The sequence below is a fragment of the Erigeron canadensis genome, chromosome 3 (assembly GCF_010389155.1).
Source record: "Erigeron canadensis isolate Cc75 chromosome 3, C_canadensis_v1, whole genome shotgun sequence".
Taxonomy (NCBI): Eukaryota; Viridiplantae; Streptophyta; class Magnoliopsida; order Asterales; family Asteraceae; genus Erigeron; species Erigeron canadensis.
Genome location: NC_057763.1, coordinates 28190143 through 28333127, shown reverse-complemented (window position 1 = coordinate 28333127; position 142985 = coordinate 28190143). Strand labels below are relative to the sequence as shown.

General features: G+C 33.5%; 17 protein-coding genes and 2 long non-coding RNA genes across 20 annotated transcripts in view; 15 read left to right on the top strand and 4 right to left on the bottom strand.

Annotated features, from left to right (window-relative positions):
* The window catches only part of LOC122591837, a 730-nt gene extending 548 nt beyond the window's left edge, over positions 1-182 (bottom strand). Inside the window, exon 1 of the mRNA XM_043764068.1 lies at positions 10-182. Coding sequence (XP_043620003.1) covers positions 10-182 — 173 coding nt within the window. The remainder of the gene's footprint in view (positions 1-9) is intronic.
* A 3011-nt stretch (positions 183-3193) lies between these two features.
* On the top strand, positions 3194-6509 carry LOC122590746. The gene is made up of 3 exons (XR_006322592.1): positions 3194-3290; positions 3486-3545; positions 6426-6509. It is a non-coding gene; the product is annotated as an uncharacterized LOC122590746 (long non-coding RNA).
* On the bottom strand, positions 5194-18162 carry LOC122590745 (oligopeptide transporter 4-like). Its single transcript, XM_043762921.1, has 6 exons — positions 17564-18162; positions 17201-17298; positions 7035-7598; positions 6409-6661; positions 6123-6305; positions 5194-6041 (listed from the first exon to the last, which is right to left on the bottom strand). The coding sequence occupies exons 1-6, from the start codon at positions 18071-18073 to the stop codon at positions 5433-5435; spliced, it is 2217 nt and encodes a 738-aa protein (XP_043618856.1). The 5' UTR covers positions 18074-18162; the 3' UTR covers positions 5194-5432.
* An 18535-nt stretch (positions 18163-36697) lies between these two features.
* LOC122594225 lies at positions 36698-39604 on the top strand. The gene is made up of 4 exons (XM_043766694.1): positions 36698-37611; positions 37728-37807; positions 38692-38956; positions 39151-39604. The coding sequence occupies exons 1-4, from the start codon at positions 36843-36845 to the stop codon at positions 39408-39410; spliced, it is 1374 nt and encodes a 457-aa protein (XP_043622629.1). The 5' UTR covers positions 36698-36842; the 3' UTR covers positions 39411-39604.
* Positions 39605-43109: 3505 nt separating this feature from the next.
* On the bottom strand, positions 43110-44726 carry LOC122594413. Its single transcript, XM_043766874.1, has one exon. It carries the CDS (start codon positions 44659-44661, stop codon positions 43234-43236), a length of 1428 nt encoding a protein of 475 aa, XP_043622809.1. The 5' UTR covers positions 44662-44726; the 3' UTR covers positions 43110-43233.
* Positions 44727-52577: 7851 nt separating this feature from the next.
* Positions 52578-59461, top strand: LOC122592789 (fatty acid amide hydrolase-like). Of its 2 annotated transcripts, XM_043765101.1 has the most exons (20): positions 52578-52772; positions 52866-52975; positions 53611-53671; positions 53873-54060; positions 54137-54266; positions 54854-54931; positions 55009-55156; positions 55767-55879; positions 55964-56039; positions 56127-56198; positions 56359-56410; positions 56608-56688; positions 56782-56865; positions 56978-57081; positions 57219-57311; positions 57424-57492; positions 57585-57649; positions 58458-58519; positions 58677-58772; positions 59033-59461. In XM_043765101.1, exons 1-20 carry the CDS (start codon positions 52682-52684, stop codon positions 59093-59095), a joined length of 1836 nt encoding a protein of 611 aa, XP_043621036.1. In that variant the 5' UTR covers positions 52578-52681; the 3' UTR covers positions 59096-59461. The 2 variants fall into 2 exon arrangements, with proteins under 2 accessions (XP_043621036.1, XP_043621038.1); XM_043765103.1 differs by lacking the exons at positions 52578-52772; positions 53611-53671 and having other exon boundaries at positions 52895-52975.
* A 1961-nt stretch (positions 59462-61422) lies between these two features.
* LOC122591836 (fatty acid amide hydrolase-like) lies at positions 61423-68996 on the top strand. Its single transcript, XM_043764067.1, has 21 exons — positions 61423-61627; positions 64144-64278; positions 64581-64690; positions 64801-64861; positions 65261-65451; positions 65533-65662; positions 65909-65986; positions 66057-66204; positions 66433-66545; positions 66625-66700; positions 66847-66918; positions 66985-67036; positions 67140-67220; positions 67293-67376; positions 67467-67570; positions 67864-67956; positions 68133-68201; positions 68280-68344; positions 68461-68522; positions 68591-68686; positions 68908-68996. Exons 1-21 carry the CDS (start codon positions 61423-61425, stop codon positions 68920-68922), a joined length of 2040 nt encoding a protein of 679 aa, XP_043620002.1. The 3' UTR covers positions 68923-68996.
* Positions 68997-69946: 950 nt separating this feature from the next.
* Positions 69947-73414, bottom strand: LOC122591163 (phosphoglycerate mutase-like protein 1). The gene is made up of 10 exons (XM_043763384.1): positions 73271-73414; positions 72353-72420; positions 72164-72271; positions 71992-72071; positions 71736-71898; positions 71501-71575; positions 71302-71390; positions 70568-70687; positions 70407-70451; positions 69947-70325 (listed from the first exon to the last, which is right to left on the bottom strand). The coding sequence occupies exons 2-10, from the start codon at positions 72410-72412 to the stop codon at positions 70202-70204; spliced, it is 864 nt and encodes a 287-aa protein (XP_043619319.1). The 5' UTR covers positions 72413-72420; positions 73271-73414; the 3' UTR covers positions 69947-70201.
* A 5880-nt stretch (positions 73415-79294) lies between these two features.
* LOC122591835 (replication protein A 70 kDa DNA-binding subunit-like) lies at positions 79295-82389 on the top strand. Its single transcript, XM_043764066.1, has 11 exons — positions 79295-79462; positions 79564-79834; positions 80324-80411; positions 80494-80615; positions 80695-80782; positions 80867-80972; positions 81056-81222; positions 81321-81441; positions 81525-81748; positions 82166-82252; positions 82338-82389. Exons 1-11 carry the CDS (start codon positions 79295-79297, stop codon positions 82387-82389), a joined length of 1494 nt encoding a protein of 497 aa, XP_043620001.1.
* A 1621-nt stretch (positions 82390-84010) lies between these two features.
* On the top strand, positions 84011-88194 carry LOC122591834. The gene is made up of 6 exons (XM_043764065.1): positions 84011-84719; positions 84838-84897; positions 85271-85375; positions 85492-85536; positions 85643-87022; positions 87116-88194. Exons 1-6 carry the CDS (start codon positions 84011-84013, stop codon positions 88192-88194), a joined length of 3378 nt encoding a protein of 1125 aa, XP_043620000.1.
* Positions 88195-88242: 48 nt separating this feature from the next.
* LOC122591833 (ATP-dependent DNA helicase PIF1-like) lies at positions 88243-90160 on the top strand. The gene is made up of 2 exons (XM_043764063.1): positions 88243-88738; positions 88863-90160. The coding sequence occupies exons 1-2, from the start codon at positions 88243-88245 to the stop codon at positions 90158-90160; spliced, it is 1794 nt and encodes a 597-aa protein (XP_043619998.1).
* Positions 90161-100546: 10386 nt separating this feature from the next.
* Positions 100547-103588, top strand: LOC122593369 (protein trichome birefringence-like 12). The gene is made up of 4 exons (XM_043765765.1): positions 100547-101147; positions 101647-101784; positions 101875-102121; positions 103001-103588. The coding sequence occupies exons 1-4, from the start codon at positions 100627-100629 to the stop codon at positions 103286-103288; spliced, it is 1194 nt and encodes a 397-aa protein (XP_043621700.1). The 5' UTR covers positions 100547-100626; the 3' UTR covers positions 103289-103588.
* Positions 103589-104829: 1241 nt separating this feature from the next.
* LOC122591832 (disease resistance protein Roq1-like) lies at positions 104830-109501 on the top strand. Its single transcript, XM_043764062.1, has 3 exons — positions 104830-105329; positions 107710-108781; positions 109126-109501. The coding sequence occupies exons 1-3, from the start codon at positions 104830-104832 to the stop codon at positions 109441-109443; spliced, it is 1890 nt and encodes a 629-aa protein (XP_043619997.1). The 3' UTR covers positions 109444-109501.
* Positions 109502-109766: 265 nt separating this feature from the next.
* Positions 109767-111998, top strand: LOC122591831 (disease resistance-like protein DSC1). Its single transcript, XM_043764061.1, has 3 exons — positions 109767-110534; positions 110817-111542; positions 111702-111998. Exons 1-2 carry the CDS (start codon positions 109767-109769, stop codon positions 111486-111488), a joined length of 1440 nt encoding a protein of 479 aa, XP_043619996.1. The 3' UTR covers positions 111489-111542; positions 111702-111998.
* A 7706-nt stretch (positions 111999-119704) lies between these two features.
* Positions 119705-120816, top strand: LOC122593057. The gene has a single exon (XM_043765399.1). The coding sequence runs from the start codon at positions 119760-119762 to the stop codon at positions 120270-120272; it is 513 nt and encodes a 170-aa protein (XP_043621334.1). The 5' UTR covers positions 119705-119759; the 3' UTR covers positions 120273-120816.
* Positions 120817-123399: 2583 nt separating this feature from the next.
* On the top strand, positions 123400-125274 carry LOC122593058. The gene is made up of 2 exons (XR_006322779.1): positions 123400-124388; positions 124785-125274. It is a non-coding gene; the product is annotated as an uncharacterized LOC122593058 (long non-coding RNA).
* A 1253-nt stretch (positions 125275-126527) lies between these two features.
* LOC122592791 (peptide methionine sulfoxide reductase B5-like) lies at positions 126528-128424 on the top strand. Its single transcript, XM_043765105.1, has 3 exons — positions 126528-126821; positions 127716-127872; positions 128132-128424. Exons 1-3 carry the CDS (start codon positions 126589-126591, stop codon positions 128282-128284), a joined length of 543 nt encoding a protein of 180 aa, XP_043621040.1. The 5' UTR covers positions 126528-126588; the 3' UTR covers positions 128285-128424.
* A 3117-nt stretch (positions 128425-131541) lies between these two features.
* On the top strand, positions 131542-137656 carry LOC122591059 (K(+) efflux antiporter 3, chloroplastic). Its single transcript, XM_043763252.1, has 19 exons — positions 131542-131756; positions 132270-132659; positions 132753-132854; positions 132996-133076; positions 133197-133298; positions 133534-133611; positions 133719-133787; positions 133876-133926; positions 133995-134108; positions 134191-134292; positions 134375-134509; positions 134882-135063; positions 135148-135283; positions 135589-135660; positions 135741-135839; positions 135945-136106; positions 136190-136279; positions 137110-137268; positions 137355-137656. Exons 1-19 carry the CDS (start codon positions 131718-131720, stop codon positions 137568-137570), a joined length of 2379 nt encoding a protein of 792 aa, XP_043619187.1. The 5' UTR covers positions 131542-131717; the 3' UTR covers positions 137571-137656.
* A 306-nt stretch (positions 137657-137962) lies between these two features.
* On the top strand, positions 137963-142011 carry LOC122593966 (disease resistance protein RGA2-like). The gene has a single exon (XM_043766442.1). It carries the CDS (start codon positions 138359-138361, stop codon positions 141896-141898), a length of 3540 nt encoding a protein of 1179 aa, XP_043622377.1. The 5' UTR covers positions 137963-138358; the 3' UTR covers positions 141899-142011.
* Positions 142012-142985: the final 974 nt, after the last annotated feature.

Sequence of the window (142985 nt, the reverse complement as noted above, 5' to 3'; positions counted from 1 at the left end):
TGCTCAAACGTTACTCTATCGATGGCTTGATAGAGATAATGTTTGACTACTTGAAGATCCTTAGCCTGCAACTCTTCCAATTTTTTCTTTTCCGCTTCACTCTGTGCTACTCCAACACGTCGTTCTCGAATCCCAGGATCAATCAGATCCCATAGCTTCTTTGCTCTCAATAAATTTTCCATAATTTCACTCCAAAGTGCCCATAAAAAATGGGAACTTTCAGTTTCTCGTCACTCATTCTCTCGTGTTTAGTGTGATTACTTGCTCTGATACCAAATGATAATAAAGTAATCACTAGTATTTAGACTCTAATTCTCACTGCTTTAATTATTTAGCAAAGCTACATATAAATACACAAAAAAACAGACATGAAATAGCCCATGTAGAAGATCTATCATGGAGCATAACAAAGAAAATGGAACAAATTAACTACCTAACGTGGAGTAACCACAACTGACACATTTAACTGACTAAGTCAATTCTTCACAATAAACATAACTAACAAAATGCAGAGACCAACTAAAATTGCAGTGAGATGGACCAAACTTTAATTCTCCAACATACATACCAATTAAAGACGTTCGTTTTTATCAATTTAACAACCTATCCACTTAAAAAGGAGGAATTTACATATATGATGGATTGTTTTTATATCCTACGGTGACCTTTCAAAATTAAGGTTAACTTTTAGTAACTCACCGGAAACAAGCATATTATATAATACGTAACAAACACATACACCAACACCATCATAATATATTATTAATTAATCATCAGTTATATATAACGTACAGGGGATCAATGAAAGAACATTTATCATGCATCATCATCTTTAATGACGCTAGCTAATTACTGATGATTGATTCTACGTACTGCTTATCAATTCAAACTATATCATGCATCATCATCAGATCTTTTTCGGTGGCGGAAGGGAAAGTACTTGTGAAGAGTTACTTCCAAACCTCCATCTCGTTCAAGGAAATCCATATCTAAATACAAATTGTTTTTTTCTAGATTAATCCTGCTAAAATATCTGCTGGAGCTATTATCCTGGTGTTGCACGGTGTGATCCGAGAAAAGGACGCGTCCTGTAATGTCTAAGTCCGCACCGCCACCCGAGATTATATCAGAATCATTGGCTTTAAAATCTAGGAAAAACCTTACGACCCCTTTTTCATCAGTCTCCTGCAGCTTCTCGTCGGTTCCAGGGATACTTCAAGTTACGGATTCAAGGACTTGGTCACGATTCTCCCTCATGCACAGTGTATGCGGCATCTTGTTTCTAAAAACATGTACCACCAATCCTACATAACAATACATACATGTTTATTGCTACGTATATATTTTCAACTGCCTAATTAACCAACAACAATATATTATATATATATATATATATATATATATATCAAAAGACAACCTACATACCTGGTATATACTTAGCGTTGATAGTGGTAGTAAAATCACGTCGATTAATTGTTGACGGGGTGCTGGCTGCTGGACGGAAAGAAACATTAGATCTGGTGGCAGTGGCTAGGAGTTTCCTTGCGGCAAACATCTTCGATCAATAATAATTGAATAAATTTTTCACAAGTTTTCTTTAATTTATATTATTATATGGACGAAAGTTATCGATCATAAAATTTATAGGACAGAGAGTTTGTTTATATACAGGCCAGTTTCACTCTGTGAGAGGATACACATACAAATCCCAATTCGTATACAAAAACAAAACCGCATCTAATATGGTTATTTGTCAAATATTAATATTTGTATTCCCGTACAAATTAATATTCTCATTCTTATATTTAGGGCGTCTTTCGAGGCCCGGTGGCATAAGTAATTGGGCCTTAATCCCCATTATCAATATTTTTTCAACCAATCACAACTCTTGATTTCTTAAAGTTACTTTTGTTTTCAATTTTGACTTTAATTTAAACTTTTTTATTTTCCATAATAAATTTACATTTTTTACCCAATAATTTTAATATACTAAACAAATTATAATAATAGCTAATGTTTATCCAATATAATAATAACTAATATATATCCAATAGTATCTTCAATCATATAAACATAAAATTAATTAATTAAAAATAAATAAAACATAATGTAGATATATTAAGATTTTAAGAGTAAAATAACTTGCATGAACATATTTTAAAAAAATCTCAAAATAAAACTCAAAGTTTTGATATATAGATCAATTTTTTATTACTCAAAATACTATATTAAGTTTTAAACATTAATAAATTAACATCTAATATTGTAAACGCCGGAATCCCCGTGTATTATACACGGGCCTAAAATCTAGTTTATATATCTATGACCCCTTATAAAATAAATTGGTCTCCCTATTTTTTAAGATATTCAACACTTTTTCAATATCCTCAAACTACCCCTAAATAACCCTAACAAATATTTAAAATGGTTAATTTTTGCACCTTATTATCTTTCGTATTTAATCTTCTACTTATATTTAGAATGATAACCACGGTTAGATGTCAAATTGTCGCATCTTATGAAATTAACTAAGATAACTTGTATTACCGTTACGGCATCTCACGCATAATAAACCGTTACCGCTGTAACGCGTGAGCACCCTTCTAGTAATATATATATATAAGAGTTAATTACAGAATTCTTCCCCGCAGTTTACCCATTTTCGTGGTTTACATCCCTGTTAAGTTTTTTTAAACAAATCCGTACAAACTTGTCACATTCTTTGCAAGTTACGTCCCTGTGGCTAATGACGTTATTATTTGGCCGTTAAGTCGACACACGTGGGCTGCACGTGAGGGCATTTTTGCAATCTGTCGCCAACAAACAACTTTGTAATTGCACAATACGTCCATGTGGTTTGTCCATTCTGATGGTTTACATCCCTACTCAATAATTTTTGCGGAATAGATCCAAAGTAAGCAAATTAATTTGTTGCATGTTCCATCCTGTTGTTGATATCGTTAATTTTTTTCCGTTGAATGGGATCACATGCCATAATAAGTTCGATGGGTTTTTTGAAAATTTGCAAACCGTCATTGAGTGTAAGACTTTAATTGTATTAACTGTTCGAGTCCTTCCATTTTCTCGGAAAACAATTTCACCTCACTGTCCCATAATGACCATCCAGATAATGAATTATAAACCTAATTAAGCTTCATAAGAAAAAACTCAATCACTTAAAGCACACCTTAGAGAAGATAATAAATTTGTACGTATGTATTAATTTTAGCACTCGTCTCTTTCAACCCTTAATCTACAACGCCACTAATGGTACGCCACAACGGCATAAGGTTAGTTTTCCTTATCTTATATGATATTTCTTCGGTACACCCATTTTTTGAATTATTTGAAGGTTGCTTCATTTCTGTCACCTCTATTTATTTAGCAATTTCTTATCCTACACTACCAGGCTTCGCGGCTTCGTGTTTGGTTATTACATTTTCCATAAACAAAATTTTCTTATCAATATTGTTGGATTCATCCAGGTTTACCAACCGATTAGGCCCATAAACGATAGTGAAAGAGATGATAATACTTACCCCAAGGTTGGTTTCTATTTATATCTATAATTTCATATCTATATCTGTATGTGATGCAGAGACCCGTGATCCGACCCGACCCGCAATATCTTTTATTTAAATAAGTAATCTTTTGTTTTTGTAAGTTATCTTTTTAATTATTAGTTTTTATTCACAACAGATTATTTGGGACAATATTATTTTTTTGATTTGTGCTTTTTTTTAAGGTGTGTTTTTTTAAGTTCGATGAGTAGGGATCGTTGGGATGGAGTTTAATTAGGAGGTTTATTGGTGGTTCATATTTAAATTATTTGATTGGATGATTTGCATGTAGCATATTTTAGTTGACTTTCTGACTTGTGTATACGTAGTATAACAAGAGTTATGGAAAATGAGTTATTTATTGGAGAAGATTCCATTTCTCTAATTTGAGTCCATGTGTATATTTAAATACACTTGAATAACTTTGGCCCATGTGTATCTAGCACCTAATTAATAAGCACACAAACAGGTTATTAACTAATGATATGACCATCTTTAGCCATGGGGTCAAGTGGTTTCTTACCACCTTGCCAGTCAGAAAACATTCAAGAGCCATATAACCAATATTTTTGTCTGGGACCCTTTTGAATGGTCAACAAGCCTAGCTAAACCAAAATCCCCAAGCTTAGCATTAAACTTGGTGTCAAGCATAATGTTACTCGATTTGGTGTCGAGCAACGCTGAGGCCAATCATCGAGCAATATTATACCTCACTGGCCAAATCAACAAGGAACCTTCTTTAAAGAGGTGGGAATCCAAGCTTCCATAAGACATGAACTCGTAAACGAGTAGGAGTTCTTTATGACACCAACTAATGAGCTGCACCAAGTTCCTGTGTCTTAGTCGGCTAATGGTCTTCAATTCGGCTGCATACTCCTTTATTCCCTATTTGGATCCACTGGAGACTTTTTTGACAGCCACATAGGAATTAATTTCTTATAAGAGCCTTTATAAACACTGCCAAACCCTCCCTGTCCTATCTTCTCTCCTGCAGAAAAATTCTTTATTGCAAGGGCTAGTGCCTTTTATGAGAACTTTTTTGGCCTAATCTCAAATTCTTCTGTACCACTAGGAGTGCTCCCATCATCTTTACACCGGTTTATGATCCTTGGTTTCTTCAAGAAACCGAACATGAAAAACCCACTCATAAAAACACATGTTGTTAGACATAAACCGATACCCAATACTACCTTCAGGAGCTGAAACCATCTCAGTCTCTGATGGCCTGGGTGCTGAAGCATTTGCACCAATCGATTAACCAATTGGGTTGGTGATCTTTTCATCAATCCGTAATACAGAAACTCCCTAAGAATGAAGAGTGTGAATCTCAAAAAAATCACCAGTTGAGTCTGAAAATCCTATACTAACGTTTTCTGGTAAATACCTTCCAAGGTCAATGAGTTGCTTTGCAGGGTAGCAAAGAGTAGGTATCAAAGTGATACACAAGATCAAGGGGTTTCAGACACCGTACGTAGATATGATCAAGGGGTTTCTGCCACCGTACACTTTTTAATTTTTTTTTTTACCTCCCCCACCATAAGAGTTGAATATTATTGAATTAAGGTAACATTATTCTAGGAATCTATACAAAAACCTTTAATTCATAAGATTTGATTAAAAAACATATCTTTGAATTGCACTTCTTTGAGATGTATTAATAAGTCTACAGTTTCACAACAATCACGTATAAGAACATTTATATATAGATCTTTACACTTAATTATAGTTTCACCATGCTTAGCCTTCTGAATTGTATGCAGCTCTCATATCTTGGTGTGAGCATCTAGTGTTCTACATATGGACATATAGTATTACAGCAAATAATTACGTTTCTAAAAGTGGGTAGCTAGTATCCAGATGTACAAGTGTTTGTTAGTTAACCGGACAACCATCAACATTGATGCCTTGAGCTGTTGGGCAAGTCGCCAATTGACAATGTTCCCCGTCGGTACCCCACCAAGTCACTCCTGTCCCTTCAACGCAGAAATAAAGCAATACCGCCATGAAGGCCACACCAGCATCCAATGCAGCAGAAAGTATGTAATTATATCTCTGCCACCACTGTTTTCGGTACCTGAAAACAAAAAAGTTGAATATTGTCCCTACTATAATCCACGAATTGTAGTTTACTGCTGTTGCTGGTGGCATGGCACCCGTTGCTCCTAAGATAACTGGAAGGTTTACTAGTGGAAGCCACGTTTGTTTAGGAAACGCCTTGTAGAAAAGCCATATTATGATGGGTCCTAATGCACCTCCAAGGAAGAACCAATTCATGGAACTATAGTTTCCAAGACTCCCAAATATACGTTTAGGTCCTACCAAACCCCATATGACTGATGCATCAAAAAAGACTCGATCGCCTGGACATGTCCATGGACTATCTGGTGGAAGGAGATCATCTTGGCAAATGTTTTCAACCGAGTCTAACAACCATACCGCCACAACAAGGTTAATAGTTCCCGCCAGAATTGTTCCTATAAACTGATTTATACAAAATTTGGTTCAACACTTTTACCTTCAATTATCTGTAACATCAAACAGTTTAACTATAATATGACAAACCTGAACCAAAAACATTGATCTGGGAGGAATCTTCATATAATGTCCAAGCTTAAAATCACTTAGGAAGGATATGGCTTGTGTCATACTCATATAACCATAGACCTTAAAGCATACATTGGCTATCGGTCTTCCTGGCAATATAACACCCATAATGTATTCCGTTATTATGTTCAGCCCGGGTGTCTGTATGTTGACATTAAACAAGATTATTTCAAAATTTTAATAAAGGTACTAAACTATTCAAGTGTAGACTTTTTCGCATATGTTCAGAAGTATGCCTAATTACCTGATTTGTCGTGGCAGTGATGATGCTTATTGGGAGGGTAAAGACGAAGGCAATTACAGATGCAAAGATAAGTCCCCACCATGGCATCTGAACTTGATCATTTAAGACAGTGCAAAGTATTAGAGAGACTACGAGTGTCACTAGTAGTAACAAATGGAACCACCAGTTCGGTATATCTATGTATCTCTTCATGAGTCTTGTGTGTATATCCTCTTTCTCCTTGTATGAAGCTCGAAATCTATCATAGATTTCCCTGCATTTTATGATTTCCAACCATAGTGATTAATATAATTTTATAAACTTATTTACATTTCACAAAGATCAATCAACTATTATGAAAATTGAACACCCAAAGACGGTAGACCTAAAAAGACACTCAAGCAAGTTATAAGCTTAGCTCAGTCAGACTTTAGCTTTGGTTGTTAAGTTTGTTCTTCAGCATTCATAAACTGGCGAAGGATTTAAATACTTAGACCCATTTACTTATGAATGGGTCAATTTGGGTTTCTTTAAACTTGATTGCTCAAATCCTATAAACAGAAACTTAAGCTAAAAGTAAGTTACCCATATTGACACATTACCCAAACCCGCGCACTTTGAACATTACCGGAATGTCTCATTCTTACCTTCCATAGAAGAAACCCACATGGGTCAGAGTGGATGCAATTGCTGCAAATCCAAAACCATATGTGAGAGCGAAGAATGTGCTTAAATGAATCCTTCCTTGTTCTTCATACTTCACCATATCTATCTGAAACTTGTCATTAACAATCGCTGATATGTTATATTTTTGACCCTCAGCCGTAAACAAGTGTGACGAAAAGATAGGAAATCTATGAGCACCGTACAAGTCCACACCCCAATACGACAATGGCATAACAACATAGATTATCAACGCATATCCCAAAAACACATTGACAATGGCAAAGAACGGGCTGATTAGCGGGCTAAACAAAAACGACGCTACAACAGACCAATCTAGTGTTATGGCTCCAAGCCCAAGACCTCTCATGCCTGACCCAAGTTGTTGTGCCTTCACTGAACCCGAGAATGCCCAACAAACCCATGAAATGCTTGAGAGCGTCGAAAAGAGGTATCCAGGGATTAGGTACCACGAGAAGCTACAAATTAGCGCGATTAGGAAGAACTTTGCACGTGTCATACGTTGATTGTCTTTTTCATGCAACGCCCTGCAAAACATACAAAGAATGTGATCATGACCAAAAGCCTTTTGGTGTATACATGGACTATATACATCAAAACATCCCCTAGCTATATGTTACTATGGTATAGGAGTTTTAAGTAACTCCAATGATGAAATATACTATATTATTTTTTATTTTATTTTTTTTCTTTTTATACATATAAGGGGGGAGGGAGTGGTTACCCATCATCCCCCAACACTAACCAATTAACTTTACACCTCAATTTTTCCCAATCTTTCCCCATCTTTCCCAAATCACTGGCGGCACTTTCCCCATCTTCCCCCAATCTCCAGCTCATCATTTCTTTTCATTTATTTTTAATACTGTACTTTTTTTAAAATTATATAGATCTAAACATCTTTATATATAAATACAATTAAAAAAAAAAGTAAAAACATAAATACTTTAACTACAGGGACTGAATTGCAATTAGTAATAAGTAAAAACATTTTTATATATAAACTGCAGGGACTGAAATGCAATTAACAATAAGTAAAAATATTAAAAAATAAAAACAAATCTAAAAATTCCTTTTCATCTTCTTCATACATACGCTGCTTCTCTTCTTCAAAGTGAAAATCAATCAACTTAGAAAAAAATAACAAAAAAAAAAGAAGAAGATTTTGATCATTGTGGGTCCTCACTCAACCAATTACACGCTCCTATCTCTCCTCTCTCTCTTCCTCTCCTTTTTCCCCCCATCGGTGAACAACCCCGATTTTCACTTTCTCTCTCCCTCGGCAAACCACCGGCGGCGGTGTGCCTGCACGGGGCCGCTATCGGGGAAGCCCTTTACCGCAACCACTCCCTCCCCTCTAAGAGCATCATTAACAATCAAACCACCACATCAAAAAAAGGATGTCACATCATTAGTTTTTTTTTTTTTTTTTTGAAATGGCTACATCATCAATCACTTATCAACCAGTAACCACATAACATCAAACCATACCGGTAACAATAACACTAAAAGCTAGATCTTATAATATTTTTCACAACCTTTCATAAACTATCCTAAAATATTGGTAGATAAGGGATAACTAATCCAGCACTTAGGTAGCTTTTACGATAGCTTATACCATATAACTACTATATATTGAGTAAAATTTAAATTCGTACGGTCCAATTTTCTATTATTTTTTATAATAATTATTCTACCCCATCTTTGGAAAGTATTGCACAATAGCTACATGATGTGAAAGCAGGACGGATTCATTTCCACTCCAATTTTGGTACCATGTAAATTTTTAAAATTTAAATAGTATATTTGTAATGTTTTTAAAAAATTAAGGGAAAATAAATAAGTATACATACAAATATTATCTTCGTTGTCATAAGCATATTTTTTTGAAGTCATTGGTTATTGAAATATTAATTTTGAGATAGATTTTTTCCATTGGGATAATAAAAAAACTTGAGTTGTTTTGATTTTTAATAGAAAAAATGAAGAAAGTTTAAAGAAAAAGTTTTCTTTGTTTGGATATGTACATGTGTAATACACTAATAGTGTAATTGTTTGTGAAAATATATTTTCTTTCAAATTATTCTATTTATTTATCACAAAAAACTAATTATAATAATCATAATAGTTATGTAAGATAGATATATATATATATATATATATAAGCTAGTTATTCATGAAAAGATATATTTTTCAGGTTTCATGCATTATGTTTTACGTTTTCATTTAATAAGACTTTTTCCGTGTGGTCTATATATATTATAAAAAACTTGTAGTTTTTTTTATGGTCCTTTTTCTACTCTCCAGCAAGGGCTTAATTTTTTAACATTATTAAATACGATTCTTATAAGTAGGACAAACAACTTTAAAATTGACCCCTCATACAAAAAGTTCTGGCTCCGTCTCTTTGTGAAAGTATAAAATTGCCCTTAATAGACACTCCTATGGAAATGGTTATTAGATATTACTAAATTTGTCTTTAATTAATTAATTTATACTTTAAGCATTTATCTTGTTAATTACACTTTAGGTCATTATCTTCTAAAATATCTCCACTATCACATTTACATTAACTTACATGTCACGTCAGCGTTTTCCTAGATGGCGTCGCAAGTGCCAAGTCATCAGTCACGTAAGTCAGCTAATGTGGAGTGTCCACTTAAGTATATATAAGCCATTAATCATCTTTTAATTAAAAATAAAAAGTCCGATGGTGCAATCCAACCCGCGATCTCCAGATTAGTATGTCAGGTTCTTGGCCAGTGGAACAACTTTGTGTTTTGTTTATTTTTGGAGTTTCATGATTGATAAAGTGATAAAATGTCGCAACTTGTCTAATGCAATAGGGAAATCAAAGCTGTCGTATGATTCTTAAAGTCCTAATATAATCAATCTGCTTAATTTAGGAAATAAATAAACTCCCCTTTTCTTTGCCATCAATTACGGTTTATAGAAGAAACACATTAGGATTTCTAGGTTTTAAATTAGATGGGTTTATTCAAATTTTCAATTAAACCGGGTGCTTTTCGTATGGCTATCTTTTGTTTCTTTATTGCTTATTGCGTTTTCATTAAAGGTTGCTCACAGAAATATGAATTGTCAACCTGGTTCATCACCGTGTATATTTATATTAGTTGAATCTCAATTTGTATGTTTGTATCTATTGTTAGAATCAGATTTGTGTGGGTTTTGTTTTTGAAGTCAGGATTGTTGTTATACATATGAAGCTAGGCATCAAGCATGAGAGTTTAGAGGTTCAACAATTCTGTTTCTAGATATTATTTTCTTCTTTTATTTTATTTTTTTTGTCCATGGTTGATTTTGATATTATAGCTGCTATTAATTAACTATATGTGAATATAGATTTTGATATAAGGTTCTTGTTGCCATCAACATCTGAAGATAGTATAACAATACGTTCTTACAAATAAGTTACTTATACATATGGTAAGTTGATATGGTCCAACATATTTGATGGTGATCAAAACCTCCTCGATCATGGTACACAAGCAACTATCTTATAGTTATTATTTGACGGCGTTTGACTATGTTGACCTTACTAATGCATGAATGTGACAATTTTAAGTATTTTCTTTTGTCTACGGATGGTTTAATCGAAACTATTTACGCGTGTTTTTCAGACACGTACATGGTAGTAATTGGTTAATTATTGGTCTTTTAGTTATTATAAATCATCGTCTTTGTTATCGTAGAATTTGCTTGGAGTTGGACCACACAACTAGGGGTGATCGTGGGCCTAAACCTGCCTAGACCAGCCTATAACCCGCAAATTACAAGAAAGAACGTAACATGTGCAGCACGAGGTTTTTTTTTTTTTTTTAATTGGTTTCATATCTTTATTGTATGTATTTCAACTGTCTACTTTTTTGATTTAGTGTTCACAATACACAAGTTTCACCTTTCATCTCCCAGTGATTTAGAAGTCTCCCAGAAGCGGATAGCGATGTAAGCACATATGTTCTTAATCAAGCTCTCCTATCTCTATATATGAAATTATATATAATGGGCCTTCTGAATATGAAAGTCTTCACATTGATTTATTATTTGTTGAATTCATTATTTGGGCATGTTATCCATGTCATAACATTTTCAATAGAAGGAATCATTGAATCATCAAATGATGTTGGGTAAGGTAATTTCTACAGCTTTAAGTTCAAGGGATATCTTTAATGAGTAAAATATAGGTGTCTATAGTTTATATATATATAAAACTTGCTACTTAAATACGTATTTAGTATTGAAGCATTCCATCTTCTATAAATATAGGTCATTCCCTCAAGGGAATGGATGCGGGCGAATTTAGTAAATAGCACTACTATAAAGTGTATGGTAGTGAGTATAAATGTACAAAGTTTAGCAAAAGTATACATTTTTGGGCTTTTAAAAGACAAGTAGTCGTTTAATTACCCTTTGCCCAACCAATTAATATAGTACTTGCAACGAAGACACAAAGATATGCCGACGGTTATGGCCAATGATGTTCTTGCAGTGTCTACACATAATAGTAGTAAAAGAGAATAACCATGTCAAAAAGTAATGTGACAACCTCTTTGCAGCCTGAATGGAGCACAATTAATGTAGTCAATATCAATAAGAGACGGAATAATATTTTTTACTTAATTGGCTGTCTAGGATTAACATATGTTTATATCAATTGACCCATTCTGACAAGGTACAAGCTAGGGTCTTCACACTTCTAATATGCTGAATCTTGATTGCGGGGGGATTTATCGTTCATGTTACTCCTCGGGCTGTAGGGAAGGTGTTACCACACGGAAAACTCATGGGTATGGTCTTTAATTAGGGTCCCAACAACAAATGTTTTTGTTGTAGATTTAACTTGTCGGCTTGAGAAAAGTGCTTCTCATGGAGATTAAAGCTTCTATATATGAAGTATTCATCTTTAGATCTTCGCGCCCGTATATTCTATAAGCGGATATTAACTAAAATTGTGTTTCTCGATTTCGAAGATGTGCTACCGAATGAAAGGAGATCTTATTAGGTACATCGATGAGGATGTTGTCTCCAATGTTTTTGTTGCTGATTCCATGCATGTTATTTAACTTTACATTTTATATCTGACATTATAGGCAAAATTGCCAAATATACTCTGTTATGCTTAGTATTCTGATATGTGATATGGTTTTCCTAGGTTAAGTATCTTTTATGCGACCGCAATTGGGCTAAGTGCATCATTTGTGAAACTGGTTTTGTGGTATGTCAAGGAGTGGGGTTACAGGTACATACTTTTATTTGTCATTTCCCTCACCTTGGAAAGTTATGATTCAGCCTCATCTGGCTTTGTGTTGGCTAAATATGGCTTTTTTGACTGAAATGGGTCAATGCAGGTTGCCTTTTATAACCAGTGAGCCATATAGCTAAATTAAAGAGTTATCGATAATGAAAATGGGTCAAAGTTGTGGAAAATCACCCAAATGTATTATAAGGTGATAAAAACCTCAAACGACTACAGTATTTTTTTTAAAACAATAGTCCGATGATAGCCATGGTAGATCGTAAGGCCTATATAATAAAGTAGTTTCTTCATCCAACATTGGACTTGTGTTTTTTGACGCGACAATTTTCTAACATTTACTTCCATCCGGATTATATTTTCTTTAATGGGTTCATAAAACATTAGCTTAAAATGAAATTGTTGAAAGTTTCATCGTCTCTTTTAGTGTATCTTCACTTTCATAACAGCTCTAAAGTTAGTTATTCAAGGAAATGAAAACCTTTATACAAGGTGTATTTATTATTAACTTGCCAACCGCCCGGAAGTTGTAGGTTTGGTATCTTCCCGGAGCAACAAACTAGGTACAATTACAGAAGTTGTTCTATTTATTTGATTTTTTTATAATATCTCTATTTGATTTTTATTCAATAGTCATATGAGGATTTTTATTCAATAGTAATTAATATATCTATAACTTTCATTAATTTACTTTAAAATATTTTTGGTTTTATAATTTGTTTTTTTATAAAAAATTATGACTTTAAAAATATTTGTAGTTCTTTATATAGATCTTTTATATAACAAATATATACTTCTAAATTGTATCTATATCTATACTTCTATATCCATACTACTCTACAAAGCAAATCAAGTAATTAAGATTTTGAAATAATTATATTACCCTTTTGTTTACTCACTAATTTAAATATCATCACCTAATAATACCATTAATGAGATAACTTACAACATAGATTCTCAAACATTTAAAGAACCATATTAACCATTCTTACATCAATTACGTTACATTCGCCACCACACCACCACCACCATCACCGTCACACATCGCCGTTACCACTGCTGCTGTTGCCACATTTTTGTCGCTACCACCATTACCGCCCATTGCGGACATCCGTCTAGTTTTGTTCATAATTTATTTTTAATAAAAAAATTGTTTTTAGAATCACATATAATCATTATTTATATATAACATTTAAAGTAGCAAAAAGCTACAGTAAAATTTTTAATATTTTTATTTTCACCACTAAACTTCTAATGTTTCTACTTTTGCCACAAAACTACTACTTCTATTGTTTTACATTTTTACCTCAAACTTTCACATCTTCTATTTTTAATACACACTTAGATTATTTAGATTTTTAGGTTTCTTATTGTACCACATAACTTTAACCTATTAACTTTTGTCACTCAACTTTAATTTCTTTTACTTTTAACACGAAGGTTTGGTTTTATTTAGCTTTTAAACATATGTTTTTCTAACTTTTGTCACGAAAGTTTCATTTTCTTTACTTTTTATCACGGAAACTTTTAGCTTTTTACTTTTTGTCACATAAATTTAATTTCTTTTACTTTTGGCACATATTTTGTTTTATTTAGTTTTTAAACTTTCGTTTTTTTAATTTTTGCCACGAACCTTCATTCATTTTACTTATTATCACAGAAACTTATAAACTTTTACTTTTTGTCACATAACTTTTATTTCTTTTACTTCTTGCACGAAATTTTTATGTTATTTACTTTTTAAACTTTTGTCTTTTTTAATTCTTCTACTTTACACAAAAGTTTTGTTTTATTTCGTTTTTATACTTTTATTTTTTTAACTTTTGCCAGGAAAGTTGAGTTCTCTTACTTTTTACCACGTAACTTTTTTTTTACATAACTTGTGTCAACCATTTTTACTACATAATTCTTGGATTTTTAACTTTTGTCAATGAACTTTTATTTTCTTAACTTTCTACCACATAACTTTAAGTATTTGAAGTTCAGTCACCAAAGTTTTATTTTATTACTTTTTACCATATAACATTGTGTTTTGTAACCTTTTTGTAACCTTTTTCACCACATAACTTTCAATTTTGTAACCTTTTTCACGAAAGCTTCATTTTTCTTACTTTTCACCAAATACCTTTTGGAATTTTTCTTTTTGTCAACAAAGTTTCATATTCTTAATTTTTTACCACATAAATTCAAAATTTTCAACTTCAGTCACTTAAGTTTCCTTTTTTTTTTTTTACCTTTGACCACATAACTTTTCACCTATTAACTTTTGCCACGAAAATTTCATCTTATATAACTTTTTTCACATGTGTAGATGTTACGTATGCCCGGAGAAATAAAAAACTAGTTGTTTAATATATATATAAAGAAAACAAAATCCTAAGTAAGATATGCATGAGAGATAGAGTGTGATCCTTAAAAGTCAACTAGACAACGGATGGCCATCATCAATGACTTGCGTGGTTAACGATTTCGACAGTCTTAGTTGACTTGTGGAATATCATATAATTAAAGTCGTTAAAAACAGCTGTACGTATGTCTTTGATTCACATGTTTCAAATCATAAGACTTTAATTAAGGAAAAACATATACTTTATCTATTTTCATTAGGAAAACTAACACGATATCTGTGCAATACGGCAGTTGTGACGGCACGACGGTTTAGTGATGTCGGTGAGGGGTGGTAATGATATCGACAATTGGTATCGAGTGATGTAACCGTGTAAGTTGATGTAATGGTGATAGTGAAAATATTTTAAAAGATTAGGACTTGGAGTGTAAATTAGCACGATAAAGATTTAAAGTATAAATTAATTTATTAATTATGAGCAATATTGATAATCTTTAATAACTTTTTCCATATAGAGGTACTTTAGTACTTTTGTATTTAACTTTTTTTTATATTTTGTAAAAGTAAGAGAGTTGATAGTTATTATAAATAAGTATCATGAAGTTCCACTAATACGGATATAAACAATTTAATTTACGTAAAAGGATACTGATATAATTTTGTATTATTATACATGCGGTGTCTAAGATATTTACCTAATAAAATTTGAATTGGTATTTTTAATTTGAGTCCCTCAAAATATCTTCTATCATTGGATCATATATATTGGACGAGTTATAAAGAGCCGGCAAATTCAACCCAAATACATAAATTTGGATCAATTTGGGCAGTTTGAAAAATTGAATGGATCTAATTGGACTATAGGTAAGTTTCAAGCGGGTCCTAATGGATTGAAAAAACAATGCCTCCGTTTCTAACCGGGTTAGTTTGGGCGGAAACTGGAATGAATTTGGATGTTATGGTCTGACATATTTTACCCTCATAAAGAAGAAAACTAAATTAGACTAGCTAGTGTACAACTATAAATACATTTTGTACAACATTGTCAAGCGGCAATATTTCTCCAATTTGAGATTCAACTGCCCATGTGAGACCCTCCACCACATGGTATTTCAATTACATCGTCATCTAGTTTTATACGACTGTTTTATATTACATATGAACTAAAAATAATACTCACATTAATAATATATAATAATAACAGTAAAGTAATAATGTATAAATGACGGTGCCCATATATTGTTTATACTAGCTAATTAACTCGAGTTCAACTCGGAATTATTAATAAAAGTTTTATAAATAATGTTTATTTAAAAATAACTAAAGTTTTTTTTAAAAAAATATTTTATAGAATTTTAGTATGAATAATAATGAATCAAGCAATAATGATTAAACACTGTAAATTAAATACTAAATTTACGATAATTTATGTGACTTATTGATATATATTAGTTGTATATGGTTATATTTTTTTTCCGTTAAACTTAGGAAACAATATAATATATTCAATACTCTATTTAATACTCTGGTTAATGAGATATATCTTTCTTAAATTAATTATAAATATATAATGTTTAAGGTTAAATAAATTTATAGAAAGTAAAAAAAGAAATAACAAATATGATGTCATAATTTTGTAAAAGCACTTGTAGGAATGGACATGAGCTTGCCACATAAGAAAAAAAATTCTAGAAACAATTCTCTTTTACCAATATGAGAGATAACTAATAGTCTGGTAACGATGTAAATTATAATTATATACATAACTTCATTTAAATTTAAGATATATTATTATGTTACGAAAAACTAAAAATTATAAACGATAATGAGTATTAAAAAATACAAATTTAAGCTCATTTTAAAAATGACCCGTTTTGACCCGGGTCCATTTTGACCCGTTTCCAAAATTATCCGTTTTGACCCGCACTCGTTTTGACCCGGACACCAATCCAATCCGACCCATACATTTTGCCACCTATTCACGAGTATATCCTATATGAAAGGAATTAAAAATGATTAAATTTTTTAAAGATTAACCTAAAAATCCTTTTAAAAACTTTAAAATATGATAAGTGTTATTCATTAATTCTCTTTCTTAATCTCACCATCTGATTTTATCACATGTCTCAATCTAATTATATATAGTTAAAATGATTTTTAGGCTATTGTTTTCAAAAATTTATCATTTCCGTATATCTAATGTTCTCTAATTTATCAACTTTCCCAAGTCTTTGGGGGTCATTTTCTAGTAAATAAATGCATTTATTCTTGTTTGAATTCTGCATCTAGTATTAGTCAAAGGTGTTGGACTGAATGCTGAAGCAATAATTAATTTCCACAAAGGAAAGGGATCGACACTATTTCAGTATTTCTTATGGAGTTGATGGAATTCTAATTAATCTACATAAAATAAAAATACAATTTTTGCATTATTTTAAAATGCTTAGCAAAATCTTAGAAGCCGATCAATATTTAAAAGCATGGAAATTAATTAAAAGGCTAGTTACCGGAAAAGGGAGACTTGAACAAGAGTCCCCGGCCACCACATGTGCGCCGGCTCGACGACATATTTCCTCAACAACCCGGCCCATCCGTATCCTAACACCTGCCGATCGATCCATAATCAAGATTACACATCCACACGACTATCATTTTCAAGTTAAGCTCAAAGTATATTTTTGTATATAGGCAGATGTCATAAAAATAGTACACATATATATATGTATTTATGTTTGAACTAAATGATCATGATATCACAATTATTTTTTATAGAAAAATGACCCATATTGAAATGGAAAGAAAAAAAATGTACCATACTAAAATGGATATGTGTTGATATTATTAGTACATAACTATATATATAGATTTACCTGTGTAGTGATAATTAGCAACCAACCGGCCAAAAAAGAAATATTTCTATGATAAAAAGCTTTGATAATGGTAACAATGCCAACAGCATAAGCTGATCCATTTCCAAAAGCACTTCCAGCATTAGCAAATATTGAAATAAGGACATGTTCCTTCATGTTAAACGGGCCCGGGTTCAAAGAAAATGTTTTTGAACCAAACCCAGGGACCCGGAACTTGGTCTTCGGGAGAATTGCAGCCATGAAGTGGCCAATAGGTAGTGTGGCCACTTGTACTGTGATTTGGGTGATAACTAGTGGCTCGGTACGGTAAGAAAAGAATTGGTTGAAAAATGAAAGAAGGGCACATGAGATTAAGCCCAAGAACCACATCCTGAAGGTCCATACTGGCAGGCTTGGGTCGTCGGTGTTGGTCACCGTGAGACGGACTTCTTCGATGGGTGAGAGTTCATCTTCTTCGATGTTCGTTGTGGCTGAAGGGTATGGTTTCGGGTCATCAACAATGGTGCCCATGATCAGAATAGAAAAAGGCAAGAAGCTAGTTGATGAGTAGGGATCGTTGGGATGGAGTTTAATTAGGAGGGTTATTGGTGGTTCATATTTATATATAAATAATTGGATTAGAGCATGTTGCAAATTTCAGTTGACTTTCTGACTAGTAAATACTCCGATACTCGTATAATAGAGTGGTGGAAAAATGAGTTATATATGGACTTACAATCACTATCGTATCAATTTTTTAAGCTGATATGATCTATACACCATTAATATTTTTTAATTGTAATATTTAGAATTCAATATGTTTCACATTATTATTATTATACTGTATATATACTCCATCCGTCTTATTTTAATTGTCCTATTTTCACTGATCAAGTTTTTTATTTCTGACTTTGATCATAAATAACTTTATTTTTGGTATATATTAGTTGATGAAAGTTATATTAGTGAAAAATACATTTAAAACTCAATCAATTCATATATGTTATATGAAGTATTATATAACACTAACAAAAATATTTTCGGTCAAAGTTGAAAGAAAAAGATTAAAAAAGTCAAACTAAGACATTTAATATGGGATGGAGGGAGTAACATTTTAATACGAGTACATGTTTGATGATGTATGCTTGAATTTGATGATGTACAAATCACTACTCTATTAATGGTTAGCACTTAAATGTACGTACATGGGAGGTCTAGAGGGTGTGTAAACCCGCTTCTCGGTCGGGGCATAAATTTTTGAAATTTATATGTATAATATGTTAAAAGATGTGTTAAAAGTTATTGAAATCTTATTTTCGATCAATAATGTCTCAAGAAAAACTTAATGGATTGACTATGATAGTTATTGACAACAAAAACATAGAGAATTGTGAAGAACTAATTAACCCATCTGATATAAAGAATGCTAGGAGAGCTTCATGGATCATCGGGTAAATAAGTAACTATTATAGTATGTAATTCTAAAATTATGATCTTATTATGCATATATAATTTTCTATTATAATGCTAATTATCGTTTATAAAAAAAGTTATTTATATATTTGAGAGTTAGGACATAATTTTCTTTGTTCGGCCAGGGTGTTAAAATTCTCAGGGCCGCCACTGTGAACGTATATTACGAGTAGAATATGAAATATGTATGACCATAAATTTTTTTAAAGGAAAATCCTAAATGAAGCCCTTTTAGGGCTTTAGTTAACATGCATAAAAATGTTGTACATTTTCATATCAAAAGCCTACCCCTGATTTTTATGTAACTGTACAACTAATTAATGCACCTTAACGAAAGTCCTTAGGGCTTCGTTTAGCAAAACCCTTTTTTTAAAAAGGTTAATTATCTCTTCAATTCTACCAATCTTTACAATCGAGAAGTAGTGGCCAATAGTAAATACAAATATGAAATATATATATATATATATATTTAAAGAAATCACTCCATTCATCTCAACTGATCGTACAATATTTGTTTATACATACAGCATTCATTCAATGTCTAATTTGTGTATAATTGTGACGTTGTTACAACCATCTAGTGCATCTTTTAAGAATTTGTTTGCATTCAAACACCAGAAAATATCCGATACGTTGAAAGAGTTCGGGTTCACTTTCAAAAGCAAGGACTCCAAAAAGAGGTTTGGAGAGACGTAAGGGCCAATAGTCATTTCGAGATCTCCCAAAAGTAATAAGATCAAACATGCTTTCTAGTTACCAACCCACCTATTTTCGCAAAAGGTTAATTAAGCAAGCTATTCGACTGCTTAACTTTCCAATTTTAGCATAAAAACGAGATGCTTTTTTTTTTTTAACATTATAAAAACGAGATACTACTTCATCGTTTCAATATGCGCATTGCATGTCATTTGTTATTTCTTTCATTAACATGCCTTTCGATATGATGATTCATTGAACAATAATCTATCAATTAAATAGAGGTTAGATAAATTCATAAGAATGTTTCTATAACATAGGGTCCGTTCTTTTTTTTTTTTTTTAACTTATTAATGTATAGATAATGTTTGTTTGTATTAAGGAAAAATTAAGTGACTCACAATTATTTTTGTTTATTAAATAAATAAAAAAATTTAACAAAACAGGGTCATACCCTCTATAACATATACACCTTTGAATTAACTTAACTTTTAAATGTATTCTAGACGAAATAGGTGTCCATTTAATTTATCGATCAATTTTATTTATTCAGAGAAAGAGAGAGAATATGATTTCTTATCACCTTGCTAAGTTGAGTGCAAAAGTATGATTACCCATAATTTTGATGTCTGCCGCTCCACTAATACTGATAAAAAAACAAATCTTATCTTTATTTACAGATAATTTCACTTTTCGCCCCTGGTGTTAATTACTTTCTGTTTAAAAGTCATAAAAAGTTTATCGTTTCATCATACTCCGTAGTTAATTACGTAGTTGTACTATAAAAATGCGTTTGTGACGGGTAAAATACTTTGTTCTAATGTGTTGAATCAAAACATTATTATGAGCAAACCTTGACGTATGTGTTTTTTTAACAACTAATTTGACCTGCTTAACATATTACTAAAGTATAATCGTGTCACGAGTGATATCACTTCCAACAGCAAAAGAGGAAATCCACCATAAATGAGAGTAAAATAAACTCCTAACCTTATATGTAAAACCCCATTTAATTAGATCTATACCCGGTCGTTAACCGAGATAAAAACAATAAAATATATTGATAAGCATACAAAACATGATTAACTTTATCTCATAAACTTAAACAAAATAATCTTACATTAAAATAGTCATTGGTATAAGATGACATTGTGAAATCTACAAAGAGATTTAAATTTAATTGTCCTAACCAGATCCTCCTTCGAGAGTTACACGAATTTAATCAGTTTGATATATATTAAAATTTTCAATGCTTGATCTTACCTCAATTTTGACTTGAAACCGACTTGAAAGATTGGGTTAGGGTGGTGAAATCTTGACCTGGTAACCCGCCAACTTGATTTTTTTTGGTTTGGATCAGGTTGACTTTTGGGGTTGATAAGTCAACCTGCCAACAAACTCATTTTATCCCACAACCAATTTGACTTAGAATCAACCCCTCAAGTGTCAACCCACCAACACACATGACACGGGATTAAACCGCCAACTCATTTAACTTGCCTACATATCTTTACTAACACATGTGACCTGAAATCAACTTACCAACCCACCTGAAATCAACATATTAATTAGATCGTTTCAGTAGAACTGACTCAGGTTCGAGTTGAAGTTACTGTCTTAAAAAATTTATAAGGTTAAGTTGGGGTAATAAAGTTTCAATCCGTCAACCGTATGCAAATCCGAAATAGGCTTACTGCAAAGTATATGATTGGTCTTAGTTTTAAATAATAAGTACCAATATACCATATTAAGTATCTACCTTATAGCTTTAATATTTATATTATTTATACATAATTATTCAATCTAACCTTTTTTTTTAAACATTCCACCATTAAATTTTAATCAAGTTTAAAATAGATGATTGACAAAGCTGGTCACCATTACCCCAGTTACCGCATATAGTACCGAACTAATATGTTTGTTTTGATATAAACATATGACATAAAGTTGGAAAAATATAAATTTATCTTGTATAGAAAGCTTTAAAAGCCCCAAGCTTTCACTGTTAAAATGATAGTGCTGTTTGGATATTCATTTGAGATCAAAAGTCTCAACCCGAAAAAAGCTCCTAAAGAACCCGAAAAAGGGTTTTTAAAATAAAAGTTTTGTGTAAAAAGGTTGAAATAAAAGTTTCAGCTCCTAACTACATCTCGAAGCTCCTAGACACAACCCTAACTTGAAAGTTTTATACCAAACATACCCTAAAACTTAGTTAAAGTTTTAAAGTTTATGTTTTCTATCTACACTAAAAAACATCATAAATACTAATGGAATCCTGTACAATATCTATCTTAATTAAAATGTTTTGTATTTATTAAAGCATCTAGATGCTACAACGTTTTTGTCATAAGCTTTTGCTACCTCCATCTATGTATCATTAACTAAGTTAACGTAAAGAAGAATTATTAACAAAAGTTGGTATATATTACTGTATATATGTAAATGTCCATAAGCAACTTACACGAAATGCACAGCTTCATCACTTACAATATTTGTTAAACTCTAAAAAGCAAGTTTATTAATGTGATGTATAAAAATAGTTACATTAAATATCATAAAAGATTTACCATAGTTAGATAACATAGTTGACTTTCAATTTAAATGGTAGAGATTAATTTGTGAGTTTATTTTCAATGGTTTAAATCAAAAGATAATCTTATTTTTTTTCTCTTTGTAATAGTAACCATATATATATATATATATATATAATTTATTGTTTCATATGCAACTTAAACTCGTGATCTCCCCATTAATAATGATATGATCATTGGGTGTCAAACCAAAACTATTCGACCGATCTATGTGTTGATTTCATCTAGCAGCCTTCTATCTCTTACCTTTCTGCCTTTAGAATATCTCTTCCTACTTCTTCATCTAGCTCTCTAACTGAGTGTCTTACTCCAACTTTCATTTCAGTTACTGATCGTCTATCCTCTCCCTTCCGGTCGATATTACTTGTACTATATTGTTAAGGGATAAGGAAGGTATATAAAGTACCTTATTGGATCGAGATTATAGGGCCAACATGTTTCTTAGTGATTTTCACTTTTCTTCCTTGCCAATTTGTACCAAGTACATCATTTTATAAAATAAAATGTCAATATTAATACGTAACAAATATAACATTAATTATAAAATAACACGACTTCTACCTATATATAAATCTGAAAAGTTGGTCTTAACTAATTAAATCATGACAAAAGAATTAAAATTTAAAAGGAATAAAAGCTATAATAATAACATCAATGATGTAGAATGCTGCCGTAAAAGTGTCCGGCTCAATTGAAAGATAAAAGCATTTTGGGGTTGAAAACGTATGATCGATAGACAATGGTGTAATTTGTCTCGACAATTAATTTGATAGTGTTCATGGTAAAGTCAAAGTCAGCTTTTCAAACTTTGTCTTATTAAACATCATTGATACTGATAATTTGATTCTTTAATTTGTGTTTTTTTTTCTTTTAAGTGAATTTCGATTAAAACTTAACAAATTGGAAACTATTACTATTCGAGAGATAATTGCGCGTTTAGTTCGCAAAATGTTTTTAGAGGTAATGGAATCTTTCAAAGGAATTGGAATTTGAAGGAATAGAATTTGACGAAATGTTTTTGATTTTTTGAAAATTCAAGTGATGTAAGAAATCAAAATTCCTTCCTCTATCCCCAAGGATTGGAGATTCCATCAAATGATGGAATGTTTACATTATTATGGAATGAGATTCCATTTTCTTTGAACAACCAAACGCGACCTTAGATTTCTATGACACCCTCAAACTCATTTAATTGTTAAAAATTAGGGTGCGTTTGGTTCATAGAATGTTGTGGGAAGGAATAGAATCTTTCAAGGAAATTGGAATTTGAAGGAATGGAATTTGACGGAATGTTTTTAATTTTTTGAAAATTCAGGTGATGGAAGGAATGAAATTCCTTCCTCCATCCCCAAGGAATGGAGATTCCATCAAATGATGGAATGTTTACATTCCTATGGAATGAGATTCCCTCTTCTTTGTGAAACCAAACGCACTAAGGAATGAAATTCAATTCCAATTCCATCAAATTCTGTGAACCAAACGCGACCTTAGTTTATGAATCTCATCCAATATATGGTCTTAAAGATTCTCTTTAATTTGGGTGTACAAACTTGCTAAATCCACACTTGCTAAAGGTAAAGTATAGATTAAAGATTAAAAATTACTAAGTGGCCATATGAACGAATTGGAAGTACAGTAACTACATACATCAACATGAGCTTTTTAAATTATTATTCGAAAATTTTGAACAAAGTAATCAATTTTTAAAACTTAAATTATGAAAGAGATTAAGTCAAAGAATCGGATTCTGTGGTAATATAATCTAATCCGCCAATTATGAAAGTAAAACATGGATTAGTGTTAGTCGTCCTTTTTTCTTGCGTAAAATTCATATAAAATTAGTAAACAGAAGATGACTAATTGTCACGCAAGATGATAAATGGAACCCAATGGTTGGATTATATGTTGACGTTATATCAAGTTTTATTCTAACTTTAGAACATCTTTGATCCTAATTAACATGCTATCACATTGAAAAATAAAATTACCACAATATATCCATTTCTTTTTTCTTCCAACCATCACACTGAAACTGATTTAATTCCAAATCAATAAAAATAATACGGGTATACGGTCTTTGACATATGATGAAACCGAAAACACCAAACTTGTTAGCTTACTCAACAACTTGTGAACAGTAAGGATTAAATGATCGAGTGTTTGTAAATGATCATGACTCCTTAATTAGTAGGTTTGTTGAGAAGAAAAGTGTAAAACAAAAATTTGTATGTTTATTTGTTCGATAAATCTGAACGTAATAATCTTACAATACTATTAAAGGAGATTAGTTGATGACTTATGCAAAGGGTATGTGTCAACCATTTAGGTTATCCAACTAGGAAAGAGTCTTCTATTTATGACATCATTTTTAGCCTAGAAAAAATGTTTGAAAATTATTTCAATTGTTGAAAGTCTTAATCTTCCTTTGTAAGATTTGTTGTAGCCTTTTTAATTTAAAATTATTTAGCTTCTCTTAGAAGCTTTACACTCATATTTATATTTAAATACAACCAAAGCTTACATATCTACCTCTATCTGCTTTTTCTTTCTTTCATTTTCTTCTATATATGTATTTTCTTTCTCCTTCTCTACTTATTTCATTATTCGTTTACATTAATAAAAATTTAACATAAAATTTGTTTTTTTTTCAGGATTCCAGATTATTTTTAACATAAAATTGAAACAGGATTCCAGATTAGTTCTATTTATTTCGTAGGTATTTTTTATGCATTTTGATTTTCTTTGATCTATTGTTTGTTGATCATGAATCTGTATATAGAAAAAAAAGATTACTTTCTTTCTCCTTTTCTATTTATTTCGTAGGTATGTTTTATGGAATTCAATTTTCTTTGATCTATTGTTTCTTGATGATGAATCTGTATATAGAAAAAACAATTTGTGATGCTCAAGCTTTAACTTTTTTTCATACCTATTTCTTGATTTTTTGGATTTTGGTTTTTTGTTTTACAGATAAGTAGATGCAGATGATATCAAAAGGTAATTTTAATACTTTGGGTATAATTGTTTTTTAATTTTCAAAAGAATTGAAGAATCGATGGTCTCTGTTGATACATTCTTGAATAACATCTTCTTTTTAGATTTTAGTTTATAGTAATACATTCAAATTGATAGATTTCTGATCTTTACATCATCAACAACAACAATTACATATTTCCGAGAGAATGGACTTTGTGTTGTAGGTTTTAACGTATGTTCCTTTCTCCAATACAAAATAATATGTCTGTTTAATGAAAGATTTGTGAATAATATCTTTCTTTATAGTTTTTTGTTTACAGTAATACATTCAAATTGATAGTTTTGTGATCTGCACATCATCAACAGCAACAATTACATATTGCCGAGATAATGGAGTTTGTGTTGTATGTATTAACGTAGGTTCCTTTCTCCAAAATAAAGAATAAAATGTATGTTTAATGATAGACTTTGGTTATTCATTGTTCACTTACTTGAATATTAGACTTTGCATTGTTTTAAATTGTCTACATAATCCACTTACAGAATCAAAGTGATGTCTTTGAAGAATGGTCTGTCCTTCGAGATGGTCTTCTTGGCGAGGCAAATGATGGCGAAGTAGACATTCCAATTCCTGCCGATTTACTTATTGATGGCATCGATGATAAGCTCCAAGTATACTATCAAAGGGAAGAGTCTAAGGTCAATGAGATGGTATGGAGAAAATGGATGGAGACAAACCAGCAACCTTCTAAAAAATAATGTCAACATTTTGTACCTTCTTGTACAACAATCATCAACTTAATTTGTTACTAATCTTGCACGTTCTTGATGGGCATGTATTATTCAAGTTTGTTGCTTATTAACTTTATTTAAAAGTACTACTTGTAAATGGTATGTACATGTATAAGTTTACAAATGTAATGGTATTATTACTGATCTTCTATTATTTCGTTTGGTTATGGCTTTCAATAGGATTTGGTTCAGTTGTTGTATTATTATTCAAATTAGGCTCGGTTTTGCTGCTTTACAAATTTAACTAAAAAAAAGGTGTAGTGGTCTCTTTGAAATACCTAAAAAGGGAACCCTAATTATGAAATACCTCAAAAAATTTTAAACTTCAAATCCGAATGTTCCGAATTATGAACCCTGATGCGAGGGCAAAAAATTAAAATATAACTGCATTGAAGTTTTATCCCAAATTTAGTGATTCGAGTTATTGACTTTTTAAATTTTATCTTGGAAACTCACATAACCAAACGTTTTGAAATAACCTTTATGATTTGATTAGGATCATTAGTAGGCTTCTTGCAGAAATTGTACTAATAAATCCAGATGTTTTTGAATTTTAAACTACCTCGAAGTTTTAAAGTAACTCCAACTTTTCACCTTAAGTCAAGTTACCATTGAATTAAAATTGGAACCTCATATCCAAATGTTCGGAATTATGAACCTTAAGATGACCCACCCAAAACTATTTTGTACATTTCTGGTTTTTTACCCCAACGTAGGTAGCCCATTTTGATGGCCTAATCTATTACTATTCTACTCTTATTTAGCCCAACATATTATTTATCTTTGTTTTTTTAACCCAAGTAATTAAATTGATAATATGTATGCAGTTATAATGAACTAAATGTAACAAAACATAAAACAAATTATTTTTTTCTAGAATAGGGTAAATTAAATTGATAATATATAAGCGTGTATGTTTCATAAAAAGTGATTAAGGATGTATGTGAACAGAAATTAGTAAACGTATAAATATGAACAGAAATATACATATCAGAAGAAACACAATAAATCGGAATTAAGATGTATGTGGCAGTTATATTAATGATGGGAATAGAGAAAGACTTGTTAGAAATACTATATAAACCGATACATTGGGTTCAATTCATCAACAAAATTACTTTTAAACTTGATTAGTCTTAAAAACATTTGAATTAACTTTCAACTTTTTGGGTAAAATATGTCAAAATTGTATGGTTGGACTGTGTCTCCAAATGATCGTACTTATTTGTTCAAGAGGAGGGACATGCGAAAGATGACGATTGAGAAGATGAAGAAGGTGTTGCAACAGGATGAAGATTTGCTAAGGGAGGTTTATCGAGGTTCTGAGGGGTAGATTTGATCCAGAGGTCGTAACATTGGATGATTTAGCAAAGAAGGTTATAGGTTGGATGTGGATGTCAACTCCACATATGGAAACAGGCCATTTGAAAATTTTTTGGGCGGATGGTAAACATAGATGGTTCCCTGCCAACAAAATTTTGGAGTCCACTGACATCGAATTGCTTGAGCAAATAACTCCGTCCTCTTTTATAACAATACGAAAGAAGTAAGAGAAGAAGCGTTGCGAGTATTTAGTCCAATTTGAACATGATTTGGGGGTAAGGATCGATGATTTGAAGGAAGGAGAAGACCGTGAAGGGGATGGAGGATATGCATCGGAGGGGATAAATGAGGAGGAGTTATGGGGTTATGAGTGGTAATATGTTTTGAATGTTTTTAACTTCTTATTTGCTATATGAACGGACATGTAATGTTATATTCGGGTTATGAAAATGAACATTGTTTTTGTCGTGATTATTGATTGATGTTTGTTAAATTTTCATTACATTTAAATGATTAATGTGTTGCTTATCTGCATTTGCGATGATAGATTTGTTGATTAGCATGTGTTATGCTTTGCATGGGTTGTCATGTTATTATTGCAGGTAATCAACTTCTTTTTTAGCCCAAAATACGTAGCCCATTTTTAGAATTAGTTTTACGGCCCATTTGCCTAATGATAACTCCATCTCCAAAAAACATTAGGGCTTATACATAATTATGTCAACAAACTTAAATATTTACACATGTGATTCATACTACATTGTACATACATAACATATTTTATATAAAGTATGCTGATGCAAAACCTAAACAAAATCATCAATCATACTTCCGATTCGTTCATATTTCTAAGGATACTTAATACTGCTTGTCCAACCATAACCACACATAGTCCAAACATACTTGAGACTTAACAAACATCTAAGTGTAGAGTTTTACCTTCCACATTGTCATCTGGATTGAATTGGAACCTGATCATGCCATCTTTTTCGACTCCTGTCATACTCATGAAGTAATTCCAATCCATGATCATAACCATGTCACTAACATCTCCTGTCTTCTTACCTTTTAAGGTTGGCGCCAAATGAAATGGGAAGAAACTTTCAGCAAAGTGAAGAACACCAGACTCGTATTGAAATAGCTTATGCTTTTGAACAAAGGCCCTTGACATCACCTACAAAAAAAGATAATCAATGTTAATACCTAACACCAAAATATAACTTAGGTAGTATGATCACTTCTCCATTGTATGAGGCTAAGTATGATAACTTGGTTATATTTATTTATATACATGAAGAAAACATATTTTTTTTACCAATTCATTCTTTGCAACACTATGATGAAGAATTCTCCGAAAACAGTATGAGGCATGAGATGAGTGTGCAATATGAACATATCTACATTTGTGGTACTTTGTTTCAGGTTTCGCTTCATCGTCTGAAGAAGATGGGCACTGAATATCATTATTAAACACTACACTAGAAACAAATAAATACGTCAACCTGATTAACAAATTACCTGTCAGTAATTGACTTTTTAATTTTATGAAAACAATTCTATTACCTACAACATCATCCTGTATAAGACTTCCATCAGATCGAAACACTTCTACCTGGAATGTTAAGTCCAAATTTTGGCTAAACTTTAACACATTACCTGGACGAATATTATTCTTTGAACAGAAATTCCTCCACCCCACGTCATTAAAACCACATGCAATCTTTCCATTCCTACCATCGAATTCATAAGATCGATACAAAACAATTACTTTCCCAATATACTTTCTGCCAAAAACAACAGTGGTATCTTGCCAGTCATGATCCACATTTCTGTTCAATGTAGACAACAGGCATGTTGAAAGCACCTATAATCAAAAACAAATAATCAAAACTTACCTACAGTATATTGATATAAAAATCACGTGTCTCCAAAAGTAATAAACATAGTCATTTACAAAATTACGTACCACTTGATCAAATGTATGTTCAGTTGCAACAACTAACTGACTTTTAACAGGTGAATCACTAGCGTGCATCATTCTACAATACTCTAGACCACCCTTACAGTAAACTTGAACACCAAATGTATACTTCTCTTTCCAAGTAAAACACAAAGTAGAAAAATCTTGATATGGATATGTCTTCACAAACTTATTCCAAGCACTACCATAAAGAAAGCAAATCCCATCTTCCAAACATGAAGCATGAACCTTATGTGTCTTGCCCCTACCATCTATTAATGTCATGGTAAAGGTACTTGACTTTGGCAGCACATTACCAACAATATTCGATATGACCTAAAAACACATAATCAAAATGATATTTTGGAAAAGAAAACATACATATATTGGAATCAGAAAATCATATTTTAAATGTATATTTGTAGAAAGGACTAACCAGGTGCTTTAGTAACAACTTATTGTCTCCACATTTCACAAGAAATTCGAATTCAAACTCCAGCTATTGATGAAAGTCAAATAAACCAAAAAGTTATTAATCTGAATATACTAATAATAGAAACATAGAGGACAAAGACGCATATACTTTTGGATGTATGTATGTGTGTTTGTCTGTGTGTGTAATATAAAAGATAGTGGTAAACCTAGGATGGTTAAACAACCACACATACAAATATCGAATCAATAGCTTTTATTGGAAGAATATAGAAAAAAGTATGGTCCCCAAATTGGTATACGAAAACAACATAATGAAATTAAAAATTATACCCCTGTCCCCTAAAAGAAACTTAGAAGGAACATTATTTCCAAACCTTAACAGACACATGCTCCCAAAACTGGCCTCAAACCCTTTAAATAATAAAACCCTAACATCACAAAGAAACACATGTATTTCAGAGCATGAGTACTACATATTCAATAATCAATTAATGAAGCAAATTAAAGAACAAAAAATACAAAAAAAACTAACCTTTCCAGCCATCATCAGTGTTCTTTGATCTAAAATGGATAACACTTTGATCGGAAGTGAGAGTAGTTGCTTAGTGTTTCTGTGGTGGGCGAGATTATTAGTTAAAGCCGTGTTTGGTCAAGTGGATTAAATATCCACTTGAAATTAACAAATACATAGTGTACAAAGAGACTAACTTGTATTTGCTTTATATTTTTTTTTTAGTATTTGTATTCTACATATTTTATGTAGCCCATTTATTATGCTAATTTTTTTTTTTTAACCCAACATGAGTTATAGTGATAGAATTTATATGCATATTTTCTTATGGTTTATGGAATTATTTTGAATAGCAACAATTAAGTAGAGCAACATCATATATGTTAGTCTCTTTGGTTTTCTCAAACATTAAGTCACTTTCTAGGATTTATATAAATTTACATGATTTGAAGATTTGTGTTAAGTCATGTTGTGGTTGGTTTCAAACAAGATACATGATGGACGTTTAGATAGAAACAATTGTTTTATAGTCATACAACTTATATGCAAATTTTCTTATGGTTTATGGAATTATTTTCAATAGTAACAATTAAATAGACCAACAACTTTATAGTCCATCTGTTTGGTTTTCTCAAACATTTAGTCATCTTTCTAGGATTTATATAAAATACATGATTTGAAGATTAGTGTAATGTCATGTTGTGTATAAGACCTGATAATAAAATTACATGTTTTGAAGATTACTGATAATAATCTTTTGCAGAAACCTGATATACATGACATGTTGTAATAGACCTAAAGCGTTTGGGCCCTATAAAATTCTATGTATGAGGCTTCAAATACACTTTAGAGTTTTATGGATTAACACACATAGATTGCAACACTTACCATTATCCGAAATTACATGTAATGTGTTGCTGTAAAATTGTTCAGAACTAACAACATATTAATATTCTGCATTACAAATTTCTTCAATACGTTACTTCAGATAAACCACACTTATGTTACACATCCAGATTAGAGAGAAATATCCTTACATACTGAGGAACATAATCAACATACTTCAAGATAAACGTGGCCACCAACAACTGATCTTTCTTTGTTTATTCCAAATTTTATAGAATCGCCAACAATAAAACCAGTGGATTGCATAAACACTGGCCAATCAAACTTGATCTTAACATGTGAAAAATCACCGGGTCTGCGAGCATCAATCTTTTTAACGAGATCTCTTTTGAACTTCATGTGACCAAAAACTAAATTAACTCCATTATATTCATACACCTTATGCTCACGAACAAAAGAAGCTGGCACTGTCTGCAATATTTAAAAGTTTATATATCAATTACATACACATCTTATAATCATTTATTAAAACAATTTGCGAGAGATTAGTACCACAATAGCAAAATAAATAACCCTAAATTTACATACCACTTCTTTGTGAGTCATACAACTTTCAAGAAACTTGTGCAAGAAAAACGGACGCTTTAATTTTGTATGATTATGTTTTTTTATTATGCACTGATGGAAGATTTGAGAATCATATGTTTTATCATTAATCTTTGCCTCATTCCACTTTTTCTTTATTTGCAGGTCCTCAAACACTAAAACAGTTTACACAGGTTAATGTTTGAAAATCTAACGATCAAAATATATAACTTTAAAAATTAGTGACCAAAATAATAAACTTACATGCATCAACGATGAAACCTACTCCAATATTGTTTTGATTAAAAACATCAAACAAATACTTCTCTTGTCCACAACTTGTCAACATCATCGTGTATCCCGCATCCACACCATTAACCATCATTAAGTTAGTCCATTGAGACCCATAAAAACCAACCGCACGCCATTCATTATTTTGCTGGTTATTTGGATGAAGCTTATACATAACCTTCACTCTTTCATCCTGCAGAGGTCCAATTATTTCCACATCCTTATCAGGTTTGAAGTCAGATTCCTCATTCAACTCACTCAAAATTAAAGATGGAAAGCACTGTGAAGATATCATAAATATAACATATCAGTCAAAGACCACCAACTATATTTGTTTAAATGTACTTGTCATTAAGTAAATGAAAAAAATAAAATCAAACAGTAATCTGACCTCTTGGTTAATTGTTGTAGAAGAAACTTTGATCAAACATCTTTTAGCCACCCAGTTACCGTCGAATATATCCCTCATCAACTCGATACCCAAAGAATTGAAACATATAACCTCAAACACTTTCTTATCAACCTTTTTAAAGAACATCTTAGTAATTCCTAATTCCCCAACATCATTCAATGAAATAAACTGCTTCCAAGACCAATATCCAATTTTCAAAATACCAGAACCCATATCATAAACAAAAACTACGTGTTTACGCCCTCTAAAATCAATCAAAGTGATTTTGTTGGAATTATCCAGTATTTCGTTCTTGAAAATTCTGGGCATTATCTATATGAAAAATTACCAAAACTTAACTCAAATAGATATAACATATTTTCTTACAAGATAGAAATTTAGTTATATGGCAACTTACCAGAAATTCTTTGTAAGTTCCATCTTTTGGAACATCAACAAGTATCTGAAATTTTACCTGTACAGATTTATAAATTATTTTAAAACCGAATTATAATATAACCTATGTATTTCACATCAAACATTTTTAAACTAATTCATTCTTTTTAAAACAAAAAAAATATAATATTTTAAACTTTATTCAAACACATGAAATTGTATATTATAAAACACTAATGGTCCCTAAAAGTTAGATATTGTATTAAATCATAAAACATATACGGCCCAATATTTCATAAATTATCTTAATCTAATGAAGTATTGTAATTTAAAATATCGCAAACCCTAATTTAGAATAACCCCCAAACATATTTTACTAAATTAATCTGATAAACAAATTTCAAGCAATTGGATCATGTCTAAGTAAAGTAAAATAATAACAAATTCATTAAGAATAAATCGACACTTACCATTCGAGGCTTGAAATATGCGGTAGCTAATGTTTTCCCCATTTCTGATATGATTAATTAAAAAAACGTAACTGTAAATCCTACACGAGTAACTAACATATACGGCATAAGGGTTTAACTATATTATATTGTCAACTTCACCCCCTTTAAAATATAAAAGTGTATATCAAACTTAACTTCTAATAGTAATATTAGTAACTTTCATAAATAGAATAATTTGACTTTGAACAAAAAAAAATTTTTATATAATCCAAATTAGTAAAATAAAGTGATATATAATTGATGAAATTGGTTTTATACATATGCATACACAATTTTTAGTGTCAAAAGAAATTTATATAAGCTCTACGTATTATCCGTGTTTCTAAACAAATCTAACACAATACAGCTCATATTGAAAAACTGACTAAACAATACTGTTAAAATTTAGTTACATTGTAACTAAACCTGAGGCTCCGCTAAAAGTATGGATTACAAACTCATCTGCTTATATCCTTTAGTACAATTACTATATATTATATTACAAATTGTTTTGGCTGATTTTCTTTCACAACTCATTGGTTGTTGCAAAAACTTAAACTTATCAAATGGAATTACAAAAAATACATAAAATCGATCTATGTTTATCAAATTTAATCGAAAAAAATCGTTGTATACGTATCCATATTCAATTTTTACAACATTTTTGTTACATTTTAAGTTATAAGTTACCTTATCATTTTTTTATTTTGCATTTTTTTTTCATTATTCTAAAATTTATAACATCTTATTTGTCTAAATGGTAAAACATTTAAAATTTTATTTTTTTAAACAAATCATGAAAATAACCAATACATGTAACTAATGAAATTTACTTTGTACGTCGTTACATAAATATATAACATCAAAAAAAATTTATACAATGACTATAAATTGACCGTGTTTCTACACGGCTTTAAAACTAAATTTATTCAACAACATATATAAAGTGTATATATATATATATAGATAAATAAGTATAAATAGGATTCCCAAAACTTTTGTAAACTAAATTTATTCAACAACATATAAATTTTAATTAACATGTATACATCGTATTTTTCTATGTCTCTAAATTTTGAATAATTCTTTGTAAGTATGTGACAAAGATAATAGCAACAAAGAACTTCATAAGCAAAAAAAAATTAAAAAACAAACAAACAAAAAAAACAGTAAAAACTGTGAATGATGATTGATTAGAAAGATAACAAATAATTTTTAAAAAAAATTTGTATATATGAAATTCATCCTCTGCTACTTCTCATCACTCTTTCACAAGTCTTTTGCGTACTCTAGCATTATAAATGTGTTGATCGATGTAGATAAAAAGAATAATTGTTACAAAACATAGTTATTATATATGTTTAGGATTTAGGATAAGGTTATAGTTGTTAAACTTTTACAATATGATTTTTTTTTTACATTTTAAGTTATAAGGTACCTTATCATTTCTTAAGTTATAACCAATACATGTAATTAATGAATTTTTTTTGTCCGTCGTTAGATAAATTTGTAGCGTCAACAAAATTTTATATCAATGTTTATCAATTGACCGTGTTTCTACACGGGTTTAAAGCTAGTTAGTTTTCCTATAAGACGACACATTGCCACATTTGTATGCACATTGCACACAGTCGGTTGGTATGACCGCTCAGACCGGTAATTTCATGAAACCAGATTCAATTACTACTTGGAAATGATCTAGATCAAACCGGATCAAAAAGGCTGAACTGGACTACGTTTAAAGCATGTTTGACCGGTCAAAGCTGGTCAATTCTTTTTCAATATAAGTTTTTGGTAACTATTAGATAAAAAAAAAAGAATAAAACCTTACTTGAATGTATTTAATTAACTTTTGAAACATGTATTACAACTTGTTTAGCGATGTAGTTTGTAAGTTAAAATTAGTTTAATATTACTCCTACCAGTTCAATGTGTGGTATTTTTCATAACATTGTATCATTGTATGCAAAAAACTGAAACCAATGTAGTCATGTTATATGGTTTTTGTTTGATGGCCATAATTCAGTGTGTGATGCTCAGGGACTTAATAATTATCACTTGTTATTAACACATTATACTTTTATGATGAAAAACTGATGTTTAGATATTAGAATACATCTATCATATATATGGTGAGATTTTTGACTTTTCTATGACGGAGATCCCTTATTTAAATTATACGGGTGATAACATTTTGGGTTTAGGTCAAGAGTTTGCTACATTTCTAGGCCCATTAGATATTGGATAGTATAGTAGAGGTTGAGTTTGAAGGCGCCACATTATGTTGGATACTTGGGCTTGTTATAAAAAGTCCAAGAAGATAGAAAGGCTATTGCATTTCTGTTTTTTAAGGCTATTATCACTAATTGTCCTTGTGATTGGTCATTTTTCAATTTTAACATCGGTGCTATTACAAATAGTGTTCAGCCCAGTTAGTTATAGACACTTTCTGTTTTACTCAAGTTGTTTAAGTTTGATCCTCAATGTTTGAGATTTTCCCTCTGAATACTTGTAACGGTTCATGGTTAAAATCTCGTTGTCTAGGATACGTGCCAGGCTTCAACATTATATGATGAGGTTTCCGTGATGTCGTATTCGTAGTGAATGTTCAGGAAAAAAAAAACATCGGTGGTATTTATTTATATATCAAGCTCATGACGATGATGCGATTGCTTGGAAACCTGCTCCCAACCCCCACATGGGCGTTATACCTTGTTAAGACTATGAAGAAAACGGATAACGGACACGGAAGTTCCTTATAGTCGTGTACTCATATGAATAACACCAGCTACAAAACATTACTAATAACAATCCAGATTTCACATACATGTCATGTCATATTACTCTTTTCACTATATCTTTGACACATGAGTTTTAACTGCTTTTTATCACTGTGGTCCTTGAAGACCTAATAATTCAACTTGCTAGAAGCTGCAGTAATTTAAAATGAAATGCCAACTTTATGTTCAATCTCAGTGCGTTTTTATATTATTAAAGAAGATTTAGAAAGGTACAACCAATTAATATTATAAAGACTTGCTTCTATTAAAGTTATATTATTTTGGAACATTTATTATTACGAGTATTGTTTTTGATATTGTTTAAGAATAAACAAAGAGTCAAAAACTATGCATGGATGATGAACTTTCGCGGAAACTTCCCCATTAGATGTGAATCATGCCTATCTTCACATTATTCTTTGGGTGATATCTTTTTTTTTCTTCATTGTTTCCTCCGTCTCTCATAATTTTTCTAAATTTAACAACTAATTAAAATACATATTAAAAAAGTTACAAATATTATTTTATAAGATAAGATATGAGGTATGTTTGACAAACCATTTAAAATGTCATTTTGGTTCCATCATTCATAGTAAAAGAATGAGTTTCATGCTACAATGAGGTATGTGTTTTTCTGTATGGATCAATATCATGTTTCATTTTCAATCTTTAACTAGCTAGATTTCTATAATCTTGAAATATATATCACATTACATGCCATGTGTTGACTTAATATCTAAAAAAAAGTTGTGGCTAGCTAGACATGGTTGTAAAAGAGCTAGAAAATGATACCGATACAAACATTGTGGAAATAGAAGTTGCAGGAGGATCGTCTACACGATCTCAACATCCCGAGATTCGGCCTTTTAGGACTCATTATCCAGGTCTAGTTAGACTAAAATCATATATATTTGATGGATATGGAAATTATAGTGATAAAGAATGGGACTTAGTTGAAGGCAGTGGGAAAAAGTTCTGTTGGTATCATGTTGAACTTCCTAAAGGAAACCAAAAGCTTTCTCAATCTGCACAATATTTAATCGACGTTCTTTGTCCGCCATTAAAGTTGCAAGATATTCTTGCTTTAGTTAGTAACGGGCCGTATTGTGCTCATGTAGATGGTGCACTTGTGTTTCGGGTCAACTCACCTGGCCCAGCAGCTAGCAAGTTTACATTTAGATTGGCTGCTAGAGTTACTGAGAATTCGGTGATTACTGTTTCATTAGGGAGGGTGCCTAGATTGGGATTTTCGCCTGTGGGTCAGTCTCTGCTTAGTGAGATTCCGAGTGTTGAGAGCCCGAGTCCAAGATTTGGTAGCAATGAGACAGTGGATAGGGGTGGCATTGTGATCAAAGAACATGTTCTTGAATTCTTGTTGACTATGAATCATTCCGAAGAGGCTGATAATCCTGTTCCTAGATCTGTTTCAAATCTTGTTGTTCATGTTATCGATACACATGTAGATCATCTTGAAGATGTTGTTACTAAACTTGAGATTGAGCTTGATTCAGTTGAAGTTGATCTGGATAAAGGTAACGCGTATTTTATGTGTCTATGACTATTCTAATTGGATTGCCATTCATAGGTTCATCTAGTCAAATATTTGTGTTTCTACTTGTGTTAAATTGGGAAATTTCCAAATTTTCAGGTGGATTTTCTTTGAAGAGACAATTATTGGATGACAGAAGATTTCCAAAAATGCATCTAGACTTGCAACGCCTTTTGCAGGTAAGTCATGCCATTTTAAAATCCTTTCATCTTCCAAGCAGCGCCATATTTGACTTTTGAATCTCAAGCTCATAGCTTGGAAATAGATGAGGGTTACTATGTTAAGTTACAGAAAAAGAATCTGCTCAAAACGGTTTATCCAAGTCAACCAACCAACCATGGCATGTATAAATCTCAAAGGTTCTAGGTTTGACTTTACAAGTTAACAAAACTGCATAAGTTTTGCAACACATTTTCTAGAAAGTTATCTAGAAGTGGTAGAATGAGAGGGTTGGGTAATGGGTCAAACTGGGTAATATTTATGTTGGTCAAAACAGCCAGGTGGGATTGGGTATAGTTACGGGTCAAATTGCATAACTTTTTGCTTCAGTCAAAACAGGGCAAACAGGGTTGGGTTGAGCTACAACACTTCTTAACTCTGATGTCATAGCAGATAATTGATTTCTAACCATCACCATAGTTGCCTAGTGATCAGGCATCCTAATGTCCTTACAATAGCTATTAGTTTTGACTTCGAATTTCCTTGGGTAGACATCTTAGCATGGCCCGGAATGGTCATGAAATTATCTTGGGGTTAGGCCACGCACGTTTGAGAATCAAAAACTCACACTTTTCTTTTACCTGTTTGCTTAATTCTTCAAATATGATTATAAAAGTTTTATTACTTCAATAATAACCTCATTTCCCAATAATAACATGATTTAGAAGGTCTCATGCATATAAACATATATATTCAAGGCAAGCTTCGACCCATTCTTTGTAAGCTGTTTTTTTCCCATTTGACCTTTTAAAGATATATCATAACCAAATTGACCCATTCATAAGTAAAGGCTTGAAAATTTCGCCTCTGGAACCTTTCCAATCTTGTCTTTATATAATTGCAGGTGATTACTCATGGGGAACAAGTGTTCCCGAGAGTGAAAGAAAAGTGTTCAGCAAAAGATTGGTTTAAAAACGAAGACATAAATTCACTTGAAGAGTTAATTGGGCGGCTGAAAAGACTAAAGGACAATGTTGGTTTCATAAGCAATCGTATCACAGCCGTCCAGGCTGGTCTTGATAGTTGGCAGGCTGAACAAATTAACCGCAAACTATACTATCTATCTTTTCTCTCCATCATATTCCTTCCTCTATCAATCATCACAGGAGGTAACATTCCTCTTTCAAGCTCCCCTATTGACGTCTCCATATACCATAAGAAACTATATATATGTACTTTTAGCCATGTACGATAAGAAAAACTTAGTTACATTCAATAAACGTGGCGCAATTCTATAAATATTTGAATTCAATATGCAACATTTTCACCTAAGTTGATGATTGACATTGAAAACTTTTGACAGTGTTTGGGATGAACGTGGGAGGCGTGCCTTGGACACAACAAAGAGATCCGAAGCTGAAAAATGGTTTCAGAAACGTAATGTTAGTTTGTGTGACGACATTAGTTCTTGTTCTGTTATGCTTCCTATTTCCATTTCTTTATAGACGAATAACCGGCTGGAGAAGACAAAGAGTTTTAAAAAGAAATTGGTCAAGTAACCGAAAATCCTTCCTTAAACGGACCTTTAATGATGCAGAAAGAGGAGGCTACCTTCGGCTTTGAGGACAAGTATTTGTATAATTTATTTTTCTTGGATGGACTTTTTTCGGCCCAACCTCCCACAATTTCTACTTCCGCTAAGAATTATTTTTTTTGTGCATCTTTTCTTTCCAATTTCAATTGAATTTGTTCAAAAAAATTTCATTGATCTATATTTGTTAATTCCATAAATTGGATGGCAAGCTAATATTAATGAAAAAGACCAACTTTAAAATTACTATTTTTATCTATGGTTCAAGTTTCGTATACTGCCTAATTAGATGTCACACTACTAACAAGTTGTTAAAAAACAAACTAGGGTGGGGCAGGGTGTTTTAACAGCCCTGGGTTTAATCCTAAATATGCGTAACATACTACCCAATTGGATGTCACACTACTAATTGGCTGTTAATATAAAACAATGGGAAAATTACTCTAATAGTCAAATTTGAGTGTCCATGTCCAAATATAGACACCTAAAAAAAATATACCACAATGGTCAAGACTTCGTTACTCTACCCAATTTAATAAGAAATATCAATACCCAATTAAATGATGACATGTGTTACTTATTTGTTAAGACTTTTTTTTTACCATCTACCCATATTAGAAGTTCTTCTTTGTGTAAACTAGTAAGACTCAAAGGGTGAAAGTAAAAACTTCTAGTGAGGATCCGAATGCTAAAACAGGTTCGAGTAGAAAGGATTCGTATATGTAATTCGGCTCATGAGTTCTAGTGATATATTCGGTAAGCATTGATTAATTGTTTAGTTATGGTAATAATTTATAATCTATGATGCCTTTTCAAAAAGTATTGTAATATCGGAAAAACTTCGCTTTAGAAGAAAATATGCTTTTCTATGTTGTAGATTGTTTTAAGAAAGTCCTGGTAAATTGTGTAAAGTCTTAAAGCCATCTTTTAAGAAAAAAAATAATATAAAGAGCTTAAAAATTTTTTTTGATAGATTTTACTTACTCACAAAAAGCTTCTTGATTACTCCGTACTAAAATGACCTGTTACCAAAATAAGTATTGTAGCTCTACAGCTTCAATAAATTAAAAACTTAACATGTTAAGGTAGATTTTGACAACAAAGAGTAAATCATTACTGCTTGATTGATAGAAAATTTTTTGTTTGAAATTACCATCAATAATCAATAATGATGTATCTACACTAGGGATGAGATTTATAACCGAAAACCCGTAACCCGGCATTGACCCACCCGTACCCGGCCCGCCCGAAGCCCAAACGGGCCGGTTCTCGGTTCCTGGTTTCATTGTTTTCCCGGGTTCGATTCGGTCCGGGTCAAAACCCACGGTTTACGGTTTTGACACGTTAGACCCGAGTTATGCAATAAGTCATAAGTTTTTGGTGAATCTTCATGGAGTTGAAGAATTTGATGAATTTTGTAGATCTTGAGCATGTTGAAAACGACAATGGGAGGAGAAAGGGTGTTTGTTGTGTAAGTGGAAGAAAAAAGTTGTTGTATATTTGTGACTGAGAAGAAAGAAGAATGAAAAGATAAAAAAAGTTTGAAGAGATGTTTGACTGTATAGTCATTCATTGTCCTTTATCTATTTTTATCATTGTAAGTACAATTATTATATACATTTATCTATGAAATTTGGTCATATACATGGACAAAACGGCATAAATTTTCACTCTATTTAAAAATTAAGATAATGTTGACAGCGTGTAACTTACTCCCGTATACATGTATACATCTAATTGCATATATCTATGTACCTATTATATTTATTATATAACAAATACCTCATTTGAAAATAACCCTTCTCAAAACAAACTTTTCATTACTCAAAAAGAAACACAAATAAACAAACCACAATCATATCTCTCTCTCAAAACAGTGATAATTATTGGCAATTTGGTATCCATGAAGCTACTGATGAACACTACTGATGGTGTGGTGAATCTATGAACATGTAATGATGTGATGAAATGAATGTTCATGTATTGTCTTCAAGCTACTGATGTAGTTTTGAATTTTGTAGTATTTTTGACAATTTTGGTATTTGTTTTTAGCTACTCATGAAATCATTTTCGAGTCACCCATAAAAACCCGAGCCCAACCTGGTTAAACCCGGGCCGGAACCGACCCGCCCGTGGAGTCAACGGGCCGGGTCTCGGTTCAATTTTTCTTGCATTTCCGGGTCACGGGTTTTGACGGTTCGGGTCGGGTCGGGCTGGTTATTAACCCGTGCACATCCCTAATTTACACATGTGAGGCCCAACCAGTATCACATGACATATTTAATTGGATTTTGACAATTTTTACTAACAAAATAGATGGTAAGGAAGTCTCGACTACTGTGATATATTTATTTGTAAGCGTCTATATTTGGATATAAACTCTCAAATTAGACTATTATAGTAATTTTCCATAAAACAATTGCCAACACTTTTCTCCATATCAAAAGGCATATAAGCACTGTGAACAATCTTTATTGCGAGATTCCAAGAGTTTTAACTTATAGTTCTACCATCTTTCTTTTGTCCACATTTCGTAAAAAACGTAGTTTTACCTCTTGTGGATCAGAGTAAACCACCAGAAGAGGTGAAATAACATGTAGAAAATACACACCCTAAAAGTTGCTTATTAGTTTTCTATACCAACTATACGTACATATCACTATAATTAACCCTCTCTCTATAAATATAAAGCTAAAACCAAATTCTTTTATTTACTCTACTTGGGCCTAATACTCAAGCCTAACATGTAAATCTCAAAACAGGGCTTTTCTGATAACGACATTAGAAAATGTTACATAACAAAATAATAGAAAATGTAACATAAATAAATTATTTCCCCTTTTCTTGCTATCATGGGCCTAATTTTATATAGTTTTGTGTTCATCATTATTGAGTATGAAGATGCAAATGCAATAAAATAAACGAAACTAATTAAAAAGACGAAGTGGCGTGTACATGCATGAATCGAATTATATTATTATTATAACTACTAATATTCATTTGCAAGTAATGGCAACATCCTCATGTTTCACAGCTTGTATATCGTTATCTTCGACTTCTCTTTGAATCTATTGCTAGATAATACATATATCTTATTTAGATATTTGTTCCCACCAAGTGCCATATATATCTTTAATATATAGAATATGGATAGATAGTAAAGTGTCACAAACAATTATACTCGATCTCTTTGACTTTGCCTCATCCATCACCAGTTGAGATGAAAGTAAAAAAAATATCTAGGAAAATGCTTATGAAAATACTAGTTAGGTCGTACAAATTAAAGTAATAATACTTAATTTTCTTGAGAAGTAGGGATGAATCAAACTTTTGAAAATACGGGTTGTGATGATTTAAAAACTAAAATTTTCGTGAAAACTGGTAAAACACACTGTGATCTGAATTTAACATAATGAGTTTGTAATGTATTTTTATAAAACACGTTGTGATAAGTTCATATCACAGTGTATTTGAACAATTTTTCAGATTTTCACGCGCTATCAAAAACATGTTGTGATTTGAAACTTAACACAATGTGTTTTTATTTTTAAAAAAACACAATAAAAACACATTATGTTATATTCATATCATAGTATGTTTTGGTGAGTTTTCTAGTTTTCTACAAAATTATAGTTTTCGAATAAACATTTCACTTGAAAATATATATTATAATTAGATTGAAATCAAAAACGATATTTAAACAATAACGTACATACAACATTATTGCTTTATATATTATTAATTTTTATTTTAGAAGAAGAACAAGCTAGCTAGTCAACCTTACTAAAATCAAATGCGACTAAAATGACACAAATTCTTAATTAGGTACAAAATACAGTCACTTAATTAACTTCATCATATGAATTCTTTCATATTATTCGCAGTAACAACTTTAGCACCATTATCTTGAGTACTTATTGTCACAGTTGCACCTGAAGCAACAGCCATTGTTTGATATTGTTGTACACTTGGTTGCAATTGTTGTTGTGTTTGCAATAGTTGTTGTTGGGGTTGTGCTAAAACCGCGCCTTGCGTAGTATAATAAACCTGCCTGCCAGTCATATTATCGTACGCAACTTGACCATACGCTTGATCCGTAACAGCTGTAGTTGACTGGACCATTTGATATCCTTCGGTATACGTCGCCACTTTTGGTGGTAAAAACTGTTGTTGTGATGACACAGTTGTTTGCTGTGTGGCCACCGCTTGTGGTGCTGCCACAAGCGGTGGCATATTAAAATTTTGTTGATCACGATAAAGATCGTGTGGCATTCTTTGGACATAGTATCCTTGCCCGTGGCTAGGTCTAGCCACGGGCACCTGGTGATACATACTTGCAGGATTTTGTATCATGTACATCGGTTGTTGTTGTTGTTGTTGCTGCTCTTGTGAAACTTGGTATCCATTAGTAACTTTTTCCATCATTTTTTGTGCATAGTTGTTTTCTGTGTAACACGCGGCGAGATTATCATCACTTGGTTTTCTATAAAGACCCGGTGGCAATGGTTGTGGTTGTTGTTGATCTTCTGCGATTTGCAATCTTTGCAAATCCTCGATGTGCTTCTGAAGCTGGTTGGCTTCAGAAGCACAATCATTAATAACCGCGATCTTTTGATCCTGCGGATTCATAACTTGATGATTAATTTGGGGCTGGTGCATCATTTCATTGTGAGGATGGAACATGTGTTCATTATTTCCATGTGTTTGTTGTTGAGCAGTTATAGGCATTGTAGGTTGACCATGACCCGTGTTCAACGCATCCATAAACCGGTCCCGGTCCCTGTCCCGGTCGGTTTTGCCTTCGGTCGAGCCAAAGCTATGAACAGGAGTCAAAGCCGGGCTTTGACCGCTAACAGGAAACAAAAACAGCCTTAATCTAGCTGGAGTAGCTGAAGCCCGACTCAACCGATCAAACTCGTGCATCATATGCTCTAGATCGTCATCGTTTGTTACCGATATCAACGCGTCAAGATCTTCACCTGGCAACTGGTACTTAAAAAATACATCATTGTCACATAACGTTGTTAACTTTGAGATAACAACGTTATATTTGACTAGCCGATCAACGGCTAGGATTTTAGTCTCGCCACCAACATAAGACAATTGGTTGTCATGTGGCCTAGGAAGGATTTTACCACCGTAGCTACACATAAATTTCACCCTGTAGTTATTATTTGTCGCAGACTGGTCCTCCCATGGTTGCGTGTGGTCAAAATCAACATCACGCGACCGTGGTGAGGACTCGCCCGACTCGGCATAAGAGTTGTAGTTATAGTTATCCATGGTTGTTAGAAAAGGAAACGGATGTTTTGGTTATATTTTGGACTTTTTAGGACTTTGAACTATTCTTTTTGGTTCATTTGGGAGACTAACAACAAAGTTAAGAAATGGAATGGGTTTTTATGGTGCTTGATTTGTGTATGGGGCATTTTTAAAATGACAGGTGGTTGTCTTGAAGTGTGTGAATTACAGTTATTCAATATGTAGACCAAGAAAAGTGACGTGGCAAGTGGATATATTAAAGTCAAACGGTGATAGGTTGAAAGTAGCTGGAATTGGTGGGTCCAGTGAGGATGGGTACTTTTCCTGCAAAATGCCAACTATATATTGCCAGTGGGATATATTTAACTAAATAGAATATACTTTTTCGTCTTAGAATACGAGTAATGATATTACATAATTTTACTACAAAGTGATATACTTCTTCGTTTTACAATTTTACTATAACAAAGTGATATAAACTATCGTTACTTTTGATATACACTAACTGTATTAGAATAACGTATAGGTTTTACAACTTCTATTACTATATATAAATGATCCATATCTATGAAACATAATACATAGTACTTGTACATATTACACCTTCATTTTACAAAGATGTACGGATTGACAATTTAAAAAGGGTTTAAAAAAAAAAAAAGATCTTGCCCCCAATATCCCTTAACTTGGATATCCACCTATATCACCCCGTTAAACTTTAGGTGTCGATGAAACATCTTCATCAATCAAATAACACTTTAAACTAGTTTTAATATAGTGATAGATATTCTCTATATATAATTAGATCCTAGCATACTTATATATTGCCGCTTAAATTTAAATATTGGTACAAAATATATATGTACAACTTGCTAGATTCTTTGATCGGGCATCCATGATCTAAGGCATGTTACAACTACCATTAAACTCATAGTATACATAAAAATTAGTGCAATTATTTATAGCGAAAGCTGTTTAATGTTGTACATTTTTAAAAAATGATATATCTTTTTAAATATTAGTTAAATGTTACGTTCTTTTTAAAATCATGATAATAGGTAAATTCTATTAAAATTTCTTTAACTCTATCTAACCCCTTGACTTTGTTTTGGACAATTTTTTAAATTTGAACTTTTAAATAGATACTCTAATAAATGTTAATGTGAAATTTAGTCAAAAGCTAAATTAAAACAAATTTATGGGATAAGTCAACGTAATTATAGATATATTTATAAAAGAAAAAAATCAAATTAAAGTTTAATCTTATAGCATAATTCCATTATAAGTTCCTCTCATACACTATCACGGACATCGATCGACTTCACCCAACTCTTTTTGTCGTGTGTCCATGCTACACAAATTGAAAAACATTTGTTACACAAACACACTTCTAGTGATATGCATTTTTATAATTTATGGAACTAAACACGCTTAATGCATTCATGTTAAAAAATACTCGTATAAGTTTCACTCATTTTCTTTCCTTAACTCTACCCTCAAACTAAACCTTTGGCTTAATCTCTTGTTTAAATATGGTAAACCATACATTGATGTAACATTTTTTTTCTTTTTTTTCTCTTTTAGTCCTTTATAAAATAAATTATCTATTTCTCATTTTCAACTTTCTATCTTTCAAAAACACAAAATGTCCCTAACTTTTAATACATTTTCAATTCACACAAAATTTCTACCCAATCCCTAAAATATGTTCCAAACCTATCTATCCAAACTATCTCTCATATATTCACTAATTTAAATATTTCACATAATATTTTAATACTCTTAATGAAATTCTTTAAAATATAGATCCCTTCAATTCACTACAACAAATTCAATTCTACACAAGTTCAAAAAATGCGTAAAATTTTGTTGAATCGTTCGCACTATAAATGTGTACAAATAGTCTACATTTAAAAGTGCGAAAAAAACTACAAGCTTCACATTTGAAAGTGTGAAGAAAAAAATGTCCACATTAATAAGTGTGTTCACTTTATACTTTATACACTTATAAGTGAGGAGATCATTTCTTCGCGAGTGATATCTACGCACTTGCGTAAAGATAACCCGCAAAGAAATGATTTTTTTTAGTGAGTAGAAATCACCCGCGAAAAAAATGATTTACACATTTGAAAATGCGTACAAATCTAATATTGTACACACTTATTAGTGTGTAAACATGTTTCTTCGTACACTTTTAATTGTGAAACTTGTAACTTTTTTTGCACTTTTAAATGTAAACTATTTGCACACATTTCTAAGTGTGAACAGCTTAACAAATTTTTACGCACTTTTAAAGAGTGCGTAAAAAAAGTGCGTAAACGGCAAATTTGTTGTGGTGTTTTAACCCTTAAAATAATTTCGCTACCTCTTTTACATCAATTAATTTTACATTAATAACTACTAAATTGCTACCGCCATCACCACCACCCATCATCGTGCATTCGTCACCTTGTCGTATTGTGTAGACAACTTTCTCATAGATATTTAAAAATGTTGTTGTTTACAAAATTGATAATGGAGTAATAATAATATAGGAAAATATTCTCCTTTTTTAATTAAGAGTTAAATGCAAGAATGGTCCCCGTGGTTTGTCAGTTTTTGCAATCACAGTCTCTCTCTTGATTTTTTGCAACCTTGGTCTCTGAAGATATGTTTCAGTTGCAACGGTGGTCCCTCATTAACGAAACCGTTAGTTAGTGTCGTTAAGTTTCTCATGTGAGTAGCACATGAAAGGTATTAATGTCCTTCCTCCAACATAAACAGAAAGGTGTTCAAAAGTATCCGTATCTGAAACATGATCCCAAAATTCGATCTGATTTTCTTTAAAAAGTTGGATACAATAAATTTTGGATTCAAATTCGGATAGTGATTTTTGAAAAGTTAAATATTTGAAAATATCTAGAATTTTTTTTTTTGTTAAATTTCAATATCATTTTTTAAAAATTCGAAAATATCAAAAGATATCGAAAAATCCTAGTTTCAATATCCGAAAGTATCCAAAACGTTAGTCTCAATATCTAATAATATGAAAATATCTATGATATTTTTTTCTTTCTAAAATTCAGATACTTGAGATATTTTTTTCTAGGATACTTATTTTTTTTCTTAAAATTCGGCTATCCGAATTTCGGATATTCAAAATTTCATATATTTAAAATTTCAGATATTGGATTTGAATATCTGAAATATCTAAAATTTTCAAGATAAGATTTTTGGATATCTGAAATTAGTCGAATATCCGACTTTTGGATATTCGAATATCCGAAGTTTTCAAAAATCTTTACCTAAATCTAAATCCAAATCTGAACCGAAACTTGAATATCCGACATTTCAAATAATAGCGGATTAGATTTTTAAATAACGTGTTTGGATACAAATACTTTTGAACAATCCTATGTTTGTGTAGGTGGAAGGACATTAATACCCCTCATATGCTACTCACATGGGAAACTTAACGACACTAATTAACGATTATGTTAGTGAGGGACCACCGTTGCAACTGAAACATATCATCAAGGACCACGGTTGCAAAAAAATCAAGAGAAGGACTACCGTTACAAAAATTGACAAACTACGGGGATCATTCTTGCATTTAACTCTTTAATTAATAAATTGTAAATGAGAAATCGCCATATCGTGTCTTCCCCGCCGCACGGATATGGCACATGGTCGCGTGCTCTTCAATCAGATATTTAAATTATATTTAATTTGATAGATCACAAGTAATTTTCACATGAAATAAAATATTGTAACTAACATAAAAAAAATCTCGTTCATACTATTATCTTAATATATAGAGTAACATCAGTGATATATTTACATTGACCAATTACTAATTTTGATAAGAAAACTAAATGTTAAATGAGTTTTTTTGTAAGTGATTTAAATAGAAAGTGACAAGTTTTGTCTCTTTAAAAGTTATATCCATATTGATTTTTAGTTATTAACTTAAAAAAATATATTAATGATGAGTTGGCATAGTGGTTTGAAGTTTCTCCGGTGACCTTTAGGTCTCAGGTTCGAATTCTCTTTTCATCAACTTTAAGATATAGGTAGTCCTTTTATGAGTGTTTCAGGGTATACCCAGTTTCAAGTCTGAGGGGGCAGGGTTTACCCCTATTAATCGTCGTGCTTTCAGGCGGATGGGGGTTTTCCCCCATTGTCTATTTAAAATAGACATTTCTAGTTTGAGAGAGCTTTAGCGCGGACCCGGTTAAGACAACGTATGTTATACCTCTTGCTGTCGAATCACAACACGAAGTTTCAAGCGAAATTCACCTTTCAAAAAAGAAAAAAAAAACTTTAAAAAAACTAATTACTAACAACTAATAATACTTGCCGTTCAGAAAAGTTAATTTGAAAATAAGTTTAAATTTAAAATGTTGTAACAATATTTTTCTTCATCTATAAAGAGACATATATATTATATTCCACATCTAAATTTATAAATAACTACATTTACAGTTCCAACATTTTTTAAGCGAGAAAATTCCATAAAAAAGATAACCTATTTACATGAAATTTTTATTAAAAGTAACCTATTTTGTTTTCGTCTATTTAAAGGATCTTATTTTCAAAAGAATCATAATAAAGGGTATATCGTTAGTTTTTGACAGACGGAGCTCGTTAAGTGTCACGTCACCGATTTGATGACGTGACACTTGACGTGACATCGGTGACGTGACACTTAACGAGCTCCGTTTGTCAAAAACTAACGATATACCTTTTATTATGAATTTTTTGAAAATAGGATCATTTAAATAGACAAAAACAAAATAGGTTACTTTTAATAGGAATTTCGTGTAAATAAGTTATTTTTTTTTATTTGAATAAACCCTTTTTAAGCTTGCAGTTCCTTTTGAAATCATGATTTGGTATTGAGAGAGTTGACATTTGTTTTTGAGAATGGGCATTGTTTGTTTTTTTCAGGACTTATATGTTATATGGTTTCAATCATGAAAATGAGGGTGTGTCAAATGCTAATTAAAGTAGGTATTACAAGAAATGGACCAACTATGCTCGCTAGAAGGGATTCTCAATTGTGATACCAATTTGGTTAAGGATATTGATGAGTAAAAGTATACTATGGGCTATGAAATACCACAAACATCTGATTTAAAGAATAAGTAGAAAATATGGGATGACAAAGTTTTTATCGTTTCGTGCGCTTCATTTTATAATCAATCATATTTTTACTTTGAAGATCGCTATTTTATTTTTTCTAACATAATAAATATATTTTAGGGTAAATTATAAAAATCATACCTGATGTTTGTTCGAAACTACACTGATCATACCTACAATTTAAAAATTACCCGATACATAGCTATCGTTATCAAAAAACTTACACTGGTCATACATATCGCTGACGGTTGTCTATTTGGCTGATAAGTCAAGTCACGTGTCGTGCAGGTGAGGTATTAAAATCGTAATTTCGAGTATACTTCAGGTATCATTTGTGTAATTTACCCTAATAAAAAATTATTAAGAATTTTAGAGTTTTATTTATACGTCAATTATTGAGTTAATTGGGTAGATATGAAAAAGAGAAAAAAAAAATTCAATTACAAAAAAATAGTTGTTTTTAATGAAAAATGTATCGAGAAAAATAATTGTTACAAGAATGCATTTATTATTATATATGTCATTATTATTTTGTTATATGTGTATAGTGAATATAACAAGGATGAGAATCAAGAATACCACTAAAGTTTTACTTTTATATTATTATTATTATATTATTTTATTTTTTATGATTTATTCTTTTTGATAGAAACCTATTTAAAAAGATACAAAACAATTTTTTTTTTAAAAAGAAATATATTTTTTTTCATATGGTTTTTGTCATCCCCTCATATTAGAGGGGTAAAGCAAAGTTGAAGACTCATTACAATTTTAGAATATTTCTCAAATTAGCAATCTGTAGCATTGTGGGTTTGGAGTTCCAGGGCTAATCGTTAGTCTAACCTTAGAATTTATAAGCATAAACCCGTATCGTTTGATGACATCCTTTTATAAACTTTTTATTTTGAAATAGGTTTTTCATATATATATATATATATATATGGGCGGGGTATTGCAGAAAAAGTATTAAAGTAAAACAAATAAGATAAGATCTTGACCTTTAGATCATGGTTAAATTGATGCACGAAGATTCACGAAGCAAATGATGCACGGTGATTTCAGTGAACAGAACCCTATTGTTTTATTTGTTTTACTTTATATGAAATTTAATATAGAATATCCACCCACTTTTATAAATGAAATATAAATTTAAATATCTTAATAATTTTATATTAGGGTAAATTACACACATGATACCTGAAGTATACACGAAATTACGATTTTGGTACCTCACATGCACGACACGCGTGACTTGACTTAACGGTCAAATAGACGACCGTCAGCGATAGGTATGGTCAGTGTAACTTTTTGACAACGATAGGTATGTCTGGCGTAATTTTTGAATTGTAGGTATGACTAGTGTAGTTTCAAACAAACCTCAGGTATGATTTTTGTAATGTACCCTATAATTTAATCAATGGTTCACGACTCTTTTACCTTTACTGAAATATAACAAAAAAAAACTTTATTACATATCCTCACGTACGCGGGATATATATCTAGTTTTATACATTTTTTTTATTTATTATATTTACTTTATTTGTTTTTAGAACGGAGTTTTATACATTATATATGACTAAAAACACAAAAGACTTCTTATTTTAATTGTTGAATCAAAATCACAGTTCAAGATTTAAAAAAACATTTTTCAATGTTAACCTTTGATTTCAATCAAAATATCGATATCCCACCAACTTTGATGTAGGCATGGGCATGAGACTGAACCCATCTAGTACCGGTCCTGAAAATCACAAAAATATAGTATTGGTCAAGGTCTCATATAAGGTGGGATCGGGACGAGACCGAAAAATTACGTAAGTTGTTGAATTTTCATGCTCCCGACCTAGTCCTAATCCCGAAAACCATCAAAAATTAATCTTGGTCCTGATCCTATTTAAGACTCGATACCAACTTAAAGTTATGAGAATGAGATTTGGAACTCGAGATCTTTTACCATCCTAAATTTAAAGTTATTTTCAACTACAAGAGTTAATCCAATAGTTTCCAATAGGGGTGAGTATGAGTCGGTTCAGGTCGGGTCTTGCCTAGAATCAAACCCGAACCGATCCATTCGATTTTTAAAAAACCAAAACCATTGGATTCAGTTTTTGTATTGTTCAGTTTGTCGGTTTTCCGGTTCGGTTTGGATCGGTTTCGGTTTTTTCTATAGTTTTTCTTTTAACGTTTTTTGTTTATTATGTTATAAATTTAACTTTCAATGGTTAAGAAAAAAAAATGATATAGAAACTAAAATATAGATATGTTTTTTATTAACTAATTATTTTTTTAGGTGTTAAAATTGGTATAACTTTTATAAAACGAATTGATTTTAGTGTATGTTTTCATGTAAAACATACAAGTTATATAGATTTGTACACTAAAAAGACAAAAAGTTTAAATATATTAACATATTTATAAATTATAATTAATATATATAAATGTAAAATGGGATTAATATAAAATAAATTAAAATATCTTTGGTTCGGTTTGGTTCAGTTCGGTTTTTGATCGGTTTTTGGCATATGAAACCGAAACTCGAACCGATCCGTTCGATTTTAGAAAACGAAAGCTAAACCAATGGGTTTCCTTCAGTTTTCGGTTTTGTCGGTTTTTCGGATTTTAGTTTTCCGGTTCGATTTTTGATCAATCCCGTGTTTTCTAAGCCAAACTTGTAAATAAGGGACCCATTAAGCAGTTATCCATCAATCGGTCTCTTTCAGATTTTGACTTTTACGTAACCAAACAACGTAAAGACACTCTAAAATATTCCAATAAAAGAAAGTCATCGTTTCTAGATTGCCTCCTTAGTAAAGATATCTGATATGATATGATATATATTTCCCTTATCATTTTATTTGCCTGCCTTATACTAGAACTTTTCATCCAATAATAATAATTTGATTAAGTTTAGAAAAAGATGATATTTGGAAAGAAAAAGAAAATCTCTATGATTCCAGCCAGTGAAGTTAACTTGACTCAAGTCAACTATGATTTACAAAAACTCCAAGGTTACTACTTTATTATTTTCATTAATCTTAATAATATGTATATATATTCATATTCATAATAACGTCTTATATGGAACGTGTTGGATATTGCAGCTCCACGTTTGAGTGGAATATGGCTCAAGATGTTTGCTTATTTGATCGAATTCCCTTTTATCGGTTCATGCATCATTAGTCACTTGAAAAATCAGAACAAAATGGATGAGGTATTTGCAATTCTTATAATGTTTGTTTTTGTCTAAAAGCAGACAATGTAAAATACTAGTACAAGGAACTTACTTGATGTTATGTGTTCACATATTCTAAAATTTTTACAAGGATGCTCCATTTATGTGGCCTATATGTAACATAGATAATTAGATACGTTACCTGTATCGATACATGTTTTAAAGTTTATTACCCGGTAATAGTATAGATTTTGAAGGTTTACTACGCTTTTATGCAAGTTTACCGCTTGAGCTGGTGACCGTTACCATATTACTTATATTAGGATAGATTATGGAATGGACTACCTATAACTATTTACAGGGTATATGTTGGCGACTTTAGTGTTGTCGGCCAGTTAGTGTGATTGTGATTTACTTGAAACCAAGGGATTCCAGGTTAAGCTCAACAATAAGTTAGGAGTTATTAGATTTGATTGTGATTGTGTTAGTTGAAACCTGGTTGTTTAAAACATATAAACAAGAATTCACATATACCCTAATGCAATTAGTAACGTCTTGCTTTATATAATTGTATAGATATAGATATAGATGTGATGTGTTAAATATGAAATTTTAAGGTGAATTCTGTTTAGGTATTGGATGATGATTAGTGTTGGAATGATATTTATCTACAGATGCTAAGGAATAGTGTGATACCTGAGCCACCAATGTTTAAACCTGAGTTTCGTCCTCAAGGTTTTTACCACACTTTATTTTCCATTTTTTATGAATTAGTTATGCTGTTTCTTGACCAGAGATACTTTATTTTCGTATGTGTATCCAAAATGCCCGATAAACCAAGTGGTTATATGTTTGCCGTTTAGAGGGAAAAATGTCTGTAATGCATTAAAGGCGGCACTCATAAATGTAACCTGGTTGTTTAACTAATGAATTTAGAACAAGAAGCTGGAGTGGTTTGTCTTGAAGAAGAAGCAAAACCTGCAGATCGAGTTGAATCGGCTATGAGGTGTCTTCCACGTTTTGATCCTGCAAGCAGTTGGAATTCTGAATCAACTTCTTTCCGTTACTGGAAGATACGTGATTATGCATATGCTTACTGGTCGGGGCATACCACACCTTCAATAGTAAGCTGCCTAAAACTGTCATACTTTCTAGTTTTGTTTAGTTCTGCTGAAATAGGGACCCTCGTGGCTTAAATAGGTTGCTGAACATGTCATCTCAGCAGTGGAAGAATGTAAGAATATGGTACCCCAAATTCCTTTAATGATTTCATTCGATGCCGAGGAAATAAGAAAGCAAGCTGCGGCATCTACCCAAAGGTTTAAGGAAGGTATTGATTGTTATCAGGTTCATGCTCATAGAATTTAAGGACTGGTGCATGAAAATGTAATTCTCCTGTTATGTTATTGTAAGGCTACCACATCAGTGACAAGGTGTTCTTCCCACAAACACTTTTAGCCCACAACAACAACATATTCATCCTTCTTAATTCTTACAAACACCCACATAATTTCCACACCATACCCCATACTCCTACATTGCAACTTTTGTCATCTACCTCCATCCTTCTCCACAAACGCCCAAGGATGGATACCTAACTCTCAAAACCTCCATTGTATGTATACAACTGTCAATTCATTCTGTTGTATGTATCCGGTGACCACTTCACCAGATAACAAGTATTTTTTTGATGACATGGCTCTATGACAGCCCTATAATCTGCCATTTCATTAAAAGCAGTGTGATGTCAACAATTTGCATACAGCAGAAAACTTCGAAGGTTTGATGCGTACAATAGAGGTTTTGAGAGTTGATTCCATACTTGCATACATTAGCAAACGATACAAGTATAATAACAGCATTCATGCGCTTGTCCCTGAGTTAAATCACAGGTCATTTACTAAAATTTGGTTGCAGGTAATCCTTTGTCGAATTTGGATGGCATATTCATGGCAGTAAAGGATGATATAGATTGCTATCCATATCCATCTAAAGGTATTTGCTCTGCCTTTTGAATTGCTATCTAACTTTCATTTATTAGTAAAAAATTGTTTAATGGTTAAGTTTAACAGGTGGAACAACATGGTTGCATGACACACGCCCTGTTAAGCAGGACGGAGTTGCAGTATCTAGGTTAAGAAGCTGTGGTGTGATCTTTATCGGGAAGGCCACTATGCATGAGTTGGGCATGGGAGATACAGGACTGAATCCACATCATGGGTAAGGTGTACTCTTGCATCTTGATTCTTGAAAGTGTACATATGATATAGTTCAGGTTATAAGTGATACAGAACATTAGAAACTTCTTATCGGATTTAATTTTTTTTCCAATCCTAAAAGTATATTTATCAATATTATGGGTGTTGGCCTAAAAAAAGCAATGTAGTTGGCCTAAAAAAAGAAATGTAGTTTCACTTTTGTTTCAGTGTATGTGTATGCGACATACTCCATTATACATCCATGTATGCAACCTACTTTCAATATTGTCCGAATATCAACATACAAAATTTGTTTACCGGACCAAAAAAAATATGATGATGTGCTGTCATAAGAATAGTCAGTGTAGCTAGTCCACATCAGGATCTAGAAAGGAGAAACAAAGCTAAAAGCCTTAGAAAATGTTTTTACCGGTTTATCCAGTAAGCTTAGACAATGTTTTTACCGGTTCAACCAGTAAGCGGTAAAGAATTGTTGGTATTGGAACAAAATTTGAAAGCACATTACATGCATTAGAAAAATAATGAAAGAACAATGCATTTGTATAGCTAAAAGCTTTAATTCTTATTTTGGTGACTGAATTCAGGATAAACTTTTTTTGTTCACATGACAGTACACCAAGAAATCCACATGACCCACTAAGGTATACAGGTGGATCTTCATCAGGATCTGCAGCTATTGTAGCTGCTGGAATATGTCCTGCTGCACTTGGATCAGATGGCGGAGGTTGTATGAACTTCGAGTAGGCTTTTATGCATGGACATACATTTTCACTCGTAATCACTCAATAAAGTGCTCTTAAAATGGCAGGTTCAATTCGAATTCCTGCATCCCTTTGTGGTATTGTCGGATTGAAGACAACTTATGGTAGAACCGATATGACAGGGTGAGTTTTATCAATCATAAAATACTAATATACCTTTAAACTCTCATTTATTGCAGTTCTTTTCACAAAGTCAACCATCTTTTGCAGATGTGTATGTGGTTTCGGGACAGTAGAGGCTATTGGACCAATGGCGTCAAGTGTTGATGATGTCATGCTGGTGTATGTGATTAGCTTTGTTCAAGCATTTTTTCTGAATTTTTCTTGTGTCACCCTTTTATATTGTAAATGGAATTTTGACCTAAATAGATCATATATCTCATATCCTCACATTTGTGACGAGTGCATGTAACAAACAATATTTCTTGATCTCCTTTTATAGGCATGCAGCAATGTTGGGATCCTCTCCTGCTGAGAAAATCAGCTTAAGACCGGTAACTAGAGTACCATTAACCTTTACATGTTGTGCATTGATGTGTTCTTGTAGTTGGATAAATTTATTTTAATTCACAAGTGTAATATGTATATCACTTGCCCTTCTGCTCTAATTTTCTTCATCTTATATATGTATTTTTAACAGCAAACTGTACTAAAAATACTTTATAACAGAATCATGCCATGTTAAATGCAGCCCATCCCTTGCTTGCCAAATTTATCTTCAAATGAGAGTTCAATTGCTAGCTTCCGAATGCGATTAGGGAAATACACAGAGGTGATTTTTTTGCATTCAAATGTTTTTACATTGCAGCAGGTCTATTTGATCTGATAGTGTATGTGGTATTAATCATGTGTATCACTTGTTCAGTGGTTCAATGACGTAAACTCACCTGACGTATCTGGTGTGTGTGGAAATGTTCTTACATCATTATCAGAGATGCATGGCTGTGAAGTATGTCTATATAATTATACATGTTAATTCTTCACCTTACTGCAACTATATTTTATCGATTACATACATGAAGGTTCTTTCTCAAATCAGCTTTGCTTTTTTGTGGTTCAAGATAGTCGAGATTACTATACCAGAGCTTCAACAGATGCGCTTGGTCAATGTCGTTTCGTATGGTTCTGAATCACTATGCTCTTTAGTCCCCGAATGCCAAAAGGGGTATGTTTATTCTAGGTTTGAGATTCTTCCACGAATTTCTGTGATTTTGTTCAGGGGAGTGCTCCTCTCCTCATCTTCCTATTCCGGATTTCATGGATTGTGTTATTAGTTATTTTCTTCTCTTGCCTCTCATGCAGGGAATTTCAAAAACTTGCACTGGATAGTCGTATAAATATGACAATTTTTAAGTCATTCACAGCCTCAGATTATGTTGCTGCCCAACGTCTAAGGTAACACAACCTTTGTGTAATAAACTTAATTTCTTGTATGCAGGACCTCCATTGTGCAATTCAGTTGCAATTTATGACAGGTAGTAATACTATCTGGTGTCAACTGTTACAGGCGGAGATTAATGTATTTTCACATGGAAATCTTCAAGAAAGTTGACATCATTGTGACTCCGACAACTGGGTATGATGGGTCGGGCATTGGATTATTTTCACAAACTCTAATCTTTGTATATGCTATTTTTTTATCAATCTAACTATATGCTTCTTTTTTAGCATGACCGCACCGATTATTCACCCTAATGCACTCAGTTGTGGTGAATCAGATCTCGAGGTTACAGGTACATTTTTAACCATACGACTGATAATACTAAGTTCATCACCAGGTCATTTCAATTATGAATAATAGAATTCTCAACCCTTATAAAGGTTGCGTGTTTGTTAAGCATCAGGATCATCCTCCTATATCCCATAAAAATACATGTAATAATCAAATCCGGTAAGTTAGGGGTGGCCAAATGGGTTGGTTGGGGTTCATGTGAAAACAGCCAAACAGGTACTTTTTGTGCAGGTCAAAATCGGCCGGGTGGGTATTGGTAATTTTACTTTTGGCGACTAGCACCTTGCTAGTTTGCCGTTTATTAATAAAATTCTTTAGCCGTTCTAAAAAAAAACGGCCGGGTGGGTAGGGTTGACATAAAGATATTTTTTTCCCAGATCTTAAATTTAAAAATAGTGTGTTAGAAATCAAAATCATATCATTACAATAAGTGTCTTATTTTTTTTATAACTAAGGCAGTTTAAGAGGTTGTGTGCCTTTAAAACACACCTTTGGCTGTTTCAACTCTTTGACCCATTTGACTTCTTTCTCTTTTATGATTTTTCTCATTTGACCTATTTGAGATAAAAGATAACCCAAATCGAAAAAAATATAGGTAAATGGGTCAGAGTTACCCATGCCCACATCTGTTGTTTTCCTCTTCAGTTGTGCTTGCTTTCTGAGTACGAGTCGAAAGTCCATTTGTTCATAGCGGGTCCCATTTATTAGTTATATTCAAATGGGACCCACAAAAGCGAAATGAATAAGACTATAACCAATGGACCTTAAAATGTCTGGTAAATTTACATTATGTGGTTTTCTTTTCTTAGGTAACCTGATGAAATTTGTGGTCACAGCAAATGTTCTTGGATTTCCAGCCATTTCTATCCCTGTAAGTTTTGTTTGTGACTGAATTAATGCAAAGTCATTCTCCACGAAAACTACAAGATTTTCAGACGTTTGTTTATTATAGCACACGTTACTGGCATTTTGAAGTCTAACCCTGCCTTTTAAAACAAGAGTTTTTTGACATTATCGTGCCTGAGCAGGTTGGTTATGATAAGCAAGGACTCCCTATAGGATTGCAACTGATAGGACAACCTTGGGCTGAAGCTACAATTATCCGTTTGGCTTCTGCCATAGAGGTAACAATTGATCCTATGCAAATAGTTGATCTTTAAACTCTAAGGTCAAATTGACCAATTTAAAGTAACTAAATATGAATTTGTCACCAAGTTTAGTGTATTTTCAAAAACATCTCCAAACTCAAAGATAGTTGCATACTTACATCAATTAAAACTGCAGATAATAATTCATTTGACCTTAGAAGTTCAAAGCATAGGCTAGAAATACAATGATTAGCGGCCACTAACTCAAAGAGTCTGTTGACTCTTTTCATTTTCAGAAACGGTGGAGTGAACATAAGAAGAAGCCTGTAATATATTTTGATGTTCTGAAGGGTAAGTGAGAAACAAGGGACGTTGATCACTACTCATGGTCATGATGAATTACTGAATGATGGATTCTTGACTTCCCAACATCATTCCAAAATTATAAACTTTTAGTTGATACATTTAGAGTTAGAAGAGTAGCTCGTTAGATAGTTGACGCAATAAGTGCTGGTAAAGGCCGGGACAAATAGAAAGAGAGATGAGACATTACATATTCTGATCGCTATATATAGTTGCTTAGTTGATGGGTGATTATGATGATAGAATGTTTATATGAACACAATGTTGTTCTCGTGCTAAATGTGATACTGATGATTTTCACTGGAATAGTTACGTGTTACTATATTATGAGGTATAATGAAAAATTAGTGGTCACTCCTAAATAAGCCTATGATAGAAATTGAATCTAAGGCCTTTTGTGAGAAACTGAATCATTCCGTATTACAGAATCATTTGGTGATGGTTAAAGTTATGGTTATCCTTTCAGTATCTAACTTGTGTCAATTTCTCGCTAGTAATGTCTTGCTAGAGGTTTAATAATAATAATAATAATAATAATAATAATAATAATAATAATAACAACACTAATAATAATAATAATAATAATAATAATAATAATAATAATAACAACACTAATAATAATAACTAGAACAATACCCGTGTGTTGCTCGGGTCAAACTTGATTAAACACATTTATAACTTACACTATATAATTTACATAGCTTTATATACCATATTAAACATAGAAGAGGGATATTGATTATGTTAAAACCAAAATTAGTAGCTAATGAACTAACAATTTTTTTTTATTAAAACTAAAATGGAAAATAAAATGAATGTTCTAATCCAATTACACGTTACCCTGTCGCGAAGTTCAATCCATAATGTTAGTTAAATACACGTTGTAACCCTGTTGCAAAGATTAAAAAAAAAACGGGTCTAATATAATTTTTGACTTAAGGCACATTAACATTATGACACAATACAAAAGTTTGACTTTCAACTTTATCTTCTCATCCATAAGTATTGTTGGCTACTTGCCTGCCTACCTTTCGTCATCGTTTTTAACTATATTACTGTAATATTAAGGGCTTAAGGCACACTTACTATAATCACCATCTTCAACAGCTGTATCGAAAATCTGGTCTCACCGCACCGTTGAGATCCAAAAATCAATAACCACCACCCAAGTTCACAACCACCTGCTCGAAAATATCATTCACCCACTTGCTCGTTTTTCTGGCGACGAATGTGTAGCCGGAGAAGAAGGAGGAACGCAAAGAATGGCTGGTGGTTGTGACGATTGTCTCCCATTTTAGAAGAAAAATTTGTACGGATAGTAACAATTTGAAAGAGAATGGTGTTTCTAGTAATTCTTCCAAAAGTCTTTGCAAAAGTAGGAACGCCGGTGTTACCTACTTCGCTATTTCATCCAAGTTCGGCATTCTCAACACCGGACTTGCAATAGGTGGCCGCAACTCTTTTCCAGGTGGCTTTGTGAGAAGAGTGGAACTCAAAGCCGGCGTTGCCATCACCGATCTTATCCTTTTTCCTTCAAATCCGGTGTTCACAACACCAGACTTCTTTTATTCTTCAAAGCTAAGTCGGTCTTCACTGGAATACTCTTTCTAAGTTTTGATTGTTTATGTTATTATTTTGTAGGTAATAAAATGATCAAAATATTCTCAAATACATAATACTAAGTTTAATATTCAGTATAAGATAAATGAAGAAGACGACTTCGAATATTTCAGATAAATGCATTTTGTTGAGAATGAGAAGATGGAATCTTGAAAGTGCAATTTTTTTTTTAGTTTTGTAGATGAAAAACATATGGGAGAAAGTGTCAAATAGAAAGATTGAGTATTGAGGTAGGTTAAGGTATCATCATTATACTGCATGTATTTTCAATAAAAAAAAAGGATTATTAATTCCAAATTTAAACAACTTTACATGAATTGTTACGATTATATCGAACTTTAATCTTATGCATTGTACATAATGACCTTTCAAATATCGAACTTTGAGTTCCACTTTCTCCCATATGTTTTTCATCTACAACACTAAAAAAAAATTGCACTTTCAAGATTCCATCTTCTCATTCTCAACAAAATGCATTTATCTGAAATATTCGATGTCGTCTTCTTCATCTATCTTATACTGAATATTAAACTTAGTATTATGTATTTGAGAATATTTTGATCATTTTATTACCTACAAAATAATAACATAAACAATCAAAACTTAGAAAGAGTATTCCGGTGAAGACCGACTTAGCTTTGAAGAATAAAAGAAGTCTGGTGTTGTGAACACCGGATTTGAAGGAAAAAGGATAAGATCGGTGATGACAACGTCGGCTTTGAGTTCCACTCTTTTCACAAAGCCACCTGGAAAAGAGTTGCGGCCACCTATTGCAAGTCCGGTGTTGAGAATGCCGAACTTGGATGAAATGGCGAAGTCAGGTGTTACCAACACCGGCGTTCCTACTTTTGCAAAGACTTTTGGAAGAATTACTAGAAACATCATTCTCTTTCAAATTGTTACTATCCGTATAAATTTTTCTTCTATACTCCGTATAAATATTTATATTTACATATAGACCCGCCGGCAGATTTCGATATGATGGTTATTCGCGCGCCCATAACCTCCAGATCAGATACATGATGAAGATGAGATTTTTGATCAGATTCAAAGCACAATTGCAACATTTCAGGGGATTTGATTGCTTTATTTGCTTTATCACATGTTATTAAATTGTAATATACTTTGAGTGTTATAAACCTTGATTTCTGGATCAATAATACGACAATCGACCATTTTCAATCAATAGTATATGAACTATTAAGAAAAAAGAATTGAATATAGAAGAGATGAATCATGGATAGCAGAAATATGTATTGTATATCTTAATATGTGTGCGTTGTTACTTGCTAGACTCATATTGAAACAATGATATCTATATATAATGCATCACTTCTTATCAGGAGTAAACTAAATCTCCGTTTTAAATGGTAATTTACGCCTTTACGGAATTGGCGTTCCTATAAGTAAATTATCACGTTCCTATTATCATCACAACTATACTTGCGCTTTAAATGGAGGAATTTAAACGGCCATGATTGATAATCAATTGGATTGGATGGATGAGATTTAATAAAATTAAAACTAACCAGCAGCAATATATAGTTATAATAATAATAATAGTAATAATAATAATAATAATAATAATAATAATAATAATAATAATAATTTCAAAATTTTGGAAAAAAATGATTGAAAAAGATCAAAGTAATAGAATCCCAAGAAACCTTTGAAGACATCAAAACATACATTCAAGAAATGAGAGAAGATATCCTTCAAAACAGCAGGTGAAATAAATCAAACACCTCGATGAATTCTGAAGATAATTATCTAGTTGGAGAATCTCGATAGCTAACCGAAGAAATACCTTTGGAAAATATTTTTGATGAAATGGAAGAAATGTTAATTATACGTTTTACGGATAAAGAAATCTCCGACAACACTAGATTAGAAAAATCAATTGTTAAAAAAGATCCTACCCTCCAACAATAGTCATCAATATGGTGCGGGAATCATAAAGGACAACTGTCTACTTGAATTAAAAATTCAATATAGAGACATGAATAAACACATCAAAAGACACATGTATGCTTGCATAAAACAAGCATGTTACCCTTAAGTTTTAAGGAAGAGCCTCAAGTTTCAAGAAAGAATCTAGTTTTCTTAACTTTTCAAATTTCTAATTGTACCATTGTATAATAATAATAATAATAATAATAATAATAATAATAATGTTCAAAAATGATAATGCATTACGAATTTACGATCAAAGGTGCTGGGTTACTGCTTTCTAAAACATAGCTTTTTGCTCTCAAATCTTAATAATCATGTCTAACTTACCAAGGGAGAAAATTCAATATTACTTGTATTCGATCCTAATAAAACTAGTTAATAGCAAATAGTTGTTTCTAAACCTTAGATTCTATATCTAAATAACCTTGATGCAACTATATATCCCATCATAAAATGAATTGAAGCTGTGAGGGATACATATATAGAGCGAATTGACAGCAAGGAGGGCATGAGTTAATATGATCGTTTAAAATGACATAAATTCATAGGAGTAGAGTAGATGAATAACACTTATTGTAAGATTTAAAAAGTAGCTTTAAAAGTTTTTGCATTGCGGGAGGAAGACGAGTACTGATGTTACAAATACACGAAGGGACGTGTCAAAAATAGTAGCCGCGGCGGGTTGTGACGGGTGGAACTATGTTGAAAACTTAAAACCGAAGAGGGTCTTGGCCCTAAAGAATCTATATTGTATAGATCGATAAAGATAGATGGCATATTGTTGATGATATAGATATGAATATAAAGAGAGGTTAGTGTTTTTATGTATACATGTTTTGAAGAAATTAAAGGGTATAATTGTCTACTTCAAACTAAAAAGTAAGATTGGGTATATTTGTTATTTAAATTTTTAATTGGGTATATATGTAATTTAGATGTTGTATTTTGGTATATATGCAAATATCCCTTTATATATTGTTGTGTTATAGTTCTAAAAAAACTCATAATAGACCAGTTAGTCTTTGCGTGTGTTGCAACTCCTTTTTTTTTTTTATCAACTTGCGTGTGTTCAAATCCCACCATGCCACACTGTTTTTTCTTTTTTAATTCTCTTTTATTTGTTTTGTTTTTTGTTTTTGCGTAGGCTTTTGGCTGTTTGAAATCCATCAGCTCTATTTTTTACTCAACACTGAGAATGTGAGGAGATAAAATGGAAAAATTAAATGTTCAATATGAGTTGTGTACAAAAATGTATAATAATCAAAGTAAAGTGCATGGAAAATGAATGAAAGATAGGCAGTTAAACCAGCTACCACCAACTTCTTCACACTTCCCACATTTGCCTCACTTCCATCATCAAAACAACAAACTTCTCACTTTCCTACACATTCTGACGTCAACGTTCGTCATCACTACAACCGATGTGTCAACTTTAGCCTTATTTATACGTAACTCTTCTGAAGCGCACCAGCAGTGGTAACTGTTGAATGCAGATACAAGTGTTGGACAAGTTTCTCTCAAGTGAAAATGGGGAAGAAGATTGTCATGATACCTGCCAACGAAGTTGATTTGATCAAAGTCAAGTATGACCCTGGCGCAATTGAAGGTTCTGGTTCATTTTCTTGTTCTTTCACTTTTCTAGGTCGTGCTTGAATGGCCAGTGGTGTGATTTCGATATCCATATGCCATATTTACAAATTTGGACCCTTCAAAACAAAACAAAAAAACGGTTAGATATATGTAAAATATATTCATTAGTATTACAGAAACTGTTATGAATAAACATGCCTTGAGACAACTGAATTCTTAGGAAACTGTGGCCTTGTATGATTGCGCGTACTGAACTAACTCAAATTCATCCTTCTTTACATTACCAAAAAACTGGACATAATGTTGGATATGTTGCAGCTCCTGATTTGTCTGGGATATGGCTAAGGCTTTTTGTCATGTTGGTTGAAATGCCATTGATTGGTCCTGTTATAGTCAGTTACTTGAAGAAAAAGAACAAGATACAAGAGGTTTGTTGTTACTACCATAATATTCATGATCATCTGAGTAGTACTAAGTTATGCAACTTGATTTCGCACACATTATATTTGGTCACTTACACTTGATCTATGTTATGCAGATGTTAAGGGATACTGTGATACCAGAACCACCTATGTTTCGACCTGAATTTCCTCCTCAAGGTCTAAACTTCCCTGTTTTGTGTGCTGGTGTTAAATCAGAAAAAGATAATAATGGTTCACTACAATAAAAATACTGCTTAGTTTTACGAGTTCTTTTTTATAGACGACAAAGCATAATGTGCATTTCTAAAAAACTTCCATTTTGTATCAGATACCCTTTTTTATCTGTTTGAATCGGCGTACTTTTACATGGTGCCTTTGACATTTAGATGAAAAACCTGTGATGCAAGTTGACATATAGGTCAAGGAGGTTTTCTCATAATTGATTTGTAACATAAAACTAGAACCCTGTTTTGGCATATCCTCAAAAAGTTGCTGGCTTGAACACATACTACTGACTAATCACCTAAGCTCCTACAGGCCTCTAAGTGATCCCTTATGTTTTAAATTCAATATCAGAACAAGAATCAGGAGTGGTTTGTTTCAATGAAGACGAAAAATCTCAGGACCGAGTTGAATCAGCATTTGCATGTCTTCCCCACTACGATCCTGCTACCAGATGGCATTCTGAGATTAACACGCCCTTCCGCTACTGGAAGATTTGTGATTATGCATATTCATACAGGTCAAAGATCACAACCCCATCAATGGTAGGTGATCACCTAAAACTTGGCCCATATGCCAGTCCTCTGTAATTCTTCTTAAAAAGAGAATTCACTTTAAGTCAACAGGTTGCAGAGTATGTCATTTCCGCAATTGAAGAATCCAGCAATGTGAAACCGCCAACACCTTTGTTGATTTCTTTTGATGCTGCAGATTTAAGAAAGCAGGCTGCGGCGTCAACCCATCGGTTTGAGGAAGGTGCATATACGTCTCCATTTTGATAGATACGAGTACACTGCACCAGTATAGATCTAAGTAGAACATAAACTTACTGCGTGTGGCTAACTCTTGTCTTTTTTCTGTAATATTTACATTATTGATGGAATTTTACACGTTTTTTTTAGATGTGTAGCAACAAGAGTAGGCATATTACATACTTGTCAGTCATGTAGTTTATCACCAACACTTTTATCCCTGTCATTGCTCATTGGCCGGGTTGTATAGGAAAACCGCTGTCGGCTTTGGATGGTATCTTCGTAGCAATCAAGGATGATATAGATTGCTATCCCCATCCATCTAATGGTATAGAAATATCCTACTTTCAATTAACTAGATATTATCTATAGAGCTTAGTGTTTGTTTGATTCAACAGGTGGAACGACATGGTTCCACAAGGTACACAGGGTTGAGAAGGATGCAGTTTGCGTATCAAGGTTAAGAAGTTGTGGAGTGATTTTTGTTGGAAAGGCCAATATGCATGAATATGGACAAGGAACTACTGGAAATAACGTAAATAACGGGTAAGCTTTATAGGGAATATATAACGAAATAGTAAGGCAGTGGAAAAACTAAATCCCTTCACTACAGAACTAAGATAAGTATCTATACTAATATGCATGTATAGTGTTAGTGTTTACATTTTACAATTTTGGAGGTTTCAGCTATTTCTTAGTTCCTTCACTATGAAACTTTGACTCAAGTAGTCACTTTTGACTTACCTGATTGACATGAAGTTCCTAAAATTATAGAACGACCAGAAATCCACATAATCCAGAGAGGTACACAGGTGGATCTTCATCAGGATCAGCAGCGATTGTAGCTTCTGGAATATGTTCAGCTGCATTAGGAACAGATTGTGGAGGTTGTTTGTACACATACAGAGATACTTACTGCATTTTTTTCATAAATCCCGGAGCTTATATACATGTTAATATTCACAGGTTCAGTCCGTATTCCCTCTTCTCTATGTGGTGTTGTGGGATTAAAAACAACATATGGACGTATTGACCTTAGAGGGTAAGTTCCTGAAACTGTTCTAATAAGAGCCAGATCTTTAGTTCACGGACTCGGTGCATAAAGCTATAAGCCTATAAGTATATAACTTTATTAATATTATCACATGTTTGTAACTATAAGAGCCAGATCTTGATTCCTATTGTCAGGGTTTTATGCGAGTGGGGGACAGTAGAAACTATAGGACCAATTGCATCCAGTGTTGAGGACATCATGATGATGTAAGTAACTCGGTCTAGATCATGTTCATGAAAAGCGCCACTGATTATGTTCATTGCTTTCTTTAGGTATGCTGCAATTTTAGGTGCCTCTCCTGCTGATAAACTGAGCCTCAGGCCGGTATTCAGACTACTGTTTTCAGCAGTGTTAAATGTCATACAATTCATAAGTAAAGAGTTGTTGTCCAATATATACTAGTGATATGTAATTTATGTGTTTGTAGTCCCTGTCGAATTTGCCTGATCTATCATCACATGAGTATTCTACTATTCTGGAATCAGTGCGATTGGGGAAGTACACAGAGGTGACTAGTCTCTGGTTTGAGATCATGAAAGTGTCTACACTATATACTTAATAGCATATGTCTATTCTGCAGTGGTTTAATGATGTCCTTTCAACTGATATCTCAACTAAGTGTGCGAATATTCTTAATCTTTTATCAGAAACTCATGGCTGTAAAGTACGTATACTCAAATATTTAAAATCAACAGCATAAAACTATTTATATATTAAGGAAATCATCCTATTGCACTCAACTTCTTTGTTGAAGATAGTGGAAGTTGTCATACCTGAGCTTCAACAGATACGAACGTCGCATCTTGTTTCAGTAGGAGCTGAATCATTAGCCTCACTACAGCCACACTGTCACAATGGGTACGTATAAACCAAATATTAAGGATTCTATCTTTACTTTGATTTTGTGGTTTATTGTATTTGGTCGAAAGCCAAACCAACTATTTGGGGATAAAACACTTGTTATTGTGTTGCTTTTATATTGATTATAACTTACCAATGCGGTTCCGGGGATCGGGGTGTTCCCTCCAAGCTACACCTTTTGGATATTGATTATAACTTACTCAAATCCTATCATCGTATACAGCACAAAAACGCTTGTTATTGTGTTGCTTATATTGATTATAACTCATAATTCCTATCTTCGTATACAGGAACGATAAGAAACTAACACTCGACACACGGACTAATCTTGCACTTTTCCGGTCATTCACAGGGTCAGACTATGTTGCTGCCCAGCGTCTCAGGTGGTGCTAACTTATCTTCAACTTATCATGGTCTTCTACTCTTCTTTTACAATGTATCACTATGTAGCACAAGCCCATCCAAAACTAAAGTTTGACTATTAAGGGCCAATTTTTTTTCCTGACTCCATTCCTAATGTCAATATTTTCTTTGTTTAACCTTGCACGATTGAGTACAGGCGCAGGGCAATGTACTATCACATGGAGGTATTCAAGATGGTTGACGTCATAGTAACTCCAACAACCGGGTAAATATCAACATTACTAATTCACTTACGGTTTATAATGTTCCATAGTGAAAAACAGAGTCTTGTGTGTTTGCTTAGCATGACTGCTCCTGTAATTCGTCGAAGTTCACTCACAACGGGCGAGACAAATATGAAGGTAACAGGTAGGTCAAGTAACAATCTGGCATTATATATAAGCTGACATGTCCTACAGAATGATCTAAAGCAGCCTTGCACCTTATTCTATCTTTTTTACTATGAGGTGGCGCTCATTTTTCAGGTAACTTGATGCGCTTTATCCTAGCAGGGAATCTTCTAGGACTACCAGCCATTTCTGTACCAGTAAGTACTTTTTTATATGTACTTGGTAAATTTAGCACCATATGTATCACCAAAACTACTTTTGGCAGGTTGGTTATGACAAGCAAGGGCTTCCAATCGGTTTGCAGATCATAGGCCGCCCTTGGGAGGAAGCTACCATTCTGCGTTTGGCTGCTGCATTCGAGGTACACTTAATTCTAATTCCACATAAAATATTCATCAACAATATCACAAGTATCCAAAAAAGAAGGCCTCAACTTTGACTGGTATAACACTGAATGGGCCATTCAGGATATATACTGTATATATCCTAAAAACCGTGAATCGGTTTCCGTGCGACTTTCTTTAATTTCTTTTCTTCCTTCTACTATTTATGCCCCTAAGCTCTAATACTCTTACAATGAAGGTCCTCATCAGCTAACGATCGTTAATTTTGTTCGAGTGTTTAACGGAAGTTACGAAAATTGTTGCAAATCACGTCCTTTTTTCTAACAGGGGGTACGTCCTTTTCTCTAACGGGTCTTAATGATCGTTAAATGCTATTTGGGTTTCTAAATTGACGGATTGACTTATGTTACACTTTTGTAACTAATATCAAACATTACTTCTAACTTAACAAAAGTTTAATTACACTATGTTAAACTTCTTTCACTTTTATGTTGTATGGCAACTACAATTCAATGACAAATCACTAACAATATTGTAAATGATCCTAAAAGCATGGTATAAATCTTACATATTATTGCACATAATAAACGTCTGAAATACCCTATTAACTTTACATGCTACCATATATATAAACGTAATGTCTCCCGGGGCAACGCCCGGGTGACATATCTCGTTTATATCTAATTGTAAAAATAATACAACTAGCACAAAAGGAAAGTGAGTAAAACAGGTCCAAAGTCATGCAAAGTTTATTGTTGATGCAAAAACCTCCTAAATCATAAATCAATAAATAGCAATCGTTTTGACAACTGTATTATTTATACCTTTTTAAAACAATTTTGAACTGAAGTGTTTCAGGTCAACCCAGCCCAACCTGTGAACTTACCACATTTGACCAAACCTGTTGTGCACTTGTGCCCCTTTATCTAACCCACCGCTCCCATTTTGTTACCTCTAATTCAAATATATCTGACCATAGTACCATGATTTTTCAAACGACTTTCAGGGACTACGTGACGAGACTAAGAAGCCTGTATCATATTTCAACATTTTGAAGGCACGCTGAGATATAGAGCATGTCGTACACACTATGTTTTGTATCTAGACATTCCAGACTTGTTATTTGAGCCTTGCTACAAGTCTACAACTTTATTCTGACATTTATTAAGTTTTAAGTTTGTATTCCACAACTACCAATAATCCAAGCTATTAATCAGTTAGCAACATCAATATTACACTTACACCTATGTTCTACTCAACGTAGGTTGGGACATCACTCAAACACAATATTCTCATCTCTTTGGAGCTTTAAATAATATAAGTCGATCCAATGTAACACTGTTTGCATTTCATAGAAAATTTGCTATCTAGTTCACAGCATCATAGCAAGAAAGCATCATCAACGGTAGCATTACTATGATCAGCTCCTCAAATCATTTCCATTTCAAGATACACAATAAATGAATTGACCTTTAATAGCGGATCAAAGTGCTTATCTTTTACAGTGGTTTTGTACGGTAGAATGTCACTGATCAAGTGGACCCAGAAACCGGCTCATCATCTGCAATCTTTGCATCAACAGTCTCACTTGGGATATCTGGTCCAGGAGGAATCCTTCCTGGATAATCAGTTGTCGAAGAATCTGATCCTAACATGCTGGAAAAAAAAAGGATGTTCAAACCAGCGTCATGAGTTCTTAAATTTGATGCAGTGAGAAACGAAAACGGTGAAATGTACCTTTTGTCAACAATTACCATCGAGCGAAGCTCACAATTTGCGAAACTGCACAGAAATTTTGACCATTTCACATTACTTTACAAGCCAAATTGTGCTTCAAATTAAGATTTTAGGTTGAATAGAGTGAGGTTAAACTAAATAATGAACTCATCATGACTTACTGTTTACTAATTTCTTTCTTCACCAATGGGTGGCAGTCAGTGCCAAAAGTAGCCAGCGTATGAAACAAGAATCCACTGTGAGTTACAATAGCTATCTCCTTTTCTTTTCGTGTCCATAGCCTGCATCAACCGTTATATTCATCAAAGGAATAAAAGAAAAGGTGGCAAGAAGGCGGTATGCTGACGAATCAGAAGGGATAACTTTTGGTATCAGGTTGGGTTGGACTAAAAAACCTATTGTCCAAACAGTATTAAGATTTTTAATATCTGGCTACTGACATATATATGATTACACTAGCTATGTTGTTCATATTATAATCTATTTTTTTGATTAAAAAGTTCAATCTGTTGTGTCGTGACTCCTCCGATTGCGTTGCAACATTGGATGTAATTTGTCATATTATGCTTGGTTTTTCGGGTTATTTGGTAGTAATGAGATTAGATGAGGATTGTCTTATGCAATCTCAATTATTTCTTTTTTCTTTAATGGACTTTTTCATCAAGTATTGTAGCATGTAATCTGTCCATATCTATTTAAGTAGCCTACCGGTAATCCTCATTTACCCAAAAAAAAAGGACTCACGATGTTTTATGCAGTAAATATACCATTCGGAAAACATTCAATCTGTTTGGCTTACTTGACCATTGACCCGCTTCCTTCTAGGCTAATTTTCTTTTTATACCCATTTGACCAATTCAAAGTTGTTGAGATTAAGAGCCAGATATGAACTCACCAATTCAGGAACTTTTTCCCCCTAGATGCAAGCTCTTCTTTTGTCTCCCTTACATCAGCCTTCCATAACACATCCTCGTCACTTTCTATCTGTGACAACAAAATACAAATTAATTCAGTAAAAAACAAATACTGTTTTCATAAATTCCTGCTTTTGACAAACGGAAATAATAAGTAACTTCATTGGTTACACCACTTGCCAATGAAAAATCAATTGCAGGAAATAGGCATTGGTATTCACTGATGCTTCTTCTACGATCACAAGGATGAACACCCTGAAAACCAAACAAAAATGCTAATCACACGAATCCTTAAGCAGACATCTTGATGACCTAATCACTCATGTTAAGATCTCATATAAGGATTGCATTTAAAGATTATATATTTAAACTTTTAACTAGATAAATGAAACAAAGTTTTACATTTAACACATACCAAATGTTCTCGACACAATTCTACTGCAACAATAGGTGGGCAATTTAGGCTTGAAATTGCAGACCGACCACTGTTTCCAGCATTTGCTAGCATCAGTGGTAGTGAGTCTACTGTATCTGTATAGCCTTCCCCACCAAAGACTCCGACTGCCGTTTGCATAGTCCTAGATAGTAAAAGATTCAACAAGGTATTTATTTTCATTATACAAACAGGACGCTAAACAATAGAAAAATATCATCATGCAGTTGAGTATTACCTTAACAAAGGAGATGTAATAACAACATCAATCTTCTTGGCGAGCCCACATGCGTGCACATGTTTACGCAAACTTTCAACCTAATGCCGCAAATAAAATTACCCATAATTAAAAGAAAGCGAGCAACATGAATAGGCATAACATGAATAGTTGAATACAGGTAATATTTCACCTGCTGCCAACCTAACCGAGTAAGCTCTGCATCGAAATATTCATGGGACATGTAAGCTTTATAATCCTTATCTCCTATCACATTGTGAATTCCTTGTGCATGCCTAACCTGGATAATAAACAAAATTTATAAATGATCTTAAAAAGCACCACACTTTCATGATAACTGAAGTAAAATCTGGACACCAACCAGGTGAATAGTCTTGGATCGATGTGACGGATACAAACTTGAAGTCGAATCGACATCCATTGTTACAACTGCATCACATAGATATCTCAGATCACATGATGCTTCAAAAAAATGTCGAAAAATATGCACTTTGTGTTTTGCCAACGAAAAAGCACATCTTGAAGCACCGTCCAAATTTTTTGAAAAAAAAAATTTACGTCTCCTTTAACAGCCGCAAAATCATATTCACACATCGATAAAGACGCTACATTTCTAAATTTTGTTGTCAAACATTCACTTGGAAAATTCAGATGAAAAAGTTCTTGAGATTGCCTTATTTTGAGGTGTGTATAGTTCATTACGCTGTTTTTGTACACGATAAACACATTTTGAGTGTTCGGATAAAAAAAAAAAGGGAAATGTGTGCGTATTTTACACTAAAAATCTTAAATAAACACTGCTACACTTTAAGAATTAAGGGGGTTCAAGTTATAGAAATGTAATGTGTTTATTCAAAATGTTCATATTTAATCATGTACTTGGGTCATTGAACTAGTAAATGATTAAAAACAAACAAACATTTTGAATAAATTCAAAATATGCGATCACAAACACCAATTTTAAAATATTTGCAGAATTGCATAAATATACAAACTTTGTGTAGCAAATCAAAGTAAGACCATTTTACATTTAAATTCAAAACTGAAGCTTTACTATCATTTATCAACAAAAAAGGACAATCTTTAATGGGTTTATCTTCTGATATGTAAATTTGTAAGTATTGATATCAATTGTATGAAAAAAAGAAAAAAGCCCAAATCTTGAAATGAAAAAGCAAACAAAGAATCACTATAAATCATGATAAAGATCAAAACTTTATGATAAAATAACAACACAAAGTAAGAAATGTTAAGTGGGTAAAAGATTAGATTACGTTACCGATGGAAATGAATGATGGAGTTGATTCCTCAAGAATAGGAATTAAAGTACTCGTATTAATTTTTATTATAATTATATTATACGAGTATATTGTTTGATGATAATATACAAGTAGGAAAATAGAAGTAGAGAGATGATGGTGATGGGTCTCGACGTGCAAATTTGTGGTTCAAACCAATGTACTTGTCAATGCTCTCTCGACTTGTTGATTTTGAGACTCTCTTTCCCTTGACGGTTTTGTTGACCCTTCGAAGAGAAATAGATATCGTTCGGTTGGTGATCTTGACAAAATCTTTTAAACCCCGTTATCTGTATTTTAATCCATTGTTTATTTTGTGTAATGAAAGTTTGTTCATCTATATATATCTTACTTAGACAATTCTTATAGAAGCATTGTGCAAATTCAACCTGGTATAAATGCTCGATGAAGTGCGTAAATGACTCGTATATACACCACATTTAGCATCCATATCTAATTAGCAATTCAATAATGTCGTATATAAAAGGTATTCATCCATTATCTATATCTGTTTATTTTATAACTGATTATATGACTTTCAGGCTCAGTCAGGATACCCATAAATCATTAATCCGGTCAGGTCTAATGGGTGACACCGTTACAATTAGCTATGTCACTTTTAGTAATGATTTATACGAAACCTTCTACATGGAAAACTTATCAATGTTACTTTATTAGATTATTAAATTGAAATGACTTATTTGGTTTTGTTTGTTATAAATTTATCTTTTCTTTTTTTTTTTAATAATTATGAAATAAGGCACGCATAATAAAAATGTTAATGTTGTGTTGCATAGTATGGTTGTGTTATAATTTGGATGCGAATAATGACGTTATATTTTGTTAGTGAGGATGTTTCAGCCTCTAGGATGGTGTGTGACAGACAGTGCGAATCGAGTATCGCACACTAGGTAAGTCCTTAACTTAAATTAGGGAGACAATGAAATGTTACAATAATCGGGTCGGATCGGGTCATTATTGAGAAACATAGAACGTAAGGTATTGAATCTTTACAATTATTGTTAAAAACTAATTATATACGAGTCTATCGTTGTTAATAATAACTTGCATTTCGGTAATACAAACATAAGGTTAAAAGAATTTCATAATTTCCTCGCTCATTTATAATATCATCAAACATTTTAATTAAAATTTCTAAAAAATACAGTAATTGATTTTTTATGGGATAAAATGAATTTGATTTAAAATGCTTTAAAACAAAGGATAAAATGATCAACATCAACAAACTAATTAGAATTTAGTATCTAACCAATTTATTACTTACTTTTCTTTTTAGCAAAACCCTTCTAATAAAAATCCAAGTATTAACAAACTTTTTTATGTTATTTAACTTGTTACATGTTTGATGGTGGTGAAAAAATTAGCACATTCTTGACGCTTTATTCATTTGTACTTAATAGGTTGAATTAGTTTTCTTTAAGATAATAATTAATATGTATTTGATGTTATGTTTAATGCATCCTGTATTTTGTGTTAATTCGTATAGAAAATGATATGTAAATACGTGTTACTACATTAATATGTTGATTTAGTACTTATGCATGGTTTATTTAGCACTAATGTGATAGTAATCCATTTATTTATCAGTGAAAGTGGAACCGAAAGGGAGTAGAAGTGACATCAATATGGTATGTACCTATTTCTATGTAGTTTGTATTTAGATTTGTTCATGGGTCGACCATAAGGCCCGTTTTTGATGCACCTTTTGAAATCCAACCTCATAAGTATTATTCATCATTTATTACCAAATAGAATATAAAACAATCACAAAAAACCCTCCTTCACTCTGTCCGTGACTATCGACTCACCCTCTCAACCTCAATTAGACTGCAACTAAAGGTTCATCTTCTTCCTTTTATGTGTTTTTCATTAGCTATTATTTTGATTTATCATTATGCATCAGTTTGTTTCATCATATTCCGATTTTATGGTTTCTTTATCTTTCATGTTTTATTTGTGTGTTGCTGTTTTGCTTCCGGATGTTTTGCAGAAAGGAGCTCAGATTGCAATTCAGCTTTTATATGAGGTTACCCTATTTGTTTTAAAATCCAAAGTTTTTCTTCTTCTCGATTAACTTCTCCTTATTCAAATAGTAATTTGTTCTCGTTTTGAAAGCATCATTTATTTATGTACACCATGTGTTTGATGAATGGTCTAGGACTAGGCTAGAGTTTTGTGTTTGGTTATGGAAGCAAATATGTAGACAACATTGTTTATGTCTTACTCATATGTTTTTTTTTAAAAGGACGTGTGTTGTTGAGGGCCAGTGAGGAACACACTGATCTGATTGGGTTCATTCAACTAAATGTAAAACCGAAGGCATTTGTTGAGGTGACACACAGTCATGAGTCACAATACGACTTGCAGTAAGTTATTAATATATCTTTATTGTTATTGGTAAAATTTCATTTTGGTGGTGGGATATTGAACTCAACGTTGAGAAAAAGATTGTTTGATCTTTTGTTGTCGTTTTTATTTGCATGTCTGATTGAGACCAGATAGGCAAACCAAATGCATGCGTTGTTCAGGCAATAATCTTATATTTTAATTTTGCTTCTTTACCTTATATGCTCAGTCCTAAATTTTGGCCATTCTAAATTTCACGGAAAAAAAAAACAGATGTAGCCTTTCTGACACTCAGGAAATTGTATCGGTGTGCATTTGTAGTTCCGTTTCATGATCTGATGTGTTTACAATCTTGCAGGGTGAAACACTCGGGTGTAAGGTGGAAATTATCCATGTCCGGGCAAAGAATAGCTCATCTGCAGTGCCATCCAATCAGTTGTTGTTTCTCTCCCTTTTAGTTATTTTGGCGATTTGTGGTGCTAAGTTGACAACAATACCTGTGTTTATGTGAAACCTTTTATCCGACATCAAGGAAGCTTGTATTTGACAAGGACAAGACAAACCCGTATCTCATTAAGTTGTTATATTCTAATCGCATGGTTAATGTCGTTCTTCATCTATCTTACGTATTTTTTTTATTCTTTTGATCACATATGTATACATAATTAATATTAATACAAGTAATTATTTTTATTAGTCTGAAACTAATTACAGGGTTGCGATGCATTGATATTGTTGGATGGTGAGAATACATAGATAAAGTCACCAAACAACAAGGACTAGGAGCATATGTCGTTATTGACGCATAACGTATTGAAGAAAGTTGTTGCATTAAGGTGTCTAGGTATGGTGTGCAGGTATCATGAACATCGGAGCTATAGATGTCTTTTTCTATGTAAGATATTTGTAACTATATGTTGTTTATGTTGATCAAGAAATAATACCATTCCATCAACAGTCTAAGTTGTATGACTAATTAAGGAGCTAATTAATAGGTTGTATTGGCCCATTTATAAGTATAAGGCGAAGAACAAGTGCGACGTGGAAGAATTTTTTAAGATGGATCTAACATGCTCTCGAGTATGTCTTATATGTTGGTTGTGTGGTATTTTCATGTATTTGGAACCACTTTACAAGTGCAGAAACTAATCGAGTAAAACTTATTTTCATGTTAGTTGTGTTATATTAGGATTTATGGGTTGATTGGGTCAAGTTCCTTCAAGTTTTGAATTAAAAGTATTCTCCATTTATATTTTATATTTTTGTTTCTAAATTGAAATTTAATAGTTATGTTCGCGGACGTATAGCGTTTGATAAAGCAACAGTCAAGCCGTGCATCGCACAGGCCCTTCACTCTAGTCAATATAATATAAGTTGATGAAGGGATGATTTTCCCGTAAATTATGAATGATAATAAATAGTGTACAAAAAAATTTTGGAAAACCACAAATAAATAAGTAAATGAATATTGACTAGTGGTACTCATTTCCACTTTTGTCGTTTAGTCTTTTACTCATTCAAAGCTCCACCCACCTTCTCTCTCACTTAGTAATTAGATTTACGGCTATTTATTTCGGCCATATTATGCCATTTTCATCTTTTTATCTCCACTTTTTTTACCTCATAGCATCCTAAAATCTTCATTTGATCATCATCCAAATTTGTTGTTTGTTCACTTCTAGGTTAAGGTAGGTCCTAACAAAACTTTTACATAGGTCCTTCATAAACCTATCATATGAGCTCTACAAAATCTTTTAAAGTCAAGGTAGATCCTAAGACCCACCTTATTCTACACTGAATCCGCCTTTGGTTTTAGACCATGTGATAGTCTTAATTAAGATCTATGGTTTCATATTTTATTTTATTTTTACATACCCTTCTTCCATCATCATTTTTCATTAACTTTATGTTCTTGAGTTTAGATTATAAAGGAAAAGAAGTTAAGTGAAAGGAAAATAATAAAAAGTGGGTTCTTTACTGTTTTTTATATATAGAAAAGAAGTAGGTGGGTTGTCTTAATACATTTTACTCTTCATATCTTCTGCCCTAGATTGATTTGATTGCAAAGGAAAACATTTATACATTTAAGTAAATTACTAATATAGCCTTTCTCTCCTTATACAATCTTCTTCTTCTTCACAGCCTCACTCATCTGCTTTTTCTTTTCCTTCTATTTTAGGCGCCAATAAATTACCTTTTTCTCCTCCAAAATCACTCACCCGTAAATGAAATTTGAACTACTTCATAAATACATGCCAAATTATAAACGCGTCAGCAAATGAAATAGACAGATCTGTTTGCAGTTTTGGTTATGATGATAAAGATGACTTTTTTGAACTTTTGATAAGTATGGTGGTTGTTGGGTTTTCAAAGCAATTTTACCTTTAATTTTATGTTTTTGGGTTTTGTTTTACAAAGTTTGCATCTATCATTTGTTTTACATGTTAGCAAGATAAGTCAAAGGGAAATGATAATGGCACCACTAGTTTTGATTAACTTACCAAATGTACAAGTTTTACTGCACATAGTATAAGCAGTATTGCGTATATGTGGTAGATTTATCATTTGTTGTGGTACAAATATCACTTCCCTAATTCAAATGGATCCAAAGGATATAATTGTCAAATTGCTAATTTTGATTTTTTTTTCTATAGAATTCAAAAGCATAAAAAAGTTATATATTCATTTATTTGCTTTCCATTTATATAAAACTCAAAAACACAAAATATATACCATATTTCTTATCTTTGACCTTCATTTTTCTTTATTTCATTCCTCCCCTTTTTTTTATAAATAAACTTGAGAACTATAGTGTTACTTTTTTAACCAATCACTCCCTCTAGTCAAACAAAAGAATCTCATACTACATTATATCTTAACTTTTTCTCCATCTCCATCCTCATTCCCTTTTTTTTTTCCTTGCTCTAGAAAAAACTCTATCTCCTTTCTCTTCTCTTAACCCAAAAAAAAAAAAATATATACAAAATGTCTACAAAGATCTGATCACTAGTTATGTTTTTTTTATTTTTTTGTAATTTTTTAATTCAAAAATGTTAATCCAAGAAAACAAACTAATATTGGAATGCACTTTAGGTGATACTATTCTTTCCGATGTCTTTCAACATACTAAAATCAGTGGTAGTATCTTATATTATATATAAAAGTTGTAAGGTGGAATCAATGCTACAAACTTAAGGATTAATTGAGGATTAAAATGTTTAATGTTTTTATTGTGTAGTAATTTCATATATGTGTTAGTTTTGCTACTCGGTTTTACATTTTCACTGATTTGGGTAATAATAACTCTATATGTATTTCTTTTTTATTAAATACGGTTTGATAGCTTCCCTTATCTCCCCATATGATACACCTCCTCTTTCTCCCTAATCCTCCGTCTCCTTAATCATCCCTTTTTCAGTTACCTCATCTTATTGAAATTTTCTTTTTCCCTCATCAGTTATGTCGTTCTCTTTACCTTTTCAGATTTCGCAATTCATAAATTCATATGGCAGTTATAGAATTGTAATCTGTTTCCATCTCCTCATCGTTACCCTATATATAGGGGTAAAGTTTCTTAGAGCATCCAAATCTTTCGCAGCATATATACACTCCATATAAAGTTTTTCAATCCAAATTCAATGGGAAAGGCAACTGATGTTTCTGGCAGCAAATCTGATCCTATATTCATTGATGAACTTCATGAAGGAATCGAGGGGCTGCTTACTGTGTTGGTGTGTAGGAAATGGGATGTGCTTAGCATCAATAAGAAGTACATGAGTACAGACTACATAATGTCCGACAAGAAGGTAATTAAATATAAATTAGACCTTATTAAGATATGTTGTGAGCTTTGTGAAATAAGTAATTTTTTTTAATATGTTTGTTATCTGTTTGAATATGTTTTTAGGGAAACATTATTCATTGTTATGCAAAAAGCTTCATTGCACATCGCTTCCAGAAAATTCTTGAGGAAGGCTGTTTGTATTCAATCAAGGCATTTGCCGTTGTTCCCAATCCTGAAAAATACAGGGTTCTGAAGGACTCTGATTACATGATTGACTTGCAGGGGTCGACTGTTGTGCGAAAGGCAACCGATGAAATTGAAAAGTTTAATCGATACCCTTTCCAGCTGGTTCCTTTTGAAGAACTGACCCCTACCGATAACAAGCATTTTGTTGGTATGTGGTTATATATTTACGTTTATGATATCCCCTTTTCCCTTTAAGTTCTATGATGTTAGTCAGGTGTTATTCTGCGGAATGCATCGTAAGTTTCGAATTTAACAATCCGTTGTATCTGTATGAAAACTTGCAAGCAATTGTTTACAATTGGAAATAGTTATTTTACTAATGTTTTAAAAGTTTCCACATTAAGTGGCTACATATCATGGATAACCTTTCTTAGCCTATTTGAGCCTGATTTCATATAATTTATCGAAAAACTGTTGCATATATAGGATTAGAAAATTTGTTGCGCTTCTCGGATTGTCATGTCATCTCATGATGGTAAACGTACAACCCTAATAGGTTAAAGTAGGGATAACCCTTCTTAACCTATTTGACCCCGATTACATATTCCGTTACACAAAGACGAAAAATTGCTCATGAACACGTTTTCGGCTTCTATCTGTTATCTATATTTTAATGTAACTATATTTGTATGTGTAGATGTTATTGGTTATGTGACGATTGTTGGTTCCCCATCTAAGAAATCCACCGGTAAGAAGACAGTGGAGTTCAATCTGACTAACGAGCGGTATGTGCAATTATTGAACTATTTAATTTCTACCCACAATGTATGATTCTGATTTACAATCATACCTTGCTTTATGTCTCAGGGCTTATCAGCTAAGGGTTACACTTTGGGAGGACTATGGTGACGAGATGGTTAAAAGGAAGAGCAAAAATCCTGGTACTTATATCATCCTGTTGACAGGAATGATTGCAAAGGAGTATTTAGGTATTTGTAGTATAGTATTTGTTGTGGTTCCTTTCACTATAATATGATTGGTGACCATTAGTTGCTGGATATGTGTTAGGCAATCTCTGTCTCTCAAACTCATCTGCAACAATGCTGATTGATGATGCTGAAATTCCTGCAATCAAGACCTTTAAAGATGCAATAAGGTGCACAGCCTCATTATTTAATCTGCTTAGGCTAACCTTTTCTACCATTGTTACTACTTTTGATCTTCATCTACTTTTTTGAAGTGTTGTTGATGTTATTGATACGGGGCTGCCAGTGCTGCAAGTTCGTCCCACTCTTGACACCCTAAAGCAACTTTTGGAATGGGGCAGAGAGAAACGCAAACGCGAGGTTAATACTTGAGATGTTTTTAGATGTTTCCTGATATAGTTTCTGCTGATCATGTTTCTGATCATTAAATGCTTTTGCTACAGATTGCTGCGTTCCGAAACAAGGTCATGATTACCAATATCCGGACAAAGAATAGTTGGTTCAACTACACATGCACCCTGGGTAAATGCAGAAAGGGTGTCACCCCTAATCAAAAGGGATCATTCTGGTGTGAGTCATGCAGTACGGAGGTCAGCTACCTCCGTCCAAGGTAAACGTATTTTTAAACCTGTTTTACTCAGGAATATGGTGCTATAACAGAAGTTTATCCCAATAATGTTAATTGTGACCTGTGTCTAAACATAACAGGTATAGAATCCAGGCCGATGTTACCGATGGTACTGCTGATATCGTGGTAGTGCTATTTGATGAAACAGCCGAGAAGTTAGTAGGCTGCCCGACCAAATCCCTATTAGCTGATGCTGAACAGGTATGCACCTAAGAATACTATACTTATATTAAAGTTTATTTCCGGATGTAATTATAAGGTTTTTTTGGCTTCCCTCATTACAGGATGAATCTGGAGATAGCTATGTGATGCCACATGTGTTACAACAACTTATTGGGACTTCTCATGTATTTGAAATCAAAAGCCACACATATTATCAAGTTGCTGACTATGAGAGTTTTAACTGTTCTCAAATTGTTGCCGATTTGCCAGAATCAGAGGTAAAGAAGGAGGAAAAGAAACCAGATGAAAAGAAACCAGATTCATTTGCTAATCCGCTTGAAAAGAGGTAATAATCCTTTTGTCTTATGTACATGTATGCACACTCGCACACACAAAGAAGGTAGTATGCATCAACATTAATACTTCTCAGATGATTAAAATTAACCGTTAAGGTAAAGTTTGTTTGGCAACACCATATTAACTCTGATTAACGATAAAGGGCCGGTAGATGAAAAGGAAAATGATGAATCCTTGATACTAAAATACACAACATTAATACAAACTTTATAAACCTGTCACACCTTTGGTGTTTTTGAATACCATAAACATGATATGCACCAGCTGCTTTGCTTATTTAAAACCTTTCTACACACCTTACTGTACTTAAATATAACCTCCTACTTAAAATTTCCCATTGAAATACATCTTGGACAACATTTGCAAATGAATTTAATAAAAATCAATATGGTTTGTACCAAATCAGTGATGCTGAGGATGCAGCTCAGGTTCTGAATTCTAATAAAGGGTTTCCAGATAATGTCGAAAGTGATGTTTTCCGTGGGAAAAAAAGGTACTTTTTTTAAAGACTATGTACATAATTTTATTTGCCTTCTCGCTGTTCTATGTTTGCTCATGCACCAGAATAATTTTGAAAGGCAACTTGAAGAAGCCAACATTGTTGGATGTGGCAAGAAACCTGTGAAGTGAGAGGATGTCAGAGAGACTAAGATGAGATGTTGCTGCTTCTATCATTACTAAGTTGTCTTTTGAATAGTGAATTAGCTTTGTGTTTCGTATGTTTTGAACCTTTTAAGTATCTGTTTAGTTCTCGCAAGTTAGTGCATACTTTTGCAGACATTATGAAATATAGAAGAACCTTTAAACCGGTGAATTTAGGTTGTGGCTCAACCAACCGAAAACCAACAGATATATGTCTGACGTTCTAATGACATCAAGTGTATGCATAATACATTCTGAGAAAGAAAAATGGTTGAAAAGTTCCCTTTGTTATTTAGGTAGCTTCCGTGGATTACAAATATGATATAAAGTACTACCATCTCTCATTACCAGAACATTCGTTACTTATACAATCATGTACCACAACACAAACAGGAATATATAATAGCAACAATAGTTTGAAAATGAATTCTTCTTCTATAGTTTACCCTTATAAGACAAACGTTGAAATTATTAGATCGGTTTAGCTTTTAGCGTCAAGCAAGCACACCAAAACCAAGACATATATCTCTGTAAAGTTTTAACAAATTGTTGTTTGTGCACAGCACAATTAGACAATGCTAAGTAGTTGTAAAGGTTGGATTTATAGTTATTTATGTGTGGCCCATTTCTTCTATTCTTTACTACTCATACTTAATGTTCTGTTCTAGATGTCGTCCGTTTATCATGTTGTTCACCACTTATAGTTAGTATTCTGTTGAATGATTATTTTTGGCCCATTACCATCTGAATAAGTTCACATGTCTTCTGTTTATACCTTCCACAACTTTAATTGGATTAAGTGGTCCTTTTGATGATTACTACTCAATTGGTTGTCGTTTTGCATGGTTAAATTCCAACCAACAAACAAGATTTAAAGTGTTGATCTGGCATTGCTTTGGATGATATCAAAAGAATGATAAAGTTCCCACACACTTAATAAGAAGACACATACTCCAGGTAATGAATCTGATACTATCTGAACATCAACCCTGTATGTTGCAAGATGATCAGATCAATTGGGTTGGATAACATGCTAAATCGTTCGCTGTAAACCGCAACTGATATCAACCCTGTATGTTGTTCACCACTTATAGTCAGTATTCTGTTGAATGATTATTTTTGGCCCATTAACATATAAATAAGTTCACATGGCTTCTGTTTATACCTTCACCAGCTTTACTTGGATTAAGTGGTAATTTTGATGATTACTACTCAATTGGTAGTCGTTTTACATGGTTAAATTCGTACAAACAAACAAGATTACCCTATATGTTGCAAGATGATCACATCAATTGGGTTGGGTAACACCCTTAATCTTTTGCTTTAAACCTCATCTGACATTCATTAACTATGTTTTTTAAGTTAGTTATATTCACTAAATAAATCTGCTGCCAGATCATGTAATAAATTATAATAAAACCACTTTCTCCTCACAGTAAAGGCCATCAGTTCATATTCTTAACTGATATTATTAAATTCTAAATAAAGATTAATAATAAATGTTCCAACAGTTTGGTAATTTGAAAGGTGTTAGTCTATTTTTGTTTCTCTTTAAAAAGTTAATCCATACATTCATACTTCACAAACGATACACTCAGACTTTGTTGAGATGAAAAGTAGTAAGCAACCAAAAGGCTGCTATCTTAAACTCATAGCAAATAATAGTGGATACTTATTTGCAGATGGAAGTCATGCTATATGTACTCTACATGAGAAAGTCAGAAAGGTAGATGGTACAGAGACAATGATTTGCGGCATGAAACTGAAGCCAAACGACACATCATGGCCATTTATATTTGGAAGTAGTTGTGTAGGGATACAACACGATGGGGATGACCTCTTATGTGGAATGAAAGACCTGGAAAGTTATGGTGTTTGCTTACATTCATGTAACACTAGAATGCCAGACGGTAAAGTACAATCATTCTGCGGATTGAAGCTGCTATCGGACTTTAATTTATTAATAGCCATGAAACAAACGAATGCTGCTGTTACAGATACAGCCCTAAAAACCACCCCAGAAGAAAACCAGGGAAAACTGTTTCGTATGGAAGTCACGGCTGATAAGGTTACATATCCATTCATACACGAATGTAATGAAGTTATTATATTTTCACAGAAGATTAGTATCCACACCGGAAAAGAAATAACTTTATGTGGACTGAAACTAATACCAATAACTTCACCATATCCATGTAAAGAGGAGTCTCACTTAGTTGCTGTACAGGCCCAGAAGTTTAAGAGGCAAAACGGTGAAGACCAAATGTTTTGTGGGTTAATAGTAACTCCAGACAAACAAGCATCGCTGTTTGCAATAGGTGGGTATCACTCAAAATTAATGAACACAACCATATGTCAAAATGATATATTAAACAACGGTGTTAAAAAATACATCATATGTTAATTTACATCCCTTCTTTGAAAACTAATTTTTAGGTTGTTTCCACACAGGCATGGCCGGCTGGAAAAGGAAAACTGTGCAAAAGAGACCTACTGGTATGTCTGGAACCACAATCCCCTCAAATATATGTTTACGTATACAATATATTGAAAATTGTTATAATGGAATATTGCGATATACGGATGGGGCTTATCGGTTTAAATGATGAAATACTGGGAGGAATAAAAAAATTATAGCTTTATTTCCCTAATTTATTTGAATATTGATTTTTAGGTACATCGGACACAGAAACGGTAACGAAAAAGAAGAAGAATGTGATAAAGATATCTACTAATGCGAGGAACGAAAAAATAGCAGCGAACATATGCTAAGGTTAAACATATATGCATATTAGTTACTATCCAATTGTATACAACATTCTTTTAATGTATATTGATTAAAGCCCCTTTGTTAAACGTAAAATTGCAGACTCCACCATCTCACAAGGAACCACTGTTCAGGAACTACCACAGCGTGATCGGGAAAAAAGTGCCGCCGATTATGAAACCACTCCCGGTTCAATAACCGCAACAGGTAATGTTACTACTAACACAACTAAGTTCTTTAATAACATGTACAAAATACACACACATTTAAAAATATATTATATAAGTATTGTCATCATATTCCTGACGGCTATTGTAATTCAGGTCAGACAACCTACACGGTCACAAGACCGGCTTCCAACACATCAGGTTACTTTATATAAATTCAATATTTAATGGCTTTTTGACATATATAGATTAAAATAAGATACTCAACCCTAACACCCAACTAATTCAAGCAATGCATTTTTTTTAGGTGTGGATCCCCCTGCCCTTAATTTTGGCCCCCCATCGTATAATTGCCCAACATGTAATGCGGTTATGTGGTATGAAGAAAGAAGTAAAAGCACCCCTGTATCTGAACCAATTTCATTCTCATCGTGTTGCCAAAATGGGAAAATTTTGTTGGAACCCTTACGTAATACACCTGAACCTCTTAAAAGGTTGTTGGATTATGATCAGGCCGGTACATCAACCTTCCGTGACAACATTAGAACTTACAACAGTATGTTTTGCTTCACATCTTTCGGGGCTCAAATTGATAATTCCATCAACCAGGGAAGAGGTGTCTATACCTTTAGAATAAGCGGCCAAAACTATCATCGAATCGGTTCGTTGCTTCCTTCAGATGGGGCTGAACCCAGATATGCACAGCTTTACTTCTTTGACACCCAAAATGAAATAAAACATCGAATTTCGGCAATAGTAGGGAAGGGCAAAACTAACAGTAAAATTGATGAAGCTATCGTCGGAAGCCTCATGGATATGCTTAATGAACATAATTGTGTAGCCAAGGCATTTCGTATGGCACGCGATTGGTGTTTAGCAAATGAAGATCATCCATGCGAATTACGTTTGCTTGCACAGAGATCCACTTTACGACAATATAGCACCCCAAATGTTTCTGAAATTGCTGCCTTGGTAACTAACGATTTTGGGGTGAGTTCTGAGCCTCGAGATATTGTAGTCAGCACCACTAACGGGTTCCTACAAAGAATCTCAGAATTGCATCCACTATACATGGCCTTACAATATCCGTTGCTTTTTCCTTATGGTGAATCTGGATATCATGAAGCAATCCCATATTTCTCAAACACTGGTAGGAGGAAAACAAAGAGGACATGCTTGACAATGCGAGAGTTCTATTGTTACAGAATTCATTATCGACCTAATGAAGGAACAACTTTGTTAAGAGGCGGCCGTCTCTATCAACAATACTTGGTGGATTCTTATACTGCAGCTGAAGAACAACGACTCCGATATGTCAGGACTCATCAGACTGAACTTAGGGTAGAACTATATGACAGTGTGTGTGACGCAGTCACACGCGGTGACACAAACGAAAAGGCACTTGGTCAACGAATAGTTTTACCCGCGAGTTTCACAGGAAGCCCCAGGTATATGGTGCAAAATTATCAGGACGCCATGGCCCTATGCAGGAAATTTGGAAACCCGGATCTGTTCATAACCTTTACCGCAAATCCCAAATGGCCCGAAGTTGGCCATATGTTATCATTCATTCCGGGACAGAAGTCTCATGATCGTGCAGAAGATATGGCTCGTGTGTTTAAAATGAAACTCGACGACATGATGTATGATATCATGAAGAACAATGTTTTTGGGCAGGCCTTGGCAGGTAGTCAACGTCAAACTGTTACGTTTCTTTAATGTAGGAACCTTCTGTAAATTACAGTCATAACCTAACTCCGCCCCTTTAACATTTATGCAGGTGTGCACACAATCGAGTTCCAGAAGCGTGGACTCCCACATGCTCATATTCTAATATGGCTAGACGAAAAGGCAAAATGCAAAACCCCGGCTGATATAGATGACATAATTTCTGCGGAGATCCCTTTGGAATCTATTGATCCAAGAGGATATAAGGCTGTGACTGATTACATGCTACACGGACCGTGCGGCCCGGACGCTAAAGATGCGTCATGTATGAACATGGGGAAGTGCATGAAACATTTCCCAAAACCATTTTATCAGGAAACAACAATCGATGAAGATGGCTATGCTGTTTATCGTAGAAGGAAGACGAACAATATTGTCGTAAAATACAAAATCCCCCTTGATAACCGATTTGTAGTCCCATACAATAGATACTTGCTCCTCAAATATGATGCACACATAAATGTCGAGTGGTGCAACAGATCTAAGGCAATAAAATACTTATTCAAGTATTTAAACAAAGGTCCCGATAGAGCGACAATTGTTTTTCATGATAATCTGAAGGAAGATGGCAAAACACAGTCCACAATTATTACCAAGGTTGATGAAGTCAAGAATTACCTCGATTGCCGTTATTTATCACCATGTGAGGCAGTGTGGCATTTGTTTGCACTTGACATACACTACTGTAAACCATCAGTGGTAAAACTAACCTACCACCTTCCTGAAAAACACACCCTCACACTACACGACTCGGAAAGCCTACCTGCTTTACTTAGGAGGCCAGGAATCAAGGATACAATGTTCACCAAATGGTTTGAGCTGAACAGGAGAGAGAAGCACGCCAGACAATACAAATATTCGGAAATCCCATCCGAATATGTATGGGTTAGTAAAGATAAATATTGGGAAAAAAGGAGGAGGAGAAAGAACACCGTTGGACGGATTGTGTACTGCCATTCTGCCGCAGGGCCCAGGTACTATTTGAGGATGTTGCTAAACGTGGTCAAAGGACCACAGAGTTATAAAAACCTGAAGACAGTCAATGGGAGGGTGTGTGAATCATTTAAGGAAGCATGCTATGCATATGGATTGCTAAATGATGATCGCGAGTGGAGTGAAGCAATTACATAAGCCAAATCATGGGCGACTGGGCCACAACTTCGCCAGCTTTTCGTTACCATGCTGCTGTTTTGTGAGGTCAGTAGTCCTATTAATTTGTGGAACGCCCATTGGGAAGACTTCTGTGAGGATATTTTGTATAGAAAGCGAAAGCTTTTCATGTTCCCTGGATTGCAGCTTTCAGATGAGCAGAAAAAGAACTACTGTTTAATGGACATTCAAGATCTGCTCCACAAAAACAGAAAATCCCTCGAAGATTATCCAGATCTTCCAAAACCTGATCCAGCCTTAGTAACTAATGACGACAACCGCTTGATAAGAGAAGAGTTGACGTACAATCGAATGGCTGAAGCGGCGGAGCATGAACAGCTTTATGCAAGCCTGAACTCTGATCAACATTCTATATATGAGCAGGTTCTGAAATCTGTTCACACTAAAACGGGAGGCTTCTATTTTGTGTATGGCCCAGGAGGTACAGGAAAGACATTCTTATACAAGGCAATCATTACACGACTAAGATCCGAAGGATTGATTGTCCTGGCAGTAGCATCATCAGGCAAGTAATTCTATTATATCTTCGATATAATCTCAGTCACCCTTATCATAAGGACCATTTGAATACGGGTCTTATCTATACGCAATACATGTATTGAACATTAATGATTGAATTTTCCCTGCAGGAATTGCTGCGCTGCTACTTCCTGGAGGTAGGACAGCACATAGTCGGTTTGTTATACCCTTGGAGCTTTTTGAAACCAGCACATGTGGGATAAAACAAAACACACATCTGGCAGAGCTATTGCAGCAGGTAAAACTAATTATATGGGATGAGGCACCCATGTGTCAACGGTATGCTTTCGAGGCACTACACAAATCCTTAAAAGATATTCTAGGTTACAAGGACCCCACAAACAGAACACGTATATTTGGGGGCGTGACAGTTTTACTAGGTGGAGATTTCCGACAGATTTTGCTTGTTATACCCAAAGGTAAGAGACAAGAAATTGTGCAAGCGTGCATCAACAAGTCTGAATTATGGAAACAGTGTCAGATGTTCACTCTAACACGAAGCATGAGAGTAAATGAGCTGACTACATCTGGAGACATTGACACTCGGAAGCAACAGTTTAACAAATGGGTCCTAGATGTCGGTGATGGGGCTGTACCTGCAAAAGCAAAACCAGGGGAAGACGAGCCCACTTGGATTAAAATCCCTCAGAACTTCATCATCGACTATACAACGTCTCCAATTGATGAAATTATTTCAGAGACCTTCCCAGACTTTCTGGAAAGACAAGATGATGAAGAATATTTAAGGGAAAGAGCTATCCTGACCCCCAAAAATGATGATGCGGATGAGATAAACGAGACTATGCTTAACAAACTTAACCGTCCAGGCAAGACCTACAAAAGCTCGGATGAAGTATGCAAAGCGTCTACTGATAGTACAGAACAAGAATCATTGTACCCGGTTGAGTTTTTAAACACCTTAACTTTCCCTGGTATGCCACCACATGAGTTGCATGTGAAAGAAGGGCTACCAGTCATGCTTTTGCGGAATGTGAATCCAGCACAGGGCTTATGCAACGGTACACGTCTTCTGATTACTGGGTTGGGCAGGTTCATTATTAAAGCCAGAATCATAACCGGATCAAACATTGGAGACACAGCCTTAATACCAAGAATCACTCTGTCCTCAACAAAAAGCAAATGGCCATTCATACTTAAAAGGCGACAATTCCCGATAAAACCGTGCTACGCCATGACTATTAACAAAAGTCAGGGACAATCACTGAATTTCGTTGGCCTTTACTTGCCGAAACCAGTTTTCAGCCACGGACAACTCTATGTTGCTCATCCTAGAGTAACAACACCCGAAGGTTTTAAGGTCCTCATGATCGAAGACAACGACACAAACCTCAAACATCATACAAGAAACATTGTATACAAAGAGGTCTTCAACAACTTATTTAACTGAGTGTTTGCAAAGATGCTTTTAATAATTAGTAGTGATACGTTTATCTTTACTATTGTGTTTCATGAATCGTTGTATCCATCTTATTTATTTTTGACTTTTACTTATTATATCTGATGTTTTAATTAAAACACCCCTTATTATCTAATTCTTTTTTGAAAAACAACACAAGGCAAACAATATAATCTGATGCACCAAAAACTGACAATAACATTATAAGTAAACGAAACACCCAAAGATTACATTAAGGCTGGTATGGACACATGGCCTACAATTTGTTATATTTTAAATACAAATAGCAGAGACGGTTAAAATATGATAATCAATAAAAATAACGATAAGACTGATATCACCCCAAAAAATAACATATAAGGTACACAAAGTAAATGTAACAAAACTAATAAAATTATGCAAAGACATTCTGCAGGCTTGGGTAGTTGATACTTTCTATCTCTATGCAAAGTGCTATCACTGCAAACCCACAGTACCACCACCCCCAGATCATTGAGATGACTACACTCAAAACTATCTGGTGGATTGACTATCTCTCTCCCACTCTCTATCAATCTCTCTCCATATTTTTGTATTACAGATCGGGAGACTAAATTTGTCTTCCCCTGCATCTTGACCTTTTAGGCCAGCCTAGCGAAGTAGCGTCATTTCACTACCACGCCCAACATATCAGGCTGCAGTTGTCCACAGACTCTGGGGTACAAGAGACTGCCAACAATAAAGGAAAAATCGACCACGTATTAAACCATTTTATTGTCACCAACCAATATCCAATCAACCTACGAACAACAAATTTCAAAAGAAACCAGATTCAAAAATAACTACTGAATATCATTAGGCCATGTACACCTCTTACAGTGTCTCTAAAATGAAACGAAATTGATATTCCATCACAAAAGGTTACGCATACATGATATCCGGATTACAAATTCTGCATCTTAAAAAACGATAATATAAAAACCAAAATCAATAGAAAACCAGCCTAATAACATACTTTTAAATAAACCAAAAAAACAACCGAATAACATGTCTGCGAACCGAACCACTTACTCCTCCATCATGTCATCCGATAGATACATCCCATCACCTTCTTCCGCCTCAAGCTTCTTTAAATATGAAACCCTCCAACCGAGACCACGCTCCAACTCTGTCATGAATTCAGAAGGGAACCATCCATTCGGTGTTATTCGTAACAACTGCTGCAACAATTCAAGATCACTGGATTGTAAGAGTTTGTCCCTTGAAAACCACTATGTATGATAATTCATGAAAGTCACCTGAATCAACTCATTACTAACAACACTCCACCAATACATTGTATTACCACCTTCTACTTCCATAAGAAAATTATTTGGGTCGAAACGCTTCCTTAAACCCTTCATCAGAGCATGAGCCTGGCGACAATTGTGTCCGGCAGGCAATCCCTGACCATATATTTCTCTTAACAACCTAGCATCCAACTTCATATTATTAAGCAGAAACCGCTGACGCCCACAATCATGAGTCCACCCTCTTAATACCGCCATTAGACCTATGGAGAACCTATTTATGTGTTTTTTTTGGGTGGTGAAAAACTTAATGAATTTTAAGAATGGTACTCAAAATATATATAGGCAACAAATACACCGGCTACTGAAGCAAACGAATAGATTGGAATTCTTAAACAATTCTACTTAATGTATGTTATCTTATATAATTAAACTGAGTAATAAAGCACATACGTTACATATAACTGATATTATTTTTAATACCCATAAATGATAAGGTAACCTAAAAACTCTTAACATTACAATGATCATTTTAAAATAACCAACTATTTAATCAATTGCTGACGCCTATTAAACGATTACCATGTACATAATTATGCCATACCAATTGTCATTCAATCCTCCCTGTGTTAAAAGGTTTATTTATTGCTATTTATGTTTGTATATGTGGTATGGTGTATGTGATTTCATTAACTCCCATATTTTGTTTTATCACAGATGGAACAACAAAACTTGGAACATGCTGCAACGTTCACAAACCTACAACAGGGACTGGTTACCACAATTATATCAAACATAATACAACTTCCCTAACTTCTTTAACCATCCATTATATGTAACGTATATCCTCATGTTTGAGCAGACACTACGAAGACGATTGTTGCAGAGCATACACTTCATCAGTACTAATTCGCTATCCTAACAGTCCGTACCTCCACAGTTGCTGTGCCACTCCAGACATATATTGATTCAAATGACTCTGCTCATGTGACTCGGGATGCTCAGCAGTATAATTATTTCCATAACTCCTTATTCAGTGAATTAAAACTTATATTTAACTATCATTAATTCTTACAAGTGCATAGTCGGTTGTTATACCCAACATTAAAAAAGAATCAGAAACCATATAAAACACATGAAAATCCGTTACAAAAGACTAATATCTGATATATGATTTTACGTAACTAACATGGGAATTTTAATAACCAAAACCTTTCACTTATCCATTTTCAATCCATTTAACAAATTCTATGACTCTTAATAACTTAGATGTAACCCTCAAAATAATTAATGATTGACTTATGAGTGACCAATTGGTTAACCTATAAATCATAAACCAGGTTGATGAATCAGTCATCCTCATTCTCTGCGCTTCTTATAATTAGCTACTATCTAATCAAAGGTTCCTCTTCTGTAATTCATGTTTTCTATGTTATACTAATACTTCATACTTATAATTGTAACTGTCTTCTCTCAAAATATTTAGATGGCTTTTACAATCTTGGTGGATATCAGCAACACAAACAACCTCAAGGAAGGACTGGTAACAAGAGTTACGCAAATACTATAATCCAAAAAACACTTTTACACAGAACACACAATTTAATTTACATATACTACGCCAACATATAACGCATAATTGGTTTTTTTGTTAGGTTTTGCCCAAAGTTTTCCATATGAACCTACGAAGTATGCCACAAAATTTGAACATAGAAGACAAAATGGAGCGGCGCTTCACAGTACAAGTGGAACTAACTCAAACAAAACTCATAAGACTGTATGGTTCCCAATGGACATCGTTTGTGCAGAGCTTTCCCAAGAGTAACGTGACGAAGCTGACGTTTATATCGAAATCCGAGAATAACTTCAAGGTAGCCAGTTACTGTTCGGAAGGGATATGCTTTGAAGACCATCACGTGGGTCATAATGCAAAGAAATCATGCATTGTCAAAGCAACTGAAGCATCCTATGAGAAACAGGTCCCATTCCTACATCATATATTTACTATAACGATTTAACATAATGATAAATCGAAAAATATTATCCTGCCAAGCTAAATAGTGTATATTGGTATCCCACAGGAATTGCCTCTAACATTTCTCTCCCACCTAAGTAATCCAAACAACACTGAATACCACAACAAAGCCTACATAACTCGAGGTCTCGAAACAACCAAAGTCAATGTGCTTTATGAATTCAAGGAAAAGAAAAGCAGAGGGGTCCCTAGCGGGTTTGGAGGCCCTCACTGGAAGGCGTTTTGCACCGATAACGATGTAGAACACGGCCACTACCTAATGTTCACTCACATGGGAATCCAAGCAGATGGTATAAACAGTTATAACGTGAAGTTATTCAATAGTGACGGCCTCGCTCTTGACGTGGTACCAAAACACAATTGCAGTACCACAGGACACCCCCATATCCAAACACGTCCGTATTTCGTCAAGCAGTTGGAATCCAACATCCTTAACCACGAAGTCATGGTACATTCTTATAAAACACAATCAACTTCTTAAATAAAATAACATAAATCATATAAAAAATTATGTTTATGCAGACGATACCAAGGAGATTCGCTCAACATCATCAACTGCATCGCTACACCGTTGCTGTACTTCGTTGCCAAAGCTTTATGTATGGTGGAGCAGTTTATGCGGAGAAGGACCCAAAGAAACCGGCTGAAGAAAATCGTGTAGTTATGGTTACGAACTGGAAAAAAGTCTTCAACGAAACAGGTTTGACACCATGGAGTGTCGTACGGTTTGAGTTGCACCCATATAGGGGAATCCAGGGGGACACGATGCACTTTAACATCTGTTGACAATCATATGCGCTTCTATGATCAACAGAAATACTAGACCTTTGTGTGTTTACTTCTCGAAGTTCAATAAATGTACCGTAAACAATATTTCCAACTATCCTATGTTTTTTACTTTTATCAGTTTACTTCTAAGAAAATCAAGTTATTGAATATAAGATTCAGTTGCATCTACTTTAATTTCCTATTTTATTACTAATTCAAATTATTACTAAAATGGTTAACATATATGGAGAACAAAATAATTGATACCACTTCCTTCCATAGAATATAAAAATACATCATACGAATTGGAAACAGAACAGACTAACCGATGACTATACTATATATACATACGAACACATAACAACTATATACCTGTCATATGTATGTATCACCATCCTATAATTAATGTACTAACCACATACACCACTGCACAACAACTGTAATGGATGAAACAATCTACGCTGAAGCCCGGGATGCAGAGAAAGCCATTCACAACCCACCAATAAATGAAAGTGAGGAATATCAGATCAACAATGAACCTGTCCAGAATGAAGAAAATGACATTGAAGAACAGAATAATAATGAGTCAAAAGAAACCACACTATCAACTGATGAGGATCAAGAAAGTGACTATGGTGAATCACAACCAACCACTCAATCAACTGATGAAGAAGCAGAAAATGAAGATGATGAATCACAACAAACCGCATCCTTAGCCGATCAGAAACAAGAAACTGAACACAAAAAGGAATCCATACGCAGACAATACCTTTTGCGATCTAAACAATCCAAGCCTACAAAATTGAAGCCAACTGAAGAAGGGGCATCAGAGTTGAACCCAATTACTCTCACTTATAATAAACGGGATGTAACGACACACCAATGCAACAGCCATCAAACCTTTGTTTAAATATCCTTTTGCTAATACTTATGTGGCCGTCATCCTTTTTGTTCCCCTTCGACAAAGGTTTGAATGATGCTACTCTATCATAATGTGTTTTTCTATGTTGGTACATATTTGTGGGATATGCAACCATTTTTCATATGGTTCTGCAAAGCTTAAATGATAGAACTTTAACATCATTTTATTACTCACATCAAAGGTTGTCTTATAGGTTCTTCTTTCTTAGGTGATCACTTCATTACATTCCTCCTTAATCTTCTTCTATAGAAGACACAGTGAACATGAAAGTTCCTGATATCTTTCACAACCATCAGTTTCAAGACATCCGTTATACAAAACCATAAATTTTGTTACATACTTAAGGAACCCGCAAACAAAAGCATACGAACAACGAATTTCAAACCGGACGTGCGTAGCACGGGCTTTTTAACCCTCGTGCTATGGGAAGTACAAAAAAAAATATAAAAAACTTTAAATCACGTAGAAAGTTTTCACATATAAGTATGTTAATAATGAATTATACATATATATTATATTTCCGGTGGGTGAAACCAAGAAAACCTACCATTCATGATAGTGTCAACCCATTACGCAATATTAATCCCTTGTTTATTGAGAGAATTTCATACGTATTCAATTTTAACACCTTAATTACATATCTACCGAATTAAAGTTCAAACTTTAATATTTATCCAATTTTAAGTAACATTCTATTAAATGTATCCAAATCACAAACTCTCTGTTATCATTTTTGGTAATTTTTATTTCGAATTGTGAACTATATTTCATTTTTGGTACGTAATTCTTATGAGTTTATTATCATTTACCGCACCTATTTTGCAATTGCAGTTGGAACTAAAAGTTGGTGTATAAACATTGGAGTTTACAAAACTTAAATTATAACACAAAGTAGTACAAGTAAACATATTTGAACATAAGTTATACATTGTTGAATGCCTTCAACCGTAATTACCAGCATAGATACATATAGATATATTATATTCGTTATATTTGCTATAATTGGTCATGTTTGATTGTTATTGTATTGAGAACAACCACTATATATTGATTATTATTGTATTAAGAGTATATATTTATTTTAATGTGTAACAAGATATGTCACCCGGGCGTTGCCCCGGGAGACATTACATTTGTTAACGATTTAATAAAAAATATTATTCAAGAGATAATGCGTCATAAACTATTTGAAGAAAACATGTATTATTCAAATTATTAAAAATTGACATTTATCAGTTAAAAAATGAACTGTAAAAGTTTTGTGTGAAAGTCGTTCGCATAAAAGTTTAGTGCTAAAAGTGTAAGAGACTTAAATGTTGTGGTGAAAATAAAAGAAAATCAAAAAGTATAGAAATTTAGTGCTAAAAGTATAAGGGTTAAAATATTGTGGTTAAAATAAAATGAATAGAAAGTTTATTATTCTTTACAAGTTTTTCCGTACATTTTTTTTTAATATATGGGTTAAAAAGTATGTTGCTAAAGTGTAAGAGGTTAAAATTTAGTTAAAATAAAAGATTATAAAAAGTAGAAAAATTTAGTTTTAAAAGTGTAAGGAGTTAAGATACTGTGGTGAAAATAAAAAGATTAAAAAGTTTACTAAGAATTATAATAGTTTTGTTCTAAAAGTGTAAAGAGTGAAACTATTGTGGTGAAAATAAAAAATAAAATAAAAAGTATATTATTCTATACATGCTTTCCCGTACCTTAAAATAAAAGAAAATTAAAAACTATGAAAGTTTAGTGCTAAAAGTGTAAAGAGTTAAAATATTGTGGTGAAAATAAAAAGAATACAAAGTTTACTAAAAAATATTATAGTTTAGTGCTAAAAGTATAAAGATTGAAAGTTTTGTGTTGATAATAAAAAGAATAAAAAGTTTACTAAAAAGTATTATAGTTTAGTGCTAAAAGTGTAAAGATTGAAACTTTTGTGGTGAAAGTAAAAGAGTATAAAAAGTATACTATTACTAAAAATATTATAGTTCAGTGTTAAAAATGTAAAGATTGAAAGTTTTGTGGTGAAAATAAATAGAACAAAAAATTTACTAAAATATATTATAGTTTATTGCTAAAAATGTAAAGGTTGAAACTTATGTAGTGAAAATAAAAAAAAATACATATATATATATATATAGACTATTCTTTACACGCTTTTCGATACTTTGTTTTTAATATATATATATATATATTATAATTGATTGTTGATTACAAACTATTCATTTATTTGTTCTTTTAAAGGATATATAAAAAAATAAGAAAAAATTACTTGAATAGACAAATTGAAAGAGGTATATAACCTAGACAACCTTTTTAAAACAATTTTTCTCGGAAGAGGGTTGGTTTGCCCGAGTGACTGATACTGCTCAAAATCTTTCACTTTGGACAAGAAGTCAGGGTGAAACAATGTAAAATCTTCACGGATTAACTTAAGTCACTTAGTTTATGACATGTGGCTGTTGGGGCTTATGTACTACTTCCATGTGAAGTTAAATTGGAAGGAAAGAAAAAACTTATATATATATATATATATATTATTTTATGACCACCTCTTATTTTAGGACCAATTAGGACATGTGTTTTTGTAACTTACACATCACCATCATCATCTACTACGATATACAAGACTTTTTTTGTAAAAACACTAAGACTTTCCGGCAACGGGCCCACCGAAGAATCATGTGTAAGTTAACTTACACATGTGTAACATACACAAGTGTAAGTTAATTTACACATGATTTTTTGGCGACGCGGTGGTTGGAAAATCATGGTGGTGTGTAAGTTACAAAAAACACATGTCCTAAAATTGGTCCTAAAATAACTTGCACACACACACATACACACACACACACACATATATATATAAGGGTAATTAGCTGGGAACCCCTGATCCGATGTACCATTTGGTATCCACTAATCCTCCAGCTAGGCTAGTGTCCAGGTAAATATCAACCACTTAATAATCCCCTTATTATCTCAAGTTTGCCTTTGGCAAGACTCGAATCTAGAACCTCTCATGAAAAGTGGCAGCTGGTGGTATATATATATATATATATATATGGAAAAAATGAATATAAGGTTGTCCGACATTTAAGCTTAGGTGTGGAACCCCTCACATACAAATTTTTTAATATTTCTTGATTAATGAATATATGCTTGGGCCGCCATGAATTTTATGCCTATATATATATATATATATATAGATTTCCATATAAACATGTTTTTTTTCTTCCCCTCTTTCCATCTTCTCTTTCTTATAGCTATATACTTTGTACTCGTTTCACATATACATACAACATTATGCGGGTGGGTACTTAACAGAAGTATGTAGACATAATATGCTCGGGTACTTAAGTTTGCTTGTTTTCAATCGACTAATAGGTTTATATATAAGTTTTTTCTATTTCTATTTTTATATATTGATTGTTAACAAGCAAGTACTCAACATGATAGCTTTCAAAAAGAGAAATACATACCCAGTCTGGCCATTATGCGGGTGGGTGGTTAGGGGGATTGTTTTGTTAAGGTTGTATGATTTCGAATACAAGACGAAAAGTAAGGAGTTAATAGACCGTTTGGCGTTAGCCTTCAGCAATATTGCAATAGGGTATAATATGGAATTTGGTTCACAATATGTTGTTTAAGGTTGGATTTTCTTGCGAGAAAAAAGATGTATGTATATGTATAAAACTCGTTTTGTTCTCCCGATTTGACTTCACATGAAAGTACAACCCCACCAGCCAAATGTCATAACCTAAGTCGTTTAAGTCCATACGTAAGGTTTTACATTGTTGCACACTGACTTTTTGTCCAAATTAAAGATTTTTAAAAAAATTGTGTCGATTGCAAAATATCCCTTTAATTCAAGTAATTTTCCCTTATATTGATGTAAATTTAGGTTTAACTCAGTTCGTAATAGAATATTAGAATGAGTAGATTTGACATTATTTAAAGTTGGATAAATATGAAAATTTCAATTTTAATCAGGTAAAAATATAATTAAGATGTTAAAATAAATCGAAGTGAAAAGCTAAAGGGATAATTTCATATATGCCATTGATAACTTTGAAAATATCATATATATACCCAATTAAATTTGAAATTATAAAAAACTAGCGAATTTACCCGGGTTCAATCCAGACATTTAAATTAGAATTATAAAAGTAAAAAATATGTAAGTAATTTTTGGAGATGATGAATTGAATAACACAATATTTATATATTGATAAAATACCTATTGCATTAACAAAACATAAAAGGATACTATATACTATATAAAAGAATATTCTTTATTTGTAAATAAAAGATTAATAACTTTAAATAAGCATTTAGTGACCTACTTTTAATTAAAATAGTGTAAATTATTTATGACATCATAATTAAAATAAAAACCTTTTTAAGTAAAATTGTAGATTTGCCACATCACATTTTTAAAAATACTTTTGAAAGACAATTGTCTTTTATTTATTTTAGCGATGACATTGTTAAACTTGAATTATATCAAATTTACCCAAATGATTAAAGATAATCAAAATAAACAATAAAATCTTTTAAAATTAAAAAAAAAACCATTTGCAATTGACAATTACACCCTCTTTGTTATAATCCCTAATAATTATTATGTTTTTATGATGGATTTCCAGATCAAGTCATACTAATTGATAAGATTTATTTAATCTATTTCTTATGAATTAATCATTCTTTATTAGTTTTAATCGAGTGACTTTGGTAATATGGTTTTTGGTAAAGAAACATCTATACTGTATGTACTGTGTGTGCGTGTAGTTTTTAATTAAATGCTATAATTGGTTGATATAGTAAATGTTTTTGTAACTGAATTGGTGGTAATATCGAGAGGGAATTTACATGCGATGGACATTCGGAAGACTTCAAATGCCACAACAATTAGACAAATAGGTAGAATGATTCTTTTGTTTCTTTATTTTATACACTGTCATGTTAAAATTTTAATGGAACGTAGTGGGCTCTTATTGCAGCAATTAGAAATGCAATGAGAATAAAGATCTGTATAATGTATATAGTTATCAAATAAGGAAACGTAGTGGGCTCTTATTGCAGCAATTAGAAATGCAATGAGAATAAAGATCTGTATAATGTATATAGTTATCAAATAAGGATTATAACAAAAAGGGTATAATTGTGAATTGTTAATGTTCTTTATAGTTATAAAGAATTTTATTGTTTTATTTTGATTATCTTTTATTTTTGTACATTTGATATATTTTAAATTTAATAATGATAATTTTGATATTTTAAAATTTAATTAGACATATATGCTATTTTTAAATTTACCAATAATATTCATGAAATTATAATTATCCCAAAGCTAAAAGAACTTTGCCACAACACTTAAACTAAGAAAAAACAAAGATCACACTTTGCAAAACATAAGAACCATTTGCAGATCTCTCGCTTCCCTGCATCTCATATATACGTACATATATGTAAAATGGCTACTAAACTACGTTCATCACTCTTTACATGGTTAATCCTCACAACAATTTTATTTACTATATTCTACTCAAAGCTACTCCCTTTTTTCCCAAATCCAAAAACCCCATCTTTACCTCCAATACCCTGCAACCTTTTCACAGGCAAATGGGTTTTTGACCCGACCCGAAAAAAGCCCATTTATGATGAAACTTGCCCGTTTCAAAGAAACTCATGGAATTGCATAAGAAACCAAAGAGACAATATGGATTTGATCACTTCTTGGAAATGGGTGCCCGAAAAATGTGAACTTTTTGAGATTGACCCGGTCGAGTTTATGAGTGTGATGAGGGATAAAAGTATTGGGTTTGTTGGGGATTCTTTGAATGAGAATTTTGTAGTGAGTTTGTTGTGTATACTTAGAGTTGCTGATTTGGGTGCTAAGAAATGGAAAAGGAAAGGGGCTTGGAGAGGAGCTTATTTTCCTAAGTTTAATGTTACGGTTGGATATCATCGTGCGGTTTTGTTAGCGAAATACGAGTAAGTGGTTTTACTTTTGTTTACAATTGTTGATCAATGTGTGATTATTTGGTTTGGATCTATGTATATTGTACCAATATGTTAGTTTAGAGCTAATGCCATAAAGTAAGTAATCTGGATATTTCATGTTGCTTGTTATAGTATGATCCGTTTTGTTTCGACATCAAAGTAAAGTTTCTTTTTATCTTTTTATGTTATTTTGATGTCATAAAGTAGCAATGTGGTTTAGTTTAGAGTCAATGCCATCATTGGTTATAAAGTATGATTGGTGCCATTTTCGCCATCAAACTTGGTGAAAGTTTCTGCTTTTCAATGTCATAGAGTAGTAACATCCTTTAGTACTACTTTGATCAAGTTTGCTGACGAAAATGGCACCAAAATTGGTGCAAGTTTTTTTGTTTCTTATTTTGAATGTCATTCACATCCTACTGAGTTGCTGTTTTAGTTGCATTATTATTGAAAGTTAATCATCTTACTTCTTATTACTGATTATATCAAGGTGGCAGCCAAAACAGTCAGACATCAATGAGGGAGATGAAATGAAGGGAGTTCATCGTGTAGATGTGGATATTCCTGCAAAAGATTGGGCAGATATCGATGGATTTTATGATGTTCTCATTTTCAATACGGGACACTGGTACATTGACTGCCTCCACGTTCTCATTCTCAAAATGCAAATTGATTTTTGTTTGTTTGTTGGTTATAAGTTAGAATGACTGATTTGTAGGTGGGGTTATGATAAGTTCCCAAAAGAGTCGCCTCTTGCTTTCTACGAAGGGGGGAAACCAATAGTTCCTGCTCCAGATATGATGAATGGGCTTCAAATTGTACTAAAACACATGGCTGCTCATATTGAAAAGGAATTCCCTAGAACACTAAAATTTTGGCGGCTACAATCACCTAGGCACTTTCATGGGGGTGATTGGAATCAAAACGGAAGTTGCTTGTTTGATGAACCCCTTAAAAAATCTGAGGTACGATATGTTTATATCTCTATATTCTTTTTATCCGTATCATGGTTCATCGATTATACTTCTGTTAGTTACGGGTGTTTGGATTTGCATTTGCGGATTGTTTATATATTATCTGAAGTGTGGGGCATTGGGGCAGTAGTAAGTTAATATATCTATACACGTAAAATATTTACGATTTTTCAGATTATTTTGGGGTACCAGCTGCACAATACTAATTATCCAAGCTAAGATTAAGTTGCTTATTTATCCTTCTTTCAACCTAACTTTAGATTATATCTGCGTTTCACAAACTGTGTCTACTAATGTCCTCTTTGGCCAATTAATCATTTCTTTTCTTAAACAGTTAGAATTTGCTAACTAAACCTCCAACTATTACCACTTTAAACAACCATTATAATCTCCGGTCAATTTTCTTTTAATGTTATTATCTGTTTTTGTTTATCCAATCTTAGATAATCACTTTGACAATGTACATTTATTCATTTAAAAGTTTGGTGTTGTATAACTATTCTTGACCGTGTGTATTCATTTTGTTCTGTATCAAAAAGTTAACCACAACAGTTAAGTTCAGTTCATTATAATTTTGGAATATGTTGGTGTTTGTCTTTGAAAGTCAAATTCTATATATGGACAATTGATCACCATCAAGCACTAAATGAAACTGTGCCTAGTCAAGTATGTTAGAGTAGCTTTTGACCTTATCCACGTTGCATTCAAACGTTTCATTGCTTGTTTAGCCTCCCGCCTTTACAAAGCATGGGAAAATATCAAGCCTTCTGGAAGTAGTAGTAGAATCCCACCTTCTTTTGCCAATTTTATGATGATATTATGTATTTGATTATAAAGCTATAAGATATTTACATGTTGATACCTGGACAGCTTGACTTGTGGTTTGCTCCCAGCAATAATGGAGTCAACAAAGAAGCAAGACTAATAAATCAACTAATTATCAAGGCACTGCAAGAAACAGATATTGAACTACTTGACCTGACTCTTATGAGTGAGTTCAGAGTGGATGCGCATCCAGCCACTTGGCTGGGAAAAAAGGATGCCGTGTCCATATGGGGACAGGACTGCATGCATTGGTGCCTACCCGGTGTCCCAGACACTTGGGTGAATGTCTTGTGGCAACTTATGCGTTATAGGTTAGGGACAAGGTATTCATGAATTCGGCTCACCAGTTACAGAATGTCTCAAGATTTGAAAAGTTGACTTTATTTAGTCAAATTCAAGACCGACAGAAGAGTGGAATGATGATACTTGTTTAGCTGATGGGTGGTTGATTATGGAGGCTGATATATGAGATTAATTGTGTACTTTTAGCTTAGAAATTCTTTTACTACTTAATTTATAGATTCACTTTTTGCTTCGGAGGCAGTGTAAACTTTTAAAAGGGTACATATTAGCATCTGTTATCAAATGTCTTGTGAAATTCTAATGAAATAGTGAAAGTTCTTTTAATACAAAGTATAATTATACATAAATACTATTCTTGTTATCTTATATTCTTTAGGGTCAAATTCAATAGTTACTAATACGCAATGCATAATTTGATAAATTAGAGGGTGTTAGGATGAAGAGATAGGCAAAACTCAACCTGGATCGGTCTTAGGCCTGGTCAATTTTAGGCGCAACAGTCTGGATTTTAAAACCCTTACGAGTCTGGCCCACTCCAGCTGCATTTTTGGGCAATTTTTAGATTTTTAGGTTAGTCAGGCTAGTATCTGTCCAACTAGGGGCCGCACTGGGCTGCTCCGGGTGTTTTTGTTCTGACCCCATATTTGTTTATTTTCATCCAGATAACAAGATTGTAATATCCTCCAAGTGAACATGAAAAATAACCAGAAGATCAATATTACTTAAAGTAGACATAAGAGCTTAAGTGCTTAATACAGATTTTTAGGTCGTATTTTCATTATCGATACTAAATAAGCTCAAACAAACAGAATGATCGTTGAAACTTGAAAGTATATAGTAAAACAGTAGATGCATGTTGCCTTATGGGAATGAGCTCAAAACTAAGCTAAAAACTCTCATGTTTGCTAGGGGAAAGAAGTGTCAAGAACAAATTAAAGTTGCAGTGAAGAAAATATAAGTTGTAGGAAACTAAAATCTAAAACTGAAGTGTTAAAGCCTTGTAGAGTAAGAAGTGTTCTGAAAGCCTCTAACAAAGATAATGATGCACTTGTTTTGGTCACCAAGCTTTAATAGACCTGGCTATGACTGATTCCAGGTTTTGAACTTGAATGTGGTCTGAAACAAGCTTAGCGGGGACCAGTCTTTGTCAAGATGGGCTTTTTTGGCCCTGTCTCAGCCCGGACAGGGGACTGGAGTTCGGCTTTACCTGCTTTGCCTATCTCTTTTTGGATGTATGTAAAAGGTGAACAGTTTTGAGTTAAAAATACTTGCTCATGTTTGAAAATTTATTTAAGATGAAATAATTAAACTGTGATACATAAAGTGAGTTGGTAATCATAGGAATTAGCTAGACACTTATGAAAACTTAAGTCCTAGTTCTATAAAGGATGAGTCATGTCATTTGGCCATAAGTTCAAGGAAGATCATGCAATTTACTCCATCGTTTACCAACTTTGTAATTTAAAACAGCTTTAGAATATAAAAATAACTAGTTAGTGTCAAACAAACAAAGAGTTTACTTTCTTTTTGCACTCCAAAGTTTTGTGACACCATTGTTATCCTGTGTTTTTATGGCTTCTGATTGTGACTCTTCTTCATCTTCCAAAACAAATGAAAATTGGACATATGATGTGTTTTTAAGCTTTAGAGGGAAGGACACTCGAAACAGTTTTGTAGATCATCTATATGCAGCTCTAAGTCATAAGAACGTATATGCGTTCAAAGACGAGATGATCCATAGAGGAAAACTGATATCCCCAGAATTGTTGAAAGCGATTGAAGAATCAAGGTATGCAGTGGTTGTTTTCTCGGAAAATTATGCAAACTCTTCATGGTGTTTGGAAGAGCTTGCCAAAATTATGGAATGCCATAAACGGATGGGACAAAAGGTGTTGCCAGTGTTCTACCATGTGAATCCATCAGATGTGCGAGGCCTGAAAGGAAAGTTCGCTGAAGCCTTTCAACGGCGCGGGAAAAAGTTCAAAAGAGATCCTAACAAACTGCATTCTTGGAAGGAAGCTTTGGTCGCAGCTTCAAACATATCTGGCTTGCATTACTCTAAATCAGATGGGTTAGTTTTCCTTGATCCGTTACTCAGAAAATTTATGAACACGCATAAAAGATTGTATTCCGGGGTTATGGGACACTTTGGGAAGAGAGTTTATAAAATCATTAGTTTTACTGTGTCATCAATGTTAATTTTGCATCATCACTATCTCTAATATCTAATCTCTATCTCTAATCTATAATCTATAATCCAGGGGTGAGATATTTTGAGACCACCTCTTATTTTAGGACCAACTAGGACCATTGATTTTTGTACACCATCATCATCTATTACGATATACAAGACTTTTTTGTAAAAACACTAAGACTTTTCGGCGACGGACCCACCAGAAAATCATGTGTAAGTTAACTTACACATGATTTTTCTGTGGGCCTGTCGCTGGAAAGTCTTAATGTTTTTACAAAAAAGTTTTGTATATCGTAGTAGATGATGATGGTGGTGTGTAAGTTACGAAAATCAATGGTCCTTTTTTGGACTTTTTTTAGTTGGTCTCAAATTATCTTTCCCCTATAATCTATCTATATCTATAATATTATATAAAACAAAAGGTCAAAAAACTTTAATATCTTCTTATTAAGGGAGAGCCCTTGGATCAATTTCAAAGTTTGATTTGTAACCCTTAGATCATTTGGATATTGTCATCATTGACTCTCTATGATACTTTTAGTCCTTCAACATCATATATAGGTTCTTAAAAGCCCTTATTGTCCCCCAAATTGTTATTTAATATTTCTAATTTACAGATCTAGATATGTTTAAACATTACCTCTGTTATTACCTAAAAACATATATATATATATATATATATATATATCGGGAAAAGTGAGTATGAGACTGTTATGCACCCGACTTGAGTGAAAAACCCCTCACATACTAATATTTTAATATTTTAAATAAATACATGGCCCCCCATGATTTTTACCTTTTAAAAAAAAGTATGTGAGGGGGTTTTCACTCAACTTGAGTGCTAACAGCCTCATATTCCCTTCCCCATATATATATATATATATATATACTCGAACCACACAATGTTTTTGCAGTATAGCATCATCTTGGCTGGATTAATGTTTCAACAATTTTAAATTTTTTAAAATATAAATATAACACAATTATGTGCTCTTCTAATGAAGATGATGGCGACAACTAGTAACATATTATCATGTGTGATATGCAAGTTTATAATATATAATTAAAATTAATAGAGTGTTACATTTTTATAATATTATTAAAGATATTAGATTTTAGTGTGCCCAACCAACTCTTTCCATTTGCACCAATTGGACCACTTTTTACCAACAAAAATACTATATATATTTTGTAGCACCCACCACCAAAAGAGGATACCTTCAAACTATGCCTTGAAAGAGTGCTTGGTTAAAGGTCTTTGATAGTATTATGATAACGACTATAAATTATGTTTTGGTGACTAGTTATACAAATGTCACACGTTTTAAGTTACATACTAAGTAGAAGTAAAGAAGTAACTCTTTACCCTTTTTTATAATTAAAGTTTGTTCTATTTGAAACTTTATATTTTCAATCTGAAACTTTAAATATATGGTTTTTGAATATTCAAACATGAAAATTTTAGAAGCAGATTTTACTAGAACATTTGATTATTGAAACGTAGTTTCTAATGTCCAACTGATACTTGGTTTACTCTCTTTATTTGTCTTGATCTTTAACTCAGTCTTGCTGGTCACCTGGTATTAAACGGTTAGTGTTCCTGAAATGGTAGCCTAGTTATGGTCAGGCTGGGCTTGATCCTCACCATTTATCTCATGTCCTCGTGTCACATCCTGTTATTTCATATTATCTAAACTACAAGAAAAACACTATGTAGAAAGATTTCTCATTTTAACCAAAATACGGTAAAGCATCCATTTTATCAGGTTTCTCATTAAACTTCTAGCACAATCTTCTTAAGTCGTTATATAGACCAGAATTCCCCAAAAATATCTCCCTCCAAAACTCAAAATGCTCCAACTCAGTTGACCAGAACTTCCCAAAATATGTTCATAAAAAATTCAGCATCTCAATGTTGAAGATACAACATCAAGCCACCACAGTTTGCTGATTCAGAAGGTTTACTCAGTCAATTCAAGAATGATTTCATCTGCGCATGTATGGACCATTGAGTCAGTTTCTAGTTCCTATTTACATTATTTGATTTAGTTCGAGTTAGTGGTAGTAGTAAGCCTATTTTCTCTACTTTTTTAGTTTGCAGTTTACTATATATGCATTGAGTCGGTAATCAGTTTTCTCATCATAATTCAGAAATACATTTCAGTAAACTTAGAGAGTAATCACTTGTGTGTTTCTGATTCAACACTCAACATTTTTCATATCATATTACTTGCTAACCATGCTCTTAATGTTGCAGTGGTGAATCTGAATTTATCAGCAAGATTGTTCAGGACATCTTATGCAATATAAAACCTTATGGGATGGAGAATAATCTAATCGGTATTGAGTCTCATATGGATGCATTAAATTCTCTATTAGATATAAATGCAACTGAAGAGGTGCGAGTGGTAGGGATATTGGGAATGGGCGGGATTGGTAAGACAACTATTGCTCAAGCTATATTTCAGAGAATTGCTTATAAGTTTGAGGGTAGTAGCTTTCTTGAAGATGTAAGAGAAAATGGTTCTAACAAGAAAGATATATGTGCCTTACAAGAGAAGATTCTAAGAGATATTTTAATGCGGCATGACTTCAATATTGACTATCCTTATCAAGGAGCAGAAATGATACAAAGAAGACTTTCCAATAAAAAGCTTCTTCTTGTTCTGGATGATCTGAATACTGTTCAGCAAAAAGATTACCTTGCTGCAAGCCCCGAGTGGTTTGGAAAAGGAAGTCGAATCATCATAACCACTAGGGATGAGCATATGTTGTCTGATGCACATGTGACGCATAAACCAAATCTTCTATCTATGGATCAAGCTGTCCAGCTCTTCAGTTGGCATGCTTTTAGAAGAAATAGCCCACCAGAAATGTACAAGGAGCTGTCATATCGTGCTATACGCTACACTGGGTATCTCCCTTTAGCCTTGAAAGTGTTAGGTTCTTTCTTCTATGGGAGGCACAACTTAAATGTGTGGGAAAGTGCATTAAATAGACTAGCCAAAGCACCAAATATTGAGATTTTTGAGACATTGAAATTAAGTTTTGATGGATTGAATTTTATTGATAAGAAAATATTTTTGGACATTGCATGTTTTTTCAAGGGCAAGGATGAAGAACATGTAACTAGAATACTTGATAGCTTTGGTTTTGACTCCGCGTTAGGAATTACTGTTCTCATTGAAAGGTCTCTTATAACCATTTCAAAGAAAAGGCTAGACATGCATGACCTCATACAAGAAATGGGACAACAAGTAGCCCGTGAAACTTTCTCTAATAGTAGGATTTGGCAGATCGAAGAAATGCATCATCTCATGAGAAACCGAGTACTGAATCTCTCTCTCTCTCTCTCTCTCTCTCTCTCTCTCTCTCTTGACACACATTAAATGACTTTTGCCAAAGGAGCCCCATCAACCATGGGTTCCAGTCTCATAAGGAACTTCTCTTTTTTCCGTTATTTTTTGGGTGTGTGTGGGTGGGGTGAGGAGGCTGTGTTAATTAAACATAACACATGTATTCTTTGTGTTTGTGTGTGTGTATATACACTTATATCTAGGTGTACTGTGTACATATACACAGATTCACATATATACACACCTAAAAGATGTTACGTATTTTGTTTTTACCTTAAGGATTGTATGATTTGATCTGCGTTTACTTGCTTATGCAGAAACTAGAAGCAATTGAAGCCATAGTTCTGCGAGACAATGAATACAATGTCGACCACTATGATGAGAAGCTGTGTTTTAGAACTGAAATTTTTAGAAGCATGGAAAATCTTCGACTTCTCGATATTGACTCAAAGTTCCCATCCCATGAACCTACCTTTCTCCCTTCTGAGTTACAATGGCTTTGTTGGCATGGATACTCATTTCGTTCCCTGCCAGTGGAGTGTATGCGTAAGCTTGTTGGGCTTCAAATGGTAAATAGTGCCATTCAACATTTGTGGGAAGGGCGAAAGGTATTAAAACATGAAACCAATTGCTGAAGAAAGAGTTACGTTAGTACGTTTTTCATGCACAAACAGCATAAGTTTATGTTTTTTAAATGCCTAGTACATTGATTAAATTGTATTCATTTATCTTGTTTATTTCTTAGAATCTACTGAACTTGAAGTTTATCGACCTTCGTGACTCGCTTAACATAACAAGGTTTCCTGATGTCTCTGGATGCCCAAATATTGAAAGGTTGATCTTAGCAAATTGTAGAAATTTGCTTGAGGTTCATCAGTCTGTTGGATTTCATAGACGGCTTGTTTATATGGACATGAGTGATTGCTGGCAGCTCAAGTGTTTTCCATCTACGATTAAGATGACATCGTTAGAGACTTTAATTCTTTCCTCTTGCAAGAGTCTTAAAATGCTCCCAGAAGTCTCCCCGTGTATGGAGAAGTTATCAAAAATATATCTTGATCAATGTGGTCAGATAGAGGAACTGCCACCGTCAATTACAAGTTTGTCTGGGCTATCGTTATTGAATCTGACAAACTGTACGAACCTCAAGAACATTCCAAACTCTATATGTGAGTTAAAAAATCTCAAGAGCCTTCATCTTCACAACTGTGGGAAACTGCAAAAAGTGCCAGAGGACTTCAAAAGCATGCAAAACTTAGAAGAGCTTTTGCTAGGACTCTCTGAGATGTGGGACTATGAAAGGCTGCCAGATTTCATCGGTTTTCATACTGTGAAAAGTTTGTTTTGCTTGAAAAAATTAGATCTCAGTTGGAGACAAATTGAAGAAAAAGACTTCCCTCAAAATCTTCATGCATTTTCCCACTTGGAAGAGTTACATCTGAGTGGAAACTCGAGATTAACTCAATTGCCTGCTGGCATCTCTGATCTTCCTCGTCTTAAACTTTTAGAGTTGAATAAGTGTGACAAGCTTCAAAATCTGCATTCTTTACCATCAGGAATACAAGTATTGAAGGCACGAGGTTGCAGATCACTGGAAAAGATTGGAGATTTAACAAAAGAGTATGAGTGGCTATATAAGATATGGCTCCTAGACTGCCACAAACTACTAGAGTGTCAAGAGACTGAAGGACACCTTGATAAGATGTTGCACCAATCTTTTCTTAAGGTGTCTAATCTCAATCTCTCTCTTTTGATCGCTCTCTATCTCACACACACACCTCATTTTTTATTTCCTTTTTTTTATTGAGGTACTTTAAAACAATAATGTGTTTGTAAACCAGTAAAGGGGAACTTAGAACTGTCTAATCTAAGTACTTTGATAATCTAATCTCAGTTTGTCCCTAGGAAACACTTAGAATGCATGGTTTACAGCATTTTATATGCCCATAAATCCATAATGTAGGTGCTTAAGTAACAACTTTGATATAATAATTCCTGTTGAGTACAGAAGTGTGCTGCAGTAAATCATCGATTAAGTATTGCTATTCCTGGAACAAATATGCCAAGCTGGTTGAAAGAAGAATGGTATGGGTGCAGTATAGTGTTGAAGTTACCCCCCAAATGTCATACCCAAATAATGGGGTTTGCAGTATGTGGTGTTTTTCATGGGAGCTGGCAGTCGAAACATGCCTCTCCACGGATCATCTTTAAAATTGTTAATGATGAAAAAGCCATTCCCATACAAAAGGTTGTTTCTGTTAGTGCATCTGCAGCAGCTGATAATGGGAATGTATGGATCAGCTATATACCATTCGATTTCTTTCAGCAGATGTATCATGACTTTCAACCTGAGGATTGGTCGCATATCGAAGGTACTCTTGTCATGACTCTTATGACAACAGACAATAATAAATCTGTAAGATGTGCAGCCCAAATAGTGTACAGAGAAGATTTGGAAAACCTCCAACCTATGACAACATGTATATCTGATTATGGGAACTTGGTGCAAGTTAGTGGTAACGATTGTCAGAAGCATCTCGACTATGATAGGAGAGTCTCTGGAAATACTTACGTTTCTCAAGAAAAGTCTGATGAAAAGAATTCAAACCAGATCCCTGTAAGATCTGGAACATCCCGAAGTCCCTTCATGTATGACATATCAGCCATCCTTTGCAAGTAGACCTTTTTAAGGATCTAGAGGTCTGGCGATATAATCAGCTTAATGAACTACTGGGTAATATTTCCTTTATTTGTTTATTTTAGTTATAATGTGTGAAACAAGTGGATATATGATGTATTTGATGGTTGCCCCATCTTGGTTCTTGGCTTATGTTCTACAAGTGCATATAGTGTCTTAATGTCTTTGCTTACAGTAATGACATTTTTCATTCAGGAAAAGAGAACGGTCTAGATGTTTTGGGTTCAAGTTTTCGTACCTGATGGAATACTACAATCCAAATACTACAGTTGTATTGCTTTTTGCTACGTGTTGGTGGCTGCAACATAGATGCTATTCATTCTTTTGGTATTGTATGGCTCTTTCAATTGAATTTCTTTTTCAGTCATAGTTGGCGTTTGCTTTCATTTCATGTATTGGATTGCATTCCTAGGTTTACTCTTATACACTTGGGATCAAAGTTTGGTTTTCCTTTGGATTGTACATGATATATCTTTACTATCTAACTAGATTGATATCCGCGATACATCATACGTGGGTATAGTACTCAGTCACAAAATTCGGAGTATAATTTTGTGCACTGCTCTTGCTGCTGGATTTTGGGGAACTTATGGTGCTTTATTTCTCAAACAGCAGTGAAGATCTCTGAGTTAGGAGGAAGGTTTAGAAAGTAGAAGTATCTACTCTCAAATCCTTGTATAACTGTTTTATAATAATTGCTTCAAAAAAGTACGGACTGAAAGCCATAATCTTTTAGTAGTTTGGGGCCAATTCAGAACAACCAATTTGTGTACTTGTATGTTTGAGTTGATCCACGAGTGTAATTATACAACGATAGAAAAGAACGCAAAAACAATGAGTATGACGGGTTATTGGTAAGTGGCTAACTTGGAATGCGCGTTACACTAGTTGACATACTATTGTTAATAAACCATTAAGCATACACTTGTGTATGCAGTCTTTATTGAAAATTTTTTTGAAATAGTAATTTGGGGAGGGTGTTTTGTTAAACAAGTTTTCAAAATTTTTTTTTTATACAATAGGGTAAACCGGCTTTTCAAAAGCCGGGTTCAAAAAAGTCACCTCGAAACCGGCTTTTCAAAAACCGGCTTAAAAAAAGTAACTTTGAAACCGGCTTTTCAAAAGCTGGGTTCAGTAAAAGTGTCAGTGAACAGTGCTCCTGTAGGTGGTGCTTTGACTACATGGTGACAGTTGATGTGACAAGACGGGCGAACAAGGCTTTTCAAAAGCCGGGTTCGCATGAAGACAAAACCACATGCATGCATTTTTCACTTAACCAGCTTATATATACACATAGAGGATCAATTGTATCAAAGCACGCAAATATAATTTTCATAAGCAAAACAGCAAACTTCAAAACAATTTTATCAACAAAAGTAGTATTTACATAATAAAAAATGGCATCCGTTAACGTCAGCTGTGTTCCTAGAAACCCAGACTTGTTGTGGTTACAAGCTCCAGATGAGCATCGCTCATACAACATCTCCCACGACCGTAATGTGACAGTGCCACGTTGCAGAAAAGGTGATGGCGGGCTGGCTGAAGTGATGGAGGCAGGTGTGCCCGAGGCAGTTCTTGTCCATGTCAGGAGTGTTGGGTTTTTCCAACTCTTCTTGGAGGGTATTTGCCAACTTGATCATTCTTTGATCAACGCGTTGGTGGAGAGGTGGCGTCCGGAAACCAACACGTTTCACCTTCCTGTTGGTGAAACCACTGTCACCTTGCAAGATGTGCAGGTGATATGGGGTTTACCCATACAGGGACCAGCGGTGACTGGTGTATGGGTTATAGAAACCCAAGATGAAAATTATTGGAACAATCTGTGTCAGGAATATATGGGTTTTATTCCTTCAGAAGATCGTGATAGCGTGAGCAAGGGGCGGATCAATTTTAACACCTTGGCTTTGTCCATTAATTTTAGCAATTTGGACGAGGAAAATGAGCAGGAGTGCATATGCATGGCTAGAAGGATTATTTTAGCATTGATTGGTTCAGAGCTTTTTCTTGACGCTAACACAAAAGATGTTAGTTTGAACTTATTGAGGAACTTGGTCGACCTGAGCAAAGAAGGTCGAAAGAGTTGGGGTTCAGCAACCCTTTGTTGTTTGTATAGAAACCTGTCTAAGGCGACCAAGCCTGATAGAATGGGCATTTATGGGCCTTTGTTGTTGCTGCAGTATTGGGCGTGGGAAAGATTCCCACGCATTGCCCCACAAGTCACACCATTCAAAGAGGAAATAAACAGTCCGTATGCTTACCAGACTGTTTTAGCAAACAAGTGGTTGGGAGAACACTCAAATTTTCATACACCGGCACACTGTTTAAGTTCGTACCGGTCTTTTTTTAATGCGCTCAGCAATGACCAGGTAATAATTAATATACTTTGAAAGCTATAAAAATTAGTACATTATCTTTTAATGTTGTTTTATTAATGCAGTTCAAATGGACTCCGTATAAGGATTTCATGAACCTGCTCCCCCCGAGCTGTAAGACTGGTCGAACCATATGGAAATATATGGGTCCCTTGGTCTTTTGGGATGAGGTGGAGGTTCCTCTAGCAAATAGAATTGCTAGACAGTTTGGGTTGATCCAACTGTTCCAGAAGATTTTGGTTTGTTGGAACCAACTGTTCATAAGTCCCTTATCAAATTGCGAAAGGGGAGACGTAGTCTTGTCGATTGGGGTGAAAAACACGCTGACTATATTGAGCAGTGGAACAACAGGCAGCAGCGGATCCACCAGGGAGTCCCGGAGATCACCATTGCAGATGGCTATATGCAGTGGTATCTAGAGCGTACTGTTTTAACAGTCGGTAAACCCGGTCAGGAACAGCATCCAGGACAATACCCTCCTTGGGGGGTTACCCAACAATTTTATGTAAGTATATTTTTTGTTCAATAAAAGTTACTATTAATTAATATTAAATTGTTACTAAAGTATAAATGTGCGCAGCAAGAGGGTTTGGTGCAGGTAGACAAGCGAGCTCGTCTACATCAAGAAGCTAATCCGCAGATAAGTCATTTTTTTACAGATTTTATAACAATACCGAGAGAGACATTTTCTATGACTCAACAGGAAGAACGTATGAATTATGGATCTCAAAGTTGGTCGTTTCCAGAGTCACAGCCATTTGAAATGCCTCCCTTCCAAAATTATCAATGCGGTGGTCCTTCCAGTCTAGGTGCTGGTCCTTCTAATTGGGGTGGTGGTACTTCCAATTCGGGTGCTGGTCCTTCTAATACCCAAACTGTGTTTAGGCCCTCAGCAAATTCGGGGTTTCAAAGTTACCAATCGGGTAACTCACAAGCTGGACCCTCAAGTTCAGCAGCCCAACAAATGTTCCCGGGTAACTTCTTCACGGGTACCCCCCAAATCCCGGGTTATTACACCCCGAATGCAGCACAGTTTAATCTTTTCGATATGCCTTCAAATTATTTTGCACCTGATTTTCACGGAACTGGTCTACCGCCGCGAAACATCTCGCCTGTTCCGATGCAAGAGTTCTCTGCTTTCGCAAGTTCTTCCCAACTGCCAGTTACAAATCTGGGAAATGACGAGGATGATGAAGAAGAACAACAACAAATTGTGGAGCCGCGAAGAACTCGCCGAGTTCGTACCCAACCAGGATGTGGAACTGTAACACCCAACATTTAAAAATAAGGATTTCCAAAAACTTTTGCCTAATGGCGTCAAAGAAAGCGGAATTAAACTTTAAAAGTCCAAACCAGCAAAATCTGTTTGGTTTATTCGTTAAATGGTGTTACTAGCCATATCATCAAAATAAGTCTAAATGAAAATCCATCGGTTGCCCAACATTAAACAACCGAGCACATCATCAATACAAGTCATTATTATCTAAACAATAAGCAAATGTCTAAAGCGAGCAGCCACTATGGGTAAACTATAACCAGCTTCAAGATCATCTACCCATACCTCACATCTTCTCACATCTACCTGCTCACTATTGTTGGACCTGAGGGCGCAACACATTTTAAAAGAGCAAGTGTTAGTTAACAAATTAGCTAAGTAAGATAACACATAATTTATAAAACGTTTGTCCATTTAAAACATTATATAAAAGTCATAGTAAGTCGTTAAGGCACATATCATCGAACATATCATCTCATATACATATCATAGCATCAACATCATTCATATTAGGATGGGTCATCCTAATGTGCCTAGTCATCTTTTGCATCATCACATATCACATCTGAACATCTTTATAATTGTGACATAAGTCACGCATCTCGTATAACATATACATCATTATAAGTGAGACATAAGTCACACCCGACTAGATGAACATCCTTACGGCTGTACATCAATGTCGTTAAGGAATGGCAAGTCAATTCCAGGAGTAATCCGTATGTTCAAGGACAATGGGGCTGGTAAGACCTCCCGTATTACTCTTCACGTTGTATCTCGTTGCAAAGAGCTACCCGAGCAACCACATCAACGCACTTAACCGGGCTAGGGCAAGTACGGGTTAAGCTTAACACTTTCACATCAAATTTTCGAGCTCAATTTCACATCACATATAGTTTAGGTGTTTACACAACCTAAACAATCATCACATATACATCTTTTACGTTTGGGCCCTTAAATGTGCACGTGTCATGGCAACTTAATAAGTCTAGTGAACTAGATGAACAAGCCATGTAATCATGCACATTTCACATATCATCATACATCACATTTCATAGCATTTCATTTCATATCATCACATCTCATATCATTGCATAACATTTCATAGCATATCATTACATAACGTATCATTGCATAACATTTCATAGCATATCATTACATATCATATGATTGCATAACATATCGTTACATTTCATATCATAGGGACTGCATTTCAGGCCTCAATAGTCATGTACGCTATAGCCCATATCACCTCCCGTATAACCCCGAATACTCATAAGCAAACAAGTTATTATTAGGGAAGTTATTATATGAAAACCATGTTTATGTTGAACCCTCAGCGTGTCAAAGTAGTCTTAGTATATAAGAGTTGATATGTCATAGAGTATGATAGTCAAATGCCTTAGCCGTACGGGCTCCGCCCTCGGATTTAAAAATTTGTCGAAAGTATATCGAATGACATTTTTAATGAAAGGACATGAAATTTTAAGAACACCCATACAATTTTTATAATTTGTCGATGTACGGTTTTTGAGATAAAATTTTTTGAATAAATTGGAGGAATAAATGATTTATGGAGGAGAGAGAAAAAAGATGATTGGTTGAGATTTGAGGAGAGAGAAAGAGTATTATAGTTATTTTAGATAAATATAGAATAGATAGGAGGGGCATTTTGGGAAGTACTTAAAATCAATATTGAAAATTTTAAGTTCAATATTGAAAATCTAGGGAAAATCTGTTTTATAATATAGTATAGATAAAGTATATATTAAGATTAAAATTTTATTAAATTAGCTTTTTAATTGTATATAGATTAAATTTCCTTATTAGATTTAGAATTAAACTCTAACTCTTGGCTTATAGATACAAAAAACATTATAACTTTATTTGATTGATCGTTTTCTCATTAATAAAATTGTATATTTTTTTTTTCTATTTCACTTCTTCAACTCATATTACTTATATTACTTATAACAAGTTATTAACATGAATACTTCAAAATTTTAAGTTTACGGTCCGAAATCACAAGGTTATTTGTCGTCATTCACTATGTTTATAAGTTCCAATTTTGATTGTAATAATTTAAGGTAAATCTAACACTCTAACTAAACATATATTATATTTATTATTATTGTTTATTATAATTTAGTTTCGATATATCATTGGTTTACTTTAACCACAATTTATTTCATACTCACGAATCATGTATATAGCATATTTGAATTTCTTAATAATACAATTTATATAGTTACCGTATATCGTACGGGTATTAATAATAAAAATAGAGATATATAATATTTAGTAAACCTTAAATATCCATTCAATCAATTATTTCGTATCTAATCTAACATTTAACAATCTAACGAATATATATAAAACAAAGTACTAAATTCTTTTATAGAAAATAAAAGATCAATAGATGAGTTTAAACTATTAGTTACAACCTTTAGATCAAATTAATTGTATCATTACCAAATTTATTATTAAGTAAACACGATATTAGTTCTTATACTTTGTATAATTAAACGTATTCATTATGCATCTTTGTAAGTAAAATTTTAAAGGAAGAGAACCTATCTATGATCCGTTTGATGGTGGCAGAATGTCTAAGGCTGCTCGGTAGATGTAAGTAAAGGTTTAAAAGGTGTTGTTGCTTCGAGCTTATATAAAAAACCTCTTTTAAATTGGTACTGCTGTTTGAATATGCATTTAAGATAAAAAGCCCCGGACATAAAAAGCTCCTAAAAGCGTGAAAAGCTTAAAAAAAACTAGTGTAAAAAGGGTTAATATAAAAACCCAATTCCTCTCATGTTCCATGAATTCAATTTGCATTTCATCCGAGAAAAGCCATCTTTTTCTCAACAATGCCTTTGTCATTTAATCAAATAATGTTCCGTTAGATAGGAACATATTTGATAAATACTGATAACTCTTGGATAAAGTATTAGAATGGAAAGATCCATTAGATAATGAATGATTGGTTCTAAGCCATCTTTGGCGATTAATCAACAATCGAAGTGCTTTTCTTGATAAACCAGCGTTTATATAGAGATGTAGGAGGATTTGTTTGGTGAGTAAGAAGCCCCTTTGACATCTCTTCATCTGCAAATAATTCTCGATTTCAAAAGATAGAGACAAAGCCCCATTTTTAAGTTCCAGCTCCAATCTTCTAGCAACTATTTCATCTTGAAATTTTTGTGACAAGCATACCCAAAGTGAATCGAAAAAGTGCACTGACGTATTTCTAAAAATAAATAAACACATGATACAAAATGAATATTTTGAAAAGTCATTTACACAATGAATCTTTCTCACGTATTACGTGAGATGATAATCCAATTTTTATTATTGAAGATGATACTTGCACAATGCGACGGTGACAGTAACGATGATAGATGGTGGTGGTGGCGTTACGATATGATTATTAATGTAAAAGTAACTGATGTTAAAAGAAGATAATGTAGTTATTCTAAGAGTAAATATATCCACTTCGTACATTTGTAATACTGTTAATAAAACAATTTACAAATTAAATTATCTAACATTTTTTTACAACTTCGAGAAGAAAACACCTAATCTTGGTAACTAACAAATACAATCCACTCCTTTACCCATCTCTCCCCAATATAACATTTAGCCTTCCCAAGTCCAACCCTAGTCGCCATATTCATTTTCTCTAATTAGAATTTCGGTATTAATTACTTACTCTTTGACTTGATCCACTTATGTCTATTTAATATTAAATATATAATTTATTAATATATATATATATATATATATATATGGGAAAGATAATTTGAGACCAGTTAAAAAAAAAGTCCAAAAAAGGACCATTGATTTTCGTAAGTTACACATCACCATCATGATCTACTACGATATACAAGACTTTTTTGTAAAAACACTAAGACTTTTCAGCGACGGACCCACAGAAAAATCATGTGTAAGTTAACTTACACATGTGTTGTCATGTGTAAGTTAACTTACACATGATTTTCTGGTGGGCCCGTCGCCGGAAAGTCTTAGTGTTTTTACAGAAAAGTCTTGTATATCGTAGTAGATAATGATGGTGTACAAAAATCAATGATCTTAGTTGGTCCTAAAATAAGAGGTGCTCTCAAAATATCTCACCATATATATATATGCAATAAATATTTAGATGTTATATTCCAATTTTAATTTTTGATGAATCTTTTCGTCCTTTTATTTAACATCATTAGATTTAAAGAAAAAAATGTCAATTTTTTATTCATTTGCCTTTTAATTACGCCACCATCGTTGCTATTCACCGTGCCATTAGTCATCACCGGTCACGGCCCCACTAGTTGCTACCAACATAGCCGACATTTTATGTGGGTATTTTGATCTAAGATAATAGATTATTATAAGAGAAAATCAAATATGAAGTTTGAATCTGTTAGAAAAGTTTCATGTTAACCCTTTAAATATTACAAGTTGTCATTTCAATGTAATTCTTTTAATTATTTTTAATTTAAACCTTCACCTTTTGTTTCTTTGCTGTTAAATAATTTTCATTGATATTCACATCAAAACCCCAAATTCATAACCCACACTTTTCATAAACCAAATCACATAAACCCTAATAAAATGTCTCTACTTCATATTCATCATTCTCTTGTTCCCCAAACACACCTCACAAATTCCTCAAAAAAAACCTTCATAAAACCCCAAATTTCCTGCTCAAGTTCAAGCTCAAACTCTATAAATGACATGAATTTATCAAAGGATTTATCAATAGAGATAAAAAAGATTAAAACCCAGATGGCACAGTCTCAAGAAGCCATGAAAACAAGCAGAAAACTATTATATACAGAAATGTGTAATTATCTGGGAATAGGCCAAGAAGAGCTAAAAAGGAAATGGGAGAAAATGGAGGAAGCTGATAAGTGGGTTTTGGCTCAAGAGTTTGTTTCTGATTGGGGGTCTAATTTCCATCCATTATCTGCTAAATCTGTTAAAGAATTAGTTGATCAGTATGTGTTTCGTGACGATAATGATGCGAATAAAAAAGTTAATGATGATGATGATGGTGATGGTGATTCTTCTTTTGTATTGTTTAGTGGTTTGAAAAAACTTATGGGGTTTCCTGATAGTATATGATTGATGTGTTTTTAGTAATAAAGTTTGTATCTTTGTCGATATTTCATGGTCTTCTTTGATAAAGTTTGCGTCTTTCGTTGATATTTTAAGGTTTTCTTCGTAGTCTCCATTTGTTTTCTTTATAAAGAACTCGAGCTTATGTGTCTTGGACCCCGAAGACATAGCAAGTGCATATCTATTCATTGTGGAGTGTCCAGAAAAAGCTCGAACACTATTTGGATGTCCTCTCCCAATGCATATGACTATTCTGGAAAAAATGATGCAAACAACTCATTAAATGAAGAATCTTTATAGTCTTTTGCTATGTAACAAGAATTGTAGCTCGTTTGTGTGCTTTAAAATAGATATTTTGTGATGGTCATTTTGATTAGCCAACCAGTTAGTATAGGCAGGTTAGTGGCCGACCACATTCTTTTGGGTGCGTCAAGTAGATAGCTCAAGCGGGTCAGTATATTGTAATAGTCATATTGTTCCAATCTTCTCCTGTAGTTTAATGTATCAGATTCATAATCATATATATTAGTATTGTTCTTTTGATTGGTAATAGTCTTCTTCTGACTGAAAGTTGTTATCCCTTGTTGACGTTAGTTTGCTTGTTCATGCTCTTGTTCAGTGGTAGCCTTCCATTTGCTATGAGAATAGAATTAGGCATGTAACTACTCGGTATGGTATAAGGAATACTTGTTGGCAGGATGACTATAAAGCCCGACCCAAAAACTGGAACAAGCTTTGCTGATATTATGGTTAATTGCTTGTTGGCAGCATGACTATAAGCCCGACATCAGTCTTATAATTGCTATGTTGCTTATAAATTTGTTTTACGTTTGATCAGGTGGAACTCAATGGGTCAGCTAGGTTGGAAGGGTCAGTTGAGTGGTTATGATAAACGGAGCAGATAGGTGAGCAGGCATCATCAACGGGTCAGTTGAAAATGAGTGATTATTTCCTTCGATTTTTGGAAACTTTCAATTTTCCTTTGAAGTATATCAAATATAAGTCTGATCAAAATATCACTTGTGTGCTACATAAATTATTTGATAGTATATCTATGATGACTTCAGGTTTTTAGCTATAGTTAGTTATACTTGGATGACTAGATTGCAAATACTATGTATCATCGATAAATGGAAGTTACTTGAAGTTTACTACAAAGATGATCTAATATACAGTTATACTTGAGTTAGTTGCTGCAAGGCCATGCCATTGGGCTGTTTTAATTGAGCGATGATATGGTTGAAGGTGTGCATAATTAGAATGTTGCAACACATTGTTGGCTATGTTTTTGACTTGTGCAGATTTAGTGGAATTGTGGAAATAAGTTAATGGCATGTTTTAATAAGTTTATCCTAATGCAATATAATATAGTGATAGAAATGTTTTAATAAGTTTATCCTAATGCAATATAATACACAGAATGTTCCATTGAGAAATTTTGCCATTAGCTACATATTGTTTTTTGACTTTCTCATATTCAAACACCCTTTAGCTAAAACAGTGTATATATTAATGATGGTATATTGAATCTGTTCATGTTTAAAATGCAGGGGAGAAAGATTTTTGCAATGCCATTAAATGAAAGTTTATATGAGAATGTTTTGCTTAAAAGGGTATAATTGTCAAAATGTCAATGTTCATTTATTTTCTCATCAACTCAAGAACATAAAAAGATTATATCTTCATTTCCATAAAACTGAAGAACACAAAGTAGATAATTTATTTCTTCTGTTTTTCTTTCTTTTAACTTCATTTCATTTCTCTTCATTCCTTTCCTTCAAATATAAACTCAAGAACACAGTGTTATAGTACTAACTTCATCATAATTGTGGTATTGTCTTTGATTTGTTTTGGCAAATGAGGATGTGCTGTGTTTAAATGGTTTCTTGGTGTCTTATTACCATGTTGAAAGTTATGTGTACAAAGCTAGTTTGAAAAAAAAAGAATTTATAGGTTGGGTATGATTAGTTATGAAATATGACTTATGTTAGGCATAGGCTCCAGCTTTATTTGAATACGTGGTTTGTTTTTGTGTTTAACCTTTTCAAGGTTTGTCATCCTGGCTGGGTGTGGAACAGGAGGCATGCTAAGCTCGAACTGTTTGGTTTGGCTCATGGTTAAGCTTTTAAGGTTTGTCTTACTTGTAGTTGTATTCTAGTCCATGTTTGGTAAATCTTATTTATATGATTTGTACATGACTGGAAGTAATTTTTATGCCACTTGTGTTTTTATTGGAAGGATAATCTATTCTATGACACCTTTATCCGAAAATAACAAAGAAAGTGTTGTAATTATGTAAGGTGTAATCGTCAAAATTGGAAATACTGGACTACTGGTAGTGTAAAAAGCACCTAATGTGCTAATGACCTCTTTAGGGACAGATAAAAAGAGGTTTTACCTTGAGGGATGTTGACTTGATGGATAATAAGATGCTTGAGTAAAAGCTATTGCTAATTGAGTAAGGAACATCACAAAGACACTTGCTTCAGTTTTATTTGGAAAAAAGATGCAACAAATAAGTTAAATTTCTTTTTCGGGATGTGCAGTAAATAAGTTGATCACTTGTTTAGATGGCTACATGGAGGATCTACAGTTATACTCATTTCAGTCATTTTTTCTCCTGATCAATATGTTGCTATTGCTTCTACCATTGCTATTAAAGATATAAATGTTTCTTAGTGTGTCTTAAATCTCCATTTCTTACTCATACTGTTATACATGCACCAAAAGATAAGTTGGCCATACAGTATTTACCTCTAAGATATTTCTGGTTTCACCTGACCAAAAATAAACATCCTTGCTTGTCATTCCTGAAAGACATATCTGATAGCTGGTTAAGTGTAAAGTTGTCACGGGAGCAAATTGTGGCTAAATGTATCACGGATACTTACACTTATGAAAGGATGTTACAGGAGCTCGCTTTCTTGCAGTCACTAAAGGTAAAAATCCTTCTTACACCCATTTTGTTGAAACATATGATTCCATATGGGAGCGAACGTTTGATTTTCCGAGCCGTTTCAGTGTATTGTTGGAAGCCAATAAAAGGATCAAGGAAGTGCATGTAGTGGCAGCTGTGTCAAGGATCATAATTGCAGGTAAATTTTAATGTGGTGGCAACATATATTGGTGATATTAAACTAGTACAAGTGTGAAATAAATAACTTCTATGTTTTTTATTGAGAAAATTTCATTACATCAGCCTGTGGTTTGCCATTTAATCATTTTTCGCCTCTGTGTTTTTTTTTATTATTAGATCACCCTATAGCAACTTTTTGTATCATTACCAACCCCTCTTGCAAACGTCCGTTTACAACTCTCCGTTAGCCCTTTCACGTGCATACCATGTGAGGGTATTTTTGTCTTTTTTTTTTTTTTTTCCTCCTTTTCCCCAGATCTATTACAACTCCAATTTCTTTTTGTTTATTCTTTTCCTCCTTTTCCCTAGATCTATCAACATCATAACCACAAAAATCAACATTATCACCAAACACACATATATATAAATAAATATAAAAAATATAATCTTCATATCATCTTTATACCTGAACAACAAAACCACAAACTCATTATCTTTCAATCGATTCACAATCAATCAAATTCGATTCACAAGCATAGATGGTGACCACGGCTTCCAAAATCCACCGTCTCTTATATCTTTTTTTCCCCGAAAATCAAATTTCACACACACAAAACACACTGAAATTATATATATTAATTGACTGTGAAAGAAAGTACAGATCCGAGATGATTTCGATTCAATGTGTCTGTTGTGAGTGTGAGTTTATGTTCAGTTGCGAGTGTGTGTTCCATATATGTGTATGGAACGAAAAAACGAACAAGATGGGATTTGTTTTAGGTTGAAACTCCGACGAAAATGGCTGACGGTTATGGCATCGGCGATGGTGGTTGTGAGGGATATGAAGACATCTCTCCGGCGACCTCTTATTTTCATCCATTCACTTTCACCCACATGATGGTGGTCGTGTGGTGTTTAGGGAGAGGAGTAGGAAAGCTAACAGACAAGCAAAATGGGGAAGAAAAATTAATATAGAATGAAGATGGTGGTGATGCCTTTAATCTAAGAAGTTAATCGATGGTGGTGATGCCTTTTATGGTTTCATTGTCAGTACCTAATTTTTTATATTTATCTTTTGCATTCTATTTTGTTTATTTTGTAAATTTTTGCTAAGTACTACTACAATATTAGAAACATAATAATTGAAAGATTATATGTATCTGTGTTTTTTTGGGTTATTTGTTTTTGTTTCTTTATAAATAGACACTAGCAGTAAGATTGAAAGCAGTAAGATTGAAAGCAGCAAAGTTCCTTAAGATATTTTGTGGAAACCTACTGCAAAGCTTATTTCGAGTTCTTTGATTCTACATATATACTTAATTAATAGTTTATTAATTCGTGTAATAGATTTGTAGATATAAGATTTTGGTTTTGATTTTGAAGAATATAAGATATAGATAAAGATAAAGATATGAATTTTTCTTTTTTTATTTCATCAAAAGGTTTTCAAGGAAGGGCTGTGACTGGATTGGTTCAAGTAGAGAGTTAAGGATGAGAAGTTATCGAGAAAGTGGCAAGTCTTGAATTCTTATGGCAATGTGTTTTTACATGATCTGCATAGGATGGCTCTTTATGGTGGTGGTTTTACCAAAGATATTGAGGATGAGATGCTTTTTGCAATTAGTATGCTTCAGAAGAATATCGATAACTTCTCAAAGACTATCGCTAATATGTTTATTTTTGGCATGTAAATATAATGATTATTTCAATAGGCCTGACAAGAAGGAAGCTTGATGAGATTTTGAAGTTGGTTAACTAATACTGAAGCCTTAACTTTTTCTTGTGTAAAGTTTAGCCACAACATTCATGTTTCAGCATATACTTCTTTTTTACTCTTAGGAACAAACTTGAGGAATATGTCGCATTTGCCGAGCGAACATGTATAAATTTTTGTGGATTATAGTCCAAAGATACGATACTAATTTATTTACAGATGATTAACTTGTTTTTTTACATGGGGTTGCCAACGAGTCAAATTGAGCTCAAGCTTGACCCGAACACTTTTAGCTCAATTGAGCTCAACGAGCATTCTCATGCAAGCTTAACTCAGATAAGATCCATTAAAGACTATATAAAAGTTGACTTGAAAATTTTCTTAAATATACGATAAGAAAAAATAACTTCAAATACATATAAATTTTATGAAAAGGAAGAAAGAAGTAAAGTAATTCCTAATATCGTTTTATATGGATTAATAAAGAGGTTGAGATTAAGGATGAGCAAGAAATCCACAATCCTGATGTTGTCCCGGTACCGTATCTCATTCGAACCCAATACTGATATTCATTTTTGACTATTTTTTGGACCGGTACCATCGGGACCGGGATGGTCTCATACCCATTTCTAATTAAAATGTAGATAGTTTTACCTTTATCATAAGATGTATTGGCTGCTTTCTCCTTCCAATTCTATCTAATGTAAAAAGATCTCCAAACTTACATATCGAAACCATAACTTCTGTATCCAAAAACAAAGATATTAAGACTAAAAATTATTAACCACTAATTTTCAAACAAGTCCAAATATAAACAGTGTTCACAATCATATTTAGTGCATTATTACAATGTTCATAGCTTCATATACACATTAACATTATAGGGATAAGTATTTTGGAATGTAAAAAACTTTGAACGAATGTTTATAGTAGGAAATAACTAAAGTTGTGTGTATTGTATGTAAACAACTCAAAAAAATATTTATTGTATGTAAGAAAATGTATTCAACCAATTAAAATCTCACAAGTGACACCTCTATATGGTTGTCACGTATATTTTCTTACATACAATAAATATTTTTTTGAGTTGTTTACATACAATAAACACAAGTTTAGTTATTTTCCACTGTAAATATTTGTCCAAAGTTTGTTACATTCCAGGATACTTATCCCTATGTTATATATATATATAGCTCAAAAAAATAGTGTCGATAACTACTTTGAGCTAAACTTTTAGATTCGTTTTACAATTTATCCTTGATAAAATTCAACACAAACAAAGTAAACTGGAGTTTTAGAGTTAAAAATAATTTGTTAAAAGCCTTAAATAACCAAACAATGTAAAAGTGAGGGTGTATTTTGGTAATGATATCATACTTGAGTGGTCTACAATACATTTTGCAAACTTTGGGTGAACGACTTTGATTTTATCTACACGGGTGTTACGTGGACTTTCATACGAAAATAAATAAAAACAGAAAAATATTAGTTGTTGAACGAGTGACTGAGTGAGTGGTAATTGAATCGGTCTGATGACGTCGTCAATCTTAGGTTCAATAACAAGAGCTAATCTCTTAACCACCACCACATCCACACAATTAAAAAAATTAAAGTCAAATCCAATTATTAATTTGACAAAATTAGGGTTTTGTAAAAGAGGTTTTAAAAAGGGAATAGTGGCAATGGCTGTCAACAAATCTGAAGATGAATGGCGTGCTGTTTTGTCTCCTGAACAGTTTCGTATTTTGAGACAAAAAGGAACTGAGTATGTTTCATTTCTGCTCTTTTAAATTTTAGTGTTGATTTAAATATATAGATATAGATATATAGATGTTTGTTGCTGTAGCTGTATTCAAGGTAACTTTAAAAGAGTTGTGACATTTAGTTGTGTTGTTGACAAATTTTGTTCTTAGGGGTCTTAGTATATGAATATTTCGTGTAGTTGTCGAGCATTATATATTAGGCTTTCTTTAGTTGCAAACCATGGGTTGTTTTTGGCCTCGGAAACACTATCGTTTGAAAGTTGTGGTTTTTGACATGTTATGGAACTGTGAATGGGAAAAAGTATGTGTTTATTGCTTACTTCTACAGCAAATAGACTAATAGAGCACTTGTTTTGTAAAATATACGAGCTATAGACACGAGCACTACTAAACATCCAAATACCCGCTTGTTTTTTTTTTTTGTTGGTGCCAAAATCATTCACTTTCACAATGTATCCAGACAAAACACGAGTACAATTTGTCGAAAAGATAATCCTTTTTTTTTTAGTTTCTGCAACAAATGTTTGTGATTACTTGCATGTCATCTAAAACAATCCTTGCATTTCCATTGGGTGGAGGCCAAAGAGCAAACAAAGATGCCATAGTGTTAGTTTTTGGAAAACTCTTGGATGCATAATCTGGACTTATGATCCCTCAAAACATGACACTGGAACTTGAGTTCCTGACTCCTGAATTGGAGAGTCTGATATGATGACTCATAGTTGTAAACTTGTAACTGAAAATGATGTGGATGATCTACTACGTTTGTTTGTAGCTTGATCTGGTAACATCTCAGCAATTGATATGTCATCATAAGATTTGATTTCTGTCTCTTTTTTTAACTTTGATGGCTTCACAATATACAATCATGCTTGACATAATTAGAATGTTAACAGGTACCCCGGAACCGGAAAGTATGATAAGTTCTATGAAGAGGGAGTCTACACTTGTGCAGGGTGTGACACTCCTCTTTACAAGTCCACAACGAAGTTTAATTCTGGCTGTGGTTGGCCGGCCTTCTACGAGGGTCTCCCTGGTGCTATAAACCGTCATGTAAGTTAACTTATCCTGGTTTAAAAAGTAGCATCTTTTGTTTTCTAAAACCCGTTTTTGGAAGATTAAGTTGCATATGTTGTTTGTTTGCCTCTTATGATTACTTATGCGTTAAACACATGACACAATAGTGCGTTAAAATGAGATTATTCAAATTACGTATTGCATGGGGTGAAGTGTGAACTGTGTAGTACTCTGAATCCCACTATGCATTTATATGGTTATAATGAGAATGTCTGCTTTGTGAATGTGAATTCAGCCTGATCCAGATGGAATGAGGGTGGAAATTACATGTGCAGCTTGTGGTGGACATCTTGGACATGTTTTCAAAGGGGAAGGTTTTCGCACCCCAACAGATGAGCGGCATTGTGTCAATAGCATATCCCTCAAGTTTGCGCCTGGGAATCAATAGTGTTTTACATAAAGTTGTTGATAATGTTATTGGTGTGAAAATAAATGTTAGTCATGTCAACTTTCTGTTAAATTATAAAAATTGTAGACCCTCTTACATTAACGATTACCGTATTTGAAATAAATTGGTTTTACAGTGCAGTAACTTATTTTTGGAAGGCAATTTACCTCTCTATTGAAGTAACCATGGCCTACTTTAATTGTTTATGGATACCAAGTAGCTTCGGTCTAGTTATGTTCATAGATATTTATCTTTTTGTTATTAGGTTGTAGATATAAATCTAGATTTCAAATTTCGCCACGAAGCATGGAAATAAAAGGTGCGTTTGATCCTTGCTCCGTGGTTTGTTCTTTATTGTCATATTGCTTTGTTATCTAATTTTCCTTCCCTATATTGGATGTGTGATATCCCCGCCGAAAGGTTTAGAGTTGAAATAATCTTTTTGACAGTGATATGAACCCATCTTATAACTGCTCGCATCAAGCAATAAATAAATTAGATGTAGAACTCACTTCAAAAAGTTAAGCTTAAAGGAGGAGAGGACACGTAGACTTATAAACCACTGGCAATTCCATACTTGGCCAATCATAAAAACACCTTACCCTTTATAGAGCCAACGTCTTCGTTGGTCATAGCTATGTTGGTCATGTTGGCACCTTTTTTTGGGTTCAAACCACCACTTTGATCTCGTTGGTCACGGCTATGTTGGTTATGGTTGGTACCCTCTTGTTTGGGTCCAAGACACGGTTATGTGGGTTATGGTTGGTCATAGGCTCTTACCAATTGATACGAACTCATCTCGTAATAGGCTCGAGAAGCTTGGTGAAGATCTTACTCCAAAAAGCTTTATGAACCACCAATCAGTCTTATACTTGACCGATGTGAGATTATAACGAATAGGTAGCGTCGTGTGGGAGACGTGAAATCTGAATGCGATTCATGCTCGTTAATTTTATTATACGTTTTTTTTATTTATTTAAATTGTCGATCTTGAAAGGGATAATGACATACAAATGTAACCACCTATGACCAAATGGTTATGTAATGTAGTGACCTATTCAGGTGGCTATGTAATGTATGCACCTATGTTTTCTTGACTATACTATGTAAGGTTCTTTTTATTTGGGTCAATCAATGTAAGAACCTATGTATTTTTTTTTTGCTATACTATGTAAAGTCCGTACATATTTTACATAGTATAGCCAAGAAAACATAAGTGCATACATTACATAGCAACATGAATAGATCACTACATTACATAACCATTTGGTCATAGGTGGTTACATTTGTATGCCATAAACCCATCTTGAAACTCGTTGTTGGATAGGTACATATTGTTTCATTTCAATACCAAAACTATAATAGTCAGGGACGGTCAAACTATATGAATTTAACTTGTGTAGTTTAATTTTCATAAAAATTCAAAGTTTTCTAAAATGTTTGGAATTCAAGAGAATAATGCATCCAGTATGAGTAGTTTGTGAACATGTTATTCACTTATTCGGTTCTGGATCTAACATAGGTGAACACTGAACGACATATAAATGGAGTTGATGTATAAAGAATGAAAATATATAAATGAGAAAAAAAAAAAAGATTACGGCACTGGAGCGTAACCAACTATAACTTAATGGTTATGTTATGTAGTAATCTTTAAAACTGACTATCTAATGTAAGAAACTCGCATTTTTGTTCTTTTCATGTACCGGTCAACCTGTTGTACGGTCATCGTTACGGTTGTGGGTTGTGAACTCTGACGAGATGGATGGTGGATGGTCTTAGACTCCGACGAGGTTATAGTGGGTAGTCTCCGTCTCATTTTTTCTTCCATCCAAGAGGTGCGACCATCTCTCCAACGTCTCCACATCCGGACACGTGCCCCGGTAGCATACATCAACGACAATGGGGTAAAAGGGGAGGATTTTGTCGTTGGACTTTATACTCGATGTACACTCTTTGTGTTAAATTAAAAGATGACCAGAGTATAAAGTCGTTGGAGTATCCCGGTAGCATACATCAAGTGAACAAAACAAAGAGGTTCTTATATTAATTTAACACTTTCGTAGTCCACTACATTACACAACCATTCGGTCATAGTTGGTTACACTCCGGTGTCGTAATCCCTATTCTTTTTTATGTCCATGACATTATCGGTTACAAATAGGATGTTACCCGCTAGGATACATTAAAAGAACAAAAATGAAAAGTACTTAAATCAGATAGCCACTTTAAAAGGTCATTACATTACATAACAATTGATTATAGTTGGTTTTACTCAGGTGCCATAATCCCGAAAAAAATGCAAAAGCATCAAATCCACGTGTGTTATGTTATCCACCAATAAGTCCAACTCGTTGCAAAACAAGCGACATACAGGTTTATCTTTTAAAAAAATCCGATTTCTAGCAATCTGCCACGTCAGAAATTTGTGTTTTTATTTATTTTGGTTTTGCTTGTATCTTCGTGGAATCATACCAACGACCAATTTCAAAGAAAATTATCATGCAAATTGATGAATTATACACCAATTAATAACAAGTTATTAGTAAAGTTCCATTATAATCTAAAAAAAACATATAGTTTTAAAAATTTATAATTACATTCCAAAAAATTATTCTTTTATATTGTATTTTTTTAGTCATACATCAATGATATATATAGTGATAATTTAATAATATTATTTTTAAATATAAACACTTATTTTAAAACGATCCAAAATAAAAATAGAAATAAACTGTGGATATGTTTGTTTCATCGCATACTCTATTTTAAAACAATACGAGAGGGTACCCGCGTAATGCGGCGGCGTGTAATGGTGGCGTTAACGGTATGATTATTATGATTATTAATGTAAAAGAGTGGATTAGTTAATGAAAAACGTATGGTTCCATAGAGGGACATTGATGGAATATGAGATATGTTTGAAGATTTTGGTATAATGTAAAGGTATTTTAGTCATATTAAAAGCTTAAAGTTTAATAAGAAAAAAAGTTTAATGATAATAATAAAAATAGAAAGAAAATAATAATAATAATAATAGAAAGAAAAAAACCAGTGGCTGTTAAACCTCTATTTGAAAAACTTGCACTCAAGAATCTCTTTTGTGCTTCATATTTCTTCTATCTTATTATTTTTTGCATTTTCAAATTTTCTTACAAAGCCTTCTTCTTGTTCTTCAGCTTGTGGCCAGCACTCTTTCTCCTTTTACGCATTATTTTGGTTATTGGCCTGCAGCAAAAAATAAAAAAAATAAAGATACAAACAACAACATAATCATCTTGTTGCAAAAAGAAGACTCCAATATTTTTGGAGTATCAAAAGCTCTCTTTTTTTGTGTTGTTACTTGTTATGTTGTTGCAAATGTGTGGTGCTAATTCTCTAAGATTATTTGTTATTGTCTGGTGAGGTTTATCATCATCATCACCTGCTACAAATGCTTGAAACCATAGCTTCCTCTTGGCATGGTCCAATGGTAATAATCTTGAATTATATTTTCTTGAATTTGTTTCTTGTTATTTTTACACCCTCATCATGAAATTAAGAAAAATGAAATGGGTTATGATAAAGTTATCTTTATCAGAAAAGTTATAATCTTTTCCAATTTTTGGTATTTTTAACTTTAGAAAACATAAAAATAAATCTTTGGAATAAGCATTTTTGGGTATTTTAAGATTATTGGTATTTAGGGGGTGTTTAAGATATGTACACAACACAATTTTGTCAGTACAAAATAATCTCAAAGTTGTATAACATGCAGTGTGCTACTTCTTTTGACAAATTATGTTGTGTGTATATCTTCTCCCTTTTGTGAAATAACTATATAAGCAAACCGGATAAGCAATCCCAAACACCCTTAAGACTGTTTTATCTAAAGCGTAATAATCAGATATTGTATACGTAGTTTTAATAAGTAATATCCATCTACAATTTTCATTTGGAAAATGTCCCAAAGTTTATGTTGTAAGTTCTTGTATTTTTCTTGCAGGGACATGACTTTACTATTCAACCAAGCATAGTAAGTTCTAGTCATCACTTCCCACACATTTACAGACACCCTTATAAAGGGCCAAGTCGACAAAATAAACGACTGCACACGCCTGCATTTGCCACTTGTCACAGGATACAGCATTGTAGTCATACAGCTGCAAAATTACCAAATAGTACACCTTTGTTACCTTCCTCATTTCTTGGAGGAAGGCGATTTTATATCTTGAATCATAGACATTATCAAAGAGGGGGGAAGTTTTGTATGAATGCAGGCATTGATGTTGGTGGTGCAGTTGAGGTCATTAATGACCTCGGATTGGATACTTTGACATTCTTAGCTGTTACTGTATTAGTGGTTCCTGCCTTTAAGATCGTCAAAGCTAGCCCTGTAAGAGTAACTGCAACTTCATCCCTATCATGGGCTTAAATGGCTTTCTGTGAATAGATAATCAATGTGGATTGCATGATATAACTGTTTCAGATTCTTGGTTTTTTCTTTGCGGGAGTCGTGCTCAATCAATTTGGATTGATTAGAAATCTTACGGATGTTAAAGTCCTTTCTGAATGGGGCATCCTTTTCTTGGTAAGCTCATAGCTTTATTTATCTTTTAGTTATTATCTCGGTAGAAGGTGAATGCTTTATTTATGAGAGCGAGTTCAGTTACTGCTACAAAGTTCTGCAGATGGTTTGCTGTGATCTTGACTTTTCTCTGTTGGCATGCAGCTATTCGAGATGGGCTTAGAGCTTTCACTTGCACGTCTGAAAGCTCTTGCTAAATTTGCCTTTGGTATGGGTTTAACTCAGGTAAGACTCACTAATAATTTTCTGCTATAAATTCTTACTATGAGAGCATCAAGGCTGAAAATTATTAGATTATTGGAACTTGAAGTGGGGTTATTGATTGTTTTTTTTCTTTTGTTTAAGGTTGTTTTCTGTACACTTGCTTTCACGGCATTCGAACTGCCACCTAATAGAGCTATTGGAACTCAAATTCTGCAGTATCTTTTCCACTCCAGGTCTGATCTGGTGAGAAACTATAATCTTAACATGCTTTGCCAAAATGTTTGTGCTATAATATGTGTTACATGGTTAAATGAGTTACCTATATTTACTATACAAAGTTAAAGTCTTGTCAGATTTTGAAGTTAAAAGTAAAACAGTTGGTTAATGTTTTTTCCCTTCATTGCTAATGGTAGTAGAAAAAGGATCATATTTTTGTATGATACGTCTGCTCATTAATTGTTGGTTTAAAGTATTGCAGGTGAACATCAGAAGTATCGATGAGGCTATAGTAATTGGTGCTGCTCTCTCGTTGTCATCTTCGGCATTTGTTCTACAGGTATTTCAATTTTTTGATACCCATAGACAGCGGCTAATGTAATTCTACATATTAAATATATAAGCGTTCAAATTCTAGCTACAGTATGCTTACCTAGTACAATGTAGCTTCTTGCAGAGAAGGGTGAGCTGCCAACTCGATTAGGGTCAGCTACTCTCGGGATACTTCTACTGCAGGTTAAATTTCCCTAACCTTGGGGTGGACTTAATGATCACCTGCGTCAAAGATTACTAATTAAGAACCTTTGTGAGTTTATTTATGCAGGACATAGCAGTTGTCCCTCTTTTAGTCATACTTCCAGTGTTGGAGAGCCAGGTTAGCCTACCATTTCATATGCAGTCTCTTAAATTCTAGCCTTGCTTATTTGCATCTACTTTCTGCAGAATCTAGTGCAAGAGAGTATTTTGCCGATGCTTGTTAATGAAAGTTTGAAGGCTTTACTTGGATTAGGTGTGCTCTCTCTTGGTGGGAAATTCTTTCTTAGACGCATTTTCGAGGTATGGAAATCCCTTATATTTTCAAGGAAGCGAAGCTTTTTAGTAAATGCTGCAGAAAACAAATTATATTCATATGTTTCAGGTTGTTGCAGAAGCAAGAAGCTCAGAAGCTTTTGTAGCACTATGTTTATTAACAGTTGCTGGAACATCACTTATAACTCAGAAATTAGGCTTCAGTGACACGGTCTGATTTATTATTTTCCTATGCTATATGCGTGGATGAAAAATTGTTTGGCGGATGCTGAATTGGTAGAAATTTTTTGCAGCTTGGAGCTTTCTTAGCTGGGGCTCTATTGGCCGAAACAAATTTCCGGACGCAGATCGAAGCTGATATAAGGCCTTTTAGGGGATTACTTCTTGGGTTATTCTTTGTGACTACTGGAACATCTATTGACACACAGGTACTTCTGTAATTATAACTTTCCAAGTTTATTTATGGAATGTGTACTTGGTAAGTTAAAGGTAGCAATGCCGATCCAGATTTATGGTGTTGAGTCTGTTTGTGTTATCTCTAATGGGCTATGTAGGCAGAACAAAAATAGTTGAAAATGGGTCAAAGGGTCGAAAGTCACACATAGAGTATCAAACATTTGCAAAAACTTCAAATTTAGAGTGTCATCTTGAAATCTAAGATCATAAAGTTTCTTTAATACTCATCTATTCTATTCAGTTATTTTATTTGTATTACTTATTACATTTTTACCCGGATAAAAACTTACAAGTGACCGAAACAATATCACTAAAAAGTGACCATGTCTGTTTTTCACGTGCAGCTACTTTTCCGAGAGTGGCCGAATGTATTATCACTCTTAGCTGGTCTAATTGTTATCAAGACACTTATTATAACAGCAATTGGTCCCCGTGTTGGACTAACTCTGCAAGAGAGTGTTAGGATTGGGTTTCTTCTTTCTCAAGGTGGTGAATTTGGATTTGTAGTTTTTTCACTTGCAAACAGGTTAGCACGAGTTCAATTTATGCACATAATTCATTTTTATCATATTGTAAACATTTTAAGCTTTAACATGTTACAAATCTGTAGGCTAGGGGTGTTACCGCTTGAGCTTAACAAGCTTCTTATAATTGTTGTTGTGCTGTCAATGGCATTGACTCCCTTACTTAATGATCTTGGACGCAAGGCTGCCGATTTTATTAGTGAAAATGTTGAGGAACAAAATGTAAGCAATTTGTTTCCCTTTAGTACTCTCACTTAATATTGTGCTAAACGTTTTAAGTGAGTAAAATTATGTTTATAATCCAATATGTTTCTTTTAAAAGCTCAAACTAGTAAAGTAATTACTGTAATAACCGTGTGTAAAATGAGACCGGATTACTGGAACCCCTTGGCCAACAGGTTACAGGGAGATACTGATATTACAGGACCAAGGGCCACTTGGTTTTATGATCCAATTTTATGATCATTAAATGTTACCAGGAGATTTTTGTCTATTAATATATGGTGACTCTGTCAATTTGGGTGTAGAAAACTGCTGAAGTGGCAAATTTTGATGCCGCCGATCCAGTTGTTATCCTTGGGTTTGGACAAATGAGTCAGGTACAGAATTTCCTCTAATTTGATCTTTTAACTATATAAATTGGTTGGATATTTTAAGCTTGTAACTTGTAAGCATGCAGGTTCTTGCCAACTTCCTGTCCACTCCATTGGCCTCTGGAATAGACGGGGACGCTGGATGGCCTTTTGTTGCGTTTGATCTTGATCCATCTGTAGTGAAGGTACTATATCTTGTTCTTAATGCTTAACATATATATATATATATATATATATATATATTTCTGTCGAGTTATGTAATGTAAGAGATTTTTATAATAATGGAACAGGAATCTAGAAAACTCGGTTTCCCTATCCAATATGGGGATGGATCACGTGCAGCTGTTTTGCAGTCTGCTGGTATATCTTCTCCAAAAGCGGTCATGGTTATGTATGACGGAAAGGAGCGGGCAGTTGAGGCTGTTCAAAGGATCCGGCTTGCATTCCCTGGAGTAATTTTCTAAAAACCTAAAACAAGAAACATCAAATTAGTGTTGAAGTTAAATCAACTCATTAATTGAACTTGAATTTACAGGTACCTATATATGCCCGAGCTAAAGACATCCCACATCTCTTGGATCTAAAGGAAGCAGGGGCAACAGATGCTATTCTTGAAAATGCAGAGGTATAACACCATATTTAATTTTAATTAGATATATATAAGAATCATTGGAGAGAACCAACTTCTCAGAATTAAGGGTGGCAAATCTCGACACGACACAAACCCAACACGGAATAAGTGGGTTTGTGTTGGAGCTAAACAGGTTTGGATCGTGAAACGGGTTGACCCTCCTAACCCATTTAATAAATAGGCTGTGTTCAGGTTGGGTTAGTGATAAATGGGTTAACCCGCCAGCTCATGTAAGTATATAATGGTCATTTTAATTAGATATATATAAGAATCATTGGAGAGAACCAACTTCTCAGAATTAAGGGTGGCAAATCTCGACACGACACAAACCCAACACAGAATAAGTGGGTTTGTGTTGGAGCTAAATAGGTTTGGATCGTGAAACGGGTTGACCCTCCTAACCCATTTAATAAATAGGCCATGTTCAGGTTGGGTTAGTGATAAATGGGTTAACCCGCCTGCTCATGTAAGTATATAATGGTCTAAAAGAAATAACTGTAATATAAAGGAGTGACCTGCTCACAAAGTCACAAGTTACAAGATACAAACGCAACCCCTCTATATATTTCTTTAAATCATTTATTGTTATTTTTTACTCCATAATTATAATTCTTTCACAATTTCTTGTAAATTGTCTTATGCTTTCAGCATCCAAAGCATCCAACCCATTTGACATGTTTCACTCGCCAACCTATTTAGATAAGCAGGTCACAACAAGTCATGTTGGGTTAACCGTGTTTAAGCATGTATTCGAGTTGGAATCATCCAACCCAAAGTCCCAAACATGACCAAATAATAATAGTTCGTGTCCTATCATCCTGCAGACAAGTTTGCAGCTTGGTTCCAAGCTTCTGAAGGGGCTAGGTGTTATGTCTGATGATGTAAACTTTTTAAGTCAACTTGTTCGAGACTCGATGGAATTGCAAGCTCAGTCAGATATTGTAATTAAGGATCCGGACTCTGATGTTATGGAGTCACTACAGGTGCTTATACTTGCACACTTTCACAAAATTATGATTTTTATTAAAATTGCAAAAGAAATTTAAGAAAAGGCCTTACATTTGTGCAGGTGAGAGTTGCAGATTTAGTAGCAACAACCAAACCTGTAACAACAGTCTCAAGGAAAGAAGAATCAGTGAGAATCAGCCAATTAGCACGAGACAGCATCTTAATGACACAGGAGAAAATAGAAGCACCCAAGACCAGTAACAATGACGGGGAGGATGGTAGAGGGGTGTTATATTGTGAACTCGATACAGATGACAATGTTCCAAACCAACATTAGAGGTCATAGTCATGTATACATGTGGTTCATGATTCTTTATGTGCCACCCTTTGTAGATTCTTTCAATTATGATTTCTTTTCTTTCAGATTGAGTTAACATTGATCATAGGGATCACTCTATACGACAGAAGGCCAGATGTACTGGATCAAAGTTCTCAGCTGCGTATCTGTATATAATTGAATTCAGTTTTAGCATTTAACTTTTTAGTCCTCCGCGGAGCAAATTTACTCAAATTTTATTGCTACTATTTAAAACAGATTGGAAAAGAAAAAAGTCACATTTTGCCATTAACTGTACCTTTTCTCAAGTCAACAAAACATTAAATAGCAAGGCACTAGCTCTAGCTCAACAAATAAAATATTAAAATCGAATATTAATGAATAACTTTTTAATACAACCATGAAAGCAAGTGAGCAAACCACTAGCTACCAAGGTGGCATAGTGGTTTGGAGTTTTGATGTCTCACATTCCAACCTCACTAGGTAAAATTGGGTGGTCAGGGAAAAAGGTTTGAAAACGGTCATATGGATGCCCAGTTAAGCCGCCTACATGCGAGTAAATGCCTCATTTTCGTGAGTAATCTCAACAAAGACAACCTTATCCTTTGACCATAAAAGTAAGTGGCTACTTTCTAAGTGAATAGTTATGCATATGAACCTTCTTTTGAACTTCTGGGAAGTATCCATGAAATTTCTTGTGTTTCCTATAATGGCCCAATCATTTGGTTCTGATTTTATTAACAAGGTAAAGCATTAGAGCAAAAAAAGGAAAATAGTAGAAATAATCTATGGCAGAATTAGTTTTACCACCACTTTTGCAAGTGATTTTTGAAAAATTGGCTTCTCCTCTTATCCAAACACTTGGTGATAAATGTGGTCTAAATGAAAACTTCAAGAAGATAGAACAAATCCTGCCCATGATCCAAGCTGTTGTTGAAAGTGCCGAAAAGCGACAAGTTACTGACAAAGTAGTTAGAATTTGGATTTCTCAACTCAAAGATACAGTTGACAAAGCAGTTGACTATCTTGAAGACTTCACAAACAAAGCATATCCTTACTTGAAGCTCGAAGAGAAGTATGACATCGATACAAAATGGTTGTCAGTCAGATCAGTATCTTCAAGCACAGAAAAAGTAAGAAGGGTTCTTGAAGCTTTAGAGACGGCTGCGGCTGAAGGGTTACAGAACCTTCATTTGAAAGAAGCTGGTCAAGGTGCTAATGCGATTTCAGATGACAGGGCTACTGGATCTTTTGTTGTTGAATCTGAAGTTTTTGGGAGAGATAAGGACAGGCAACGAATAACCGACTTGTTATTAAATGTTTGTGTAGATGAAGACCAAAGAAACCTTCCTGCAGTCACAATAGTCGGCATTGGAGGCATGGGGAAAACCACTCTTGCCCAGTTGGCATATTATGATGATAAAGTTGTTAAACACTTTGAGTTGAGATTATGGCTTTTTGTGTCTGATGTTTTTGATGTAGAGAAGATCTTGAGGCGAGTTATAGAGTCTGCAACTGGTGAGCGATGCAATTTATCAGAGATGGATGTAATGCAGTCCAAGTTTTGGCAGATTTTACACAAAAAAAGGTACCTTATTGTCTTTGATGATGTTTGGAATGAAGATGAAGAAAAGTGGGATAAGTTAAAGCCGTTGTTTCAAGGTGGAGCTAGTGGAAGCAAGATTCTAGTCACCACCCGTAGTGAGAAAGTGGCCATGATAGTTGATCCAAACCAGCTCTCCTCTTATTACCTCAAGGGTTTGGGTGACGCTGATTGTTGGGCTTTATTCAAGAGACGTGCTTTTTGTCAAGGAGATGAAGATAAATACCCGAACCTTCTGCAAATTGGAAAACATATGATAGGGAAATGCAGTGGTGTGCCATTAGCAGCAAAAACTCTTGGAAGCCTAATGCGTTTCAAGAGAAAGGAAGACGAGTGGTTGGTAGTGCAGAATAGTGATCTGTGGAACTTAGATATATGTAACCAAATTGGAATCCTGCCGTCACTGATGTTGAGTTATTTGCACTTGCCATCACATCTTAAGTACTGCTTCACATTCTGTTGTGTTTTCCCAAAGCAATATTGGATCGAAAGGGAGAAGCTGATTTGGATATGGATGGCACAGGGCTTAATTCAATCACAAGTGGGAACTGAGCCAGAGGACACTGGAGACGACTACTTCAGAGAGTTGTCATGGATGTCTTTCTTTGAGGAGATGGAGATTGATGGGTACGGTGAAGATGAAATGAAGATGTACAAGGTCCATGATCTTTTCTATGACCTTGCCCGATCCTTAACCAGAAATGACATTATTACTCTCGAGTCATCTGGCATTTCACCTAGTAACATTTCACAAATTCGTCATGTGTCAATCGAGTCTACCGCGCTTCATCAGCTGGCTGAAAACTTGCATCAAGCACAACATCTGAGGAGTCTAATTCTACTGTCTTCTGGGGGATATGATGTAGCAGTCCACCCAAAGATGTTTGCCAGCTTCACCTACTTACGGGTGCTTATTGTAAGTTACTGTAACATTCAACTTCCTGAGTCACTTGGTGACCTGCAGTGTTTAAAGTATCTTGACCAGTCCAACTCTGGTATCAAGAGTCTACCCATTCGAGTTAACCTCCTCCGCTCGATGTTGACTCTCAACCTATCAAATTGCTACAATCTCCAGCAACTGCCTGAATTGCATAATATGCAAAATCTAAGGCACCTAAACATAGAAGGATGTGATAGATTGGCCCATATGCCTAATGGTATTGAAGATTTACCTCAACTTCAGACATTGCCAATGTACATCGTGTCCCGTTTGAGTCATCTGCAGGTACTAGGTCCCCTAAACCTTAGGCGACAACTAAAAATCAAACACTTGGAAAATGTTAGGAACACACAAGAAGCTAAGGAAGCCAATATAAGCAAGAAAACACATCTCAAGTCATTAGGTTTGTGCTGGGGTTATGATGACAGTAACCTCATTATGAATCCCATTTCTAGGGGTAGTCTCTCTTGGTTGCAAATGGGAAAGAAAAATGATGAGCCACAACCCTCAAGAAGAGATCCAATGGATGGTAAACTAGCCGAAGAGGTTCTTGCCTGCCTCCGACCACATGACAATCTTGAGAGTCTGCATGTCTTAGGGTACCCCGGTGTTTTGTTTCCCAGGACATTTTCTAAATGGTTGCTTCCCAACCTTTCTACGATTGAGTTGATAAACTGTAGAGAACTTTTATGGCTGCCTATCTTAGGTCATCTTCTTACTCTGAAGACACTCCGAATTGAAGGGATGAATAAGGTAGAAGAGATTGGACCTGAGTTTTATGGAGAAGGTAGCAATGTGGCATTCCCATCATTACAAGAATTACACATCAAAGATTTTCCAGTTCTGAAAGTCTGGTATAGTGAGGATGACCAATGCATATTTCCATTACTAAGGAAATTGACTATAAAGAATTGTCCCAACCTGATCCAGTTACCCATTTTCTTGTCAATCCAACACTTGACGCTGCACGCATGCAATACAAGAATACTAGACCCCATCAGCAAATCAACATCACTCTTGACACTTTTAATACAAGAGTTTTCTGAGTTGTTTACATTACCAGAAGAAATACTTCAAAATAATTCTCTTCTTTTGTCCTTAGAAATCATATCCTGCCCAAATCTTCATTCCCTGCCTTTGGAGTTCCAAACCTTGAATTTTCTTGAAACATTGACCCTTCGTTGGTGTCAAAATTTATCTTCTTTGCCAAACGGTTTCCAAAATCTTACTGCTTTGAAGACATTGGAAATTACTGAATGCCACGGGATTTCAATATTAGGTGAGGAGATTGGAGGTTTGAAATCTCTAAAAACCTTATCAATCGAGAACTGCAGTAACTTAGGTTTCATTTCAATGGGGCTGCAACATCTCACTGCATTGGAGCACTTGACCATTATGTACTGCTCAAGTCTAACCTCTTTGCCAAATGGTTTCCAGCATCTTTCTTCACTCAAGTGTTTGACTCTCCTAAATTGTCCCGAGCTGCAACTTCTACCTGAGAGTCTAAAATATGCCACCCGACTACAGCGTTTAGAGCTTCATAGTTGTTTTAATCTGAGATCGCTTCCAGAGTGGTTTGACAAATTGTCGGCTTTAAGATCATTTGCAATTTCAGATTGCCAGAATGTGACTTCTTTACCAGTGGCTTTTCGGCAACTTACTGCACTCCAGCATCTGTCTGTTCATCGCTGTCCAATTTTGGCAAGACGTTGTTGGCTGAAGAATGGTGTAGACTGGTGGAAGATTGCTCATGTTCCCCATGTATATATTCCTGAATTAAGTTAAAATAATTCTGTAGTATTAATTATTCATAACCTCTCTGCCCAACCAACATTCTGTTTTGCGCTTTAGGCTCCCCTACTTGAAGTTTTATATGGATTTGCCTCGCTTCTTGTCAATTTCTCTTCTTAGAGTCATTACTTATGCTGTCGCAATTATTTATCAAATTATTTCTGTCAATGGCAACTTATCAAAATTAGAAACAAATGTCTGTTTAACGTTAACTTATCAAAATAAGAAACAAATGTCTGTTTAATGTTGAATTTTGATGAATTCATGTCCAGATGAAGAAACCACCGTCTTGCAGCTTGGCTAGTCTGTCCAACTTAATCATGGCTTGATTTGTGTTATTCCAAGCTGACTGACTTGAGGCTTCAAAGGAATATCGTGATTGAGAATCAGTTGAATCTCTACATGTACAAAATTAAATAGAATCAGCGAATATGTCGTTCTTATATGTGCAATATTGAGCAATAGTTGTATTTGTTAAAATACCAAGAATAAAAGGGCATTCATATAATCTTTTACAAAGAGTTATAACAAAAATCTTTAGAGGAAATTAATGATCAATTAACAAACATGTAACCAACCAATGGACTGACAATTGTTATAAATCCCTGTGAATTCGATACCTGTTTTTGAAAGGCAAATCTAGATATTATATGACCCTATGATACAACAATTATAATACCAACAAGGATCAACCTTAAAACTTACAACGTGAAACCACGAGATCAAACCCTACACCCATTGTGATTTACAATCCGGGTAAAGGGTCTGCCAACTTGTTTAATAGTTCTTATCAGTGTGAAAATTAGATACAACAAATTCACTTGTTTTCTTCCAAATATTGTGATAATTGTATATTTTCATATAGTTCATCTTTAATATATTCCACTTTAACTTATGATCTACACGCTCATTATCGTACATCTATACATGAGTTAATAACCCCTATTGAATGTTACTCGTAAAGTAACTATCTGAAACTTTGGAGAGGAGTTTTTTGTCCAACAAATTGACATAACTAAATTAAATTTTAAATAACAGAAGGAAATGTTGAACAGTAATCAATGTGCAAATTATCAAATCC

Excerpts from the sequence above, each read along its gene's own strand:
- LOC122590745 (XM_043762921.1), bottom strand. The coding sequence starts at position 18,073 with ATGGGCACCATTGTTGATGACCCGAAACCATACCCTTCAGCCACAACG. Across the intron at positions 17,299-17,563 it reads TGCTAATTATCACTACACAG|GTGTTAGGATACGGATGGGC; the intron begins GTAAATCTATAT and ends ATCGATCGGCAG. Across the intron at positions 6,306-6,408 it reads TCACTGCCACGACAAATCAG|ACACCCGGGCTGAACATAAT; the intron begins GTAATTAGGCAT and ends GTCAACATACAG.
- LOC122594225 (XM_043766694.1), top strand. The coding sequence starts at position 36,843 with ATGGTTGTAAAAGAGCTAGAAAATGATACCGATACAAACATTGTGGAA. Across the intron at positions 37,612-37,727 it reads TGAAGTTGATCTGGATAAAG|GTGGATTTTCTTTGAAGAGA; the intron begins GTAACGCGTATT and ends CCAAATTTTCAG. Across the intron at positions 38,957-39,150 it reads TCTATCAATCATCACAGGAG|TGTTTGGGATGAACGTGGGA; the intron begins GTAACATTCCTC and ends AACTTTTGACAG.
- LOC122594413 (XM_043766874.1), bottom strand. The coding sequence starts at position 44,661 with ATGGATAACTATAACTACAACTCTTATGCCGAGTCGGGCGAGTCCTCA.
- LOC122592789 (XM_043765101.1), top strand. The coding sequence starts at position 52,682 with ATGATATTTGGAAAGAAAAAGAAAATCTCTATGATTCCAGCCAGTGAA. Across the intron at positions 56,411-56,607 it reads AGAAAATCAGCTTAAGACCG|CCCATCCCTTGCTTGCCAAA; the intron begins GTAACTAGAGTA and ends TGTTAAATGCAG. Across the intron at positions 56,866-56,977 it reads CAGAGATGCATGGCTGTGAA|ATAGTCGAGATTACTATACC; the intron begins GTATGTCTATAT and ends TTGTGGTTCAAG.
- LOC122591836 (XM_043764067.1), top strand. The coding sequence starts at position 61,423 with ATGACAACGTCGGCTTTGAGTTCCACTCTTTTCACAAAGCCACCTGGA. Across the intron at positions 64,862-65,260 it reads ACCTGAATTTCCTCCTCAAG|AACAAGAATCAGGAGTGGTT; the intron begins GTCTAAACTTCC and ends ATTCAATATCAG. Across the intron at positions 68,345-68,460 it reads GACAAATATGAAGGTAACAG|GTAACTTGATGCGCTTTATC; the intron begins GTAGGTCAAGTA and ends CTCATTTTTCAG.
- LOC122591163 (XM_043763384.1), bottom strand. The coding sequence starts at position 72,412 with ATGGATGTCGATTCGACTTCAAGTTTGTATCCGTCACATCGATCCAAG. Across the intron at positions 71,899-71,991 it reads ATTACATCTCCTTTGTTAAG|GACTATGCAAACGGCAGTCG; the intron begins GTAATACTCAAC and ends TTTACTATCTAG. Across the intron at positions 71,576-71,735 it reads AATTGTGTCGAGAACATTTG|GGTGTTCATCCTTGTGATCG; the intron begins GTATGTGTTAAA and ends TTTGGTTTTCAG.
- LOC122591835 (XM_043764066.1), top strand. The coding sequence starts at position 79,295 with ATGGGAAAGGCAACTGATGTTTCTGGCAGCAAATCTGATCCTATATTC. Across the intron at positions 79,835-80,323 it reads CGATAACAAGCATTTTGTTG|ATGTTATTGGTTATGTGACG; the intron begins GTATGTGGTTAT and ends TTGTATGTGTAG. Across the intron at positions 81,442-81,524 it reads TATTAGCTGATGCTGAACAG|GATGAATCTGGAGATAGCTA; the intron begins GTATGCACCTAA and ends CCCTCATTACAG.
- LOC122591834 (XM_043764065.1), top strand. The coding sequence starts at position 84,011 with ATGAAAAGTAGTAAGCAACCAAAAGGCTGCTATCTTAAACTCATAGCA. Across the intron at positions 85,376-85,491 it reads CGGTTCAATAACCGCAACAG|GTCAGACAACCTACACGGTC; the intron begins GTAATGTTACTA and ends ATTGTAATTCAG. Across the intron at positions 85,537-85,642 it reads ACCGGCTTCCAACACATCAG|GTGTGGATCCCCCTGCCCTT; the intron begins GTTACTTTATAT and ends CATTTTTTTTAG.
- LOC122591833 (XM_043764063.1), top strand. The coding sequence starts at position 88,243 with ATGCTGCTGTTTTGTGAGGTCAGTAGTCCTATTAATTTGTGGAACGCC. Across the intron at positions 88,739-88,862 it reads CCTGGCAGTAGCATCATCAG|GAATTGCTGCGCTGCTACTT; the intron begins GCAAGTAATTCT and ends TTTTCCCTGCAG.
- LOC122593369 (XM_043765765.1), top strand. The coding sequence starts at position 100,627 with ATGGCTACTAAACTACGTTCATCACTCTTTACATGGTTAATCCTCACA. Across the intron at positions 101,148-101,646 it reads GTTTTGTTAGCGAAATACGA|GTGGCAGCCAAAACAGTCAG; the intron begins GTAAGTGGTTTT and ends GATTATATCAAG. Across the intron at positions 102,122-103,000 it reads AACCCCTTAAAAAATCTGAG|CTTGACTTGTGGTTTGCTCC; the intron begins GTACGATATGTT and ends ATACCTGGACAG.
- LOC122591832 (XM_043764062.1), top strand. The coding sequence starts at position 104,830 with ATGGCTTCTGATTGTGACTCTTCTTCATCTTCCAAAACAAATGAAAAT. Across the intron at positions 105,330-107,709 it reads CATTACTCTAAATCAGATGG|TGGTGAATCTGAATTTATCA; the intron begins GTTAGTTTTCCT and ends TTAATGTTGCAG. Across the intron at positions 108,782-109,125 it reads ATCATCTCATGAGAAACCGA|AAACTAGAAGCAATTGAAGC; the intron begins GTACTGAATCTC and ends TTGCTTATGCAG.
- LOC122591831 (XM_043764061.1), top strand. The coding sequence starts at position 109,767 with ATGACATCGTTAGAGACTTTAATTCTTTCCTCTTGCAAGAGTCTTAAA. Across the intron at positions 110,535-110,816 it reads TGCACCAATCTTTTCTTAAG|AAGTGTGCTGCAGTAAATCA; the intron begins GTGTCTAATCTC and ends TGTTGAGTACAG.
- LOC122593057 (XM_043765399.1), top strand. The coding sequence starts at position 119,760 with ATGTCTCTACTTCATATTCATCATTCTCTTGTTCCCCAAACACACCTC.
- LOC122592791 (XM_043765105.1), top strand. The coding sequence starts at position 126,589 with ATGACGTCGTCAATCTTAGGTTCAATAACAAGAGCTAATCTCTTAACC. Across the intron at positions 126,822-127,715 it reads TTGAGACAAAAAGGAACTGA|GTACCCCGGAACCGGAAAGT; the intron begins GTATGTTTCATT and ends GAATGTTAACAG. Across the intron at positions 127,873-128,131 it reads CTGGTGCTATAAACCGTCAT|CCTGATCCAGATGGAATGAG; the intron begins GTAAGTTAACTT and ends ATGTGAATTCAG.
- LOC122591059 (XM_043763252.1), top strand. The coding sequence starts at position 131,718 with ATGCTTGAAACCATAGCTTCCTCTTGGCATGGTCCAATG. Across the intron at positions 131,757-132,269 it reads CCTCTTGGCATGGTCCAATG|GGACATGACTTTACTATTCA; the intron begins GTAATAATCTTG and ends TTTTTCTTGCAG. Across the intron at positions 133,299-133,533 it reads TCCACTCCAGGTCTGATCTG|GTGAACATCAGAAGTATCGA; the intron begins GTGAGAAACTAT and ends AAAGTATTGCAG.
- LOC122593966 (XM_043766442.1), top strand. The coding sequence starts at position 138,359 with ATGGCAGAATTAGTTTTACCACCACTTTTGCAAGTGATTTTTGAAAAA.